This window comes from Ictalurus furcatus, chromosome 13, assembly GCF_023375685.1.
Source record: "Ictalurus furcatus strain D&B chromosome 13, Billie_1.0, whole genome shotgun sequence".
Classification (NCBI taxonomy): Eukaryota; Metazoa; Chordata; class Actinopteri; order Siluriformes; family Ictaluridae; genus Ictalurus; species Ictalurus furcatus.
The window spans coordinates 5,074,234-5,191,188 of NC_071267.1; the positions used below are offsets into that span (position 1 = coordinate 5,074,234).

The 116,955-nt window shown below is 40.7% G+C and overlaps 3 protein-coding genes and 9 non-coding genes across 16 annotated transcripts; 9 read left to right on the forward strand and 3 right to left on the reverse strand.

Annotated features, from left to right (window-relative positions):
- Positions 1 to 5,226: 5,226 nt before the first annotated feature.
- tlcd3bb (TLC domain containing 3Bb) lies at positions 5,227 to 15,493 on the reverse strand. Of its 2 annotated transcripts, XM_053640503.1 has the most exons (7): positions 14,770 to 15,493; positions 11,072 to 11,280; positions 10,871 to 10,954; positions 10,053 to 10,275; positions 9,075 to 9,170; positions 7,050 to 7,159; positions 5,227 to 6,839 (listed from the first exon to the last, which is right to left on the reverse strand). In XM_053640503.1, exons 2-7 carry the CDS (start codon positions 11,194 to 11,196, stop codon positions 6,569 to 6,571), a joined length of 909 nt encoding a protein of 302 aa, XP_053496478.1. In that variant the 5' UTR covers positions 11,197 to 11,280; positions 14,770 to 15,493; the 3' UTR covers positions 5,227 to 6,568. The 2 variants fall into 2 exon arrangements, with proteins under 2 accessions (XP_053496478.1, XP_053496479.1); XM_053640504.1 differs by lacking the exon at positions 10,871 to 10,954.
- Positions 15,494 to 20,822: 5,329 nt separating this feature from the next.
- Positions 20,823 to 33,038, reverse strand: mazb (MYC-associated zinc finger protein b (purine-binding transcription factor)). Of its 2 annotated transcripts, none has more exons than XM_053640501.1 (7): positions 30,689 to 33,038; positions 30,313 to 30,463; positions 28,941 to 29,278; positions 26,707 to 26,963; positions 26,532 to 26,595; positions 25,453 to 25,624; positions 20,823 to 24,385 (listed from the first exon to the last, which is right to left on the reverse strand). In XM_053640501.1, exons 1-7 carry the CDS (start codon positions 30,719 to 30,721, stop codon positions 24,063 to 24,065), a joined length of 1,338 nt encoding a protein of 445 aa, XP_053496476.1. In that variant the 5' UTR covers positions 30,722 to 33,038; the 3' UTR covers positions 20,823 to 24,062. The 2 variants fall into 2 exon arrangements, with proteins under 2 accessions (XP_053496476.1, XP_053496477.1); XM_053640502.1 differs by having other exon boundaries at positions 26,707 to 26,960; positions 30,689 to 33,036.
- A 30-nt stretch (positions 33,039 to 33,068) lies between these two features.
- taok2b (TAO kinase 2b) lies at positions 33,069 to 82,990 on the reverse strand. Of its 3 annotated transcripts, XM_053640500.1 has the most exons (19): positions 81,871 to 82,990; positions 75,909 to 76,049; positions 75,748 to 75,819; positions 75,286 to 75,387; positions 73,029 to 73,074; positions 68,764 to 68,860; positions 65,427 to 65,540; positions 62,010 to 62,101; positions 59,346 to 59,439; positions 59,079 to 59,160; positions 55,874 to 56,041; positions 51,862 to 52,068; positions 49,395 to 49,775; positions 49,158 to 49,286; positions 48,311 to 48,514; positions 47,654 to 47,893; positions 43,292 to 43,513; positions 39,336 to 39,518; positions 33,069 to 34,931 (listed from the first exon to the last, which is right to left on the reverse strand). In XM_053640500.1, exons 2-19 carry the CDS (start codon positions 76,038 to 76,040, stop codon positions 34,143 to 34,145), a joined length of 3,354 nt encoding a protein of 1,117 aa, XP_053496475.1. In that variant the 5' UTR covers positions 76,041 to 76,049; positions 81,871 to 82,990; the 3' UTR covers positions 33,069 to 34,142. The 3 variants fall into 3 exon arrangements, with proteins under 3 accessions (XP_053496475.1, XP_053496473.1, XP_053496474.1); XM_053640498.1 differs by lacking the exons at positions 33,069 to 34,931; positions 39,336 to 39,518; positions 43,292 to 43,513 and having other exon boundaries at positions 44,484 to 47,893; positions 48,269 to 48,514; positions 81,871 to 82,978; XM_053640499.1 differs by lacking the exons at positions 33,069 to 34,931; positions 39,336 to 39,518; positions 43,292 to 43,513 and having other exon boundaries at positions 44,484 to 47,893; positions 81,871 to 82,977.
- Positions 82,991 to 93,777: 10,787 nt separating this feature from the next.
- Positions 93,778 to 93,849, forward strand: trnap-agg (transfer RNA proline (anticodon AGG)). Its single transcript has one exon. It is a non-coding gene; the product is annotated as a tRNA-Pro (tRNA).
- A 1,476-nt stretch (positions 93,850 to 95,325) lies between these two features.
- trnap-ugg (transfer RNA proline (anticodon UGG)) lies at positions 95,326 to 95,397 on the forward strand. The gene has a single exon. It is a non-coding gene; the product is annotated as a tRNA-Pro (tRNA).
- A 1,386-nt stretch (positions 95,398 to 96,783) lies between these two features.
- Positions 96,784 to 96,855, forward strand: trnap-agg (transfer RNA proline (anticodon AGG)). The gene has a single exon. It is a non-coding gene; the product is annotated as a tRNA-Pro (tRNA).
- Positions 96,856 to 98,332: 1,477 nt separating this feature from the next.
- trnap-ugg (transfer RNA proline (anticodon UGG)) lies at positions 98,333 to 98,404 on the forward strand. The gene has a single exon. It is a non-coding gene; the product is annotated as a tRNA-Pro (tRNA).
- A 1,403-nt stretch (positions 98,405 to 99,807) lies between these two features.
- trnap-agg (transfer RNA proline (anticodon AGG)) lies at positions 99,808 to 99,879 on the forward strand. The gene has a single exon. It is a non-coding gene; the product is annotated as a tRNA-Pro (tRNA).
- A 1,477-nt stretch (positions 99,880 to 101,356) lies between these two features.
- trnap-ugg (transfer RNA proline (anticodon UGG)) lies at positions 101,357 to 101,428 on the forward strand. Its single transcript has one exon. It is a non-coding gene; the product is annotated as a tRNA-Pro (tRNA).
- A 1,386-nt stretch (positions 101,429 to 102,814) lies between these two features.
- trnap-agg (transfer RNA proline (anticodon AGG)) lies at positions 102,815 to 102,886 on the forward strand. The gene has a single exon. It is a non-coding gene; the product is annotated as a tRNA-Pro (tRNA).
- Positions 102,887 to 104,362: 1,476 nt separating this feature from the next.
- On the forward strand, positions 104,363 to 104,434 carry trnap-ugg (transfer RNA proline (anticodon UGG)). The gene has a single exon. It is a non-coding gene; the product is annotated as a tRNA-Pro (tRNA).
- Positions 104,435 to 105,820: 1,386 nt separating this feature from the next.
- On the forward strand, positions 105,821 to 105,892 carry trnap-cgg (transfer RNA proline (anticodon CGG)). Its single transcript has one exon. It is a non-coding gene; the product is annotated as a tRNA-Pro (tRNA).
- Positions 105,893 to 116,955: the final 11,063 nt, after the last annotated feature.

Below are 116,955 nucleotides of genomic sequence, written 5' to 3' on the forward strand. Positions count from 1 at the left end.
CAACAGAAATGAGAATAGGGTTTTCTTCTTTTCTCTAAATACTATGGTTTATGCACAATAAACAAACACAGATATCATATGCACATTATAATAAATACAATACAGTTCAGCTCTTCTTCTTGGTGCCTCTTAGCAAGTGGTTTCATATAAGACATCTGAATGAGCAGATCAGAAATGTTGAGCAGGTAATTACTGAACAGCACCAATCATGTACAAAATACCACCAGTATGAAAGAAACGAATCAAGAAAACCCTAAACATCGGGTCTCAACAGTCTGCACGAAGGAGCACACACACACACACACACACACACACAAGCCATGAGCTAGTGACGGCTTCTTTTTGAGTTGTTTTATTTTATTTTATTAAGTTGTGGAAGGTGTGTAGAAAAGCATGGTGCAAAGGAACCCGGAGCTGGGATTAAATTCTGCCTGTATCCATGCCCTTACACACCGGGGTTCTATCTTATACTAGACAACAATCCCTGAACATTTTATGCATCTAACACGAATAGTTCAAGAGTAATGACATATGGAACTTTTTAACTTTTTCTGTAACATGCATTTTTACAGGGCCACACCCTTGTTTCAAAGCCTCTACAGTATATCTCAAAAACGAATTCGGATACGAGATATTTTGCACACTGTTTAATGGGAATAGTGACATTATTTCCAGAAAGTATGAAGCAAATCAGACTGCTGGATTTAGAGAAAACAATCAATCATGTTACAATTGCATATATGTACCTAAGAACTTCTGCTATAAACATCAACTACTCATCCCAGGACAATTATTCACAATCTTTCAACACTCTTAATACTGTTTGAACTTACTGCTACACCTGTATACTGTAATGATTTATAATACATAATACATAATACATAATGATTTATAATAAATAATATATATGATTATATATATATATATATATATATATATATATATATATATATATATATATATATATATATATATATATATATATATATATAATACATAATATGTGGCAATATGTTGGTAACACTAGAATTACCAACACCAAAGTTGTGTGTCAGTGACGGCACACATTTAGCAATAACAAAATTGGACTTATTAGCAAGAAACAAATAATTATGGTATTTCCAATTACAGTTCCTAGGCAAAATGGGAATGGGAAAGAGAGTAAGCATGATTTTTTTTCCGGGCTTCCCACATGGGGTCACGGCTGCTAGTGCCATGAAGTGGCAGCTTTGCTAGTGGTACTTGGTATGGAAACAAGCACACAGGAAGACTCCACCATTTCCAAAGGACATCAAACTGGCAGTTCAGAAACTAGTTCTGGAAGTATGAGGAATAATTGATCTAAAACACTATCTAATGAATGTTATTCTACTATCATTATCATTCACACAAGGATAAGCCTTTTTAACTTAGCTTGTATGTTATATATTAACTCATTTTCAGTGGTGTTTGGAGACTGTGGAATGCATAAGGGAATGTAGTGTGGGGTTATACAGAGAGGGGGAGTCTGAGGAGCGCACACAATGTCTTTGTGTTTCCCTACATGCCTCTCAGTCACGCAACAACACTGATGGGCAATATCTCAAACCCTTTTTGGGGGGAAAAAGTGAGCAGTGAGGTAAGTGTCTGATTATACAGCGTGACTAACGGTGAAGTCGTGACACCGTAACACCCGCATCTATCACCTCTACATGCAGCTATTACGTAAATACTGAGGATGTATGAACCATTACAGGAAGATGACAGTAATTTACAGTTAGCTCGTGTGAATATGTTTTGTACAAAGGACTGTTTAGAGTGAGGATTTTCTGGTTCCTTTTACGAGACATGCAGTTGTGTCTCACTGTCTGTTCATCTCTTTCGACACAGGAAGACGGAGGGATTCATCATTTGAGCCGCTGTTTGCTGCCGATGAGCTCCACTATAACACCGTGGACAGTGACTACGAGGATGACTTCCAAATGTCTGACCAGCATGACCAGCTCCTTCGAGAAGCCCATCCCCTGTACCAGGCCCATCTGCTCTGAGAATCACACCCCCTTTCCTCAGGCAGTCTCCTGTAAGAAGCCCATCCCCTTCACCAGGCCCATCTGCACTGAGAATCTCACCCACTTTTAAAAGACCAGCCCCTGTGAGATTCTCATCCCATTTAAGAACATCATCAACTATAAGAAGACCAATCCCTTTACCAGACCCATCTGCACTGAGAATCTCACCCACTTTTAAAAGACCAGCCCCTGTGAGATTCTCAGCCCATTAATTAAGAACAACATCAACTATAAGAAGACCAACCCCTGTGAGGAGGCTAGCTCCTGAAAGACCAACCCCTGTGAGGAGGCTATTTCCTGTAAGAAGACCATCCACTGTTATGGGCCCACCCCCTTCTGTTACTCCTGCATCCCCTGTTCGTATCAGTGTCAACAGAACGGACTTTTTGGCTGGTCAGCCTTGTGTTGTAGGCCACGTTTTGATTCCCATCCAAAGCTGGAGGAGGAGGAGGGATGAAGAGGACAACGAAGAAGCCAATCCTAGTAGAAGGCAGCGTGTAAATCCTGTTTAGGAGGGGGAGGAATTTATCAGAAGGCCCGTCCGAATCCATTCTAGTTTAATTCCAATATATATGAGAGAGCGATAATCTTCGAAACCTCATATTCACCACCTCATACTCATCACCTCATACTAATCACCTCACACTCACCACCTCGTAGTCATCACCTCGTCATCAAATGTGTAGTAAGTATGAGTGGTAAGTATTTAATATCTACATTCCAGCATTAGTCTTTTATTATTATTATTATTATTATTATTATTATTATTATTATCAACATCATCATAATTATTATTGTTGTTATTTTATTTGTGATTTATATGTAACCCCTAGACTCCAACAGTAGTCTTTTTTTTTTAATAATATATAATTAATAATGTATATTAACTACATTTATATGGATAAAATGTGAAGGTTAATCAAATTAGTATGGTACATTCATGGAAATATGTATATATTTATATGTTTTTAAGATTAAGTAGTTTATTATTAAGCAATAACACACAGCAGACAAAAGTAATACATGCCCCCCCCCCCCCCCCCCCCCATTGGTCTATAGTCTATTAATCCGCCCATAAAACAGCAATTTTCCAACCAGAACAGTGTTTAATTTATCAATGAACAAACCCTCACACAATTTAATAACGGTTTCAATATTGCAAATAAAAATATTTACAGATTTCATACTGTTCATACTGTTGAAAACCTCTGTGAGTTATGAACAATAAAAAATAATTAACAATAATTTATTAAGTACTTAATAAGATCACACAAGGGCTTCAAACAGTATGAAATCTGTAAATATTTTATTTGCAATATTGACCTTAAGTATTGGCCATTTGACTGTAGAAAAAAGAGATTTTGCACAGAAACCAAGAAGAGTCTGGCTGTTCATTTTGTTGAGCACCATCATACCATCAGATTCCAGTGTAGAGACACTTCAATAGCAATGGACGTAACATAAATGACTCTGTTTGCATTGCTAGTTGTTATGGGAGCAAAGAAGAGAGGAAACGTAAGGGGAAAAAGCTCATCTTCACTCTCAGAACTTTGAAACCACATGGATGAAAAAATGCCATATAGTATTGACATCAACACTGACATTCAATATTGCATCGTATTAACAAATATATTCCAAGCTTGTTTAACCATGTAAACAATATAAAATCAGCTAAAACAAACCCAGCAAATATATCTGCTATCTAACATCGTAATATTTGTGTAAATTCAAATAAAGAGTGATTCACTGATACTTGGGGCTGTTATGAAGGTTGGTGCCATCATAAATTCTGGCAAATACCAGGATATTCCAGCCTAAAACCTGGCCACCTCTGAAAAGAGGTTAAGACTTGGTTGTAGATGGCGCTTTCAACAAGACCCCAAACGTACCTGCACAATTGTGCGATGGCCATCTCAGTGTCCAGATTTTACAACCTGTAGTGTGAACTGAAGAGGGCAGCAGACATTTGTAAATCTACGAGGATCTTCCAACCAAATCTAAGATCCAACCTTGTTAGACATTACATGAAGAGATTCAGTGCTGTTATTCTGTCCAGATAAGGCTTCACTAAATATTAACATCAAATGATACAGTGTCTCCCCAGGTTAACAATCATTACATGTGTTGTTTATTTTCTATATGAATATTCGGCCCATTTTCATAAAGTGTAGCAATAATTATAGAACCGAATTCCCCCTAGTGCTGATGGGGGAGGGGGGGGGGTGTTTATTGCATTATATAAACCAATTTGCACATGGAAGTCAATGCTAGTAGCTTTTGTTTTGTCTTTGCCTTCCATAGTGAGCAATGTAGTCACAGTTTTATCTCCAAACCCTGGGATTACTTGAAATATTAGCATTGTGAGTTGATGGTCGTATCAACCCACCCACTAAATTTCATTTGACATGGAAGGACATGGTTTTCTGCACAGACGCCACCAATTTCCTTCCGTCCTGATGAGTTATGTTTTAGTTTCATTAAGGAAGTTACTGGTTACTGTACTGTCACAGTTTTTTTTTTTTTTTTTTTTTTTGTAACCCTCATTGCTAACAGTAAGTTACATGTCATCTCAGTATACAGGTCTGCAGTCTGTAGACATAAACCTCTCATTTATTTACAAAAATTACTCTGTAGGCCAGAACCTATAGATTTTGTGAGGTGAGAGGTAAAACAGCTCCTCAATAATCATACCTGCAATATTTCCTTACAAAATGATTTAGTTTTATTTCCCAAAATATAAATGTACAAATGAAAAATTTAAACTACTGTGGCTCTGATCTGAATAAAGCAGTTGCTGGAGATGAATGGATGAATGAGGCTAATGTGTTACGTAGCACAAGTACCCAATAGGCTCCCATGTTAATGAATGTGGCCGTGCTTTTTTGTTTAGTCCTGTGGGATCCCAGTCTCTATGCACTTCTCTACAAGGTGTCTCATGTAATAGCTTTTTATGGTGCAGCTTTCAGAGGCTTTAAATGCTTATTCCCTTCATTCTACCTCAGCCATTGTGAACAACTGAATGATTTAGTTTGTCAATGAGCACATTACAGACATTTTTTTTTTTTTTTAAATGGTGGAATTCACTAATTAACATCATGAAGCAAGATTACATAAGTAGCCAACGTTCCAGCACAAAGATCATCGTTAAATGAGTAAACACCACACCGAACACTGTCTCTACCGGATGTAGTTTCCCTCCTGTATGTAGTTTATTCCATCGTCATTCCAAAAAGCCGAAAAGCAAGACAGCGGTTGCAAGCATTTCAGGTTTACTGTAGGGTCATATGTCCATAACTTTAATAATTTAGGAATTCAATACAGGCTATCAGTTTCAACATACATTTTCATAACCAGTATGATAACGGACATAAATCTTGGACTGAATGGACAGAACACTAAATAATTAGATTTTTTAAAAATGACATTTTAACGAAAGAATGAATAAATAAATTTGGACTTGTCATCAAAGAATAAGCATAAACAAAAATCTTGAGAAAATTTTCACCTTTGACTTGCCCACACTGTAGTTTTTTTGTTTTGTTTTGTTTTGTTTTGTTTTGTTTGTTTGTTTTTCATTTAACTACTCTCCTATATCCAAAAAAGCAAACAAAAACTAAAATGACACAAAATTCCAAAATGGATAAGGCAGCGATATATTTGATCGTTCGTTTCTCACCTATAAATTCAGGGTTGTCTATTTTATCTTTGTATATACAAGTAGTATATATAGATAGATATATAGATAGATACAGTTGATAGTGCTGGTTAAGATCTACCTGAATGTTCTGCCTTAAAGTCAATCTACAGGTCACCATAAGGCCTTAGGACAGGACTTTTGAGTAGCATCTCACCTTTTCTTTTATGCTTCGGTTATTAAGCGTAGCCAGGCTGTCTAAAAACAAGGAACTAGCATGTACAAAATAATACATTCCAGAAAGGTTTTTCTGTAGAGGTTGAAAAAGCTCATGTCTTTGCAGATCTCTGTTTTACATACGCAAGATTTTGCTTATGTAACCAATTTAGGTTTTATTGCCAGTTAGGTTTATCTAAAACCAAACTCTTATTTGAAAATATTTGCATTTCGATTTGGATTTTTCCATGAAATTTCCGTCACGTTTATTCATCATTAAATGTATGATTTCTTGCACAAAACCAATACATGCCTATCTAATCAGCCATAACCCATTTAGTGTCATATAATGCATAATAATGACACATATTGCCTCAGGTGTTGAAACTATTGTGCAAACACAACTGCAAAGTTCATTCCAGTCTTTTTTTTGTGTGTGTGTGTGTGAGCACAGCTCTTATATGTCTACTAAAGCAGTCCTATATGCAGTACATGGGTCTTGGAGCTAAACAGAATGCTGTAATGTACTGCTATAGTACTGCACATCCAGTGTCACTTCGTTTCCTCTTCTTCACAGTTAATTCATTCAGACTCATTTTGTGACCCATTTAGTCTCAAACTCATACACACACATACACACATACATTTGTTCTTTAGCTGAGTGTCACTCTTAGTGGATCGTGGTGGTGGGCGGGTCGAGAGTGGCCGCCTGACCACAGTAGCCATTGGCTGTCTGAAAAGAAGATGTGTGTCCATCTAGGAGGAGCTTAGAGGGAGAGGTAGGGCAACGGGAACGTGGGGAGCCACCAGTGAACAAGCGCAGAGCCCCGCGGCAAATGAGGCAGAACCAGTACAGCTGCGGTGCCATGAGCAGCGCAGCACCCAAGTTACACTGCCACGGCACAGCAAGAGGGACCTGGTAAAAAGGGATAGATGCGTACCTGAAAAGGGAAAGATGGCAAAAAAGATTTCACGTAAACAGAAGGCATCAGTAAATGCGAAGCAAAGAAAGAGCTTATCTTTCGTGTGTTTTTTGATAGATACCCATTACATGTTATAAATTGGAAAAAGGGAAGTGAGCGAGAGAGAGGGAGAGAGACAGAGAGCAGAAGAGAGAGAAATAGCCAGAAGTTGGGAGATGAGACCCATACCTGCCATAAACATAGTAGAGGTAGGGGAAGAGAAGGACTCGACAGATGAAGAAAGTGACCAGCATGAGAGCCCCATTCACTTTGTGAAGTAGTGTGTGCTGCTGCTTATACTGAGAGAAAGTGCAAGTGAAAGGGTAAAAACACAAATGCGTAATCTGGAAATAAGTTTGAACTAAACAAATGGGGGGAAAATGAGGCAGAGGGTTAGAACAATGAAAGAAAAGAAAAATTGTAAAGTTTAACTATGCCCAAAATGCCTTATTCGCTATATAGTGCCCATATGTATATGTTTTAGGTCTGCCATTTTGAAGTGGTGTCTGAAAGTAGACAAATCCAGTGCACTCTGTCAATCCCACAATGCCCAGCAATGCAAAGAGTATAAACAATATATCCTAACAGCTGCAAAATACTTACAATGCACTGCGTTGTTTGGTGAACAACTTTTACTGAGAAATACAGTGAACAAAGACGTATTTCCTCACATATTGGCATCTCAGAGAGGATTATTTATTTTGTAAAAATAAGGTTTGATACATCTCAAATAGTTGTTTTCAAGAGTTTGCGAATGTTGTGCGTGTTTATCGAGTGTATATAATAGTGTTCTGCTGATTTTCCAATGTGGGAAACAGTGATTAGCACACTGTTTAATATACACAGCATGTGCTGTCTGAAGAAGGCACTGTAATTACAGAATAATCATTTAAAAAAAAGGAATGAAGTAATGAGGCACGGTTAGCAACAAAATACAATCAAAAATGAAGGGAAAGAAACGTGATCACAGTGACTTTGACCATGGTATGGTTATTGCTGTCAGATGTGCTTATGAGGATATACTTAGCTGTGAGAGGCTCTGAGCAGGAAAATAGTAGACTAGACTTAAGAAAAGATAACAATTTTTGCATTCTTCCCCTTAAAAACAAATAGCCATTCCTAGCTCAAACTGCATCACAGTATAGGTACATGTAAATATGTGCTTTTCCATGCACTGTAGCTGAAAGATCTCTTGAGAGTGCACTAGGCCTTTCAAGTCAGGGCTTGCACACTGACACGTGTTCTGTTTTGCTTATGCCCAGGCATACAGAGACCCAGTTGTGGCTGGTGGTTTTTAAAATAAGGGGGAGCACAGGTGTCTGTTATTGAAGTGTATATCTCTGTGTATTATGTCCTATTTGTTTCATCTGTGAAGGTTCATCTGTGATGTTCATCCGTTTTATCTGTTTATTTCTATGCAAAATGAAACCACCCGCCCACACACTCACTGACTCAGAGTGAAGCTGTGTGGGACCCAAAATCATGTATTAAAAGGCGGCTGTCCAATAAACATTCTTATTTGCTCCAATTGAAACACAATGTACTTGAATTTGCCATAGGATGCCATTGAAGGCCTGTCAATGGAGTTCTCTCGGCAGGGTATATACGCGCTTCAAATGAGATTTCCACGCAGGCTGCGCTGTCCACTGAAAACAGTTTGCGTTTAATGAACAAACAGCGTGATATTGCAGTGAGACTTTGTAATATTTTGATTCGCTAAAATATTGAATTTCCAAGACTGATGAATAATGTAGACACAATTCTTAACTGACTGTAGAAATATTTCATTACTGCGCTTTAATAAAATTTTTGGGGAGCTTCGGCTTCTCGTGTAGTCTTAAAGTGATCACCTGTGCGGAGACCTAATGTTTCTAGCATCGGCTAACTGCCTCACATCCCATACGGCCGTGCTATAAATTCATACAAATTTTATTTGGATAGAGCTTTTAACAATAGATGTTATCAAAGACGTTTTACAGGAGATTTAGATGCCTAATCAGTAAGCCAGAGACTACACTTACAAGGAAAAAATCCCAGAGGAAAAAACTCCATAAGGAAAGGCATTAATAAATGTGCATTAATGTACGGTGTGATCACTGCATGCTAAATATTGCATGCATTGTTGTTTAAGACTCGGGGGGAGTGATGAATAAGTATTAGAAAAGGCCAGAGGGATGGACGGGAAAACACTCATCAAATCAATAATGAATGTACCTGAATAAGGATTTTGCCTAAGCAGACGGAGGGAGTGCTGAGCTCAGCTAGGAACATGACGCCCTGGAAGTAATCACCCTTCCCCTGCCTCCAGAACTGAGAAAGGAAAAACAACATCACATTAACACATAGAATGTACAAGCAACAACTCACCAGACCAAGCTTAATTTAGGCATGGGTTCTAGTGTAGAAAACCTTTCAGTGTGACTTCGAGACTCACGTTTCTTCAGAATCATTCGTTTTCTTATTTCTATTTCCTTCCCCTAAGATGTGAAACGAGATACTACGGCACGCTTAGATTCTAGAGTGTTTACATGACACTTATGACTGGATGTCTCACAACCGCAAAACAACTAGACTGGAAATTAAAAAAATTAAACTAAAATAAAGCCATTGCCTAAATGGCTGCCTAGCAGCCAGGGAAACCTTTCTATTTCTAAACTTATAAAACATTTTTTTTTTTTTTTTTTACATTAAAACTGTCATTTGATTCAATGTTGACATTGTTTATGGGCATATCTGATATTGAGTTAATAGTTTAAATTCATCCCATTCATTTCTATTCACCAGGAAAATAGGCTCATAACTATAAGTAAGAACTCAATAAAAAAAATCATAATAACTCTGGTAATGGTGGGTTGTGATTTTCACCACTGCAAGAAAATTAAAAATCCCATATGCTTCACAGACGTCTGGGGCCCCACTCTGAGACCCCGGGGCCTAAATGTACAGCATACTAAAAGGTCAGTAGAATTATATAGAATCACTAGTCTGGATAGAAACCATTTATGTTGTTTTTAAAAACGTGATAAAACGTACAATTGTAATCCTATGTTTACTCAAAAATAACTTCTGATGGGGAGAAAACCCAAGACTACGTTCTGATCTAATGCTGGATTTATCCAGGTAAAAAATGAGGCCCTAGATTTTCTTTTTCCAGAAAACTACACAAACAAAAACATGCATGGCGACAGTTACCACGGAGACGGGGAAGCACACGGTGACCATGACTACATGATGTAAGACCATGAGGAACTCTCTGCGGAGGTAGCTGCTCAGGGCCACAGACTTGGACTTGGGGCCGTTATCCACCTCGTGACCTTTGACCTGAAGCTTGTGCCAGTAGCACAGGAACATGGCGTATATATCGTACACGAAGTAGGGCACGGCGAACAGGATGTAGGATGTGGTCAGCCAGTGCCTGAAAGATCATATTCTTTAAAACACATGGCTCTCACACTTCTAAAGACCCGGTGCTTTAAACAGACGGTTCTTTTCAAAGATAATGAAAAACAAACTGATCTGGATTTTTGACAAAACATATAAAATCCTCTCAACGCCATAGCTGATCAAAAGAGTTGACATTCTTCCTTTTTTGTTATACATGCAACAGTATGAGCAGTTTAACTGGTGCTATTCTTAGTATCTAGTTTCCTCAGGATAAATATGCATGACCTAATATCATACAAGACCCCATAAACATTACTGCACAAAAAAAGATTCCCCAAACTAGCACTAGTTGCATTGGGCCTTAGGGGCATCAAATCACACGGCTTAGCCTCACATTTATCTAATTATATACTTACATAAACCGGTGTGACACAAAAATCTATAAAAATCTAGAAAATATGTTAATCCTGCTAATATGCTGAATTAAATTATCTGTATTAGTAATTACTCTATCTGCTGAAAGGGGATACCAAGTGCTATTAATTTTTTTTGGTTTTTTAACTTTTTTTTTTTTTTTTAAAGATTTGATAAAGATCAGTTTGCAACTCCATTAAATAACAACTTACTGATCCTCGATGATGTCATCACAGGAAGTTGAGATGATGTAACCAGCCGAGGAGGCCATGACGGCTTGAACGGATGACACCAACCTGGTGTGTGTTTTGTATATATTAACAACTAACATGTACAATCCTGCATTACTCTATGAATGAAAACCAAAAGCATTAGGATCATTGCCCTTTCTAAAGCAGCACTGTGTACTTTACCTGGCTGACACCATCACCGCATCCCCCTCGTGCCATCCTAGACCAGGCAGCCGTTTCAGACACTGCTTGGACAAGAGGAAAAGCCCAGGGAAAAACACCGAGCCCGCAGCCAAGATGGATAACATGATCGTTGGTGGGTGAGGTCAACTGACGCAGCGTTCACAAAGCACTCGGACCGTTTTAGAGCGTCTGCTGTCCTTCCCTCCTTTCTGAAAGAAAAGATATTATCAGATTAATAACTGATCCATGTTGTACTTTGATTATACTACTGAAATGAAGTACAATAGGGACCGAACATTTGAGTCCACTACCATGAACCACTTAATTGCACTGTTTGTCCAAAACAAAAAAAACTATGTTCTTATTGACTCGAATAATAATGTGTCAATAAAGCATTGTCAGTACTGCATAAGGCATATGGAACCCTACTAATTGAGTCAATGACACATATTACTCTTTAAAAGGATAAATCACTGTGTTTTAACTTTAGTGTCGATACATAGCGATTTTAATCAAATGAAAATATATGGCGTCACAAAATGTTTTAGAATTAATGCACATAGTGTGTGGACAGAATATCAATGACAAAATAATTTTACAAACTGCTAAATGCGTTGTTGATCAATAAGGATCAACCAAGTACAATTCTCTGTTACATTTCTGTAAATGATGACATTAAAGAGTTCCTGCTAATGAGTTGAAACTTCTGAGATTTCTGCATGTAGAAACCTCACCATATGAATAGCTGAGTAGCTCATATGGTGCCATCTGTGGCACTTTCACACATAAGATAAGACTGCCACATGTTGAATTTTTTGCCAAGCACTGCCTTAGTGTAAAGTATAATTGAAGTGATTAATTGTGAGTCTTATAGCGGTTTATCTGGACTACTATTTTCACATAAACACAAGTCTTTTCATTGCCATAAGAGACTGTTATACAGACGTTTACAATATGAAAGCTTGAATGTGACTGTAGCCTACACAATAAGTGCTATCACACATTTTTACTGTAAATGTAATTGCAGTTTTCCTTTAAAAGTCATTTGCAAAAGACCCAAACACGTCCGTAAAAGTTCCAGTGACCAACGTTGTGAACAGTGAAACATTACTATCCGTATAGGATGATTTGAGGTAAATCATTAAAGATATTGAAATATCGACAAAAATTTTCACAAATTTGACAGACACAACCTCCATGCTTACAAACAACAATAACTACAAATAAGACCTGGTGGCATGAGAGGACAGGAAACTGGTGGGGTCTCGAGAGATCTACTAACACATGGAATGGACTTATTTGATCAAAATCCACCTCAGGGCACAATTACATTCATACACCAATTAGCCTACCATGCATGTCTTTGGACTGGGGGAGGAAACCAGATTAGCTGGAGCAAATCCCACAACACAGGGAGAACATACAAACTCTGCAAGCACAGGGCAGTGGCAGGAAGAAGAAGAAGAAGAAGAAGAAGAAGGTCATCATCATTCCTGGCAGTTTAACTGACCGTTCAAACATTTTAACTTGTCCATAACAAGCTCCAACAATAATATTAACAGCTGAAGCATGCATGGTAATCAGCATAAAACAATTTACTCCCAAATTGTGGCACAGAGATCAACTATTATGATACTAAATTATGGGCGAAAATATCTATAGACCAAGGTCAAACTTGAAGAATGGCCGTGTCAGTGCTATGTATGGCGGTAAAACAGAAAGCAGAAAATTGCTGTTTGTTGAACGAGTGACACAGTGGTGTAGTAGGTTGCTTTGCTGCCTCACGGTCCAAGGTCCCAGGTTCAATCCTGATCACATTTAGTGCCTGTGTGGAGTTTCTGTGCTTGTGGTCCTTGTGTTCTTTGGTTTCCTCCACCTTTACATTTACATTTGCTGCATTTGGCAGACACCCTTATCCAGAACGACTTACATTCATCTCATTTATACAACTGAGCAGTTGAGGTTTAAGGGTCTTGCTCAAGGGCCCAGGAGTGGCAGCTGAGCTATATACACTGAGCTACCACTGCCCATAAAAATATGCCAGTAGGTGGACAGGCTACTTAATTGGCCCCATTAAGTTGGTCCTGGCTACATTATATTGACTCTAGGTGTGTGTGTTTGTGTGTGCATGCGTCCGTGCCCTGTGATGGACTGGCATCACATCCAAAGGTGTACTGCTGCCCTGTGTTCCAGTGCTCACCATGACTCTGACCATCCTGCCTAAAAAATAAACAATAGAAACCCTCATAAAATTTGTAATGGTTTTAATGGTTATAATAGGAACTGTATTGGTTTTATTGGAAACTGTAATGGTCCCTTTGGGTCTCTACTGGTAATTTGTTTCCATGTGAGGCATGTTATGTCTAGTGTGTACCATTAAGGACCAGTAATGGTAATAGTTTTAATGGTTAGCTGATGGTTTGTACTGGTATTTGTAGTGGAAACCATTAGAATTTCTACCGCGATCAACCCCCCCCCCCCCCCACCAGCAGAGCAGAATGAACTGAAGATGATTAGTGAAGATGAATGTTGCTTGTTTAAGCAGAATCTGGTACCTTTACAAGAATAACCGGTCTTATAGAATACACCAGTGGTTTTCAAAGTGGGGGCCGCCAGGGGGCGCCCCGGGGGGCCTCAACAATTTGGTGTGAAAAATAAATAAATACATGATTCTCACTCTCAGACAACCACACACACACACACACACACACAATCAATTCCGAATGTAATATAATGTAAAGATGTAAGATGTAATTATTAATAAAAAGGGGGATATATTCAGAATGTGTTTTAAAGACATCTTGCAAAAGGGGGGCCTCGGTCAAATATTAATGCCATTTGGGGAGCCTCACCCTGGAAAAGTTTGGGAACCCCTGGAATACACAACACACTTTACTGCTAGTGAATCAAACAAATCCAAATTGTGAGCTTAAGTAAATTGACTTTTAGGTTTGTTTCAAAGAGCTGAATCAGCGGATTGAGTCGTGTTTCCCCATCACCAGTAAACAAGGAGAATTGAGTCCAGCAAGTTTGCTGGGACAGTCCTTACCTCTGTACAAAACATACCAAAATAGAACATAAAACCCTGAAACAGCCCACTTAGCACTTCTGACCTCCAACATGCCTGCATGATTACATGCATCACAGTAATTCTATCTATATATCGCCAAATAATGAAATGCATATCACAGAACTGCACCTGCTGTAAAAAATGCGCAGTGCGCTATTACGCAGGTGGATGAGATTAATAATAAACAGAGGAAACACAGCTAGTCTCTGAGCAACACCAGACCTCGCTATATAAATTAAAAAGCAACGTAAAGGATGATGATGATGATGATGATGATGATGATCGTCTCCTCATATGACGTGTTAGTGATGCTCATTTGTTTACACCTCAAAGTAAACGCTTTAGATGTAACCATTACATATCCACAGACAAAGATCCTGAATAATAAGCGCGTTGTGTTGAATGCCTGAGAGGAATGTCACAACAATAACAGCGTCGATTCCTAAACAACGATATCAGCAAACCCCATCATTCAACCTTCAGCACGTTAAAAGTCAAACCCAACATGTTCTGTTGGACTACATCCAACACCGCATGCCGCACAGAACAGCCAGCTGTGGGGTAGCATGCGGGGTTTGGGTGTAGTATTGGATAGAATCATGAGCGGACAGTGAAAAACGCAGCCTACGTTGCGGTGTTTCAGTCAGCGGCCTGTAGAAATCCGCATCCCGGTAAAAGACAGCGGTGATGTCCGGTTAAGACACCCCGTGCTGTTTACCGACATGGTCGTGGTTCCGTCGAGCTGTTGTGTGTACGCTGTCAGTGGTGCGAGGCGCTTCAGGGTGCGAGCAGATGCTGCTCTTGTCTCTCTCTCACTTCCTCTCCGCTTATGTGGTTTGCCCCATCCGCACTTCAACACCGATCTCGCCCTTTAAATCTGCCCCCTTTTTCTTTTCATTTTTTTTTTTTTTTTTCAGACGCTGCTGGCGCTTTAATTTCCTTGGAGTCTGGACCATTTTCGGGTCATGGTTTAAAACAGCGTTTTGCTGACTACACTGGAGCTGGACGTAGATGAATACAGACTAAACCTGCGGTTCTGTCGTGCCAGCTGTTATTATGCTACATTATTGATGAGGATGCACAGTGAGGACAGGATGCACAAGGATGAGCTTAGCAGTCACCTTAGGTGGCGTAGGCCTACTATTGTTCCATACTAAAAACAGCACAATACCACCATTCCAGACTGCATACAACTGTAAATATCCATCCATTTTCGGTACCGTTTATCTTACACAGGGTCACAAGGAGCCTGGGGGATATCCTAGGGCAGGGGTTCCCAAACTTTTCCAGGGCGAGGCCCCTCAAATGGTGTTAAAATTTGACCGAGGCCCCCCTTTTGCAAGATGTCTTTAAAACACATTAAAAATACAGACTTCTGAATATATCCCCCCCCCTTTTTTTTAAAATCAATAAATACATCTTTACATTACATTAGGAATTGATTGTGTGTGTGTATGGTTGTCTGAGAGTGAGAAAGAGAAAACATACATTTATTTATTTTTCACACCAAATTGTTGAGGACTCCCGGGCGCCCCCTGGAGGCCCCGGCTTTGAAAACCACTGTCCTAGGGGACAGCCTGGACAGGGTGCCAACTCATCGCAGGGCACAAGTGCACACTGCAGACAATTTAGAGATGCCAGTCAGCCATACAACACATGCTATTGGACTAAGGGGAAGACACTGGAGTTCCCAGAGGAAAGCCTTGGTGGGAATCGAACCCCCATCCCTGGAGATGCGAGGCAAATGTGTTAAACACTAAGCCACCGTGCACCCCTACTGTAGACATCATTTACATTTATGGTATTTAGGAGACACCCTCATGCAGAGCGACTTACAGAAGTGAACGTTACATTTATCTCATGTCTACAGCAGTTGAGGGTTAAGGGCCTTGCTCAAGAACCCAACAATGAGAGCTTCGCAGTGCTGGGACAACCTTCTGATCAGTACTCCAAAGGCTTAACCACTGAGCTGCCACTGCCACGTTCATTAACCTGATTACTGTTCTTAAAAAAGGTTTCTGAATAATATATCATTCCTTACATTGGGGTGGTACCCCTTAAGTGTACACATTTAGCTTGTATATTTTACCTAGAAAGGTACATGCAGTGTGACTTTAAAGCTTAGTGAACAATAAGTGACAACCTGGTATGTCTCAATCTGCAATGTATTATATAGCCCGTGATCACCTGTACTATAAAGTTTTTGCCGCTCAGTTTTCACGTTACACCTAAATCGCCTTTTCTGTAATTTGTCCCCAGATTTTGGCTTCTCGGGTGCTGTTAAACGTCTAAATAATATCATATTTTTTTTGAGACATGAGACAAAATAACTTCCCCTTCTCCCTCTTAGAAATTCCTTTACTCTTGCTGTCTTGTCCTCATTTAGTAGTTTCAGCTCTCTTTGAGCTGTTCCTCAACATATGCACACGAGTATGAAGAAAACCAGTATCAACTACATTTTTATAAAACTGGTGGGAATTTTTAGTTTGGTGTGATCTACAAAAACATTTACACACAACTTTACTAAAAATGCTTGAGAGATGCAGCCACAGTTTAGCCTAAAACCTGATTGCTTCCACCAGAAGGTTAAGACTTGGACAAGAACAGATCTGTTCACAAGATAATAACCCCAAACATACATCCAAATCGAGAGGGTAAATGGAAATAGGTACATTATTTATGAAAACATAAATGTGTTGTTAATTTTCCCTCATTTTAACAAAGCCAATCATTCTGGTATTTCTGTTCTCATCAATGTTGAGCTGTGGTTGTGTTCTGGCAGCCAGATTTGCTGCTGTATAGGGGCCTGATGAAAGTTTGGGTAGCACTGAGCCATCACTTGTTATGAAAACGTATGTGAGTATAAACTAAACAATTTCAGGACTAGAATTTTAGAATAAATTCTTCAGTCTGCTTTGAGTGGAGGCAGATGACATACCTAAAGGTCAAAGTTGACAGTTAAAATCGGCATCACTGTCGATTTCACTAGGCATAAGTAATTTGGATTTCAATATAGGAAAATTGATGGATGATGTTGCTTAAAATGAAAATAGGAAGAACAAAATACTTAATATTTAGTGTTGCTGTGCAAGCAAAGTGCTTCAGAAGCATCATTAGTGATATAATCATAAACACATAGAACATTACTGACTAAAGCTATAGTAACACAGGCAGTCAAGTCAATATGTTGTGTGGCCACCCTGTGCCTGCATCAATTCTCTGAGATACACTGTCAGGTAGTTGCACAGACAGTACCCTGAACAGACAGTAGCACTACTTCTCCTCTACTGTGATGATTGTAAAAAATTATATATATGTATATGTATAAAATAAACATTACTCCCTCCTCTATCATGCTGGATAGAAAGAAACTTATTCCTAAATGCTTTGTAGGAGCAGTTACAAAGGAATTTGGAATTCATTCAAATGCTATTCATTTGGAAAAACGTGCATATTCTATGATAGCTCTTGAGTTTGTGTAAATTTATGTATAAGGAAGCTTACAAACCACGACATTTCTCTGTCAAGCATCTTGGAGAACTTGCCACAGCTCTTTTAAAGACTACTGCTGTCTCACTTGCTTCTGTTTCACCATTTAATTCGACAGGCTCAGTGATGTTTTTAACTGAAAAGTGGTCTATTTTTTAATATCCTCCTTTTTTAAAATTACATGAATTGTTTGAGATGTAAAATGTGATCTTTTCTACTGACACACTAATGCATGTACAGTGCTGTGAAAAAGTATTTGATTTCTTGGTTTTGTGTATATCTCATACTAAATAGTTTTAGATATTCATACAAAATACAACATAAAACAAGGGCAACCTGAGTAAACACACAATACAGTTTTTATTAATTTCTTTTTTAATTGAAGCAAAAAGTTATCCAACTCCTTTCACCAATGGATAACTGGCGAGGAGTCTTTCAGTTACTTCTAGGACTAGGACTTACTCCTGTGCTTTGGATCATTGTCTTGCTGCATAATTGCGCGAGAGTTTCAACTTACGGACTGAAGACCGGACATTCTCCTTTAGGATTTTCTGGTAGAGAGCAGAATTCATGTTTCCCTCATTTATTGCAAGTTGCCCAGGCCATGAAGCAGCAAAGCATCCCCACACCATCACACTTCCACCACCATGCTTGACCGTAGGTATGATGATCTTTTTGTGTAATTCTGTGTTTGGTTTACGCCAGATGTAACAAGACCCGTCTTCCAAACAGTTCCACTTTCGCCTTATCAGTCCACAAAATTATTCTCCCCAAAGGTTTGAGGATTATCAAGGTGTGTTTTGACAAAATTCAAACAAGGCTTAATCTTCTTCTGGGTTAGCAGTGGCTTTCACCTCGCCACTCTTCCATGGATGCCATTTTTGCCCAGTGTATTTCTGATAGCGGAGTCATAAACCTTTATTGATGCAGGAGAGGCCTGTTGGTCCTTTGATGCTGTCCTTGGCTCTTTTGTGACTTGCTGGATGAGTCGTTGCTGTGCTCTTGGAGGAATTTTGGAAGGTCAGCCACTTCTGGGAAGGTTCATTACTGTGCTGAGTTTTTTCCATCTGGAGATAATGGCTCTCACTGTGGTTCTTTGGAGTAACAGAGCCTTTGAAATAGTTTTGTAACCCTTCCCAGGCTGATGTCTTTCAATCACCTTCTTCCTCATCATTTCTGGAGTTTCTTTCAACTTTGGCATAGTGTGTTACTGGGTAAGACCTTTGATCAACTCCATGCTGTTGAAAAAGTTCTATTTACGTGTTGATTTGATTGAACAGGGTTTACAGTAATCAGGCCTGGTTGCGTCTAGTCCAGAAGAACCCCATTCTGAATGCAGTTTCATAGATTTGGGGAATTAGTAACTATCGGGGCGAATACATTTTCACACAGGCCCAGTTGGTATTGGACAATTTTTTTGCTTCAATAAATAACATTACCATTTAAAAACTGTATTTTGTGTTTACTCATGTTGCCTTTGTTTTTATCTTGGATGCAAATACTTTTTCACAGCACTGTATATACACCAATTAGTATAACAAACCACCTGCCTAATATTGTGTAGGTCCCCCTTGTGCCGCCAAAACAGCTCTGACCCGTCGAGGCATGGACTCCACAAGACCTCTGAAGGTGTGCTGTGGTATCTGGCACCAAGATGTTAGCAGCAGGTCCTTTAAGTCCTGTAAGTTGCGAGGTAGGGCCTCCATGGATCGGACTTGTTTGTCCAGCACATCCCACAGATGCTCAATTGGATTGAGATCTGGGGAATCTGGGGAATCTGGAAGCCAAGTGAACACCTTGAACTCTTTGTCATGTTCCTCAAACCATTCCTGAACAATTTTTGCAGTGTCAGGGAGCATTATCCTGCTGAAAGGGGCCACTGCCATTAGGGAATATGGTTGCCATGAAGGGGTGTACTTGGTCTGCAACAATGTTTAGGTAGGTGGTATGTGTCAAATTAACATTCATATGAATGACAGGACCCAAGGTCTCCCAGCAGAACATTGCCCAGAGCGTCACACTTCCTCCGCTGGCTTGCCTTCTTCCCATAGTGCATCCTAGTGACATCTCTTCCCTAGATAAGCGACGTACACGCACCTGGCCATCCACATGATTCCTTATACCAGGCCACCTTCTTCCATTGCTCCATGATCCAGTTCTGATGCTCACATGCCCATTGAAGGTGCTTTCAGCAGTGGACAGGGGTCAGCATGGGTACTCTGACTGGTCTGCAGCTATGCAGCCCCATACGCATTAAGCTGTGATAAACAGTGTGTTCTGACACCTTTCTATCATAGCCAGCATTAACTTTTTCAGCAATTTGTGCTACAGTAGCTCTTCTGTGGGATCGGACCAGACGGGCTAGCCTTCGCTCGCCATATGCATTAATGAGCCTTGGGTGCCCATCACCCTGTCGCTGGTTCACCGGTTGTCCTTCCTTGGACCACTTTTGGTAGGTACTACCCACTGCATACTGGGAACACCTCACAAGTTGAGATGCTCTGACCCAGTCATCTAGCCATCACAATTTGGCCCTTGTCACTCAGATCCTTACACATTTTCCTGCTTCCAACACATGAACTTCAATAACTGACTGTTCACTTGCCGACTAATATATCCCACCCCTTTACAGGTGCCAATGTAACGAGATAATCAATGTTAATCACTTCACCTTTCAGTGGTTTAAATAATTATTGCTGATGGTGTATATTTGTTGCAGTTAAAATGGTATTTCATGCATAGTACTTTGTCTATTCAAGACAGTTTATGTAAATTTTATTACTTTATTTGTCTAACTAATGCTGTGAGAGGAAGTGCATTCTTTACCTTGTGATCATTTGTGTGCTGTAGTTGTTATGAACACATGAGGGCAGGTTAAAGACAGTAAACAATAAACTGGCCTCTAATCCCTTACATCATATTTCATTACTGCAAGCCTTTGAATATTAACTACTACACACAAAAACAATCTATTAACTGTGGATTGTAATATTGATTAAATTGTGAAATTAACTATGCTCAGATACCACAGCCTCCACCAAAGCCAGAGCTGAAGTAAAGCTGCATCAATTATCATTATCAGTGTAAGATGAATCAAGGTGAATTTAATACATTGCTCATACCCATGTATGTAAAATACCCAATATCTGCCCAATTCAGAGCTAAATAAAAGTGACACGTTTCACCCAAAGCTATCATTACTTGCCTTTCTTTTTAATAGTCAAAATTACAAAATAATAACATGATCTACATAATCTACAAAATAATGACATAATATTCATGATCATGGTAAGCATCAACATAATTCCTTTTTTTTTTTTTGCTCTAACAATTGCTAATAGGCATGCATACTGTTGAGAAATATAAAAATATAAATATAAATACATCCCATTAATATTTCATACTGAATCCAAGCCTACAATTTAAAATACCTTTAGAGTCTTATTAATTAAAACAGGGTAGAGTGGTACAATAAGGCATTGAGATGCAGTGCCGGAACTCTACTGATTCCTATAGGAGAGGTATTCAGCTTAGTGCTAGATGAAGAATAACCTAAACATGATTCAGAGCTTAATAAACAATTACTGATTAAACAAAATATCCAATTACAAAAAAATTTAAGTTAGTGAATGACCACATAATATACAGTACCAACACTAAACTGCTCAAACTAATCACTCCAATACAAAAAAGAATTTTTTTGTTCTTTTTTTTTTTTTTTTTTTTTTTTTTTTTTTTTTTAAATCTCAACAGGTGGCATATATACTCGTTTCTGGCTATTAAATTCAGTTGTTTGATTAAGCCCTTCCTTTAAACACTTGCTTCACACAATGAAAAAACACAGCATGAATAACAATTATGGCCAAAATATAATTTTTCTTAGTCCTCTTAGAAGCAATAAGTTGTATTCATTTTGTATGAGCATTTTTTTTTTTTGCTTGCAGTAAGAAAAAAACAAAAAAACAAACAAACATCAATTAGCTCCTCTTTATGCATTTTATAATTTGCTTGAAGATCGTGAAGCTGTAGTGTCCTATTGAACCGAGTCAACCAAGCGTTCATCTTTTTTCTTTTTATAACGAGGCTCCTTTAGCAAAGACTTCACTTGCTAACCAAATTCAATAAGGAAAACCATCCTGGTTAACTGTTTAAGGTGCACAATGATCCTGAATACAGCTCTTGCTTTTTTTTGTTTGACACATTTTACCAAACCGTTAATGCTCTAGACACAGTTATCAATTTTTACCACACACACCTACACCCACTTACTTTCCCAAAGCATTGCCAATAAAGTTTAGTGTGAGGTGTTCCATCTCTGGAGTTAAGAAGACAAGAAAATTGTCAAACTACTCTACACCTTTGTTTCCCCTACATCTCCTCCTTCTGTTCTCGTTTTATGTGACCTCTTTTTTCCTCAATTCCTTTTCATCTCTTCATGGTTTAGAGTGTGCGAGTAGAAAGGTGTGGCAGAGAAAGCAGAATAAGAAATACAGTAGAAAGTCACAATCACAGTATCGTTGTATCCTGCAGCAATAAGAGTGAAACAGATTTTGAGAACAACAAAAAAAAAAAAAAAAAAGGAGAGAAATCCAGCCAGTGCAATCGTACTTGGTACTGAAATTAAGTGTCAAATTGCCCTCGTGCCATTTTGAAGCCACCATGGACTTCACAGGCACCTCTGATCATGTTGCAATAATACACTGAAGATCTACATCGTGCTGTGGAGACTGGTATACATAGTGTTCATGCGTATTGAGTTTCTTTTCTTATTTGCTACAGTGGCTGTGTAATTGGTGAGTGTGTGTGTGTGCTCAGCTAGCTGTGTAATAGCTCTTTTCACAGTATTTGCTCAACAATGTGGATTGGTATGTTAGAGAGAGAGAGAGAGAGAGAGAGAGAGAGAGAGAGAGAGAGAGTGTTATAGTATATACCAGGGCTATTCATCATGTAGGGAAACACAAGTCAACAGCCTAATGGTTAACAAAAGAGTGCTACAGTATATCTTTTCAATAATAAAACACAATAAAATAACACAGTAGATCTATAATTTGATCAATATACATCAATCAAAGTAATCCTTTTTATTTGTGATGGAAAGCAAATCTGCCTGGGAGCCATGCTTTTATGACACATGGGATAAAATATTTATGAATCCATCAGGATTGTTTTTTATTATTCGTTTTGATTTAAAAAATTACTATTCATTACTGATGATCTTTTTGGCAGTGAGACAGACAATGCTGAACCTTCACATAAACATTTGATCATTCAGTAATCTTATGAGTAAAAGACTAAAAGACACAGTGACAGCCACCACATAGTGATTATAACTGATAAGAAGTGGAAGTCACTGTGTTGTTGCAAATAATAAGGCATAATCCAATCAAAGACAACTCCAAAGCTGGTCTATGAAGGTTTCAGTGCTCCCTAAATCTGTTAATGATTTTAAAGATTTCTTCTCGAACTTTTGCCAGACTTAGCCACCTCACTTGCTCTATCCGAAACACCTACTTCCAAAGACGAGGCAGTGCAAGCAGTTTATGCAAGCAGTTTAACGCAAGCGGTTAAAAAAAAAAAACTTGATATCGGATCAAGAAACCTCACCATGCATACACTTAATCATTTAATTTGCAGAATCAGTGTGCAGTTGTGGGGTTAGATCAGAGGCACCTACATTGGTGCTTTTGTAAGCCACATCCAAGCAAACAACACTCATAACTAAACACTAAGAGACTGGAGGGCTGTTTTCTGTCTAGTTAACCATGTCATGTAAATTTGGCAGAAATGACACTAAGTCTAACAATTCCAAAGGCAGCAAAGTGCTTCAGATCTATCAAGTCTTTCCAGCTCTGGAAGACATAAATGTTTACTCTTCCTCTTGCTCAGTCCCATTTTTTTCCCCCCTGTACACTTTTCATTTCCACACTTCGTTTTCTCAAATCCATCAACAGCCGGAACAGAAATTTTGCTCATCCTTCTTTGCAATCACTTCTGTAAGATATAGATCAACCCATTTAAGATCGAGCTTCCCTTCTTACTTATATACAGTGAATGTTATATGACCTGCCTGTGCATGTGCAGAGAGGACTACCTCTCTGAAAAGAAGTTTCCTGATTGCTTTAATATAAGGAGAACATGCTCATTTTTAGTTGCTGGTTCCAGAGCCCAGAAGTTTTATTGATTGCTATCACAATGTAAAGACTAGAAAATCCATTACAGCAACTTTATTATAGTATCGTTAACAAGCTGGATTGTTTAAAAAAATAAAACCTGCTAACTGAATAGTCCTGGTATATACCATTCTTATAAACATGTCCTATGCATCACAAAGGTATGTACAGAGATCTAGTTTGCTAGCTGGGTACTTGTGTGTGTGTGTGTGTGAGAATGTGAATGTCTGTGGATATAGATGTGTGTTACAGGCATGCAGTACTAGCTCTGTGGCTCCTGTGCGATGCAGGAACAGTCGGTGACCAGCAGGTCCACCATGGTGTTGGTGCTCACGAAGACAGCGGGTGCCGGCGCCATGCTGCTGCTGCTCAGCACCACCGTGCCATCAGGTGCGCCCTCTCCACTGCTGCTGCCCGGGGGATTGTGGGTACCCATGTGGCCCTGCAGCTGTGTGAGGGTTTTGCAGTGCACGCCACACAAATGGCACACTAGAACAGAACCGCTAGAACCAAAGCCACTTTCCTTCCACTCCTGACCGTGGTGCTTCTGAGCATGTATGCGCAGGTACGTGAGCGTTGTGAAACCTAGTAAACAGAGTGTGTTTACGTGTGTGGTAAATACACTCGCAACAAAATGCCCTTAATCCACAGCGTAAAATGTCTATTTAAATCCCCACGATGTATTAAGCACAATGAACATTTACAGCACACAAAACTGAAATGGTAGGTGAAATAGGAAATGGAGCTCTGTATCAGGGATTAAAAATGGTCTTTTTGATTCTTATTAAATCAGTCCATACAGGATTTTGCAGAGATTTATTTTGTGATTGTTACAGCCAAAATTGCTTGATTTTGCTGCGTCTTTTAAAAAAAAAAAAAAAAAAAAAAGTTTGCACGGAATTGTTTTGCACATCGTTTGTTTCGCAGTGATGTTTGTTGGTAAACGAGACCTTTTAGCTGTACTCGTGGTTGACGCACATGAATCGAAGAGGGATTTGGCTGAATGTGCATCATGAGGACGTCACATGGCCCAAATCTGCAGAAAATCTGGGGTACTTTTGAAAGAACTGCAAGCTCCTCCGAATACTGCGGCGTTTGCGTGATTTCGTATTCATTTCTACGATCGAAATCCTGGAGGGACTGATTTATAGAGGCGAGGTATTTCTTTCGCCCTGGGCGCATTTCTACTGAGGTTTCGAAACATTTTAAGCAAAAACTAAAAATGTTGCTAGAACTACAGCCATGGATTCTCTGGCGAAGAAATGCAATCAAAGCTTCCGAGTTCCTGAAAAGTTCGAGACAAAATGCCCTGCACGTGATCTGTATATGATTCGAAAGTATTTTCACATTTTTTGTGGAATTGTGTTGCAAATTCTTTTGTCACACCTCTCGTACTCGCTGGAGGGTGCACATTGTTATCATTTTTTTGTGGTCCACTTTAAAATATTTAAGAATGGGTCAATGTGTGAAATGTTCAAGTCATAAGATGAAATTAACTAACTAAATTAATAAATGAATGAAAAATATATAAAGACTTTGCCTTCTCCTTGAGAGCAAAGTGATTAAAAAAAGAAACACACAGAGAGAGAGAGAGAGAGAGAGAGAGAGAGAGAGAGAGAGAGAGAGAGAGAGAGAGAGAACACAATACTCACTTCTGTTACACAGGTGGCAGGCATGATGTTGTGACTGGTTGTGCACCCTCATGTGATCAGTGATGTAAGCGGCTGAGAGCAGTTTGCCACAGATGTGACATGGAACCTTCTCCTCATGCCGGATCATATGAGCACGCAGTCGATCTTTTGTGGCAAAACTCGATTCACACGTCTGAAAATAACAAAACGAATCCTCACATTAGTGCAGCAAAGGTGAGAATACTCATTCGTTTTGCAAGCCATGCAACACAACACGCCCCAACAATTAGCTTGCAGTTCAAACTACAGAAAGCAAAGAAGAAATTAAAGAAGAAAGAATGAAACTTCAGGATGTGCTGTTATAAGAAAAGAATCATTTTCGGTGTGGTAACGGTAACTGTGCTTTGCGTCAGGCCACAACACACCACCTAGGTGTTAATTATTTTCCTCTGACAGCATGTCCCAATGTGTTTTATTCCTCTTATACTACAACAACATTGTATGCATGAAAGAACAGCACGTTGTTTGTTTTATCTATTTATAGTTATGTTTAATGATGTTGCAATGCCTGTGAGACAAATTACTTCCTGCTAAGTGACTGCCCCCTAATCAGGCGTCCTTTTCTCGCTCTCTTGACGTTAATAAGACAAATCATGCTGCTGAGAAAACGCAAAGCCCTCCATCCTGAAGGCTTTCTTGTGTCAGAGAACTTACAGGAACAGCTTTACCTTTGACAGTTATAAAGCACGAACACTGGAGACTCTTTCCGAAAATGCTGAATAAACGTCTCCTTACAAAAAACTCCACAATTTTAGCACACATTTCATGTGGAGTGTCTTCTATACAAGTCTCTGTAGAAGTTGTTACTATAGAAATGGTAACGTATTAAAACAAGCTCACTATTATAAACCTGTGATTTACCATCCAGCCAGACCTACAGTCAGAGCTGCTGTTAGAGAAAATTAATCAGCACCTTCTGACCAATCAGAACTGAGAATTCAAAAGCACTGTTGTATAAAGTAATGTAAAGCCTGGGGTTATTAGGTAATGATTTAAAATAGATTCTTTAACATCTCTCTATAAACACAAATGCATCATACCGGACATTTGAAAGGTCGTTCTGTAGAATGAACTTGTCTGACATGGCTGTTGAGGTGGTCAGGGCTACAGGGAAAAAAAAGAGAGAGATCAAATTCAGGCTCTAAATTTGACTTAAAGGTATTACAGCTACAAAAAAAACACACACGGAGTATAATGTTTGTTTGAGTTTCAGACCGAGAAAAGGCCTTGGCGCAGTGTGGGCACACGTAGGGCTTCTCGACGCCACCCTGGTGTGAGCGCACGTGGTGGCTCATTCGGTCTTTCCTCTTAAAGCGCTGCTGGCACACAGGACAGGAGAAGGGCTTCTCATCCGAGTGCGAGAGCCGGTGCCGATTCAGGTGGTAGACGTCCCTGAAGGCCTTCCCACAAGTCTCACATGCATGGTTCTTACGCACCACGTTAGCATTTGGGGTTGGGTTCACTGGCCTCTGCTTGACACAAGAGAAAGAAAAGGGCAGACACGTCAAAGACCTTTAAAAGGCGTACATAACGTGCACATAGCACACTGTAAATTCCACACACATTTATGAACACTTATGTCCCACAACCTACCGGTATTATTACAGTGCCTTGTTTATTACATTTTACATCACAGTGCTGTCGAATTCTCGAATCCGATCGGTCACAAGGTGTTGAATATTCTATTACAACAGCTCTGACAATAATGTAAGAGTAAATCATCCACTTACATTGATTCACTTGGTCTAATACGTATCATTTCTACAGTAGCAGCACATTCACATGGATTTGTATGGTGGATGCTCCACATAATCTAGTTATAAATGAATTAAAAAAACATGTTCTTTAATAAATATTTTAGAAAATCTGATATGGTCAAACCTTGTGTAAGCAGATGCTTTATTAAGCATTTTCTGCTGCAGGAGAAAAATCGGAATAGAGGTGTTTCCTCTTTCTGGTTTTTTGTTAAAGTGAAGACAAGCTGAATATTTTGTATCTTATTAAGTTCGAGAGGGAGAAGTAAAAAAAAAAAAACGGACTGTTTAGAGCTGCTATAATGTAAGTGACAACAAGAAATAACAGATGTTCCACAACATTAAACGTAACTATAAACTGATCAGTTTGATCTTTCGGTCTTTCGTTAGTAAAAATTTTAATTGTTGGCAAACTGCGGTGGTATAAGACGAGTAAAACACCGACATTCTGTACAAGAAAATAAATCAACTTTGTGTGGTAACAGTAACTTCGCTTTGTGTCAGACATCACCACACCACCCTGTCATTATTATTTTCCTCTAAAAGCACATTCCCGAAATGTTTTATTCCTCTTAGACCAACGTTTTTTTTTAATCCATGAAAGAACAGCACGTTGTTTGTTTTATCTATTTATAGTTATGTTTAATGATGTGGAATGCCTGCGAGACAAATTACTTCCTGCTATCACTATGACAGCTCCCTTACCAGGCTTCCTTTTAGCTCTCTCTCTCTCTCGAAGTTAAGACAAATCATGCTGCTGAGAAAACGCAAAGACCTCCATTATGAAGACTTTCTTGTGTCAGAGAACTTACAGGAACAGTTTCACCACTGACGGTTATGAAGCGCGAACACGGGAGACTCTTTCCGAAAATGCTGAATAAACGTCTCCTTACAGAAAATCTCACAATTTCAGCACGTTTTAATCTGTTTATGTGGAGCGTCTTCTATACAAGTCTCTGGAGAAGTAGTTACTATAGAAATGGTAACGTATTAAAACAAGCTCACTATTATAAACCTGTGATTTACCTTGCAGCCAGACCTACAGTCAGAGTTGCTGTTACAGAAAATTAATCAGCACCTTCTGACCAATCAGAATTGAGAATTCAGCAAAAAATAACAAAGCCTGGGGTTACTACGTGCATCACTTCTTCTATCCAACTCGTATCCCAATTTCAATGAGACTGCCCCCTAGTCATTATCGCTCGTAAGGAAACTAGCGTACACTCTGAAATATGGCTCTTGCTCAGCATGAGCCATCAGTCTGACGCAGAATATGAACAAGACACTGAGGAGTAAAACATCCAGCTGATGGCAGGACAGTAAGTTTATTCTAGAGTATATTAATTACAGGCTACTTAGTGAAACTGACTTGAGGGCTAATTGACTTGTGGTATACTCAAACATGCTTTTTCACTTGAGGCTTTGCAGTGGAAAATCCCCCAGCATTTATATGTCTGCAGGTCTACACTTATGATGCAACTTCTTAAGTTTAAAGGACAACAGAATAAAGCCTGAAATTTTCTAGATTAAAAATTTCCCACAATTCAGTAGAATTAATAAATCCAGATAATTCAGCCATCAGATAAGTGGCCATTAGACGTGATATTGATTTGCCGTACTACTATTCCTGGTCAAATCTTTGACCTGAATGATGGAAACCCATCAAAAAAACTAACTTGAGCACACGATACTCACCTGGACTGGCTCCCCCGTCGGCATGACGATGGCTGTTGGGGGGGGAAGGGGCGTGACTGTGCTGGTCATGGCTGAATCACTGGTGTCATGAGTTAGCAGCGGCTGCTGTGGAGGTGGAGCGGGAAGCACTGAAGTGGGTGGGACTATACTGAGGTGGAGGAGGGACAAAGGCTCGGTGGCCTCTTTGGAGCCACTTTCCCGATTCTGGGAGGAGCCTCCCTTTAGACGCACACCTGTGTGAACAGACTGGTGCCGCCGCAGGTTGTAGCTATTTTTGAATTGCTTGTTGCAGATGGCACAGATATGAGCAGCACGGCCTGGACGAACTGGTGGCTTTTCTGGAGGAAGTGAAAGAGAGAACATGTTTTAGGGTGCAGTCACATTTGCAGCATTTTGTTCATTTGAAGCTAATCTTGGGTGTATTTTAGCCCTCAGTGTGGTTTATTTGCACAGGCGAGACCACAGCAATCACACTTGAGTGTCAACTAAAGCAACCGGTCTAAAAGCGAGAAGGTCTTGGCCCGCTTACAAGTGAACTCTAGTGTGGTTCAATTGCAGCGAGAAAGCGATTCGACTCTGAATTAATCCGACGACAGGAAGTGCCCAAACATGCAGTGTGTTTCTGGGGTGCAGGCAGCATTTTCTGAGTGGATAAACCGCTAAAGGACAGAGGTGTCGTGCTACAGAAATAAGCGGGGTTCTGGATATTTGGTCCAACGAACAAATAGAGTATATAAACAGTGGATGCATACAGAAAATATATTTGAAACTTGTTAATAATATAAATTATATAATAATTTATTGAGTGCCGGCTCGGTGTTCTCAGGTGATTTTTGTGATTTCTATGAGATCTTGGTAAAGTTTCATTTATATTGTTCCTTCTGCATATTTCTAACCAACAAATGAAAGAGTCTTAGGAGTACATTTTCAGCTCTACATGCCCCTGAGCCATTTTTTTTTCCTTTTGGGGTCGTTAAATTATGTTTATAACGATGCGAAACAAAACCAAACAGCAAACAAACAATTCTAACAATCACTCTGAATCAGACTCGAGAAATAGACTAATAGTCAATGTCTCAACAAAGAGAAGATGATAACAGGTGGGGGGGGACTAAAAAAATTATAATATACTAAAAAAAACAGTACATTTCATGTACTAGCATTCTGTAGATTTGGCTAAAATTTTTTTTTACAGAAATATAACATTTAAAAGTGAGCTCTCTGTTTCCCCAGTGTGAGATCCAAGTAACAGATGTAAAACACCAGCAGAAATTTCACAACAGAAGGACAAAAGTAAGCAGCATGTTCTCTTCCCTTCCACATGAACTGGATGGATGTCTCTCTCCAAAACCCTCCCTTCCCCTCTTCTTACCAGGTACAGGGTCCTCACTGAGGGCGGTGGTGTCCACAGTCGACGGGGGCGTGGCTACGGACTCAGTGGGCGGGCTATGAGGCGAGCTCGCGTGGACCTGCATGAGCTCTGATTGGAGAGAGCCCTCTAGATGGGTTTGGGTGGGCGTGGTCTAAGAAGACAATTCCAAAACACTTAAGGGTTTGCATCCCACACTATTCCCTCTTTTTCAGCATGAAGTTAATTTAGTCGCTGTTAGGGACTGTAAGAAGTGTGTGGTGTAACTTCTATTTAAAAATATATATATTAAAAAATAATAATAAAAGCACTGATGAGTGTAAAAAAATAAAAATAAAATTATAAAGAGTTCCACTAAAACACAAAACAGACAGCTCACCTGGAAGAGAAAACTGCTCCATGCAGCATCCATGTTGTTCCGCAGGTAAGATAAACAACTACAGACTAAAACTTTCGGCCGCTTTTAGCCGGGTATCATTTAACATAAGAAACCTACCAGCTGCATTGCGATAATAATAATAATAATAATAATAATAATAATAATATCACTTATTGTCGGATACACTGAACTATCGCAGTGATGGATTAAAATCAGTGTATCTGGACAAAAGCGTTCGCCAGTTCAAACCGGATAATTATCACCATACATGTATATGGAAACTAACCGCACTGCTCGATCAACCGTCGGAAACTTCAGACGCAATTCAGCAACTCGGAGAACGAAAGCAGTAATTGTTAGTTATACAACCTGACACACAACATGCATCAAAACACATTGATTTGATTCGGTTTTCAGACCTTGTTTTAACCGTCACACATTATAGTATTCACGCGTTTTGGAAAAGAAAAAAAAATAAAAGGTTTAAAAAAACAAAAACAAAACCCGAACCGATTCATAAATCTGTGTTGTTATTTTTGTCCCCCTCCCCTGGCTGTTAACTCCCCCCCCCGCCCGCCCCGAACAGGCCAATCGGGTGTTTTGGTCGAAGCCTCGGTGTTGCGTTCACGCCGTGACCCGGGCAAGTGGTGCCGGAGCCCGGCCGCGGCCTACCGCTCCACCTCGGCGCTTCCCTTCGCACGATGACATCTTTCTTTTTTTTTTTTTTTTCCTTTTCTTTTTTTTTTTATCGCGGTGCTCGCTCTCACTCTCGCTCTCCTCCCCCGCCTCCCCTGTCTCCTTTCTTCCTTTTCTTTTTTAAATTCCTCTTTCTTCTCCCCCTCCTCTCCTTTTCTCTCTCACCGCTATGTCCCCGGTTGCTCTTAAAGGGATGTGGCAGCCGGAGTTGAACCCCCCCACCCCGCCCCCGACTATTTCCGTCCGAGTGAAGAGAGAGGGACAGTGTTACACCCCGAGCCGCACAGTACCGTGCTGAATAGTATCTCAAATACTATAAAGGCATGCTAATTTCACATGCTATTTAGCACGCTAGCGTGCGGTTTCGGACGCAGCCGACTTGCATCGAAAGCGCGCAGGATCAGGATCTCTGCCGACAAAAATAAAACGGCAACGCGTTTAACTGCGCTGACGTCACAGGACCGGATTCACTAGAGAAAGCATAAAGCACATAAATAACGGGCAAGCCATGCGTGTCTTAAAGGGCACGTCCCAATGACGCCGAGGAGCTTTTTCACTCTGGACATCATCAGTATGATTATTGGGGGGGGGGGTGTATAAATATATAACCACATGTCCCACTGCAGTGCTGAAACAGTAGACCAATACCATAACCCTGTTGAAAAAAAAATCCCCACTATATTAACACATTCTAATGGTTTTCACTACAAATATCAGTACAAACCATCAGCTAACCATTACCGGTCCTTAATGGTATCCACTAGACATAACATGCCACTAATAGTTTACCAGTAGGGACCATTACAATCTCCATTAAAACCAATACAATTCCCATTATAACCATTACAAATTCTGAAGGTGGTTCCCCTCAGATTCCACAAATCCCCCCCAAAAAAAATAAATAAAAGATTACAAATTAGCCTATCTTATTGAAAACTCAAAATAATGACAGGGAGACATTCCATGTTTAATATTAATTTATTACCTTTTAAATTACTTTTCATTTTGTTCGACACATTTCCAAATGACCTCCTTCTTTCAAGCCAGAAACAGCTTAATGTAAATATTTAATAAGTTTAAAGTCTTTACTAAAAATGTCCTCTCAGCAAAACCTGCTCTATCCAGTAGTCACTTTTACAATCCGCCTACACATACTTGAGATGAAAACACATATCCTAAACAAACATGAGAGCCTCCTTTACCATCGTATGTGAACTCAGACATGCGCCGGTCCCGTCTGGGGTCAGCTCAGTCGGCATTAGCCCTTACTTATACTATTTTTAGAGCAGATCACAAAAAAAAAACTGCTCTGAAACCAGTCACTTGGGGCATAAAATACATTTCTATGGCACGTCATCGGCCCTCCCATCAACTAGATATTCAACAAACACGAGTTGTTCTGCATGCACTGTTTTAAACCAAGCACAAAGGATGTAGATTATACAGAGTCATCGGAGCTGGTGTTTCTTACTTTTTTGTGATCTCTGAGGAGCAAACACTGTCTTGGTGATTACCCTTTGACTGAGGAATGCACGATTGTTGTGTGTTTGTACACTCCAATCATTTTTATATACATCTGTTGATATTTTTTGGACAAGAATTTCATGCTTTCTGTAAGGGCAGTTGTAATTTTGCCAAAAAGAAAAAAATATATAATATAGCCTCAATATTCCCTCATGAGGCCTCTAGTCCTTTACATTCAAAAACATCCAACATTGAATTAACTATTATTTAATCTCAGAAGAGGTCTCCCTTCATGTGCGATTTCCTTAATATTACTGATTGCAATCCAGTGTAACTAGAGAGTTTGACATTCTTACTATTTTCAGAAAAAGACTCTTACCCAACATGGTGTTCATGATTGGTTAAAAAAAGTGTCAATATTACTGAATTGCGTACAATTCGGCCAACACGCATTCGTACAAATTATTAATAATCAAATGTTTGTAACCATTGATAACTAACACACACCAAATCTGACAAATTTAAGTTAACGCAATTTCTTTTACAAGGTAACTGGTCAAAATGGGCTTTTGTTTTTGAAAACAAAAAACAAAAATGTGCACATGATAAACTCCCCGCTGTAGCTAAATGTTCAGAGTATTCCATTCACATATTATATCAAAGTTATGATGATTATCATTACTATAGAAAACTGTGGACACAATGCTTTAACACTTCAGATATTATATACAATAAAAGATCCACTTGGTGGGAACCTGACTAAATGTCTACGATGGACAAGTACAGTAGCCTTACGTATTCAAATGTAGGTTACAAATACAAATGTAATTTTTTTTTGTACATTAATCTCATGCACTGGAGCAATGCCCACGGACACAAATGTTATTGTAAAGTCTGACTTTTTTTTTTTTTTTTTTAAAAATACACGCGCACACAGTTGTGTAAGCGTGGAAAGACATAATTGTAATCTTAGAAACATTCTGCATTCGTATCTTGAGTACATTCGCAAGTATTCTCCATCACTTAATAGAAATTTATGTACCACTTCATTCCTTTATAGCTTCTTAAAGGCAGTGGTGATGATCCAAGCCAGCCATGTTTAACATTAAAAAAAAAAAAGAAACACCTACGATGACCAACAGCTAAATAAAAACAGCAATAAGGTGTGCTCTTTCTTTTTCTCTCCCTTTTAAAACTCTCCTATTTAAAATGCATCAGATGAAAAGAAAAAGAAAAAAAAAAAAAAAAAAAGCAACAATACCCAAACAAATCTTCTGAGGATTTACATTCTGCTCTAAGAGTAGGAGAGATGTGAGCCATTGGAGATGTGGGAGGTGACAGAGGTGCTGCGGCTCAACACTCCATCGGCATTCGGTCCTCCGCCCCCAGACGCCGTTCTACGTAGTGGCTGAGGGCTGTTCCTCAGAGCCATCAGGCTTGGGCCTCGCACCACTAGCCCCCCTCCACCTCCTCCGTATACCCCCTGAGAAGAGGAGGAGGAAGACGAGGAGGAGGATGAAAGTGAGATGGAGGCTGGTGCTGGAGGAGGAGGAGGAGGGAGAAGAGCCAGTGACTGAGAGGAGGAACGAGAGGGAAGATGATGTGGGAAGGCATGGGGGTGGACGAGCTCAGCTCTCCCACCACCTCCTCCCCATTCCCGCTCTTTTTCCCGATCCCTATCCCTCTCTCGCTCGCGGTACAGCTGCGGTGTACTTTGATGGTGGTAGTGTTGAGCCAGGTGGTGGCGATGATGATGGTGAGAGGAAGAGGAGGATGATGACGAGGAGCGGGAGGAGTGGTGCAGAGGGCCCAGGGCATGGGAGGAGGATGAAGATTCAGAGCGGCTGGGACCTCGGCGTGGGTGAGCGTGCGGGTGGGGTGGTGCACCTCCATGGCTCCAATGCCCAGACTGATAACCCTGCTTTGGATATGCCTCAGAGGGAATGCCCGTCAATGCCAGGCTGCTGAAGCCGAGACGCAGGCTCTCTGAATCGAAGGCCTCGATCTCACCCGCTTGACGCTCTAGCAGTGAACGGATCCTCTCAGAGCGTTCATTCTGCAAGGACAGCATCTCCTCTTCTATCTGCACAGAGGCACAGGGTTTAAGAGCTTAATGCCAAAAATCTCACCCATGCTCTCTTTCAATACAAGGCTCACAGATTATTTAAAAATTTGCATTTTGCTCTAGTCAGCTTAAAGGTCAGGTAATTTTCCTTGCCATCACTCAGTGTCTGTGCAGAGCACACACTCTCTAAGTCTGTAAAAACAAGATCTCAGCAGTCACATATACACTCACTGTGCACTTTATTCGAACACCTGTCCATTCATACAGTTATCTAGTCAGCCAATCATATGGCAGCAGTGCAATTAAACAAAATCATGCAGCTACAGGTCAAGAGCTTCAGTTAATGTTCACATCAAACATCAGAATGAAGAAAAAGTGTGATCTCTGTGTCTTTAATTGTGGCATGGATACTGGTACCAAATGTGCTGGTTTGAGTATTTCAGAAACTGCTCTAGAAACCGTCGTGTGTGAAAATCCCAGGAGATTTGGCCTGTGGTGACTTTTGATTTGGCCCACCATGAGAAGAGGGGAAAAAATGCCATTTTTTCACAGATCTTCATTTCCAATTTAACATAATATTTATTGTTTTATTTTTGAGTGACAGAATTGTAAATTGAAATTAAATGTAGAGAATAAAAGTGAATTTGACTTTTTATTTAATGTGCATGCATACTTCAAGGTCAGCGTGTTTTGCGACTCTCAACGAACAGGTAATAATGCAAAGATCCAGACAGTGGCACACAGACGAGAGGAAATTTAAAAACGTTTGGCAATGTGATTTTTTTTTTGTTTACTGAAGTCAGTTCAAAGGCACGGTGTCTAGTTTGCAAACAGTCAGTTGCTGTTTTGAGAGTACAATATCCGTCGTCATTATAAAACAAAACATTCTTTATGTTTCTCAAAGTACAGCGGCGAGGTGCAAAAAGGGAAAGCTAACGAGCTGCTTGCTAAACTTCGACCTGAGCAGAGCATGCTCCTACGTCCTTCATCGGTTCAAGAAAGTGCCAGACGGGCCAGCTATCACATTTCCACGCTAATTGTTAAAAGTGGAAGAGCCTTCGCTACTGGAGAGTTTGTCAAAGAATGCCTTGCAGTGGCTGCAGAAGCAGTGTGCCCTTCTCAGATACAAATGTTCTCGCAAATCAGCTTCTGAAGGAATACCGTTTTCTGACGCGTAGGAGGACCTAGCACAAGACATCGGTGAGCCAATCGAGGCAAAAGCTGCTGCCTTTTCAATAGCTTGCGACGAGAGCACTGATATATCTGATTCTGCACAGCTGTTGGTATTTCTACATGGAGTAAACGAAAAATTTGAAGGTGACAAGAGCTGCCTAGCATTGAGAGTCTTTCTGGTACTTCTAAAGAAGAGGGGACCTTTTTTTTTTTTTTTTTTTGCTGTTGAGAGAGTGTTAAAAAAGAATGAATTAAAGTGGGTGAATATGGCTGGCATTACAACTGATGGAGCCCCGGCAATGGTAGGGAGGAAATCTGGGCTTGCTACGTTGGTGTCTCAGAAAGTCAGTGAATATGGGGGGGAAGTGGTAAAGTACCACTGTATTTTACATCAAGAACAGCTATGTGCCAAATCCATCGGGCTTGTGGATCTGATGTATTACGTCGTCTAAAAGTGTTAATTATATACGCTCCAAGGCGCTCTCTCACCGGCAGTTTAAGGTACCGTTAGATGAGATGGATGCGCAATATGGTGGTGGTGTACCACCAGGAGGATAGATGGCTGAGCTGAGGAAAAGTTCTCAGGAGATTTTTTGATCTGCGTGATGAGATCAGAGCATTTCAGGACAGCAAGAATGGTAATATTCAAGTGCCCATGGATAAGAAATGGCTTTCTGACCTGGCCTTCCTTGTGGATATCACAGAGCTGCTCAGTGTTTTGAAGGTTCAGCTCCAGGGAAAAGACCAGATTATCACCCAGCTTTTTGATCACGGCAGAGCCTTCAAACAAAAACTACTGCTGCTCAGAAGACATTTCTCAGCAGGTAACATTCACAATTATAATATTCACAATAATTTTATGTGCAGTTATTATTAATAATAATTATATTTAGTTTGCATTTGTATCCAGTGGTGTCAGCTTTGGTATCTTTTGTTAATCAAGCTGATAAAATGTGTTAAAGTTCTCTTAAATGAGTATGGATTAACTCCTTTCTTTTGTCGGTTATTTATTCTCTTTGCCTGTTTTTACATGCCTGCTTTTCTCTTCTTTCACTCCCAGTCTCACACTGCCCCCCCCCCCATCCCCCCATCCCCCCATCCAGGGAATTTAGCCCATTTCCGCTGTCTTAGAGAGGCAGGCATGATGAAAGAGAAGGTACCAGAGTATGATGCTGTTCTCAGCAACCTTATCCAGGAGTTTGACAGTCACTTTGAGGACTTCAGACAGAATGCTACTGATTTTGAGCTGTTTGCTCAACCCTTCACCATCAATGTGGATACAGTCAATAAAGAGGAGAGGGACCGGTTTTTATCAGCGCTCAGTTCAAAAGCCTGCATCTCTGATGGTATGGGGGTGAATTAGTGCCTATGGAATGGGCAGCTTGCACATCTGGAAAGGCACCATCAATGTTGAAAGGTGTATACAGGTTTTAGAGCAACACATGCTTCCATCCAGATTCCATCCCATCTTTACTTCTGAGAGACTCTGCCTCTCTAAGATACTCTTTTTATATCCAATCATGTTACCATGTTGGCAATTAACCTAATTAGTTACAAAATGTTCTCAGCTGTTTCTTTTTAGTAACACTTACTTTTCCAGCCTTTTGGTGCCCCCGTCTCAACTTTTTTGAGACATGTTGCAGCCGCCAAATTAAAATGGTACATTTTCTCAGTTTAAACATTGGCTATGTTTTCTATGTTCTAGTGTGAATAACATGTGGGTTTATGAGATTTGCAAATCATTGCATTCTGTTTCTATTTACATTTATATATATTTTAAAGAGCATCCCAACTTTTTTGGAATTGGGGTTGTACCTCTGTAAGCAGACTTTCAGTCTGATAAATTTGAACAAGTATAAACTGAGAATCAAATTAACTGAATCTCACCTACATAATATCCTGACTTGGTCAGTAAGTCAGCTGCAGCCCAATTTGGTAAAACTTGGAAAAGTAAGGACCAGCGTTATGTGTCTCTCATTAGAGGTCACTGATACTGCAAGCATATGGCTGTATTGGTTTTAGCTTGAATAGCTGTATTCGGCATTGAACTCTATTGTACTATAAACGGGATGTTTATGTACTATAAGTTGAACTACAAAACTTTGAAAATTAAACTGCATTATTTAAGCAGATTACAGAGTAATGTTTAATTTATTTTTTTAAATAATATGAAATAATAAATCATTAAATCATTATGAAATCATAAATGAGGGGAACCATGGCAACCTTAATTTTAATACAATACAGTTTGTTATAATGCAATGTTTACTTTCGGCCCACGGCCCTCAATCAAGTTGGATTTTTGGCCCTTCATAGGAAAAAAGTTTGGCCACCTCTGCTCTAGAGCTTACACAGAATGGTGCACAAAACATCCTGTGTGCGGAGGGTCTGCAGGCTGGAACACCTTGTTGATGAGAATGTGTTCAGAGGAGAATGACAAGATTGGTTTGGGCTGACAGGAAGTCTATAGTAAATCAAATAAGCACTCTTTACAATTGTGATGAGCAGAAAAGCATCTCAGCATGCTATGCTTCAGCCTACAGACCTTCCGCACACAGTATGTTTTTTGTTTTTCACACCATTCTGTGTAAACTCTGGAGACTGTTGTGCGTGTTAAAATCCCAGGAGACCAGCAGTTTATGAAGTACTCAAACCAGCCCATCTGCTACCAATATCCATGCCACGATGAAAGTCACAGAGAAGCTTTTTTTCATTCTGATGTTTGATGTGAACATTACCCAAAGATCTTGACGAGTATCTGCATGATTTTTTGCATTGCTGCCACATGATTTACTGATTAGATAACTGCATGAATGAACAGGTGTTCTAAATAAACTGGACAGTGAGTGTATATGTAAATGGGATGATGTTGGGCTACTGATCGGAAGGTCATGAGTTCAAACCCCAGCACTGCCAAGCCCCCACTGTCGGGCCCTTGAGCAAGGCCCTTAACCCTCAACTGCTCAGATATATAACTGTAAGTCACTCTGTACAAGTGCATCTGCTAAATGGCGCAAATTTAAATGTAAAAGCATTGCCATTACTTTGGTTCACTTTCCCCTATTAGTATATCCACTAAATTAAATAAGACTAAATTAATGCTTAAGATTACTTAATTCAAAAATGTCAACACTGATGAATGAAATTTAACGTGCCTGTAACTGGTCAGCACTGTTAAATGTCACGTTGAAGATTAATGGATAACAGTGCATGTGTTATCCATTAAACTTTATGCTAAGGAACCCTTACCCTTTGCTCAAGCAGAGCTCTACGAATGGACACTCTCTGCTCCAGGTCCTTGACCTCTCGCTCATGCTGCGAATCAGTGTGGATCTTGATCTTACTCTGATATGCATTCAGCAGCTCAAGTTCCTGCTGCAGCTGCATCTTCAGTGCCTGATACTCTGCCTCCTGGGTCTCGTCCAATCTCAACTGAAGAAACAGAATACATAAAGCCAATGAGGCGTGGCCTCAGGGGAAGGGGCAGAACTACTACCCATCCTTAATTTCAGCTGTTGACATGCCATGAATATAGAGAACAGGCACCATATGTAAAGTTAAAACAAATAAAAATAAAAAAAATAATAAAATGCAGCATGTCATGTTGCTGGAAATCAACAAAGCACAAAGTCCTTTATACTCCAGTTGGGGAAAAGTTTGTAAATAATGGTTACAAAAAGTGCTGACACTCAAGACTCTCAATATCAATGATACATTTTTCTTTGCTAAATAACAACACATTTAAACCCGCTACTCATAGGTTATATGGAGCACTATACAAGTCCCTGTGGTTACTATAGAAATCATAACATAGAATGTGCACATTAATATTAGCCTGTGATTTGCCTTGCAGCCTGGTATTACTATCCGAGCTGCCGTTACATGATTTACATGTCACATGATGCTGTTACATGAAATTAATCAACACCTTTTGAGCAATAAGAATCGAGAATTCAACAATGTTGTGGTATAAGTGGCGCTGAATAATGACTACAGGGTAGGTACAGTGATATTAACTGTGACTATGAGGACACAGCCCACACTGTGTAGCAGCCGTCAGCTCAGTTTCATAATTTGCAACTTCAAGTAGTTCTATTTCACCCCTTCTATCCACCAGGGGCAGAACATGACATTGATGCAATATTTGCTATAAAGTCAACACTCCCAGCATCCTTGAGTAGGAGCTGGAATAGAACATAACGGCCCAAGTCACTTTTCTCTACATGCCAAAGCCCACTTGACCACTTGTAGAGCAGCTTTTCTTCTCCTTCAAACCCGAGATGCTTTTTTTTTTCTTTTCAGTTTTCTTCAGTCTTTTCTCCCACCACAGCGAGTGTGGCCAATTTTTTACTAAATGGTAAAAGGCGCACTTATATAGCGCTTTTATCCCAAACGCTTTACACTGTGTCTCATTCACCCATTCACACACACACACTCACACACCAATGGTAGCAGAGCTGCCATGCAAGGCGCTAACTTGCCATCGGGAGCAATTTGGGGTTCAGTGTCTTGCCCAAGGACACTTTGGCATGTGGAGTCATGTGGGCCGGGAATCGAACTGCCAACCCTACGATTAGTGGACAACCCGCTCTACCACCTGAGCCACAGCCGCCATATTGGCTGTGTGCCTGTCCATCCATTGCCTAATGCCACCTGCAATTTGCCAGTGGACTTATGGGAAACAACTGCTGCAAACCATGCGCATTCAGCCCAAGCCACTACCGATCTATGTTTGTGCAACCAGTGCCCTACTGTCTTGATAACAGCCACCAGCAAAACGCAACCTTCTACTCAGAGGCTTCCTACACGGAATGTGAAGGAATGCTACCTCAATGAGTGTGACTAGCAGGTCTAGACCCCAATTCTGAGGCCATCCAGGTATAAACTGGCCAGACAGTGAATCACAAATGCTCAGGTTTGCACTGACCGACACAGTATAAAGGCCAGGAAAAGATGTGAAGACCAGTGTGAAGATGATTACTCCAGACATGGATCAGATAAAATAGCGGATTTTGAAATTAAAGCCACACACAATGGCTTATGCCCTACTGCAAAGCCTGATAGCCAGTGGTCCAAGCCTCCCACATGGTGCTCAACTGAAACACATGATGGACAGTGTATCTGTGGACTTTTTCAGCCAGATAACGAATCAACAACCAACTCGCACTACTTGATTCTAGTTCTGGTAGTGTTCAAAGAGGGCTCAACCTCTGCTAGCCCACAGATGCAGCTGGCAAGTTCCAAACCAGGCCATCCTTACATAGTTTACATGGTTATGTTAAAATATTACACCTGTGTATTGAACTTTAAGCAGCCATCATCCACATGTCGAGGCTCTGGTGAGGGCCTTAACCAGAGTCCCCCTATGGAACCCTGCATCACATTACTGGTAGTGTCACCAGTCAAAGTATTATGCTCTGATCTATACTATCCCAGTCTTGAATGCAGACATATTGACAACTGCCTGACAAGAGCTTATGATACTAGTGCATATCTGCTATGGATGCACAATTTTATGGTGATTTTCCAGTTGGCACTGGAGCAGCTGCTCATCAAAGTCTTATTCTAATAGCAAGGCACATAGCTTAAGAAATGTGGAAAGTCTCTGCCAGGTTGGTCACTGTGTAGCGTCAGGTGTGGTTATCACAGTCCATCATAGGTGTGGTTATCACAGTCCATCATAGGTGTATGGCACAATACCCCAGGGCTCTACTGAAAGCCAGAGTGGCTCCATGGTTCAGAAAGTCAGGTTGAAAAAAAATGCTAGAAGAACGGGTCCTAGCAGCAGGATGCTTCATGACCAAACACTTGCATATTGGACAACGAGTCCTAAACACCTTACAGGGGTACAAACTCCAGTTCGATCATCTGGCCCAACCTACTCAAGGCAAATTTAGCTTGCCCTACATGTGTTGATGGTTGGATGTTTCCACAGTGACCTTGTGGCCGAACCCAGAGTTCCTGCCTAAGGGTATGTCATCCAAGTTTTTGAACCAGGCAATTGACCTTGCAGCATTCTATGAATTTCAATCTGCAGAACATTCCCTTCTGTATCCAGTATGGGGATTACAGTACTATTTGAACTGCATGTCAGCCTTTCATTCATTGGAGCAGTTATTCATCTGTCTCGGTGCAAAGACATGGGGTACTCCCATGTCCAAGCACAGATTGGCCCATTGGGTGACGGAGGTTATCTTCCCCCTACTGTGACATGCCATTCCATGTAGAGTATTTCATCCTCGTGGGCATTACTAAGAGGTGAACCGCTCCAGGACAGGTTCTCTGAACACCTCCTCAGTTACCCACAGGGGAGTCCGTTCTCATGACCTTGTGGCAGGGGTCATCTGGTATCTGGGTGTTAAACACTTCCCCTGGTGGTTCGGAAAGGTGAAACAGAACAGTAGTTATGAATGTAACTGTGGTTTTATGAACACGTGATAACCACCAGTGTTCCTTGTCATGCAAAACTGCCTGCCAGGCGAGTAGGTTACAAGAGAAGAGGTATTTATAGCAAATACTGCATCACGTTCACATTGTGACTTTGCTGAAGGTCTCAGGGTGGTGTACATTTGCAACAGAACATCCAGGTGTTAAATACCTCCTGTGGCAGTTATCCAGTGTTCATAGAGTTCACGGTTACATCCATAACTGCCATTTATTCTGTTTTAGAGAATAACTTTACAGCACGTGTCCCAACTAAACCTTTGACCTCCATTCCAGAATCAGAGCATATTCAAACAAGTATGGTGACTGATGCTCAATATTAACTTCATTTGGAGTAATTAAGGATAAGGTCTAAACCAGAGAAGGAAAAAAAAAAAAACCTGATGTAGGAAATGACCTATTGTTGATCTCCGATCAGGCTTGTGTCTCTTTGCTTGTATTACTGGATCACAGTGTAGTTTTTGATACCATGGGTCAATATATGGTTAAGGTCTTATCCAACTGACCGTTAATGGTTTGTAAATGTTAATGGTGACTTCCTCATGTATACAAAAAATTGCAGTCTGTTTTTCATACATCATATACAAAAGTCACTTCTCATAATTTTGTCCATTGAGTTTGGTTAATATTCCAACCCAGCCCAGATTTTTTTGAAATCACAATTTCTTTCCACCAACAAGGGCATGTCCTTAATAGAGCATTACAAGGGCCATGGATAAGGTAAAGACGGTGGGTGGAAACTGGGATTGCCATTTCCTTGCCTTACTCACAGCCTGTGTGGACAGCATGTCGTTGATGGAGTGGTCATACTGCTCAGCAAGGATGGCTAACTTGCGTGTCTGCTCGTCCTTCAGCCTCTTCAGCATGGCTTTATGATCCGATTTGGGGGTGTTTTCCAGCAGGTGGTTCCTCAGTGCCTTATACTGCCGCGTCTGGATCTTACATGTGTCCTGGAATTGTCGCTTGATCTGCAACTCCTTGGACTATAAGAACAAAGAATATTGAAGAAGGGGGTAATTTGGAATTAAAATGTTTATATCACTCATGTTGAGGAAAATGCAATCTCCATCCAAGATGTGTACAAACCCTAACCTCTTGTTCTTCAAAAATAAATAGAATTTAAATAAATAAATAAATAAATAAATAAAAGCTCAATATCAAAGAATTTGTCAGCAGATCCTGAAATACTCTACTTTTTTAAGGAAAGTGTCAACAGACCCTGAAATATTCCACTTACCTGTTGGCCTAGTAATACAGTCAAAAAATCAAGACTATATAAAAGGTCTTGATGTGCTATAGATAGAAGGAAGACTTGTATATACATTTCCAAGGTCAACAACTTTTCAACAACCTTATTAAGCTACACACTTGTATTAAACCTAATTTTGGACTTTCACTCTAAGCTAGACAATGGTCTATGTTCTAACTGAAAAATAATGCTGGGAGCCATTATCATTCATGTCTCAGCCAAACAGGTAGGGTGGATAGGCAGAAATCATATGATACGTTACCAAAAAAAATCAAAAATGCAAATCAAAACAAACAGAAGATGATTTCAACAGAAATAAATTTATTTGACAAAGAATAAGAAAATGACTGTTTACAGTGAACATCCATTCATTCACACAGTGAGGATGAAATGCACACAAAATGGCCTTGAAACACAAGGTGATTAACTAAAAGTAAAAAAAAAAAATAGGCACAAATATATTAGTTAAATAAGTGCAGATTCAAAGAATAGACGCACAAAACAGAATGTGTAAACAAAGATGAAATGTTCACAAAAAATTACATTCAAAAACAACTGTTATGGCTGAACTGTTACTGGTTTGCAAAAATAACACTTCACATTTGGTCAAATTTGCTTCTACATTGCTCAGATCAGTTCAAATTTGTTGAAATAAAACAAAGACAAACCAACCTTGATTTGCATCTACTCTTGTACTATATGTAGGGTCATTCCTTCTTTTTTTAAATAAATAAAATGCTTTTTTTTTCAAGTTTTAATCAATATTGAGACCATTTAAGATTAGAAGAGTGCAAGATATCTTTATCCAGTAATAAAGCGTCTCGTTCCTTTCATGGATTTTATGGCTTTAGAGATCTTTGGTATGATTCTGCATCATCGGCATATCCCACAGAGCTGCCATAATGGCGTGGCCTTAGTAACGACAAAAACAGCTTAACAAATTACGAAACAATTTGATACATGTAGAATATTTGCTGTTCAACAGGCAATGTTTTGTCTTCATATGAAAGTATATGACTAAACTGTTTACATCGTAAAATCATTCATTCAGTCCTCTTCAGTAACCGTTTATCCTGGTCAGGGTTGCATTGAATCTGGAGGAGGAGACACTGGATTGGACACTAGTCCATCAAACTACATGGTAAATCATTAAACCTATTACCATTAGACACAATAACACTATAATTAAATAATTGCCTTCACTATTTAGTCCAGTACTCAAATCAACCAGAAAGCATTCTCATGCATAGGTATACATGTAAGCTTAGAGAGACAGAACATTTCTCGTTCAGACTTGTGCTGATCAAGCTTTAAAACAGGCTACCGGTTCAGATTTATAACAGCATCAATATGTTCTGAGGCAAATGGTGAACTCCAATTTCCTTATAAGCTGCACTGAAAACTCTCTTGAACCACTTGCTAGTAATTTACATATCTTGAGAAGGGAAGGGCCAAATAACAGAAACAAAACATAGGGATTTGTTTTAGAGTAAGGCTTTAAGCATAGTCACTATAACATTAAGGCAGTTGTCATTATTACCACAGTCCAAATGGGAATATAGTGATCTCTCAGATCCTGCAAGTAATTAACTGTAGCAAAATATATAGTGTCATCCCCCCATCCCCTCCCGAGGTTGGGGTGGTGGTTTGGCCTGTTTGGGTGTGTCTGTGGGGGCGGGCGGGGGGGGGGGGGGGCGGGTGGTTGCTCCATAGTGTAAAATGTTAAATAACAGTACAGTTTTCACAATAATTGTAGCTATGGCTTCAGACTTAGGACTAGAACATCGTTCTCTCACAGCCCTTTTCACAAGCACACCAACACAAACAGGAAGGGTGGAGAAAAAAAATTGCACAAACATGGTCATGAAATAATAACCATAAGACATACTTCTTAGTAATTAAGAACATAAAAATAAATCAAAGATTAAAATTAAGACATGAAAACTTTTACAAAAAGCACAATCTTGATTAATACTTTATATTCACTGATTGATGGATAGTGAATATGGGAGTTGGACAGACAAGATGTAATGGAGTGATTTAAAGCCAGTAAACATATGAGGCTCAACCTGAGCATGCAAAAATGTATAGGGGGAAAAAAAATACATAAGAATGCTCAGCATGAATGATCAATCACTCACACAGACAGCAAACACTTTGGCAATTGTTCTGTTCGCTCCCCTGGTAATGCAACTGCCATCTACCTCCACGGCACAATCTTCCCCCTTGTGCTCCTTCCTGAGGATGTCCTCCTAAGCCCGCTCTCCCACCTCCCATCCTCTCTATGCATCATCTCTTGCGCCCTTCTTCGTCGCTCCCTCTCTCTCCTCTCCCTCATCCTGCGCTTCTGTTCCCTCACTTCACGTGGTAGGAGTCGGGGAAGCCTGCTTGGTTTCTCCTCCCTTAAAAGCCCTAAAGCCCTCAGTCTGCTCAGGTAATGTGGGGGAAGCTCTTTAAGTATTCGGTTTGCTAATCGCAGCACTAGCGAATTAGCCAGATCTGCTAAAACGCCCAAGGGACGCCGAGCAAAGCGCTTGACCCAAATGTATACCAAAGACTCGCGCTTGGCCTGGAGCTCAGTAGGTAGGCTCCGGGTAGGCACAGGTATGCGGGAGTGCCTACCACCACAATTACGTCCTGCTTTGGGGAACATATCAAAGAGGCTGCGCTCAGCCATGCCACCTGCGAGGGACTGACACAGCGTGAACAGTGGCTTTGGCAGACGGAAAAGCAGACGCACCCAGAATCGGGAAAGCTTTCGGGGTGCATTCTGAAAGAAGACGCGCACTGGACGCACCACCAGCACCAGCAATAAGTAGAGAGACAGGAAGAGTGAGGGTGAGCTGAGGAAGAAAGCCGAGATCAGGGCCAAAGGAACATAATAGAGGCCCAGACTCAGTGCCAGGCCCATGCTGAACAGGCCCGATGCCCAGAGCACGAGTGAGAAGAATGCAGAAAGGGAAAGTGACCAGAGTGAGCGAAGGAATAGGTAAGAGAAAAAGAGAGCCAGGAAGGCCAGCTCAGCTGAAAGAACCAGAGATGCAAGGGAGGGAAGAGGAGGAGAGCGGCGAAGGGAGAGAAGGAATATCGAGAGGAAGAGGAGGGTTGGGAAGGATGGTTTGGCTGCTGCAGAGAGGGAGAGGACAAGACATATGGTGTGAGAAAAGAGTGAAGGGATGGATGCTTGAGAACTGGAGGGGCTGGGAGGAGGGTGGATAGGAGGAGGTTCCAGTTCCTCTAGAGTGTCAGGGAAGTAGAATTCAGAGAGCTCATCTCGTTGAGGGATTTCAAGAGAAGAGGAAGGGATAAGCTCTGATGGACAGCCATCAGCCACGCCTCTACCCTCTTCTCCCTCTTCCTCAGTCTCTATCTCTGTCTCACTACTTGCATCATCCTCCTTATCCCACTGCAGCCCTTCAACTAGTCTTTGGTCCCCCAATCCTTTCTCCTCCACTCTCTCTTCCGACTGCCATTCTTTATTTTCTTCCCCCAAATCGTGGCACTGGTCATCTATGCTCTCTCTTTTGGCATGTTCAAAAAACATCATCTCCTCTTCTGTCCCTCCATCAGCCTCTTTCTCTCGGCCATGCTCATCTAAAGGCTGCAAATGGCTTCTTTCATCACCCCTCCCACCACTCAAACCCTCCCTCTCTCTTTTCTCACTTTCATCAACGCTCACACTCTTTGCCTCCTGTGCACTCTCTTCTACAGATGGAGTGTGCTCTCCACAGAACATGCTCCCATCTTCCACCTCAACTCCCTCAAAAACCTCTTCCATACTTTCCTCTACCAGCCCACTGCATGAATTCTCGATCCCCTCCCCATTTCTGTCAGGACCCTCCCCACTGCTCTCCGTGCCGTCACGCTCACTCACTCTGAGGCTCTTTGGCTGCTGGCGGACTTCGACAGCGTGTTTCTGGCGCAACTCCTGTTCACGCCGCTTGTTGTACTCCAGCTGGTTAGTGAGTTCACTCTGGTGCTGCGTGCGAATCAACTCTGCCCGTGTTCTTTGCACCAGACCCAGCTGACGCAACTCTAGTTCCTGTGTGGACTCGTGGTGCCGAAGCAGCATTGCACACTCCAGGTCCTTCAGTGTCTGTTTCTTATTGAGTTCCTAAAGGAATAGACAGAAAATGGTTGACAGAAAAGGAATTGAGAACTTTTTGATACTTCATTAGCTACTGATACTGTTATTACAGTGGGCCATTTTAAGAATATAATCATAAACCTAGTTACGTGTGACTGGCCATGTACAGCCTTTTTTGGTCACTTTTTTTTTTATTTATTTGCTTGTAAAAGTTACACAGATGTGTATTTTGGTCATTTTCACAACTAAAATGATATGGGACCTGATCATGACTTTATGAAGCGTATAAAACATTGTGTTTGCTCCCGCATAAAAGCTCAATACATTTTCAATATAGTCCTTACACAAATCTTGTTTACTGTTTAAAAAAAAAAAAAAAAGGTTCTGGTTGTGTATACTTACCACTTTATTCTGAGGTTCTGTGTGTATGTGTCCACACGTTACCTCTCTGAGCAGATCCTGCTCCAAGTTGTGGCGGGCCAGCAGCATCTTCCTCTTGTACTGGCGGCACTGCAGCTCATAATACTGTCTCTGGCGACGCAGCAAGCCGGCCTCTTCCTCAGCCTGGTGCTGCTGCAGACACTCCTTCTGCTGCACCAGCCACTCCTGCTTCTCCCGCTTTGGTGTGGATTGGTTCTCATTCAGCTCCTGGGCCATTTTCATACGACAATACAGACATTATTGTAGTGCAAACCTGACATTAATGGGGGGGGGGTTAACAACTGGTGCTAGTAACAATATCAGTGCATCTTGCGAACAAGCCAATTTACACACTAAATATCTAAATGCAGCGGCAGCTATTTTACGCATATAATGGTAATGTCGATAATGAGATGACTTCATAAAGTCATTTACCATCTCTAACTGAAGTTGAGTAAAACTACAAAAGCTCTACAATGGTACTAGTGTGATTATAGACAATGATTTAAAGCATTACATCTCTTTTAAACCTAGTTCATACATTTGCCACTGAGTGTGGCACACCATCCCTTTCAAGCAAAATGTTCAATGTGTGCAAAATGGTAATCAACGGTTGAATAAACTATGGGACATTTTATAGTCTATTGAGAACAATAGCTATTTCTTGGAACTGGTTTGTAGCAGAGCACATTTTTAGCACAGATTGTTTAGTAAAGTGGTATACAGCATTTCCATAAAACATGTACGCCATGACATACATGGTTATGGTCCAAAATTCAGAACATTTTGTGCTATTAAATATTATAGCTACTACTGTTCACCCATATATGCACTTTTACCATTTCAACTATTTCCAAAGTCCTGCATTTACCTCCTTGAGCTGCTCTTTGCGTTGTCTATACTGGCGTTTCTGAGACTCAAGAAGAGTAGTAAGCTCTTTCTTCTGCTGAGTCAAGATGTGCTGTTGGAACTTCTTTTCCTCTGCTGAAGCACTCTTACCCTGCAGAGAAAATGATAATGATTGACAAGAAGCCTTGGTTTCATATTCCTGTAAAACAAACTGATACGGACACCCACTGTAATTTGTGTTATGATTGTTCTCTCGCACCTCTTTCTCCAGTATGGCCTGGTGCTTCTTGCTGAACTTGTCACTCTCACTGCTGAAGTTGTTCCTCTGCGTCTCAAGCTCTTTGTCCAGCCGCAGCTGGTGCTCATCCATCTCAGACTTCAGCTTGTTCTCCAGGGCCATCAGCTGCTTCTGGTGCTGGCGGCGCATACGCTTGTAGCCAGTCATTTGCTCTCTAAGTGCTGAACCCTGCTCATGCTCCTGGATCTGACGAGTCACCAGTGAGGCCGTGCGGATGGTGGCAAAGTGATCACGGCCGCGACGACGCCTACCCCCTCCACCGCCCCCTCCTCCTCCGGACGGACCCTGTTGCTGAGAGTCCACCTCGGGCTGATAGGGCTCGTCGTAGATGTTATCATGGCTCTGGGGAACGGAATAAGACAGATGAAAAACCATTCATGTTTACAGCTGCAAAAACGTGTGCCTGTCATTAGTTGTGTGAAATAATGTTCAAAGTATCGTCACAATGTCTTTGTCCCATTCGTGAAACAGGCACCCATGTAGCAGTTTAACAATTCTGGGTGCACAGTGCTGCTATCATGGCTGCTTCACAATCATTAATATCCATGTGCTTTATCAGTCAGTTGGCTAATGTGACAAGCCAATTATACATTAAAAAAAAAAAAATTATATTTGTCTGTAGCCAAGCTAAGAAGACAGAGGTGCTACAGAATATAGCATAAGCATCCCTTTAAACTCTGTCTGCTTAAAGGAATAAATGCCTGGACTGAACCAAATGAAATTCCATTTTCACTTTACATGAGGAGCCTACAGGCTTCACAACAGCACATAGGAGCCCCCTACTGGTGTAGCCTGGTTTAGACGTAGCAAGTTAAAAGAAGAAGGAAAAAAGTAAAATATCAACAGGAATATACTTCAAGTATATTTTTCCCATCATATGAATTCATAAGGGTTGCCAATAATTGTTGCACACCTATATTTATTTTGGATAAACCTGTGTTTTGTTTGAAATTGTTTGATATCCATGAGAGTATTTTTGTGAATTTTTTTAACAAAAGATCTAAAGGTTAAAAAATAAAGACAATTTTTCACAGCTTTCTTTGCTCAGATTTACCAAGGGTGTGAATATTAGTGGAGGGCAACGTATGTAAAAGGACAATAATGCAATACTGAGACATTAACACTATGAAATGACACACATGGAACACACAGTATGAATTATGAATACAGACACACAGACTTTTTAAGTAGAATTAAGTATAGTTGGCCTGTCACATTATGCAGTGGCCAAGAAGAGTGTGGGAAAAATCAAAACTATTTTATATTTAAAATTTTTAACATTATTGCTGATAAAACTATGCGTCTTCTCAACCAGGGAGCTGAATCTATTTTTTTTTCCCTGCTGATTTACATTAATAATTAAACTTACATTAAGATAACACTAAAAGAACGAACAAGTCCACCAACATATCCTTTATTCTTTTGCATGGATAATGATCAGTGGTTTGTGGAGTATGGACGTGTTGCCTGTCGTACGAGCTCCTGACCGCGAAATCGTGTGGAAATTGTTGGTGCTCGCGTGGTTGCGGCTCGCATCATGTGAGAGGTATTAGAGGTATAGTAGAGCCGAGTTGCTCAGTTTAAGACCTTCTGAACATTTGTAAAAATGTCCACAAAAAAATAATAATAATAAAAAAAATCGGTCGTTGTTGGCTTGAATTCGTATGGTGTGTGCGGTTGAATGAGCCGATTTGGTTGTCTACCTGAAGTTGGACGATCAGTAGGCGAGGAAAACCACCAAAAAAGAAAGATGATGGGACATTAAACATCACGCCGAATGGGAAAACTCATCAACTACAGCCTTGTTGTGTTTATACTCTCACTCTTGCAAACTAGTCCAATTCAAACTTTCAAACTTGTAGATTTATCAATTTATAGTATTTTACAATTGTAGTGTTTTATAAATAAAGATTGAAAGAGTTGCCAGAAGCTTAGTGGTGGCGACGCTGACGTCATGCAGCTGTAGTGTAGTTCATTAATAGCTTTTTACTTCTGCTGATAGCATTTAGGCTTCAAAATTCATGAAAAGTTGTGTTCATTTATGAAGCTTATCTTGATGAACAAAATGTGTAATAATCAAACTATTTGTTGGTCATAGAGCTAATTTTCTGTAATAATATAAAAGCCAATGGAGAAATCCTATTGGATTTTTGTTGAGGGAACCAGGGTGACGCTAACTTCCGGGTGTGCCTACAAAAATAAGTCATCCCTGCAGCATGCTATTGATAAACGGTGGTAAAATTCAGGCGACTGAATCAGAATTCACCAGGTCGTAAAATCTTGTGTACCATTGCATCTGTACAATTTTCAAATTAACTGACTCGTAACGTGTGCAGGGGCTCACGACCTCAAGACAGAACACGCACCATGTACGCCCGCCCTTACTGACCGAATCTGGCCTATGCAAATATTCTCAAGAGATACTGACCAGTGGTTTGTGCAATACGGAGCTGTTGGAGGTAACCGTGTGCTCTCCCTCCTGCATCATGGCAATCTCACCGCTGTCATCCGAGCCATCAGCTAGGCTGTTCACCGAAGAACTCTGTGAGCTGGCGCTGATCGACATGGAGGGCAGGGAGTGCGAGCTCTCCATGCTGTTCACCGTGCCTGTGCGCAGCATGTACTGCTCCACATCCTGATGGTCAGGCATCAAACAAAGATGAAACAGAAATCAACCACTAAGACCCAGCATGCCTTATTTTGAAGAATATGCTGTGGCATAGCCAAAATCTCACTCATACTGAGAACATCAAACAAATAATAAGCAATTTACAGTGGGTTTGGAAAGTATTCATAACCATTTTGCTTTCTGCAAACTTTACTGTATCATGGATAACAGTTAAAATGAATTCCAGTTTCTTTTCTCCATTAATCTCCATTAATTAAAGCACTGGAAATGTAATGCAGTAATGCATAGCTTCTCAACCTTTTGTAAGTAAAGCCCCCCCACCAAAGCCTCCCCTATCACCCTAGGAGGAGGAGACCAGGTATAATAATCATCTATATTATATATATATATATATATATATAAAAAATGCCTAATTTATAATCTGTTTTTAATAGATAGATAGCTTTTTAAAATTTTGTGTTTTTGTACTTTTTAAAATTACTTTTCATAACTTATTATTTTTAAAATAACTTTGATGACTTTTATAAAACTATATAACAGAGCGTTATGGAACATGAATGATCAAAAATGTTTCGAACACTAACTACTTTAAGCAAGACAACTAGGTTGTAATAATATGTACTATGTTACATGTAAAACATGTTGCAGTCCATTCATCTTGCATTCTAAAAACATTTGCATACGAATTATGCAAATTGGGATGAAGGGTGCGTCTCGTTAGCCATGACATTGTTAATTCAACCAATGCTTCTTTTTACATTTCACGTCTCTGTCAGCTGCCGTGCGATCAACGGGATGTGCTGCTCCGGCTCTCGGCCACTCACTGAACAGAGCAGACGCAGAGAGAGGTGTGAGTGCAGCGGGAAAGCAAGACCTCGCGCTTACAGGACAGTACTGGCGACATTTGGAAAGTTGCTACGGTTTGTCCGAAAAGTTGCTGGATTTGTCACTAGGTGTTTTTTTTTTGCCAAAAAAAAAACCATGTCACTAAAGGGGTCTGATAAGTCTCCAAGTTGGCGACACTGGTCTGCACTGACAGCTAAATAAAAGGCAGGCTAAACTCCGCCTCTCCCCAGCAAATAGAAAGTACCGAGGGAACGCGGGGTTTTTCTATTCATGCGCATTCTATTTGAAAAGCAATAAAATACACCGAGTACCCAAATGATGCCCGATCTGTGTTTTTTCTTGAACAGACTTTGTGCCCCCCTTCCGATCTATCCGTGCCCCCTGTGTTGAGAACCACTGCAGTAATGTAATGGAAATGTAAAGAATTATCCACACACAGATGCAGTTACTTATATATCCACTAGAGGTCCTCTTGTCTGCGTCCTTAAACCATGGTTACTTGGAATCTTTGGGTATTTCCAACTTAACGTGAAAACGTGTTTGTTTTCACATTAATTTAATATTCGATGGCATTACGATACAAATCATGCTAAGTACAGCCATTATACTGGCCAGGCACATACAGACAAGGTAAATGAGTTGGTTGCAGCACTTATAAAACTACAGTCTGTTAACTTCCTATTTTCCTTGAAATGATAATTTCATTAAAATTGAGGATGAAGTACCTCTGAATTACAATTTCAGTGCGATTACAATTTTCAGTGGTGAAACGATAGGTCTGGTCTTGTATCAGTTTTATCCTTCATGTGTGTTAGCCTAATCCTGCCTATTATGGCTGTTATGTGAAAATTTACCTCAGAATTACATTTTGGGTGTTAAGTGTCAAGTTCAATTTTAACTGTTCTAATTGTTCTCGGCACGCCTAAGGTGATATTTTAGCCAATGTGGCCCCACCCCAAATGAGTTCCCCACCCCTGCTCTAGAATTTCACCGGATTTAGAATGGTCCCACAATTCACAGTGAATGTAAGACTAAAATCTAAGCCATGAAGTCCAAGGAACTCCACATACATCTGTGTAGGGATGCCACGATACAAAAATCTAGTAGTCAGTACCGATACCACCAAAAGTACACGATACCAGAGTCGATACCATGGTGTGGTATAAAAATAAATAAAAAATAAAATAAACTTCTGGAGGACATCCTCCTCTGGCTAATACTCGCAAAAAAGGGGGGGGCGTTATTTAGTTATCAAACACTGTCTCACGATGACTAATAAAACAGTGCTAAGTGCTAATAACAAGTGCTAAGGTGCACTCCTAAACGCGCGCACACACACCCACCCCTTATACTCTGAATGCAAGCATTAGTTTAAATTCACTGATATGGTGGCAGGCCAAAAAGATTTATTAAAACCATGAACATGAGGCTACATTTAGCTGACAGGACACGGGCTGAATGGTGATGCATGGTGACCCATTAGGAAGTAGTTTATAACATAATAATTAGTTAGCGGCCTTAACAAATAACTGGCTATCGCAAACATTACATGGAGCATAAAGTTAGCTGGTTTCACGGCAACAATGCCAGCTGCCTCAAACAAGCATAATATAGGGACCGTCTTTCAGGTGCGTCGCCAAATTCCAGGTGTTTCCTCGCTTTGTTTGAAATAAACGATAGCATCAGTTGCACACCGGCAACCGATGCTACCTTCCCTCTCAACGTGTCAGGGCGGAGCTAAACTTCTGTAGTTTTTCCCGTGTGCTTGTAGGCATTCTTCTTCTTCTTCACCACTTGTGGACCGACTAAAACACTTGCGTGTGTTTGCTGCCCCTTCAGTTCCAGAATAATTGCAACCCCGGTACCTTCATTACCAACGGTACCTACGCTACTGCAGAAAAACAAGTACAGTCACGTTTTAAGAATGTTGGTACCGACTTGGTACCGAAGTATCGGTTCTTGTGACATCCCTACATCTGTGATCAAATTGTGTTGAGACAGTGGTATAATATAAAATGGTATAAACCATTTCTAAAGGTTTGAATTTTAGCAGAAGCACAGTGGGTTCAATCGTTAAGAAAAGCAAGAAGTTTGGAAACACCAGGATGCTCCCTAAAGCTGGCCATCCCGCCAAACTCCGTAACCATGCTAGAAGAGCCTTGGTCAGGGAGATGACCAAGAACCCAATTGGCTAATATAACAGAGCTTCAGATGTCCTCCGCAGAGATGGGAGAACATGTTGGAAGAACAACCAGCTCAGAAATAATCCATCAATCGGGTCTTTATGGAAACCAATGCTTAGTAAAATTCATATGGAAGGCAGTTAAAAGACTTTGAACTTTTGAATGGAACTTTCTGGGCTGAACTCCAAGTGCTACCTCTTACGAACACCAGTTTACAGCTCATCAACTAGTTAATGCCATCCCTGTGGCGAAGCATGTTAGTGGCATTATATTTACATTTACATTATATAAATGGTATTGGGGATTTTTACAAAGTACAGAGAAAAAATTTATACTTTTCTAGTAAGTAATAGATTTCATTCTTTTAATTTTAACTAAATTTGCAGAAATTTCTGAAAACTTGTTTTCGCTTCATCATTATGGATTATTGTGTGATGGCCAAGAAAGTCAATTTAATCTATAAGACAGTAAAATGCGCAAAAACTGAAAGGGTCTGAATACATTCCGAATCCACTGTAAGTAATAAGCTCTGTGCTCATTTGTAAGCCGCATTTTCTTCACATCTACTGCCGTTTGCTGATATTTCTAGATCATCCTTTAAGGGTAGTCAATCTATAACTTTATAATCTATAACCTAGCTGTCAATAACCGTTGATCGATAAGTACAGTATTCACAAATGAATTCAGTGAGCGGCAGTGTGACAGGGTGGAAAATATATTTTTAATTGTTCAATACTGAAATTAAGCCTTCAGTGATTGAAGGGCTAAGTAGCTTCACCTACCTCCTCCTCCTCAGTGCCCTCTGCAGCAGGACCATTGTGCGTTTCCTGGAAGAGTATCTTCTTCATTTTGCGGTACTGTAGGTTGTCCAGCTCTCTCACAGCATCTTTAGTGCGAGCAATCAAATCCATCACCACAGTCAGAGGACGCTCACGACACAGGAAATGATGCTAAGAGGCAAAACAGACAAACAGCAAGCATTCAGGACAGAATAAAACTCCACAACACTTCTTAGGACCTCTACAGGACATTAATTTATTCATTCATCTTTAGTAACTGCGTTATCCAGGTCAGGGTCCTGGTGGATCTCAGGAGCACCGGGTGAGGTGAAAATACACTCTGAATCACAGGACACCATGCACACACATTCACACCTGGGGATATTTAGCATAGTCAATCCAGCATGTTTTTGGGATTTGGGAAATAAGCGGAAAACCCGGAAGAAACCAGCGTAGACCGGGGAGCATGTTCACATAAACTCTTTACAGTAACCTGAGCTCAGGAACATACCAGAGACTCTGGCTGCTGTGAGGTAGCAGTGCTACCCACCATCACCATGCCACCCCTCTAGAAAACATTTTAGGCAAATATGATATGCTGCCTTACGATATCCACTTTTAAGGGTGGATTCTCATATAACCACAAATATGAACTACATTTAAGTATTTTGCAGTACTTGATTGGTCAAGGAAGGCTTAGAAGCTCAATGTTTTGCAACAAATTTCTGTTTGGAGAAAGCTTTGCCTAAAATAAAAGAAAAGGGAATTAGTTAAAATAATACGTGCTGGTGACTCTGGGAAAATTGCCAGTAGCCTCATTTACATTCCTGCTGCATCCTCTGTGCCTTTACACATTCTCCACTGGTATATTTTCAGCACACAGACATGGCATTTTTGAATAGAATGCTGCTGATTACACAACATCTAAACAGGGGATAACCAATACAAAAACGGGAAAACAGTAGAACAATCTAGCTTTAATAAGCTGTAAAATTATGTAATGGTTATGAAGAAAAATAATTATTAACAATTTGGTTTTTTTTTCTATTCACTGAAGATATTGAGGTTTGAGATCAAAGATGAATATGAGACGATAGATCAGAATTTCAGCTTTCATTTCCTGATATTTATATGTTAAACAACTTAGAACATGGCACCTTTTGTTTGACCCCCAGATTGGAATTTACAAAGATATACAGAGACGAGCCACAAAAGTTCTGGAACCAAGATTAAACTCTACCAAAGTGATGGAAAGGCCAAAGTGTGGAGAAAGAAAGGACCTGCTCATGATCCAAAACATACAAGCTCATCAGTCAAGCATGGTGGAGGTAGTGTCATGGCTTGGGCTTGCATGACTGCTTCTGGACCAGGCTCACTAATCTTTGTTGATGACATAACTCATGATGGTAGCAACAGAATGAATTCAGAAGTTTATAGGAACACTGTCTGCCAATTTACAGAGAAATGAATCCAATTTAATTTGGAGGAACTTCATCATGCAACAAGACTGACACACAACACACTGCCAACACAACAAAAGGACTTCATCAGGGGAAAGAAGTGGAAGGTTTTAGACTTGCCAAGTCAATCGCCATACCCAACTGAGCAGCATTTCACCTCCTGATGAGGAGAATGAATGGAGAAACGGCCCAAAACAAACAACAACTGAAAGAAGCTGCAGTATAAGCCTGGAAAAGCATCCCAAAAGTAGATTGCAACAGTTTAGTGATGTCAGTGGGTCGCCAGCTTGATGCAGTTATTGCAAACAAGGCATATGCAAACAAATATTGAGTTATTTATTTTAAGATTATCTGTTCCAACACTTTTGCTTACCTAGAAAATTGGGTGGTCTGCTACCAAAGGTGCTATGTTCTAAGTTATTTAGCACATCTAGATGTAAATATCAGGAAATGAAAGCAGTCCTTTCTTCTTGGAATGGTGTAGACACACCCGAGTGCTCCAGAACACCAAACTGCCAAATGTTCTGCATTGTGGAAGTAGAAAGGGTATACTTATTTTTTCCCCCACCTGGTTTCTGAAAGTTACTTTACTTTTCAGGAAAAAATGCCTACATATTAAAATCTTTTGTGGATTATTTTGCTGTAACCTGTGGTTATTTGTTTGTTTATAGAACTTGGTGAGGACCACACAATTGTTATTTAGGGCCTGATAAATAAAAATACACAACTTGAGGAGGGTGTACTTTCTTTTTCCCCATGACTATTTGTTATATTTTCCAAACACCAAATGATTCATCTTTAAGTTTATTCTTAATCAGTGAAACAAAGTATCAACAATAACAAATAGAGGACTACTACAACCCCTGGCAAAAATTATGGAATCACCTCACTTAGAGGATGTTCACCTGGGTTTTTTACTTCGTAGCAAATAAACAAATAGATAGAAAAGTAGGTTTGGTGATGATCAAGTCATTGTTCAGGATAATAATGCATCTTACCACAGAGCAGAGAGTGTTAAAGCTTTTCTTCAGGAAAGGCAGATCAGCTCGATGACATGGCCAGCAAACAGTCCGGATCTCAATCCCATTAAAATTCATGGTGGAAATTTAAAAATATTGGTCCATGACAAAGATCCATCCCGCAAAGCTGATCTGTTAATCACTATTTGAGAAAGTTGGAACCATCTTGATGGAGAATATTGTTTTTCATTAGTGAAGTCCATGGCTCAAAGAATTCAGGCCGTCATAAAAGCCAGAGGAGGAGCAACAAAGTACTAATTGTGATTTTTTTTGTTGAAGATTCCATCATTTTTTTTCCTCAACATTCGGCAATTCAATATATTTTTCCACTACTTAATTTGGAGAAAAAAAAAATTATACGATTAATTAAAACAATTCATTTTAATTGGTTTGACGTAATTGGTTTCCTGAAGCCAGAAATTTCAGCTATTAAATTAAAATTGCTTTGTCTCATATCTGTGATTTTGTTTATTTGCTCCGAGGTAAAAAAAAAAAAAAGCCAAGTGAACATCCTCCAAGTGTGGCGATGCCATATTTTTTTTCCCCAGGCATTGTACTACTAAGGTGTCAAAAATTTTGTAATGTGTGTCAAACAAGATATTATTCTTTTCACAAAGAACCTGTGCAGATCTCACTGTTGAGACTGACTAAAAAGGTTCTCATAAAGTGGATTGATCATTGTGAATGAATATGATAGAGTAGGAGTTTTGATACTGTAATAATATTCACCTTGAGCAGCACATCAGAGGTAGGTCTGTCCTGGGCAATCTTCTGTAGACAGGAGTCCACAAAATTTCGGAAATAATCCGACCTTAAATTTAACAAAAAGAAAGAAAAAAAAATCAGAGTGTTAGATAAGAAGGAAGGTGTTAAAATGAGAACGTGTAATAAGACATTGTATGGAGTCATTAGAGAATCAGGTGTGAAGGCAGACTCCTGAAAGAGTCAGAAAAAAAGATAATAAATATATGATGTTTATAGGAAATGATTTCTCACCAGTGATTAGACTGCAGGACTGGGCTTTCGTTCTGAGCAATGTGGTATAAGGCACTCATAGCATTCATGTTAAATAAGGGAGGCTTTCTCTCCGCTGCGTGAGAGAGAGAGAGATTAGATTTGTTGAGCAGCACCGAACTTCTTGTTTTTATTATACTAGAAGAGTTCACTTCAGTTCTTTTTTTATGTTATTGTATAAAGTTTTGAACAGTCATTTGCCAGCATGATATTCTCTGATATTTATAGCCAATTTGGCTCTTTTGGGAAGGAACTCTACACCAATATCTTTTTCAACACCTCCTTGTAAAATGTGCATAATACCAGTAATTCCTATAAAGCTATGTAATTCTGCATATAAAAACATTTTAATGTCATTTTATTGGGTTTTAAATGAACAACGCTTTCATATTAACAAGAAATTATCATAGAAGCAGTGGAGATGTTGCAACAAATGTTGCAGCTGTGATCGACAACCAAACTGGCTCGGCTACTTAGCAATCTATGAAATATCAAAGATCGATGCTGATCGAGGACGGCGGTATTAACATGAAAGTTGAAGTTTTGGAATCTGATCTGTTTGAGCAGGGTGTACAGATGAGGAGGAGGGAGAGCTTTACATAAAGGACCAAAGTGCTGCTGCATTGCTCTCTTTAGGTTGAGATGACAAGTGCCCACTTAAACGGCATTGTGGGTAATGTAGGAAACCATTAGCCAAATTGAAAATAAACTAATATACCATCGGTCACCATATACTCCTAAAAGGTCATCAGATCATCCCATGATACAGATATGCGATAGTGAACAAGTCCACTACAAGTGTGACTATACTGATAAGTAAATACTACTACTGATAATAATAATCTAAGAAATTCTGCTCCCCTACAGTGCATCCGGATAGTATTCACAGCGCTTCAGTTTTTCCACATTTTGTTATGTTACAGCCTTATTACAATATGGATTAAATTCAGTATTTTCCTCAAAATTCTACAAACAACACCCCATAATGACAATGTGAAAGAAGTTTGTCTGAAATCTTTGTAAATTTATTAAAAAAAAAAAAAAAAAGCACATGTACATAAGTATTCACAGTCTTTGCTCAATACTTTGTTGAAGCACCTTTGGCACCAATTACAGCCTCAAGTCTTTTTGAGTGTGATGCTACAAGCTTGGCACACCTATTTTTGGGCAGTTTCTCCCATTCTTCTTTGCAGGACCTCTCAAGCTCCATCAGGTTGGATGGGGAGTGTCGGTGCACAGCCATTTTCAGATCTCTCCAGAGATGTTCAATCGGGTTCAAGTCTGGGCTCTGGCTGGGCCACTCAAGGACATTCACAGAGTTGTCCTGTAGCCACTCCTTTGTTATCTTGGCTGTGTGCTTAGGGTCGCTTGTTGAGCTTGTTGTCCTGTTGGAAGATGAACCTTCACCCCGGTCTGAGGTCCAGAGTGCTCTGGAGCAGGTTTTCATCAAGGATGTCTCTGTACATTTCTGCATTCATCTTTCCCTCGATCCTGATTAGTCTCCCAGTTCCTGCTGCTGAAAAACATCCCCACAGCATGATGCTGCCACCACCATGCTTCACTGTAGGGATGGTATTGGCCAGGTGACGACTGGTGCCTGGTTTCCTCCAGACATGAAACTTGCCATTCAAGCCAAAAGGGTTCAATCTTTGTTTCATCAGACCACAGAATTTTGTTTCTCATGGTCTGAGAGTCCTTCAGGTTCCTTTTGGCAAACTCGAGGCAGGCTGTGGCTTCCGTCTGGCCACTCTAACATACAGGCCTGATTGGTGAAGTGCTGCAGAGATGGTTGTTCTTCTGTAAGGTTCTCCTCTCTCCACAGAGACCAGCTGGAGCTCTGTCAGAGTGACCATCGGGTTTTTGGTCACTTCCCTGACTAAGGCCCTTCTCCTGATGGTTCCAAACTTCTCCCATTTACGGATGATGGAGGCCACTGTGCTCATTGGGACCTTCAATGCTGCAGAAACGTTTCTGTACCCTTCCCCAGATCTGTGCCTCGATACAATCCTGTCTCGGAGGTCTCCAGACAATTCCTTGCACTTCATGGCTTGGTTGTGCTCTGACATGCATTGTTAACTGTGAGACCTTACATAGACAGGTGTGTGACTTTCCAAATCATGTCCAATTAACTGAATTTACCACAGGTGGACTCCAATCAAGTTGTAGAAATATCTCAAGGATGATCAGTGGAAACAGGATGCACCTGAGCTCAATTTTGAGTGTCATGGCAAAGGCTGTGAATACTTACATGTGCTTTTTATTTTTAATAAATTTACAAAGATTTCAAACAAACTTCTTTCATGTTGTCATTATTGGGGTATTGTTTGTACAATTTTGAGGAAAATAATGAATTTAATCCATTTTGGAATAAGGCTGTAACATGACAAAATGTGGAAAAAGTGAAGAGCTATGAATACTTTCCGGATGCACTGTATATTCCAATTATCCCGGTTTAGACGAAAAGTCTATTTACAAGCTTTGATACAACACTTTCCTATACTTTCAACTTAAAAACGAATTTATTTTCATTATTATTATTAATTTTTTTATAATACAGAAAGAGGAAATTTAACTGTCAAAGTTTTACATTAACCCACAAAAATAAAACAAGTAAACGTAAAGCTTTACAAATGCTCAATTACTTACCCAGCTCTATACAAGTGATGCCGAGTGACCACACATCCACTTTCCCTTCATACTGGCCCTCATCCATGGCCAGGATCACCTCTGGAGCCATCCTACATCAAACACATTCCCTACTATTAATAGTGCATCTGCCATTAGTTGCCAAAATGACAATTAGATAGATAGATAATTTATTGGTCCTCAAAGAGGAAATTTGTTTCCACCGTGGGTGCGTAGCAAAACAAAAACATACCATCATACATATAAACCATCATAAACAATCACAGGCATAGAGGGGAGAAGGGGACAAAAAGAAAAACATAAGGATCATCATAGAACAAATGCATCTGGCATCACAATGGCTGAGTACCCGTGTGTTTAACGCTCGTATAGCCATAGGAACAAAACTCCTACCATAGCTGGCCTTTCTGCACATGGGTAGACTATACCTGCGGCCAGAAGGAAGGGGGTTGAAATATTGATAAAGTGGGTGGTTTGGGTCATTCAAAATTTTATGTGCCTTCCGGAGCGTATATGAACTGACACAGTCCGATAAATTAGGGGTGGGAATACCAACATTTTTTCTCACTAAATTAATTTTCAAAAGTTTGTTCTTATTGGTTACTGTTAGCATATGGAAAAAACTAATGGCACCATACATAATAACTGGTTCAATAATACTTCAGTACAGAAGAAGCAGGCTAGGCTGAACAGACAGATATTTAAGTTTACGAATAACTGCGAGTCTCTGTTGACCGCACTTGTAAATACCTAGAGTGTGCTGATTGAAGTTGAGAGGTTTATCCAATGTAATGCCCAGATATCTGAAATGCTCCACACTTTCAACCATCTCTCCGTTAATGGCAATACTGGAAGGATGGGTAAGTGTTTTGGAAGAGCTAAGAACCAGTTCCTTAGTCTTTTTGATAGTTATCACACCATGTACTAAAATGTGCTATGGAGCGTTGATAGTCCAAAAAAGAATCATTGTCCTTATTAAGCAATACAACAATGGCAATATCATCTGCATATTTCAAGTAATGAGTGGTCGTGACTGGACTCTGACAGACATTTGTATAGAGAATATAAAGAAGTGGACTAAATACACACCCCTGAGGGGCACCAGTGTTGAGAACAATAATGGGTGATAATGCATTGTTCACCTTTACCACTTGTGGTCTATTAGAAAGGAAATTATAAATCCAGTGTACTAGTGGTGATGGGACTTGCAGACACTGTAGTTTCCTGATTACCTGATGACGCTGAATTGAGTTAAAGGTGGAGCTAAAGTCAATGAAAAGAAGTCTGGCATAGTTTCCAGGAATATCCAGGTGTTGAAGTAGACAGTGCAAGAGACAAGCCACTGCATCCTCTGTACCTCTCTTCTGGTTATATGCAAATTGGAGGCAATCCAAAAAGGGTGAAACATATGGAAGCATAATTTTTTGAACCATTTTCTCAAAGCATTTCATTATGACTGAAGTTAATGATACCGGCCTGTAGTGATTTAACTCTGTTGGATGAGTTTTTTTTGGGAACAGGAATAACAACTGATGTTTTCCATGTGACTGGTATTGCTGAAGTACAAAGTGATCAAAGAAAAAGAGAATGAAGAATGGGGTTAATTCCAGAGCACAGTTTTTCAAGACCTGACCTGGAATTCCATCTGGCCCAGGAGCCTTATTCAGTTTGCACTTAATAGGCTGGAAATAGACATCCTGCTTAGTTAGAAGGGACTCGTAATCCAGCTCTTGAGAAGGCAAAGAATCCAAAAGGCTATCTCACACTGCTGAAAAATTAGAGGTATCAAAACGGGCATAGAAATTATTAAGATTAGCAGCAAAGGTGGTGGGATCTGGTACAGAGACAGTCTAACGGCTTGTCCAGTATGAGACCTGACTCGCTGAAAAGCCTGTTTGGTGTTCATATTTGCAAAGTCCTGCTCCAATTTGTTTTTATACTTCTTTTTAGCCTTGAATATTTCAGTTTCGATGTCCTGGTATATGATTTTGAGACCAGCAAAGTCATTTTGCTTAAAGGCAAGTTTTCTCTTGTGGAAAAGAGATTTTAGAGGAGTTGATCCAAGGTTTTGAACTTGGGTATGTTCTGGTAGTCTTTACCGGTATCAAGGAATCCATACAGAATTTAATGTAATCAGTAATAACCAAAGTCTGCTCATTGAGCTCTCCCTCAAAGACTTCCCAGTCTGTACATGCAAAGCAGCCTTGAAGGCATGCAATAGCATCTTCCGACCATTGAGGGATGCTGTGTATTACTAGCCTGCGTTGTTTCAGCCGTTGTTTGTAAACAGGAAGTAAATGGATAACATTATGATCCGCTAATCCTAGCGGTGGGACAGCTCTAGCTTTATAGGCTTCCGGGATATTACTGTAACATAAATCTATAGTTTTATTAAATCTTGTTGGTACATCTAGATATTGATTGAAGGCTGGCAATGCGTAATCAAGCCGACAGCTGTCGAAGTCTCCAAGTAGTAGTACTGGAACATCCGGGTATTTGCTGAGCATTGTCAGTGTATAACGTGCTATCTGCTCAGCCGCCGCCTTGACATTAGCACTTGGTGGAACATAAACACAGCTAAGCACAACGGTCGAGATCTCTGTGGGGAGGTAAAAGGCACGGGCGGACAGGGTGAGTAGCTCCAGGTCCGGATTACAAGATTTCCCGTGTACTTTGATGTTAGTACACCACTGCGAGTTGATGTACATACACACACCACCTCCGCGCTCTTTCCCCGAATTACTGGTTCTGTCTGCCCGAAAGATCTCAAAACCATCCAGGCTAAGCTCGGTATCCGGGACAGACTTATCCAGCCAGGACTCTGTCAAAGCGAGAACACATGCCTCCATGAACGGTACATCCGTGAGACATTTCGCATGCAATAAGTCCATTTTGTTTTTCAATGAACGAACGTTTGAAAGGACGATTGAGGGTGGTGGAGGTTTAAAAGAACGCCTTCTAAGTCTACAAAGCACCCCTCCTCGCCTTCCTCTTTAAGCCAGTTGTTAGTGTTATATCCAGCGGAATGGCGATAAATGGGTTCAGTTGGCAGTGGATAGAGTTACGAAGGAGTAGAAGTTCCTCCCGTGAATAAGCGAGTCCATTCCCCGCTCTGACATCATTTAACTGAATACTCCAAGCAGCACAGTCACTAACAATCCATGTAGTTATAGAAATAATCCAAATCCAACTTGTCCAATTCCCCATGATGTTTCAGCCGTTGACAAACAGACAAGCAACAACAAACAAACGCACACACGACGCACCGCTCGTGCCATCGCAGCTAACGCATGCGCAGAGTCATATATGCAAAACATATCATTAAAAAAAAATCACAGGCAGAGCATTTCGGCTTTTATCACACATTCGTTTTAAAACTGTTCGTAAAATTTCATTTAAAAAAAGTTCATCTCTCACCAGTAGGGTGTGCCTACAAAGGAATTGGCAGGCGCCACGATGGAAGCAGAGCCAAAATCTCCCAATTTTACTTGCCCTGGCTCAGTCAATAAGATATTTCCAGCCTTCACATCTCTGCGAGGAAACATACACAAAAATTTATCAGTAAAAGACCCAGAATTAAGGTATCATATGCATAGTGAATATCCACCATGCCAAGGGAAAACTTAAGAAATTTACCACCACTTAAATCTCATTCAATTCAGGAGCAATAAATCATGCCAAACGTCAGCATAAAACATGCAGCATTTTACTGAAAATAAAAAAAGAACTATATAAGACTAACAGCACCGCATTCTGTTGCAGTTTGTTCCTCATTTGTTTATTAAAAGCATAGCAGAAGCATATTAAATTTTATTTGTATAGCACTTTTAACAATGGACACTGACACAAAGCAGCTTTACAGAACTATATATATTTTAAATTGATAAATTTAATCCTTAATGAACAATCCAGAGGCAAATGTGGCAATAAAAAAAAAAACTCTGAGACGACATAAGGAAGAAACCTTGAAAAGAACCAGACTCAAACGGGAACTCATCCTCATCTAGGTAACATCTATGGGCATTTTCACACCTAGTTCATTGGAGCACTCAAAGCAGTCTTGGGCCAATGTACGTGAACACTCCAAATGATCTCAGACCCCCTTAAAAGGACCCACAAGCGAACAGTACCGAGACCACCTCAGGAGGTGGTCCGAGTAGGGTTCTTTTGTGGTTTGATTGATTTGTGCATTGTGAAAACAAAGTGGTCTAAGTCTGCTTCACATTTCGCTTTATAGATAAAGAACTTGAGAGTTGCTGTACATATATAGCTCAAGCTCCCCAGAAAAACAACTAAAATTGCTTTCCATGGGGTCATGTGGTCAGACAATAAGGTCAGCATGTTAGGTAGCAACAAGACAAGCTAATAGAGCCACTGTGGTAATAGCAATTATGTTATAGAGCTTAAGTTATTAGGCAGCAATAATAATAATAATAATAATAATAATAATAATAATAATAATAATAATATAGTGTCAGTGATGGGAACAACAGTTACTGTATAATACTATTACTATACATATTTAAATCTCACCCTGTCAAATCACTTCTTTGTGCTTGTGTATATGACACAAACACACAATCGTCAATCAGACACTAGCAAAAGATCTAGAAAACAACAGGCCTTGTAATAGTTCTAGAGAGCAGGTAGTGGTGGCAGGTTTAAAAATAGGCAATAAATGAGAAACTGGAAAGAAAAAAAAACAGTGAGGAAGGGTAAATACCACTTCTACAAAAGTCGTGAAAGACTACAGACGCAACAGATGTAGCTCTAGTTTAAGTGACTCAGCTCAGTGAGTCAATGTCCCCCCCCCCAGCCCAACCGAACATTTGGGAAAAAAACTGCATGGCACAGTGTCATATGCTTTGGTCTGGGAATATATTATATATATATATTCTTTTTTTTTATTTTTATAAAGGTCACTTATATAGCCAAGTCTATTGACAACTACAGTCATGTGAAAAAAGTAAGTACACCCCATGGAAATTGTTGGCTTTTTGGACAAGCAAACATTTGATCATTTTTGAAACAGTGCCTATTAATAAAGTTGATGTACTTGAACAAAATACTTTAGCTTTAAAATAAATTAGCTTTTTCAATCATTTACTCAACTGAAATATCAATAGATGTGATTTTTCTGTGGAAAAAAGTAAGTACACCCTTGGCCTCAGAAGCTAGCATTGTACCCTTTAGCAGAAATAAAGTCTTGTAGGCGTTTTGCATAACTGTCCACCATGCTTGGAATTTTTGACCACTCTTCCATGCAATATTCTTTCAGCAGCAAGATGTTTAAGGGTTTTCTTGCATGTATTGCCCATTTCAAATCCCCCCCCAAACATTTCAATGGGATTCAAATCCGGGCTTTGACTAGGCCATTCCATAATCCTCCATTTCTTCTTTTTGAGCAATTCCTTGGTAGATTTGCTAGTGTGCTTAGGATCAATATCCTGTTGAAAGGTCCACTTTTGGTTCAACTCCAACTTTCGGACAGATTATCTTCAAGCACTCTTTGATATGATACAAAATTCGTAGTTGAATCAATGAATGTCCAGTCCCTGAGGCAGCAAAGCAACCCCAAACCATAACATTTCCACCACTATGCTTCACAGTTGGTATGTGGTGCTTCTCCTGAAAAACTGGCTTTGGTCTGTGCCAAACATGTCTGCAGTTACTGTGGCCAAACAACTCGCTTTGATTTGTCTGTCCAGAGCACATTATTCCAAAAGGCCTGGTCTTTGCCTATATGCTCACTGGCAAACGGTATTCTTGCGTTAACGTTCCTTTTATATAGCAAAGGCTTTTTCCTGGCACACCTCCCATGCAGGTCACCTTTGTGCAATCTCTTTGTGATTGTAGATCCATAGACTTTGACACAAACAGTTGCAAGGCTTACTAGCAGATCCTGTGATGAAATTTTGGTATTCTTGGAGACCTGGACAAATTGGCAGTCATTTGAAATCTGTGCCTTACAGTGGAATGGTGTAGTTCAAATAATTTGAAATAATTTAAATCCCTTGCCAGACTCATAGGCATCCACAAACTTTTTTCTGAAGGCCTTATAGAACTCTTTAATCTTGGCATACACCAACATTTAATCAACACCACCACACACCTCAATACCAAAGGGAACACCAGACACTAGCTATGAGAGGGGTATAAATAAGAGACAGGTTCCAGTTGCACTCCCTAAGCAGGTTCTAATCACTCGAACCCAATCTTGAACACCTCATTCTAGTTTTATGGATGTGAATGTGTGATAAATGTAGGGGTGTACTTACTTTTTCCGTGTGACCTGTTTTTTTTGTTAATTTGTGAAAATTACTACAAAATGTCAATTTTGTGTGCCATTTCATAGAGTGAACCAACTTTATTCACAGCCAGTATTTGAAAGAGGATCAATGTTTGCTTATCCAAATATTAAGAAAAAAGATTTTTAAAAATTCCATTTTTTTTTTCTTCACATGACTATATTGACAAGTATTTGCATGTATACTCCAGGCTAAAACTGTGACGCTCAGATACCTATGGATGAACACATGGTGCGTGACTTTCTAGCAGCTTGTACCTGGCATGGCAATAAACCCACCAGGACCCCCTATTTGAGTGGCATTTATACAAATCCAAAAGATGCATCTCTTTTAACATAATACAACTGTATTCATACTCAATGAACAGGATACACAATGATATCTAAAAAGGGAACCAATAAGTATTAGAACTAGAAAACTGGACCTGGGGGGAACTGACACTCTACCTGTGAATCATGTTGTGGGAGTGGAGGTACACCAGGCCCTGCAGAGCACCATGAATGATCGCTGCAATCTCTACTTCCTGCAATGGCTTCTTGTGCACTGAGAGAAAACAGGAACAAATACAAAACAGCAGTTCCCAGTTTTATCAGAGCATGATCAGGTTATTATAGTCCTAACTTATAACTAATATAATGTCCAACATTGTAAGGTATTGTGCAATGCTGACATTAAAGAAGAAATTAAACATACACAAAATAAAAATAATTTCATAGAAATTAAGGGTCACAACAATGGAGTGTTTTTCCAAGGTCATGGAACAGTAATGCCATAATAAAACTTTCATTTCCACTCTGAAATAGCAACGTCAAAAGGTCAAAGTCTTTTATGTATCATTGCACATACAGTCAAGCTTGTATGTATACTGAAATGCGAGACTCTGGTAAGAGCAAGATATCAACAAATATAATCAATAAATATGAATAAATATAAATTGCTCTATTTAGGTTAATAAGAAGGCAAGATGGGCCATTTGCTTGGTAAAGTTTGACAGCAGTACTTTTTGTTATTTTTTGCAAAATAACAATGCTAAAGTAAAGTACATGAGGTCCCAGCATACAGACACTATCATGGTTTGGTGACAAATCTGTAAAGTGAGAATGGACATGAGGCTATGTGGTAATGTCAAAGCCCCTAAGTAAAAACTGTTCCTGATATCTAAATAGTTCAGTAACAGCTGTTAGATGACAAGCAAAGAGAAGCAAAGTCTATTTTGATTTTGCGAGCATTCCTCAGGCACCGTAACCAGTAGCTTTGTGGCTGTGGGCAGAGCCTGTTCCCTACCACACAGTGATGCAACCAGTCAGGATGCTCTCTATGGTACATAGATGGAAGCTGTTGAGATGTTAGGGGCCAGTTCAAACTTCTTGAGCTTCTATGAACTCTAGAGCCAGACCTAATGATCAGGAAGGACCAGTAAATCTACTACGGCTCTGTTGATGTGTATGGGGGTGTGATCTCCCTCCAGCAAAATCCTGTAGTCCACCGTCATCACCTTCATCTTGCTAATGCTGAGAGAGCGTTATCATTGTAATATTCTGACAAAGATCTCTTCTCTGTGGGGGTCTTTTTCATCTCGTTTGTAAAAAGAGCCAGAATTGTTTTATCGGTGTGCAACCGATGCTATCGTTCATTTCAAACAAAGCGACGAAACACCTGGAATTTGGTGAAGCACCTGAAAGACGGTCCTATATTATGTTTGTTTGAGGCAGCTGCATTGTTGCCGTGAAAATAGCTAACGTTATGTTATGCTCCATGTAATGTTTGTGATAGCCAGTTATTTGTTAATGATGCTAACACATTGCAATGTTATAAACTACCTCCTAATGGGCCAGCATGCATAACCATTCAGCCCGTGTCCTGTCAGCTAAATGTAGCCTAATGTCACTAATCATTATTGAAATGTTCATGGTTTTAATAAATCGTTTTTGGCCTGCCACCATATCAGTGAATTTAAACTAATGTTTGCATTCAGAATATAAGGGGTGTGTGTGTGTGTGCACGTGTGTTTAGGAGTGCACCTTAGCACTTGTTATTAGCACTTAGCACTGTTTTATTAGTCATTGTCAGACAGTGTTTGATAACTAAAATATCCCCCCCTCTCTTTTTGCCAGTATCAGCCAGAGGAGGATGTCCTCCAGGAGTTTGTAATTTTATTTAAAAAAAAAAAAAAAATTATACTACACCATGGTATCGAGTAGCGTGTACTTTTGGTGGTATCGATACAGACTACTAGATTTTAGGTATCGAGACATCCCTAGATGTTACCAATTCATATCACTTACTGTCTCAATCGTGAAGTTTAGCCATAAATATAAGCCTTGTGGTGAGTTTAGCAGGTAGGATGCAGTTAAATGCTGAGCTGTAATCAACAGAAAGCATTCTCTTAAGTGTTTTTCTCGTCAAGTAGTATTGAAGTTTAGAAAAGCCATTCTCTGAATCTGGCATGTCTGAACTGTCCGCCCACCTCCTCAGCGATTGGCCAGTAGCGACGTGTGAATGAATGGGAGGTGAAAACTCCGACACCTTCCTCAAGCTCGTTTATCACAGACAGTGTGGGGTCATAATATATTTATCAGTTTAAACTGGTTTTCACATACAGTTGCAATCAAAATTATTTAACCCCCATTGCAAATCAGGTTTGTCAAAATGTACAGACTTTCAGCTGTTTGAAATGAACAAATCAAACAAAAGCAATTGAAATAGTTCAACACAACGAATGTTTCAAGTGGTTTCCCCAAATTCAAATGAAAGTGCAACTTATGACTTCTCCAGTTTCAAAATTATTCAACCCACTGAACAGAATCCCTCACAACAGCACAAATATGCAAAACAGGTGTTGTCGCAAGCACACCTGATGCAGCTAATCAAGGGCTTCATTAGTTTTACCAGGTGTGCTTGAGCTGGAACACTTGATATACCTGAACTGGCTAGGGGTTGGTTGAGTGTACACTACCTGGACAGGGCAGAAAAAGGAAGCAATCAACGGCTGCAAACAGATTTCTGAGAAGGTAGGTTGTGAAAAACCCTCGAGTGACTGCAAAAGACCTGCAGCAAGACTTGGTGGCAACAGGCACTGAGGTTCAAGTGAGCACAGTAAGGCGCGTACTAAACGCAGAAGGTTTCCATGCCAGAACTCAAAGACGTACACCACTACTGACCCAAAAGCACAAGAAAAGTCGCCTCAAAATCATAAATAAGCCACAGAAGTTTTGGGATTCTGTTCTGTGGAGTGACGAAACAAAACTGGAAATTTTCAACATGACAGTGTTGAAGCAGTATGTCTCGAGGAAGAAGAATGAAGAAAGAACAGTCTGACCACAGTCAAGCATGGTGGTGGATCGGTGATGCTCTGGGGCTGCTTTGCATCCTCTAGCACTGGAAACCTGCAGCGTGTGGAAGGCAAGATGGGGTCACTGGAGTATCAAGAAATCCTAGGAGAAAACATCATGCCGTCTGTGGGGAAGCTGAAGCTTGGGTGTCATTGGACCTTCCAACAGGACAATGATCCAAAGCATACCTCAAATTCCACCAAGGCTTGGTTGCAGAAGAAGTCCTGGGTCATCAAAGTCACCTGACTTGACGAAAATCTCTGGTTGGATTTGAAAGGCAGTTGTTGCACGCAAACCCAAGAATATTACTGAACTGGAGGCCATTGCTCATGAGGAATGGGCTAAGATTCCTCAGGAACGCTGCCAGAAACTCTGCATCTTGTTTGCAGCAGGTCATAACAGCAAAATGATGTTCTACTAAGTACTAAAGATGCTTGCCATGAAGGGGTTGAATAATTTTGAAACTGGAGAAATCATTATAAGTTGCATTTTCAGTTGAATTTGGGGAACCCACTTGAAGCAATCATTTTGCTGAACTTTTTCAATTGCTTTTGTTTGTTCATTGCAAATAGCTGAAAGTCTGTAAATTTTGACAAACAAACCTGATTTGCAATGGGGGTTAAATAATTTTGATTGCAACTGTAGTGTGAGGGAATGATTGGTTCTTTTTAAATAAATTAACTTGTGGACTGTAATATTGTCAAAGGAGTGACGATAAGAAGTAGCGATAAGCAATACATCAAATGTTATTAATGTATTCCACATGTTTTTGAACTGATGGATGGTTATCACTGTTACTTTGTCATTCAAATAGTTAAATCTCATTTGGGTTATTTACTCGCTCAGGCTCTCTCCCCTGTTTGGCTGCCGGCTCTTGTCGGTCATTGTGTAGTTAGACGTCTCTCATGTCTAAAGTTGACGTGTGATGACGTTTCTCAACGGCCGTATGCTGCACGTGTACAAATTTTAAAGAGTCTCCTTCTCATCTCATTTAAAGCACAGCTGTTTTATGTAAACAGACAACACACAAAAAAAAGTGTTTTCACACGTTCCTCCTTGCTATTTAGCAGTCCTCCTTTTATGATTGACAGTTAAGCTCCTCCTACTGTTGTGAAAAATCATATACCAACATATTTGTCATTAACTATTGAATATTTCATGATAATGGAAGTAGTCATCAAAAGCTGAAAAGGTGGCAAAATAAGCTCCATGTACTAATCAGTGGCAAAGGCAAAAGGAAAAGGAAAAAAAAAAAAAAAAGTTTTAATCTAGTTTTAAGCAGGATCAGCAGGCAAAATAAAAAATAAATAAATAGATAAATAAATAACATTCACACAAGGCAGTCAAGCTTGTAATTGCCTGGTTCTTCATTGACTTACCTTCTATCAGATCAGAGGCTGAACCCAAACAATACTCCATCACCAGCTGAAGAAGAGAGAGAAAATGGATGATTAGGGTACATGTCACCGATTTATTTTTTCATTTGGGTTTTTAAAACTATTTTCTGTAGCAAAAATATTTAAACGTGTTTTTAAACACGTTTACATTAATAGTGCGTTTAATACTGTTCCTCTAGTTAATTGTACCTGTTAACTGTTTGCTTTTTAATGGGCAGAGTATGCTACCCTTATTCCTGAGAATGGTGATGCTTTTCATGGTCCTTCAGTGCAAATTTATAAGTTACTACTACTAATGCAACATTGTAGATATGTTTTCAAGAAGAACAGCAAGGAAATTCAAAAATTATTTATTAAACAATTAGATTAAGTAACAGGGAAGCTGGGGCTCCCCTAACAGAAAAGTGCTTGTCCTATCATCCAGAGATCATGAGTTTGAATCCCAATTATGCTGGAAAGCAGCTTCCTCAGATGCAGCATGATGCAGCATGAGCAGCAGTGCGAAAAGATGTGGTTTGATTGTCTAAACGTAAAGCATGTGCTAGCCTTCACCCACACATGTTGGTAGCTGTCGTATTATAGGGGAGTCCTAACTGGTGGGTTGGAACTGGCCAAGACTAAGTCCAGACAAATGTTTAAATAATAATATTAATAATAATAATAATAATAATAATAATAATAACATTAATAGGGAAACTGGAAAATACCAGCTGGCCAAGTCACCCATATGACCAGCTCATCCTGTGTTTTATCATGTGGTCAGATCAAGCTGGATTGAGTATTTTACATCCCCAAATCCAAAAAAAGGTGGGACACTAAAATTTATATAAAAATAGTGTTAAGTAAAAATAAAATGCAATGATTTACAAATCTCATAAACCCATATGTTATTCACAATAGAACATAGAAAACATTTCAAATGTTTAAACTGAGTAAAATGTACCATTTTAAGAAAAAAAAATAAGCTAAGTTTTAATTTGATGGCTGCAAAATGTCTCAAAAAAGTTGGGACGGGGCAAGAAAAGGCTGGAAAAATAAGTGTTTGTTACTAAAAAGAAACAGCTGGAGGAACATTTTGCAACTAATTACGTTCCATCAAATTCAAAATGACCGTTATTTTTTTCCCTTAAAATAGTACATTTACTCAGTTTAAACAATTGATATGTTTTCTATGCTCTAGTGTGAATAACATAGGGGTTTATGAGATTTGCTAATCATTGCATTCTGTTTTTTTTTTTTACATTTTACACAGCATCCCAACTTTTTTGGAATTGGGGTTGTAGAATAGTTAAACGTTTTCCAGTTAAAGAGTCGTAACAACTGCCCAATTAATAATAAGTGTTCATAAAATATGTGCGCATAGATTTTTATATGCTTCTGTTTTTCCTCAAGGTCAGAAGCACCAGTGCACCTTGGCCAAAAAAAAAAAAAAAAAAAAAAAAAAAAAACAATTTCATCACTGACCCATACTCATTGGCAGAGTCTCATTGTGACTCCACTTCGATGCATCCACAGGCATTACACAATAACGGATTAGCAATAGTTATGTGGTTCCTGTTTTGCTGTAAACACTAAGAACTAAAATGGAGTGTGTGTATATGTCCGTGGCAGCTGTCGGTGATTTAGCTTTGGGACGTTCGCTGGTATTGTTTCAGATACTGGATTTGTAAATGGTCTGCACTTATATAGCGCCTTTTAACATTAGCAGTTCTACACTACAAAGTGCCTTACACTGTTTCTCACACACACACGGCACTAGACTGTCATTGGGAGCAACTTGGGTTTCAGCGTCTTGCTCAAGGACACTTCGGCATGTGGAGACATGTGGGCCGGGGATCAAACTGCCAACCCTGCAATTAGTTGACAACCCGCTCTACCACCTGAGCCACAGCCGCCCCTGTATTCTTGTCAATATAATTCTTATGATATTTAAATATGAAAAGTATTTGCAGCAGTTAGCTGCAAACTTTTAACTTTGTGTTCAACCTGTTGTTAAATGTGCAACGATTTGCAGAGGGGACAATTATTTCTGAATCTCTTAAACGTAAGATAAGTGCATAATAAGACTGGTAAAATCAGCAAAACCCTAAGAACAATGGTGGGAAATACTTTGTCAGGCTAAGCAAGCACAGGACAAAGTAGAAAAGCCTCTGCAGTCAAAGGAAATGGCGCTACTGCGTCAGTATCGTCTATACTCAGGAAAGCACAAGCTCCCTCTACCTCCTTCCCACACACTCACCCATGCTGTGTGCTCTCGCAAGTAGCAGCCTTTGTACTCCACCGTGTTGGGGTGCCGCAGCTTCTGAAGGAACTTCACTTCTTTGACGATATCCTGCCACTTCTGGAGCAGGAATGAGAGAACAAAGAATTCATGTCATGTGTCCACTTGCCGTAAAGTTCTCGGCATGCAAGCATGCCTGACCACACTGTTTATATCGCATCTTGTTTGTCCCATTACTACTTCTGCTGTTCTGTATAGTTAGTACATACTGTGAGGTTACCCCTACTGTCACCTGTATTTACTGTGGCACCTCATGCTACTGAATCTCTACGTTCCTCTGTTACTACACTTACGCAGTCCTATGTTCAGAAACCCTATGTTTTATGCTGATATATGGCTCGATATGTCATCCCGCTGAAAACACGTACATGGAGGTGATGGAAATAAAATGTTAAGTTTTAACGGTGTGCAATGTTTCACCTCGTTTGACTGCTTGCCGCTGTACGACATCTTCTTAATGGCCACCACTTCGTTGGTGCGGATGTCATGGGCCTGTGAATGAGCAAGTGAAATGCTTTATTTCTTTTCACTGGTCATGGGCAATCCATTTCCTCACAGAAACCTACATCAAACATACTTACAAAGTACACAGCCCCAAAGCTGCCATGGCCAATCTCGCGGAGGTCTGTGAAGAGTTTCTCTGGATCTTCCCTGAAGAAGAGCTCCGCCACCTCCGGGTCCTTCAGACTCCCGGCCCGCACACTCGAAGGCATGGCCAGCTCCTTCACACACATTCGGTAACATATCAGATAAGTAATTGTGAAATTACTATTGTTACTAATAATCGATGACAACTACGCATAACCATGTGAGTAAAAGAATTTGAAAAACCGACATACAAACACTCTGTCAGTGCAAAATAAGCATTTTAGATTTGCTGTTTGGCTAATAAAAAGTAAAAAGGTTACAAAGTTAAATATTGTTACAACAAATTCCAGTCTTCCACATCAAACAAGAGCCAGTGTCACATTAGAAGAGCTGCAACTGCAAATCAAACATCAGAGATTTCACTGAGAGGTAAACACGTTACACACAGTGCTGTCTGAATAGGATGACATTCAACTTGTTATAACTTGTGGTCGTGTGACGACGTTTTAGAACAGATTAGGTAAAACTATGCGCGTCAAATAAATAAAACTTAAATCAGGAAAAGGCTAAACAAACCTGTCACACCATACTGTGATTATACTGCTACACTATATGACCAAAAGTATGTGGACACCTGGCCATCACACCCATATGAGGGCCTTCTCCAAACTGTTTCCTAAATTCAAAAGCACACAATTGTATAGAATGTCTTTGGCGGCTGTAGCACTACAGTTTCCCTTCACTGGAACCAAGAGGCCCAATCTTGTTCCAGCATGACAATGCCTCTGTGCACAAAGCGAGTCCCAAAAGGACATGGTCTGCCAAGGTTGATGGTGTAGAACTCGAGTGTCCTGTACAGATGGGATGAACTGGAACACTGACTGCACCCCAGTCCTCCTCGCACAACATCAGTCCCTGACATCACTAATGCTCTCGTAACTAGTGGAAAGCCTTCACTGAAGAGTGGAGGTTATCATGATAGCAAACTGGGACTAACTCCATGTTTTTGTAATGGGCACATATTTGTGTGGTGGTCAGGTATCCACATACTTTTGGCCATAGTGTACATATCGCAATTATTGGATTGCATTGTTCAGACCAATGTTTGTTGAATCTTACGAATCATGTAATTCATTAAAACTCACTAAAAAAAACACTTATTTGATGCAGTTTGAGACAAAATTCTAAGCAAATGATAGTCAGCTCAACTCCACTGCGCAACTATTAGATATGTCCATTGTCATCTGTGTTACAGCGTAAAACTATAATTATATTAGCATGGACACTTCATGCCACTACCCATGCACTCTATTGTAAAGGCGCCTGTCAGGATGTAGGTGTAATCTGGATCGATGCATTGATTTAAAAGCCAACAACTGAAATGAATCAAGACAATAATCATGAATTGATCATTGATTAGAAATCAAATACTAGCTATTATAAATCAATTGTTTACAATAATCGTTTATCGTCAAAAAAGACAGGCACCTAGCGTGTAAAAAAAAAAAAAAAAAAACACGAAAGAAAAGTTTTAAATAATGTGTAAACAGCCTTAACCCTATAGCTCATACTTAAAAAAAACAGTCCTTCTCTACGTCATTATAGTTTGTGAATTAACGACAGGCCTACCCCAGACTCGGAATAAAGTTAGTCACATAAGAATCAGGGGCTACTAAATCGAATCAGATCATATCAGTTCCATCGGTATTGCATAATAATGAAGGATTTCCTTATGAATTGAAATCGTATTATATCTAGTGTTAGTCAAAAACCTAAGCATTGCCTTATGCATTGCCTGAATCAATACTGTATCATATCGTACTGTAACGCATCATAGCAGATTTAGTGGTATGACCAAATATGAGATCCTTGCCTTAAGAATCGAAATCATATTGCATTATATTACACCCTTAGTAGACAGTATTTGTGAAATGAACTTCCTTATTTTGGACAAATTTGAAGAATTAATTCATATTTTGTTCTGAAAGAAGGCTGCATTGTTGTTGTCTTGACAGAGTGTGGAGTGGAAAAAAACAACAGCCTAGAACACACTAATAATAAATTTATGCAGTATTGTAATAATTGTTCTTACATACAGCATTGCAATAATATTGTAATCTGTTAAAGCAACACTTAGAGAGGAAAAAATATCCACCCTGGACAACTTGCAAATCAATATTTGTAACCAAGGTGTGATCTTCAATGTTTGAAAATGATTTATTTTGTCATAAAATTCTGAGTTGACATTTGTAAACTTTTCATCGACGTGGTCCAATTTCACTTTGGTTCACAGTTTCCTACATTGCTCACAACAGCATTCAATTGTCTACCGATGAATACTCAGTGGTGGCGGTGAGCAGTTTGTACAGGATATTGCAGTTTTTTTGTTGCGGTCATTTTTTTCTTGCTTTGGTAGCTAACAGTGAAACTTTGTGTGTGTTTATTACCGCAGGAACAATGCCACCAGCCCCGTGAATTTTCCTTTAACTGTTCAAGTTCATGCTGCAGTGGTTTTTGTAGCTACTTCGACACTGAAATTGTGATTTATTCAGGTATATTATATTAGCTAGCACGTTCATGCAAACCCTGTTTATGACATATATATATGAGAACAGCATGCAGAAGTTGACAGAACAACTCTGAACAAACCTCAAGAGTTATAGCAATCTCCTTTATAAACCTTATAAACCACACTAACTACAGTGGAAACATGAAAGTTTTTTCACTTTGTAATTTTAAAACTCCTTTTCCCAAAATCACCTTTTCTATATTGAGAATTTTAAAAAATCTAAATACATTTTTCACCCAAAAAAATCTGTTTCTAAATGGCCTGCATTCAAGTTCATTCCATTCCCTAATTAGAAGGATATTATAGAGGACTTTCCCATGATAACTGCTGGATTTGTGTGAGGTTTTAAAACTGAGGATTTGGTGACGTTATTGTCTCTAGTTTTAGGAGAAATCTCAGCCAGTGGTCACCTTCAAGGCTATCAGTGGTTACATCTGCATGCCATTCACTGAGGGTGTGAAGTTTCACAGCAGACAATGAGAACGATAATCAAAAAAAAGATTGATCCTGAAGGAGTGGAACGCTGGCACACGTGAACTTAAGTATGATATATTTAATCCTTACGGTGAGTCCATATGCCATAACATATCAGGGGCTTGATTGTTGTACTTGGTGCACTACAGTTTCATCTGTAAAGCTGGAGACGTAAACATCAGTAGCCTTGAAGGCGACTGCTATCTGCAATTTCTCCTACAATAAGAGTGTCAGTTTCCTCTGAGTTTGTGTGGTTCTTTCTTCTAATTGAAACACTATTTCTTGCACAGTTGTTTCAAAGAGCTAATACTAATAATAATTTGGTGCACCAGCAGATTAAGTAATTTCTTTATTTGTAAAGTACTTTTTTATTTTCATTGCAGGTCAGCTGCTACGCTAGTCTAATAGCTACTATACCACAGTGCCGGTGAAATCTTGAATCTGGTTGGTCAGAAGGTGTTTATTAATTTTCAGCGGATAACATGAGAAGCTGCGCTTTTTGTCTTATTAACTTGAATATAAAGTGAATATGCAATAATATTAATATTCCATCCATTTATGGAATCGTCAGGGTCGTGGGGAGCCTGGAGCCTATCCCAGGGAACTCAGGGCACAAGGCGTGGGACACCCTGAACAGGGTGCCAACCCATCGTAGCGCACAATCACACACACTATGGACAATTTGGAAACGCCAATCAGTCTACATCGCATGTCTTTGGACTGGGGAGGAAACCGGAGTATCCGGAGGAAACCCCCAAAGCACATGCAAACTCTGCACACACAAACTCTGCACACACAGGATGGAGGCGGGATTCGAGCCCCCAACCTCAGAGGTGCGAGGCAAATATGATAACCACTACGCCACCATTCAAATACTTTAATCCATACACACATCTGCACATGTCAATGTGCACTTTACTGCCACGTGCCTCATTTGCACGTCACACTTAATGCTACTTACTATTTAGCTATTCTGGTCTTGTACTCTGCTCAATAACCAAGTTGAATCTAATCTAACTTGTTTTTCAAAATGTTAAAGGTAACTATAAACGGTTAATGTGCATGATGTGTCGTGCACTAAAAATTGTCATTATCTATATTTCCATACAAGGATTTAGCGCATAAATTCTATGCCGATACTTCAAATGTTGCAAAAAAAAAAATAGTTTGGAAACAGTGTTTTGCCATTTTTCTCAACTACGTGCAAAAAACGTGTCGGATGACAGAATTTATTCATGCGTTGGGGGAAGAATAGGGATGTGCATGCCATCCAGAGCACTGTAAACCTGTGGCACAAGATGCGGCACGGAATGACGGTATGAAATTTCACTGGCCTCCGCTACATTCAGCAGCCTGATATAATGGCGCATAAATTTTTCTTTAATCGCTGTGCACACAGCATATACACATCGATGGACGGTCGTTTTACTAACCCCGAACGTCTCCCCCACTACACTGTACTCTGTGCAGGTCGCCAGCTTGAACAGGGCGATGGCAATCTGCTTTCGGGTCGGAACCGGGGGTCACTGGCAACCTGCGATGGGCGCAACATCAGGACCAATTGATTGGCACAGCATCTCAATCACGGGCCGTGACTTCGTAAAATGTTGCATCCAGAAACTTTCTGTGAAGCATCTCTCCACCACTACCTACCAGAACGCCCTATTGCGTGGTCTCCAACAGACCCCTGGGCTTCGTCACATAACGGCACTTACTCGGAGCTCCATCAGACGGGCAACTGCTCCATTCTGACGTCGTCTCCTGATATTTCGTAAAACTGCAATTATTTGTGAAATTAAAATGCCTAAGCTGGACAATTTCATTTAATTAGCTCAATCAACACTCTCTCCTACAAATCCACATCAGGTGAAGATGTGTAACCAATAGAAGACTGACCTCTTCAGAATGATTATAGCGGTGTCGCACCATCCCATTTTAGGCCTCTTTACACAACTCAGCTTTAAAAGAATATAAAAATCAACACCAAAAAAGACATAACCTGGATTGTGGTGTTGCAGCATACAAGAACAGAGGGTATATTTTAACATTGGCATGTGATGCGATATATATCCGGTTGCCGCACATATCCGTAGCGGTCTCCAAAGAAATTTTGCATGCTGAAAGTCTAGTGAACGCAGCTTTAATGCTTAGTGCCATTTTTTTTTTTTTTTTGTACGTCTGGTGCTGGTCTTGTACTCCGCTCAGTGACAAGAAAGTGGAATCCAATCTAATTGAACTTGTTTTCCAAAATATTGAATGTTAAAAAGCATGACATGTCGTGCACTAAAGACTGTCATTCTTGGAGGAGGTGTAAGAGGAATAAAACACTTGTGGAGGTGCTGTTACAGGGCAGTAATATTATTCTCCTACCCCATGCAGTTTATTCCTTCCTTACCGAAGATCGATCTCAAGCTGAACGACATGACAAGCACACAATTGAATCATCATTTAAGGTAAGGTAAGTTTTTTACCCCCCCCCCTTAATTCACACATGTCCCGCCTCCACGCTTTGACAGGCTGGGGGTGTCCTGCCTCCTGCACTGCTGTTTGCTTGGTTCTCGGTCACATCCACACCCAGCCCTGAGCTGCATGAACTAATAGTCAATCTTACACGACAATCTGCATCAGTCTTATTGCAGGAGGCGGGGTTTATCCCAAAACGAGTGGGGGACAAAATAACAGCCGATTAACCCGCTGTTAGCAGGCTGTTGGATTAAAATGTCAGTTGTTTAGTACACACAATATGTATATATATATATTAAACTACACACTGCACTTCCAGGAGAAAAGGAGACACTGACGTTATTATGTAGTTAACAACAGAAACACTAGATTACTGTGTACTCTGTGCAGGGGGATTACACTGGCGATGTGATGAATGATTATTTTAAGGGGACAAAAAAGGTCCTTACCGTGGTGTCTCCGCTGTAGCTAGCTAAAGCTAAAGCTAAAGCTAGCTCAGTGTCCGGCCTGACGAGGGGGAAAAAATGCTGCTCCTTTCTTCAGTCAACACAAGCAATCTTCATCTGAACATCGAGCCATATTCTTATCGCATACTGTCCAGAGAAAATGGCACGTCGTATTTTTTTTTTAACTAAGACTCACAAGTGCGAGACACGCGAGTCGGCTGGTTTCTCTCTCTCTCTCTCCCTCCCTCCCTCTATCTATCGCGCTCTCTCTCTCTCTCTCTCCCTCCCTCAGCTCCAGATGAACATCAGCTGATTGTCAATGAAAAAACTGCTGAACCGCTTATCAGCAGACCCTGATATTCCGCCGCTCTCGTTTTCCATCATATTTAATCATTATATATGGTGTCACTGGATTAATTTGAAGTTGTTGTCAGACACCAGCGGTCCCATGACTGTTTTCTTGGTTTTATTTTAATCCTCTTTATTGTTCAGGACCGGATGATGGCGGAGCGGGGCGGGAGCCGAGCGGAAAACGGAAGCTCACTATTCTTGGTTTCTTCTACGACCCTTACGGACAAAATCCGTGTACATCACAGCTGTCGCCCCCTACAGGCCTCACGTCCCAAACACCACTCAACCAAAGATTGCCACTAGACCATTACGGAAGCCCTAAGAGGCCACGCGTTATTTTTTCTTTTACCTTCTTGACCACGACTTAATTTTTCTTATGAAAATCAGTTGTTTTCTCCTGATCTCGACTTAATTTTCTCATGATCTCGAATTAATTTTCTCGTGCTCTCGACATAACAAAATAGTTGTTTTCTTGTGACCTCAACTTAATTTTCTCGTGATCTCAACTTAATTTTCTCGTGCTCTCGACATAACAAAATAGTTGTTTTCTTGTGATCACAACTTAATTTTCGTGTGATCGCGACATATGTTGTTTTCTTGTGATCTCGACTTAATTTTCTTGTGATATCGACATAACAAAAGTTGTTTTCTTGTGATCTCTACGTAATTTTCTTGTGATGACGACATAAAAGTTGTTTTCTCATGATCACAACGTAATTTTCTTGTATTCTCAAGTGTTTTCTTGTGATATTGACATAACAAAATAGTTGTTTTCTTGTGATCTCGACATAATTTTCTTGTGATATCGACATAAGTTGTTTTCTGGTGATCACAACTTAATTTTCTCGTGATCTCGACATAACAAAAGTTGTTTACTTGTGATCGTGACGTAATTTTCTCGTGATCTCGACACAAGTTGTTTTCTCATGATCACAACGTAATTTTCTTGTATTCTCAAGTGTTTTCTCATGATATTGACATAGCAAAATAGTTGTTTTCTCATGATCTCGACTTAATTTTCTTGTGATATCGACATAAGTTGTTTTCTCATTATCTCGCTGTAATATTCTTGTGATCACGACACAAGTTGTTTTCTCGTGATCTCAACATAACAAAATAAGTGTTTTCTCATGATATCGACATAACAAAATAGTTGTTTTTCTTGTGATCTCGACATAACAAAAGTTGTTTTCTTGTGATCACGATTTAATTTTTCTGTATACTCGACATAACAAGATGTTGTTTTTATTGTTCTGGAGGCAGCAAAAGCTTAGCTCAATCCTACAGCCTCAGTGATGAACAGATTAATATTTACTTTGATCAGGGACTCACTCAAGCTGAAATAGCTCTATGTCTGTCTGTCTGTCTGTCTCTATGTCTAACTGAAAACGTCCACATTACTGTCTGACACTTAAGAAGGTGGCTGTCAACGTGCACGCCACACCAGTCCCACTCACAAGGAACAAGATTTTCTCACCATAAAAATATGTCATGAGAAAACAAGGTTTTGGTTTTTTTATGCCAATGAGAAAACAATTTTTGTTATGTGGAGATCAGGAGAAAATTAAGTCATGATCATAAGAAATAAAAAAACGATAATGCATGGCCTCTTAGTTCTTCCATGGACCATACACAGTTAGTTACTACAAGGTTTGTATTCTGTTTTCACTGCCATGGTTTAATTAACCAGATACAGGGGTATGTAATATGGCGAGTGCAAGAATGAACACATAGCACTTTGGTGGTCAGTTCAAAAAACAGAAAACAAACTTTGTAGTGGTCGATAATATTTAGTTGTTTAATGGATATTTGATGGAATTAAGATGAACTTGTTAATGTAATAGTTAGTATAGTAGTAAGCAGTCCCTTTGTATAGTAATGTTCTCATTGCATGCATTTGTTTACATAACACTGTATGCAGGTTGAGTAAGGTAAATACTGTAAGGCCTGGTTTATATTCCTGCCTTAAGGCATATTTTCATCGGGATGCAGAGAGGGAGATCATGGGCAAAATTATACCCATGTTGTCTTCAATATATATATATATATATATATATATATATATATATATATATATATATATATATATATATATACATATATATATATATATACAGTTTGTGAACCCTTTAAAAATTTCTATATATGTCCTTAAACATGACCTAATACAGTCATGTAAGATAAGATAAGATAAGTTAAGATAATTCTATACTTTATTAATCCCTAGACGGAGAAATTTGGGTGTCACAGCAGCAGCAAGACAGGTGAAGAAAAATAGAGATAGTAAGGAGAAAAATACAGGGATATTTAAAGAATACAGTGGATGCATATATAAATATGTATAAACATAAGCACAAACTATATTTATAGTATACAGTGGGGGAAATAAGTATTGAACGCATCAACATTTTTTTCAGTAAATATATTTCCAGTGAGGTTATTCACATGAAATATTGCATTCAGCCTTGCATTGCCATCACCCTTGCTTTTTGCTTGTATTTTCTCATTTGTAAGTCGCTTTGGATAAAAGCATCTGCTAAATGAATAAATGTATAAATGTATAAATGTATAAATGTAAATGAAATTTTCACTAGAATTTGGTATTAACTCAAGAAATCCACACATATAAAGAAATCCAAACATTAAAGTCCATAAATGAAGTTATGTGTAATAAAGTGGAAATACTATTATTGACTTATAAAGCACTAAACAGTCTTGCACCACAGTATCTAAATGAACTTTTGGTTTCTATGATCTGTCACACCTACTTAGATCAAAAGGTGCAGGCTATTTGTGAAGATATTTGTATTTGGTAAGAGCTTTCTCTTATAAAGCCCCACAGTTATGGAACAGCCTTCCAATTAGTGTTCGGGACTCAGACACAGTCTCAGTGTTTCAGTCTAGGCTTAAAAATATTTGTTTACTGAAGCCTACCATGAGTAGACTTTCTGTTACGCAAAGCACAGTCTTAACAATCTCTCAATCTCCCACACACAATTTTATGGAGATACTAGAGATCCTGATCCTTTATGCTCTCCGGACCTGCCTGATCCGTTCGGATGCCGTACCTCTGGATGGAGCTCTCATCTACTCCAATTCCAGATGGACACACTCACTGTTGTTGCTGGGACTATGGTTGCTTCTAAGGCCCTGGGACTGCAATTACAACATGGAGTTTTGCACTCGGGTCGCCTTTGAACAGTGGACTAATTCAGCAAACACACCTCATATATGGGGAAGTGGTGGCTTGGTGGTTAAGGCTCTGGATTACTGATTGGAAGGTCGGGGATTCAGGTCCCTGCACTGCCAAACTGCCACTGTTGGGCACTTGAGCAAGGCCCTTAACCCTCTCTGCTCCAGGGGCGCTGTATCATAGCTGACCTTGTGCTCTGACCCCAAATTCCTAACATGCTGGGGTATGCGAAGAAATGAATTTCACTGTGCTGAAATGTATATGTGATCAATGAAGACTCATTATCATATTAAACCATAATGAACTTTCCTTTACTGTTACACTATCCATTGTTACCCAGATGAGGTTGGGTTCCCTTCTGAGTCTGGTTCCTCTCAAGGTTTCTTCCTCTTAACATCTTAGGGAGTTTTTCCTTGCCACCGTCGCCACCGGCTTGCTCAATTGGGATAAATTCACACATTTCAAATCTGTATCCAAATTTATATGTTTTATGTAAAGCTGCTTTGAGACAATGTCCGAAAGTAAAAATGTAAAAAGCCCTATACAAATAAAATTGAATTGTATAAAATTTCATTTGTCTTCCTCCGCCACTGAGGTCTCAGTCTCTTCTAGTTCTTGTAACCTTTGTCTAGTTAGCTCCAATAATTCCTTCTGATCTTCAATGGAGTGGTTTATCTGTTGTTTGATTTCCTCTATAAATTTCATGCTTTGTATTTGTGTGTGACCTGCATTGTGGATTTCCTCAGTGGCCTCACACGCCCTTTTGACTAGCATGGTGGAATTCTTTCCTTCAGTTTTACTTTGTGTTCCTTAACTTCCTTCTCTTTAGCATCCTCATGTTATTTCTTTTCCTGCTGTTTCCTTGCCTGTTCTTTCCTTTTCCTATCCATCTTTCCTTCTAGTTCAAACCACCCCACTATTTCCTCCTTCTTCACTAGCCTGGCCTTGGCTTTCTCTCCTTTTTTCTTCTCATTTCAGCAAGCTAACCTCTGCTTCATCTTTTTGCACATCTGTTCATTAAATGATTCCTCTGTTGGCCACTGAAACTTTCCAGCTGTCCTGTCATGCCATTTTTTGCAACAATGCCTTAAATACGTTTAATCTTTTTTATGTTTCTTTATTATTATCTCAATTGGAGACTCCATACTCTGTGAATCTAGTCTACTTCCGTGGTTACTCCTAGGCTACTTATTATGTGCTTTATCACCAAAATATATAAATTGGGTACTTTTCTGAGGCTGTACCTTGTGACGCACACCCCATTTGCCGATAACCTGATTGCTAGCTGATCAACTCCTGGCAATACCAATAATAATTATGCTATGGAGTTGTCTGTATTGACTACACAGTGAATTTCCACTAAGCCTGCTTCAATGCTCATGGGACTAGATATAAAGGCAAAACATGGTGCTTGTGATTATAAATATTTACACCCCTTACCTTTTTAAATTTTTGTCTGTTTTTTTATGATTCTCGTGCACTTATCTGTTTTTCTTTTTCCGGTGTGTAAAGGTATGGTAGGTCTCTTCTCCCTTCCACCTCTCAGCTCCGCCTCATTTCCTAGGGGCTCAACAATATTCACTAATTATCCAAATAACCTTCCAAAAGAATGACCACACCTTTTTACACATTGTTTTCAAGTTACACCTCATGTTCTTACTACTACCTAATATATTTTCCAATCTTCACCATTTGCCTAACAGCCCAATATTGTATCCACTCTTTTAGGTATTTATTTACTCATGCATTCATCTCCTATACTCACACATCACACTCATACACACAGTGGGTCTGCTTTCACCCAAAGGGTTGGCACTTATTGCTCCTACCCCTTCTTCAGCAGATACCCAGACCAGGGCCAAAAATATCTAAAGTTTACAGCCTGTAGCATACTGTAGGTCGCTAATGTGTCTCTTGATGCCAGAGGAATCATATACCAGCTAGCCTGTTACTGTTCAATGAACTTATGAATTTACTGTCACTATAACATTAACACGATAAAAGCTCTTATGATAAATTGCTTGTGAGGTTCCTCATTTTCATGTCCTTTTTTAAATCACATGCTAGGGGAAAAATGTTACTATATTGTTTGCATTTCATAATGGGTCTCATTGAGCAACTGATCATTTCTTACTGACTTATTTTCACTGATCTGCCAGTTACAATTGTGACCAAAAAAAAAAGTTTTTTGAAAAGTTAGTGAAAGTATCACTATCTTTTTAAAACCTTTTTTTTTTTTTTAGAAAAGAAATGCATTGGGCAATCCAATGAGTAAAATGCATATGCTCACTTACTATAGCTTGAATATCTTATGAGTATCTTTGAATTCACATGCAAATTTAATGGGCAATTAATTCGATCACTTGCCGAAATTTTGTCATTCGACATGTATTGTGAGCCACCAGTTCAAAGATCTATATCAGCAGTTTCTCTTTTGTCCAACACTTCACCCCATTACTCTTCAATAATGTCCCCATTCTGTTTGAGGCTGCCAGAAACCCCAAACACTTCTTCAAATTCACAACATCACATTCGCCGATTTCTCCTCCCCGAGTGATTGTACCCAATGTGTGTTTAAATCTGTCCCTGGAGAAAGAGGAAAAAATCTATACCTAGATTCAGCAGGAATTTCTTTGTCGCTGAACCCAATCCTGAAGTCTGATTTAGTTAACTAAATCTTCGACATCCGTTACTTGCATTGATTAAGCTGGTGGCTCAGCTTTCTATCATTGTGATAATGCCGTTTTTCTACTATTAATATGTTGTTCTCAAAATGATACTTTATTCTCATAATGCTATGACTTTATTCTCAAAATATTATGAATTTATTCTCATAACTCTACGACTGTATTCTCAAAATAGCATGACATTCATCTCAGAATGCTATGACTTTTTTAAACATGGGGGGGGGGGTAAACATTGGGGGATGGGTAAAACACAAGGCTAGCTATACCTACAAGACTGTGTACTTAACGTCCTCAATATGGGAATAAACTACAATCCCATAAACATTACAAATGACATAGTCAAATTAAAAACTATGCAGAAATACAAAACTATGGGATGCTTTTTACTATTCAGTAAAGATCATCAATTTATTTGTTTGTTTTAATTAAAACTTTAGTTTCATAATTAAAGAAATTAATATATTCTACTGACACAATTATAGTTTTGTCTATGAAACAGTGAATTTTTTGTTATTTTGTATTAAGTATAGACAAGAATGCATTGCAATTTAAACATGTAATATAAAATACTACTTCAGTGTACTAATTCTTTTATTCTCTTGCAGAATGAAAGATGCTCTTGTAGCCGGTCATCCTGCTCAGTGTCATGATTCCCCCTTGAAGCAGCGTGCTCTAAGTGCGAATTCGCGAGCACCTGCTTTTCCATTGTTGACAGTAGTGACATCTGGACACGTGTGTTTGGTTTATGTTTCTGTCAGGTCTCCTCCCTGTTCTGTCATTGGCTGGGATTTCACGTATGTCTGTATTGCCCTCAGCTGCTAGCAGTTTAGACGCTGATCATGTCCACATATATACCGCGCGCCTCCCAGCACACAACGCGGAAGATTATCGTAGATTAAGATTAGTTCGTATAGTAGTCATAGTCACGGTCCATGTTTAGAGTTAGTTCACGCTGGGTTATCCGCTCCCAGTTCCTCGTCATAGTTCAAGTTTCTCCTTTTGTTTATCGACCCTGTTTTCCGTGACCACGACCTTGATTCATGTTTAACCCTGTGTATGCCTGTTTGCCGATCGCCTGACCTGTGCCTGTTTTGGATTACGTTTATGGATCACGTTTTGGATTTGTCTACTTGTCTCTCTTTTAAAATAAACACTGTTCATACTGCACTTGCATCCGTCCTATCTCCGCTCCGTCGCGATACGTGACAGAATCTTCCGCCATAACATGGATGCAGTAGGAGGACAGGGGAGACATCACGCTACAATGGGAGTAGCAGGACAATACCTTATCGGGAAACGTTCGGATTACTGGCCGCATTTCTTGTCCGTGCAGTTCCCTCAGCGGTATGCCTTTGAACTGCCGCCAAAAACAGCGGGATTGGTGAGCTACCCGCTGGAGTTCCTCTTCAGCTGCCAGGAATATTTCTGCAGCCTGGTGTATCCTAAGCCTACTAAGAGACAGTGGATTGGGTTCTTGGTGTCCAGGTTTTGCGGTCTGGCCTGTGACTGGGCGGAGCAGCTGGTGAGCACTGGGTCCTCTGCCCTCCAGCATGTCACTCAATTTGCAGAACTTTTTAAGGAGGAGTTCATGTAACCAGGGCAGCTTCATGGTCTGGATTTACTGGGGTGGAGAGTCAGTGGACAGCCCCAGCCTGACCTGCCCTTTAACCTCTATTATGAGGGGATTGACAGGTCAGCCTCCACCGATCCGCTTCAGGTTCCAGCCAGCGTGGAGGAGGTGGCACCGACATGCATGTCTGAGGGCTGCAGGAGGGAGACCAAGCTACAATGCCCTACCTGCAAAAAACTGGGTCTCCAGGAAGCAACCAAGCTCTGCTCACGTCCATGTCTGCTGACACGGACAACCAAGCTCTGCTCACGTCCACGTCTGCTGACATGCACAACCAAGTGTCTGTTGACACGGACAACCAAGCTCTGCTCACATCCCAGTCTGCTGACATGACCAGCCAAGTTCAGCTTGCAGGCTTCGCTGAGTATGTCGCTCTGCCTTCCTGCTCAGCCGAGGACGTCGCTCTGCCTTCCAGTTCAGCCGGGGACCTTGCTCCGCCGTCCTGCTCCGCCGAGGACCTCGCTCCGCCTTCCTGCTCCGCCGAGGACGTCGCTCAGCCTGTCTGCTCGGCTGTGGTCGTCGCTCCACTTTCATGCTCCGCCAAGGACTTCGTTCAGCCTGCCTGCCCTGCTGTGGTCGTCGCTCTGCCTTCATGCTCCGCCGAGGACTTCGCCCAGCCTGTCTGCCCGGCTGAGGTCGTTGCTCAGCCTGCCTGCCCGGCTATGGTCATCGCTCCGCTTTCATGCTCCGCCGAGGACTTCGCTCAGCCTGCCTGCCCGGCTGTGGTCGTCGCTCTGCTGTCATGCTCCGCCGAGGACTTCGCTCAGCCTGCCTGCCCGGCTGTGGTCGTCGCTCTGCCTTCATGCTCCGCCGAGGACTACGCTCAGCCTGCCTGCCCGGCTGTGGACGTTGCTCCGCTTTCTTGCTCCGCCGAGGACTTCGCTCAGCCTGTCTGCCCGGCTGTGGTTGTTACTCTGCCTCCCTGTTCAGCCAGGGACGTCGCTCCGCTTCGCTGCGCCACCAAGAACACTGTGCAGTTTCCTGGCTCTGCTTGGGACATTCAGCCCAGGGGGCCGGGGCCGCTAATGAAATGGGATGACTCATGGCACTCCGGGAGGAGTGCATTTGGTGGGGGGGGGTTCTGTCATGATTTCCCCTTGAAGCAGCGTGCTCTAAGTGCGAAGGCGCGAGCACCTGCTTTTCCATTGTTGACAGTAGTGACATCTGGACACGTGTGGTGTGTTTTTTTTTTTTTTTTTTTTTATAAATGTTTCTGTCACGTCTCCTGCCTGTTCTGTCATTGGCTGGGATTTCACGTATGTCTGTATTGCCCTCAGCTGCTAGCAGTTTAGACTCTGATCATGTCCACATATATACCGCGTGCCTCCCAGCACACAATGTGGAAGATTATCGTAGAATTAGATTAGTTCGTATAGTAGTCATAGTCATGTTCCATGTTTAGAGTTAGTTCACGCTGGGTTATCCGCTCCCAGTTCCTCGTCATAGTTCATGTTCCTCATTTTGTTTATCGACCCTGTTTTCCGTGACCACAACCTTGATTCATGTTTAACCCTGTGTATGCCTGTTTGCCGATCGCCTGACCTTCGCCTGTTCTGGATTACGTTTATGCATCACGTTTTGGATTTGTCTGCCTGTCTCTCTCTTAAAATAAACACTGTTCATACTGCACTTGCATCCATCATATCTCCGCTCCGTCACGATACGTGACACTCAGAGCATGGCTTGAACCAGCGACGACCGGTATGGGAGGTGGACGCGCTAAAGAAAACTGAAGTGTACAGCCAGTAGCATTGTAGATCACTAATGTGTGTCTTGAGGCCACGGGCATGATGTACTAGCTAGCCTCCCTTACTGTTCAATGATATTATTCAATTACTGTCACTATAACATTAACACTATAATAAAACAGTGGTCAAATATCAGAGCCTTAGCTTTGAAATAACATATTGTCAATCAAGATGAGGTCATTTATTTAACTGTTCAATGTAATGTAATGTCATGTTCACTTCACTTTTAGAAATCAGTTTGCTTGCTCAAAGAATGTGACTCGACTGCAACATAACGGGCTTGTCTCATCAGCACTGACTGAGTGACACACAGCAGGGTACTTGTTCTCAGGATAATGTTATCTTTCTCATACGTTTTTAATGGACACATCTGTACCTTCCTTTTAACTTGTCCCTCTGTAATCTAGGGAATATTTGCTCTTCACTTTAACCACTACATTTACTTGAATGGCAAGAGCTGGCTGCTTGGTTCTCGCTTGACTGCTTGGTTCTCAAGAGATATAATAAGGTTCAAAACCTAGGTGAGAGCTTGCTTGTTTCTCAACTTGTCTTTCTGTAACTGAGTGCCGTTTTGCTCAGACACGAGTCACCACGAGCAAGTTTTCCATCACCGTTCACATCTTTCACAATACTATCTAGTGCAACCATCTCAAAAGTTTAAGATTAACCTGCAGAACTGTAAGGACATATGCAGTGTAGAGTGGAACTCCAGTGGTGCATGGAACATAAGCATATGTGGGTTGGCTCTAGGGGTATGAGCCTTGCGTAGGATTTGAGAGGTGAAGGGTTCGAACTAGGGATGAGCCCAGCTATTATGTTGAATAGTCTACCTCTGGGTGGAAAGTACTAACGAAATCCTGGCTGCCTGGTTCTTGCAAGGCTGCTTAGTTCATGAGATGTTCAAACACCAGATGAGCACAATCATTCCTGTACACTTGCCTTCTGTGACCAATTGCCATTTTGCATTTTCAGGAACTCCCCCTGCTTTAGGTTCAGGTTTAGTCTCCCTATTGTTTAGCAGCTTGGGGGGCCAACTTCAGCGATGAGAACTTGTAAACTATCTATGTCACCACAGCTTTGTAATAAAACCAGTGCTCACCCATGCTAGATTGATCTCTGAATACAAAAGCAAAAATAACTGTAGCAGGCATCTATACAACTACATGTCTGTATTATTGTGTTACAATTAATGTGAGAGATGGATTAAGCATGGAACCATATTGGAAAGGAAAGTAGAACTTTCCAGGATGTCTAGTCTTGTCTATGTTATGACGGTTGTGCAAGTGGAAATGAGCAAAAACAAAAGTACCTTGAGGTAAACAAGCCTGATTAGCAATTTGTCTTGATGGTCTAAGAGTATGATTCTAATTTCTAATTTTGGGTCAAAGTGGTCCCGGGTTGAAGTCCCTGATGAGCCCTTTCCTTGCTGTTAACTCATCGTTCTGTAATCATGGAAATTTTTGCTCGTCACCTCAACCGAGCTTCATGACATAGTTAATGTCAAGAGGTTCTCTCCAGCCAGGTTCAAATCCCATATGAGCCCTTGCTTTTGTCTGAACGTGCCCTTCTGAATCTGACGACCGTTTTGCGCAAAACACTATTCTGGGAAGCCCATTTGCAAGGACTCCCCTTTCAGGTTTAGTCTCCCTATTGGTTAGCACCTTGGAGGACCAACTTCGGTGATGAGAACTTGCAAACTCTCTTCGTCATCACAGCTTTGAAATAAAACCAGTGCTCAACGATATCATATTGATCTCTGAAAAAAACAAAAATAATTGTAGCAGGCACCTATACCACTACATTGAAATGGCTTGTGTCATGGACTAAGGTTGAGACAGCCAGATTGGCCGTTTAGCTTGTTGGGCGAGGGATTTGATTCTGACTTTGTGTGTGAGATGTCCCCGGTTGAAATCCTGAATGAGCTCTTACCTTCCTTTTAACTTGTCCCTCTGTAATCGAGGGAACTATTGCCCTTCAATTCAACCGCGATGTAGTTACTCGAACGCCAAGAGCTGTCTGCTTGGTTCTTGCTTGACTGCTTGGTTCTCACGAGTTCTAACAAGGTGCAAAACCAAGATGGGAGCTTGCTTGTTTCTCAACTTGTCCTTCTGTAACAGAGTTTCATTTTGGTCATACTAGTCACCACGAGCAAGCTTTACCGTCATCGTTCACATCTTTCACAGTAATATCTTGTGCAACCATCTCAAACTATTAGCATGAACCTGCAGAACTGTAAGGACATACATTTGCAGGGTACAGTGGAACTCCAGTGGTCCATGGTGCAGTGTCTGGGGGCAGTTTGGCTCGTTGGTCTAGTGGTATGATTCTCGCTTAGGGTGCGAGAGGTCCCGGGTTCAAATCCCGGATGAGCCCGAGTGTTACGTCGAATAGTCTAGCTCTGGGTGGCTTGGCTGCTCAGTTCATGAGAGGTGCAAATCGGTGCTTTTGTTCTTCCATACCCTGCTTCCTTTTTGCTCTGACACCTTTCAGGGAAGTCCAACGTCAGGGACAACCCCTTTCCGCTTTGGTCTCACTATTGGTTAGCATCGTGGAGGGCCAACTTAGGTGACGAGAACTTGCGAACTCTCTACGTCATCACAGCTTTGTAATAAAACCAGTGCTAACCTGTGCATGTTTAAATGAACAAAAATAACAGTGCGTTGAGGTAAAACAACCAGATAGGCTATTTCACTCGTTGGTCTAGGGGTATGATTCTAATGCTGGGTGAGAGATGTCTCGGGTTGAAATCCCTGATGAGCCCTTACCTTGCAGTTGACTCTTCCTTCTGTAATCGAGGAAATTTTTGCTCGTCACCTCAACCGAGCTTCATGATGATCTGGCTGCTTGGCTCTCAAGAGGTTCTCTCCAGAAAGGTTCCAAACCAGGATGAGCCCTTGCTTTATCCTCAACTTGTCCTTCTGTATCTGAGGGCTGTTGCTCTCGGACACCAACACCGCAAGCAAGCTATCCGTCATCGTTAGTCCAATGCCATCTTATGATGTCAACAGTCCAGCTCTGATTAAGGACTGTGTTGATGCTAGTCTGATGATCACAAAAGCCCCTTTTCAGGGTGTCCACGCTTTCTACCTTTGGTTTAGTGTCTTGGCGTACCAACTTCGGCTGTAAGAACCAGCAAGCTCTCCATGTCACAAAACAAGTTTCACAAGACAGTTAGTCGAATGCTGGCCGAGACCATCTTGTGACGTGAAGAATCCAGCTGTGAATAAGGAGCGCATTTATGCTTGACTGCTTATCACAGAGGCCCTTTTCAGGGAATGCAAATTCCAGAAGAAATCATTTTCAGCAATGTTCCAATAGAGGATGAAAGGAGCATCTTGCACACTAACCATGAGGACAACGTAAGTTCCGAGTTCCTACCGCGTAATATTGGCTCCCTTTGTGTTCTTGGGATTGTACCTGGAAGTGTCCATCTCTGAATAACAAAAATAACCTAATTCAGACAAAATCAGTCTAAAGAACACTGGTTGGGGATGTCCCCTATCCAACAGAATGTAGTTGATGGAATTATTGCAGTGGTAATAAATCGTGGCTCAATAAACAAGGTTTTTTTTTTTTTTGCTGGTTATGATAGGGGATAGCTTGTTGCGACTTTCTGGGGAATCAAAAACCCTGCTTCGGGATATCTCCCATCTCCCAAAACAATTAGTTATAGCCCTGTTTGAATAGAGCGAAAGCAGCAAAGCCCTACATATTTCCTGAAAAAAGCATAGGTGACTTGAAAATTCTAAGAGAGTAATATCTTGTGCAACTACCTCAAAAGTTGAGCGTGAACCCGCACAACAATAAGGCCATATATTAGCAAGGTAGAGTGATGCGTGGGCTGTCTGTGGCTCGTTGGTCTAGGGGTATGATTCTCGCTTTGGGTGCGAGAGGTCCCGGGTTCAACTCCCGGACGAGCCCAAGCCCTCCAAGCTGATCAGTCTGTATTTGGTTCTTGCTTTGTTCGTGAGTGATCCAAGAAGGTTGGAATAAGCTTGTCCTTCTGCAGCCCAGCCCAGTTTTGCTCAGTACACCTTTCAGGGAAGCCCGTGTTTAGGGAACGTCCATGTTTAGGGAACGCCCGTTTCACCACGCAACCCTAGCTGTGTAATAAAACCAGTGCTCAGCCATGTTACTTTGATCTCTAAAGACAAAAGCAAAAAATAACTGTAGCGGGCACCGATACCACTAAATTGAAATGGCTAGTGTGATGACCTAAGCTTGGAGCCATATTGGAAAGGAAAGTAGAACTTTCTAGGATGTCTAGTCTTGTCTATGTTATGACGGTTGTGCAAGTGGACATGAGCAAAAACAAAAGTACCTTGAGGTAAACCAGCCTGATAAGGGATTTGGCTTGATGGTCTAGGGGTATAATTCTAATTTTGGGTGAGAGTGGTCCCGGGTTGAAATCCCTAATGAGCCCTTTCCTTGCTGTTAACTCGTCGTTCTGTAATCAAGGAAATTTTTTGCTCGTCACCGCAACCGAGCTTCATGACACAGTGAATGTCAAGAGGTTCTCTCCAGCCAGGTTCAAATCCCATACCAGCCCTTGCTTTTGTCTGAACGTGCCCTTCTGAATCTGACGACCGTTTTGCGCAAAACACTATTCTGGGAAGCCCATTTGCAAGGACTCCCCTTTCAGGTTTAGTCTCCCTATTGGTTAGCACCTTGGAGGACCAACTTCGGTGATGAGAACTTGCAAACTCTCTTCGTCATCACAGCTTTGAAATAAAACCAGTGCTCAACGATATCATATTGATCTCTGAAAAAAACAAAAATAATTGTAGCAGGCACCTATACCACTACATTGAAATGGCTTGTGTCATGGACTAAGGTTGAGACAGCCAGATTGGCCGTTTAGCTTGTTGGGCGAGGGATTTGATTCTGACTTTGTGTGTGAGATGTCCCCGGTTGAAATCCTGAATGAGCTCTTACCTTCCTTTTAACTTGTCCCTCTGTAATCGAGGGAACTATTGCCCTTCAATTCAACCGCGATGTAGTTACTCGAACGCCAAGAGCTGTCTGCTTGGTTCTTGCTTGACTGCTTGGTTCTCACGAGTTCTAACAAGGTGCAAAACCAAGATGGGAGCTTGCTTGTTTCTCAACTTGTCCTTCTGTAACAGAGTTTCATTTTGGTCATACTAGTCACCACGAGCAAGCTTTACCGTCATCGTTCACATCTTTCACAGTAATATCTTGTGCAACCATCTCAAACTATTAGCATGAACCTGCAGAACTGTAAGGACATACATTTGCAGGGTACAGTGGAACTCCAGTGGTCCATGGTGCAGTGTCTGGGGGCAGTTTGGCTCGTTGGTCTAGTGGTATGATTCTCGCTTAGGGTGCGAGAGGTCCCGGGTTCAAATCCCGGATGAGCCCGAGTGTTACGTCGAATAGTCTAGCTCTGGGTGGCTTGGCTGCTCAGTTCATGAGAGGTGCAAATCGGTGCTTTTGTTCTTCCATACCCTGCTTCCTTTTTGCTCTGACACCTTTCAGGGAAGTCCAACGTCAGGGACAACCCCTTTCCGCTTTGGTCTCACTATTGGTTAGCATCGTGGAGGGCCAACTTAGGTGACGAGAACTTGCGAACTCTCTACGTCATCACAGCTTTGTAATAAAACCAGTGCTAACCTGTGCATGTTTAAATGAACAAAAATAACAGTGCGTTGAGGTAAAAACAACCAGATAGGCTATTTCACTCGTTGGTCTAGGGGTATGATTCTAATGCTGGGTGAGAGATGTCTCGGGTTGAAATCCCTGATGAGCCCTTACCTTGCAGTTGACTCTTCCTTCTGTAATCGAGGAAATTTTTGCTCGTCACCTCAACCGAGCTTCATGATGATCTGGCTGCTTGGCTCTCAAGAGGTTCTCTCCAGAAAGGTTCCAAACCAGGATGAGCCCTTGCTTTATCCTCAACTTGTCCTTCTGTATCTGAGGGCTGTTGCTCTCGGACACCAACACCGCAAGCAAGCTATCCGTCATCGTTAGTCCAATGCCATCTTATGATGTCAACAGTCCAGCTCTGATTAAGGACTGTGTTGATGCTAGTCTGATGATCACAAAAGCCCCTTTTCAGGGTGTCCACGCTTTCTACCTTTGGTTTAGTGTCTTGGCGTACCAACTTCGGCTGTAAGAACCAGCAAGCTCTCCATGTCACAAAACAAGTTTCACAAGACAGTTAGTCGAATGCTGGCCGAGACCATCTTGTGACGTGAAGAATCCAGCTGTGAATAAGGAGCGCATTTATGCTTGACTGCTTATCACAGAGGCCCTTTTCAGGGAATGCAAATTCCAGAAGAAATCATTTTCAGCAATGTTCCAATAGAGGATGAAAGGAGCATCTTGCACACTAACCATGAGGACAACGTAAGTTCCGAGTTCCTACCGCGTAATATTGGCTCCCTTTGTGTTCTTGGGATTGTACCTGGAAGTGTCCATCTCTGAATAACAAAAATAACCTAATTCAGACAAAATCAGTCTAAAGAACACTGGTTGGGGATGTCCCCTATCCAACAGAATGTAGTTGATGGAATTATTGCAGTGGTAATAAATCGTGGCTCAATAAACAAGGTTTTTTTTTTTTTTGCTGGTTATGATAGGGGATAGCTTGTTGCGACTTTCTGGGGAATCAAAAACCCTGCTTCGGGATATCTCCCATCTCCCAAAACAATTAGTTATAGCCCTGTTTGAATAGAGCGAAAGCAGCAAAGCCCTACATATTTCCTGAAAAAAGCATAGGTGACTTGAAAATTCTAAGAGAGTAATATCTTGTGCAACTACCTCAAAAGTTGAGCGTGAACCCGCACAACAATAAGGCCATATATTAGCAAGGTAGAGTGATGGGTGGGCTGTCTGTGGCTCGTTGGTCTAGGGGTATGATTCTCGCTTTGGGTGCGAGAGGTCCCGGGTTCAACTCCCGGACGAGCCCAAGCCCTCCAAGCTGATCAGTCTGTATTTGGTTCTTGCTTTGTTCGTGAGTGATCCAAGAAGGTTGGAATAAGCTTGTCCTTCTGCAGCCCAGCCCAGTTTTGCTCAGTACACCTTTCAGGGAAGCCCGTGTTTAGGGAACGTCCGTGTTTAGGGAACGTCCATGTTTAGGGAACGCCCGTTTCACCACGCAACCCTAGCTGTGTAATAAAACCAGTGCTCAGCCATGTTACTTTGATCTCTAAAGACAAAAGCAAAAAATAACTGTAGCGGGCACCGATACCACTAAATTGAAATGGCTAGTGTGATGACCTAAGCTTGGAGCCATATTGGAAAGGAAAGTAGAACTTTCTAGGATGTCTAGTCTTGTCTATGTTATGACGGTTGTGCAAGTGGAAATGAGCAAAAACAAAAGTACCTTGAGGTAAACCAGCCTGATAAGGGATTTGGCTTGATGGTCTAGGGGTATAATTCTAATTTTGGGTGAGAGTGGTCCCGGGTTGAAATCCCTAATGAGCCCTTTCCTTGCTGTTAACTCGTCGTTCTGTAATCAAGGAAATTTTTTGCTCGTCACCGCAACCGAGCTTCATGACACAGTGAATGTCAAGAGGTTCTCTCCAGCCAGGTTCAAATCCCATACCAGCCCTTGCTTTTGTCTGAACGTGCCCTTCTGAATCTGACGACCGTTTTGCGCAAAACACTATTCTGGGAAGCCCATTTGCAAGGACTCCCCTTTCAGGTTTAGTCTCCCTATTGGTTAGCACCTTGGAGGACCAACTTCGGTGATGAGAACTTGCAAACTCTCTTCGTCATCACAGCTTTGAAATAAAACCAGTGCTCAACGATATCATATTGATCTCTGAAAAAAACAAAAATAATTGTAGCAGGCACCTATACCACTACATTGAAATGGCTTGTGTCATGGACTAAGGTTGAGACAGCCAGATTGGCCGTTTAGCTTGTTGGGCGAGGGATTTGATTCTGACTTTGTGTGTGAGATGTCCCCGGTTGAAATCCTGAATGAGCTCTTACCTTCCTTTTAACTTGTCCCTCTGTAATCGAGGGAACTATTGCCCTTCAATTCAACCGCGATGTAGTTACTCGAACGCCAAGAGCTGTCTGCTTGGTTCTTGCTTGACTGCTTGGTTCTCACGAGTTCTAACAAGGTGCAAAACCAAGATGGGAGCTTGCTTGTTTCTCAACTTGTCCTTCTGTAACAGAGTTTCATTTTGGTCATACTAGTCACCACGAGCAAGCTTTACCGTCATCGTTCACATCTTTCACAGTAATATCTTGTGCAACCATCTCAAACTATTAGCATGAACCTGCAGAACTGTAAGGACATACATTTGCAGGGTACAGTGGAACTCCAGTGGTCCATGGTGCAGTGTGTGGGGGCAGTTTGGCTCGTTGGTCTAGTGGTATGATTCTCGCTTAGGGTGCGAGAGGTCCCGGGTTCAAATCCCGGATGAGCCCGAGTGTTACGTCGAATAGTCTAGCTCTGGGTGGCTTGGCTGCTCAGTTCATGAGAGGTGCAAATCGGTGCTTTTGTTCTTCCATACCCTGCTTCCTTTTTGCTCTGACACCTTTCAGGGAAGTCCAACGTCAGGGACAACCCCTTTCCGCTTTGGTCTCACTATTGGTTAGCATCGTGGAGGGCCAACTTAGGTGACGAGAACTTGCGAACTCTCTACGTCATCACAGCTTTGTAATAAAACCAGTGCTAACCTGTGCATGTTTAAATGAACAAAAATAACAGTGCGTTGAGGTAAAAACAACCAGATAGGCTATTTCACTCGTTGGTCTAGGGGTATGATTCTAATGCTGGGTGAGAGATGTCTCGGGTTGAAATCCCTGATGAGCCCTTACCTTGCAGTTGACTCTTCCTTCTGTAATCGAGGAAATTTTTGCTCGTCACCTCAACCGAGCTTCATGATGATCTGGCTGCTTGGCTCTCAAGAGGTTCTCTCCAGAAAGGTTCCAAACCAGGATGAGCCCTTGCTTTATCCTCAACTTGTCCTTCTGTATCTGAGGGCTGTTGCTCTCGGACACCAACACCGCAAGCAAGCTATCCGTCATCGTTAGTCCAATGCCATCTTATGATGTCAACAGTCCAGCTCTGATTAAGGACTGTGTTGATGCTAGTCTGATGATCACAAAAGCCCCTTTTCAGGGTGTCCACGCTTTCTACCTTTGGTTTAGTGTCTTGGCGTACCAACTTCGGCTGTAAGAACCAGCAAGCTCTCCATGTCACAAAACAAGTTTCACAAGACAGTTAGTCGAATGCTGGCCGAGACCATCTTGTGACGTGAAGAATCCAGCTGTGAATAAGGAGCGCATTTATGCTTGACTGCTTATCACAGAGGCCCTTTTCAGGGAATGCAAATTCCAGAAGAAATCATTTTCAGCAATGTTCCAATAGAGGATGAAAGGAGCATCTTGCACACTAACCATGAGGACAACGTAAGTTCCGAGTTCCTACCGCGTAATATTGGCTCCCTTTGTGTTCTTGGGATTGTACCTGGAAGTGTCCATCTCTGAATAACAAAAATAACCTAATTCAGACAAAATCAGTCTAAAGAACACTGGTTGGGGATGTCCCCTATCCAACAGAATGTAGTTGATGGAATTATTGCAGTGGTAATAAATCGTGGCTCAATAAACAAGGTTTTTTTTTTTTTTGCTGGTTATGATAGGGGATAGCTTGTTGCGACTTTCTGGGGAATCAAAAACCCTGCTTCGGGATATCTCCCATCTCCCAAAACAATTAGTTATAGCCCTGTTTGAATAGAGCGAAAGCAGCAAAGCCCTACATATTTCCTGAAAAAAGCATAGGTGACTTGAAAATTCTAAGAGAGTAATATCTTGTGCAACTACCTCAAAAGTTGAGCGTGAACCCGCACAACAATAAGGCCATATATTAGCAAGGTAGAGTGATGCGTGGGCTGTCTGTGGCTCGTTGGTCTAGGGGTATGATTCTCGCTTTGGGTGCGAGAGGTCCCGGGTTCAACTCCCGGACGAGCCCAAGCCCTCCAAGCTGATCAGTCTGTATTTGGTTCTTGCTTTGTTCGTGAGTGATCCAAGAAGGTTGGAATAAGCTTGTCCTTCTGCAGCCCAGCCCAGTTTTGCTCAGTACACCTTTCAGGGAAGCCCGTGTTTAGGGAACGTCCATGTTTAGGGAACGCCCGTTTCACCACGCAACCCTAGCTGTGTAATAAAACCAGTGCTCAGCCATGTTACTTTGATCTCTAAAGACAAAAGCAAAAAATAACTGTAGCGGGCACCGATACCACTAAATTGAAATGGCTAGTGTGATGACCTAAGCTTGGAGCCATATTGGAAAGGAAAGTAGAACTTTCTAGGATGTCTAGTCTTGTCTATGTTATGACGGTTGTGCAAGTGGACATGAGCAAAAACAAAAGTACCTTGAGGTAAACCAGCCTGATAAGGGATTTGGCTTGATGGTCTAGGGGTATAATTCTAATTTTGGGTGAGAGTGGTCCCGGGTTGAAATCCCTAATGAGCCCTTTCCTTGCTGTTAACTCGTCGTTCTGTAATCAAGGAAATTTTTTGCTCGTCACCGCAACCGAGCTTCATGACACAGTGAATGTCAAGAGGTTCTCTCCAGCCAGGTTCAAATCCCATACCAGCCCTTGCTTTTGTCTGAACGTGCCCTTCTGAATCTGACGACCGTTTTGCGCAAAACACTATTCTGGGAAGCCCATTTGCAAGGACTCCCCTTTCAGGTTTAGTCTCCCTATTGGTTAGCACCTTGGAGGACCAACTTCGGTGATGAGAACTTGCAAACTCTCTTCGTCATCACAGCTTTGAAATAAAACCAGTGCTCAACGATATCATATTGATCTCTGAAAAAAACAAAAATAATTGTAGCAGGCACCTATACCACTACATTGAAATGGCTTGTGTCATGGACTAAGGTTGAGACAGCCAGATTGGCCGTTTAGCTTGTTGGGCGAGGGATTTGATTCTGACTTTGTGTGTGAGATGTCCCCGGTTGAAATCCTGAATGAGCTCTTACCTTCCTTTTAACTTGTCCCTCTGTAATCGAGGGAACTATTGCCCTTCAATTCAACCGCGATGTAGTTACTCGAACGCCAAGAGCTGTCTGCTTGGTTCTTGCTTGACTGCTTGGTTCTCACGAGTTCTAACAAGGTGCAAAACCAAGATGGGAGCTTGCTTGTTTCTCAACTTGTCCTTCTGTAACAGAGTTTCATTTTGGTCATACTAGTCACCACGAGCAAGCTTTACCGTCATCGTTCACATCTTTCACAGTAATATCTTGTGCAACCATCTCAAACTATTAGCATGAACCTGCAGAACTGTAAGGACATACATTTGCAGGGTACAGTGGAACTCCAGTGGTCCATGGTGCAGTGTTTGGGGGCAGTTTGGCTCGTTGGTCTAGTGGTATGATTCTCGCTTAGGGTGCGAGAGGTCCCGGGTTCAAATCCCGGATGAGCCCGAGTGTTACGTCGAATAGTCTAGCTCTGGGTGGCTTGGCTGCTCAGTTCATGAGAGGTGCAAATCGGTGCTTTTGTTCTTCCATACCCTGCTTCCTTTTTGCTCTGACACCTTTCAGGGAAGTCCAACGTCAGGGACAACCCCTTTCCGCTTTGGTCTCACTATTGGTTAGCATCGTGGAGGGCCAACTTAGGTGACGAGAACTTGCGAACTCTCTACGTCATCACAGCTTTGTAATAAAACCAGTGCTAACCTGTGCATGTTTAAATGAACAAAAATAACAGTGCGTTGAGGTGAAACAACCAGATAGGCTATTTCACTCGTTGGTCTAGGGGTATGATTCTAATGCTGGGTGAGAGATGTCTCGGGTTGAAATCCCTGATGAGCCCTTACCTTGCAGTTGACTCTTCCTTCTGTAATCGAGGAAATTTTTGCTCGTCACCTCAACCGAGCTTCATGATGATCTGGCTGCTTGGCTGTCAAGAGGTTCTCTCCAGAAAGGTTCCAAACCAGGATGAGCCCTTGCTTTTTCCTCAACTTGTCCGTCTGTATCTGAGGGCTGTTGCGCTCGGACACCAACACCGCAAGCAAGCTATCCGTCATCGTTAGTCCAATGCCATCTTATGATGTCAACAGTCCAGCTCTGATTAAGGACTGTGTTGATGCTAGTCTGATGATCACAAAAGCCCCTTTTCAGGGTGTCCACGCTTTCTACCTTTGGTTTAGTGTCTTGGCGTACCAACTTCGGCTGTAAGAACCAGCAAGCTCTCCATGTCACAAAACAAGTTTCACAAGACAGTTAGTCGAATGCTGGCCGAGACCATCTTGTGACGTGAAGAATCCAGCTGTGAATAAGGAGCGCATTTATGCTTGACTGCTTATCACAGAGGCCCTTTTCAGGGAATGCAAATTCCAGAAGAAATCATTTTCAGCAATGTTCCAATAGAGGATGAAAGGAGCATCTTGCACACTAACCATGAGGACAACGTAAGTTCCGAGTTCCTACCGCGTAATATTGGCTCCCTTTGTGTTCTTGGGATTGTACCTGGAAGTGTCCATCTCTGAATAACAAAAATAACCTAATTCAGACAAAATCAGTCTAAAGAACACTGGTTGGGGATGTCCCCTATCCAACAGAATGTAGTTGATGGAATTATTGCAGTGGTAATAAATCGTGGCTCAATAAACAAGGTTTTTTTTTTTTTTGCTGGTTATGATAGGGGATAGCTTGTTGCGACTTTCTGGGGAATCAAAAACCCTGCTTCGGGATATCTCCCATCTCCCAAAACAATTAGTTATAGCCCTGTTTGAATAGAGCGAAAGCAGCAAAGCCCTACATATTTCCTGAAAAAAGCATAGGTGACTTGAAAATTCTAAGAGAGTAATATCTTGTGCAACTACCTCAAAAGTTGAGCGTGAACCCGCACAACAATAAGGCCATATATTAGCAAGGTAGAGTGATGGGTGGGCTGTCTGTGGCTCGTTGGTCTAGGGGTATGATTCTCGCTTTGGGTGCGAGAGGTCCCGGGTTCAACTCCCGGACGAGCCCAAGCTCTCCAAGCTGATCAGTCTGTATTTGGTTCTTGCTTTGTTCGTGAGTGATCCAAGAAGGTTGGAATGAGCTTGTCCTTCTGCAGCCCAGCCCAGTTTTGCTCAGTACACCTTTCAGGGAAGCCCGTGTTTAGGGAACGTCCATGTTTAGGGAACGCCCGTTTCACCACGCAACCCTAGCTGTGTAATAAAACCAGTGCTCAGCCATGTTACTTTGATCTCTAAAGACAAAAGCAAAAAATAACTGTAGCGGGCACCGATACCACTAAATTGAAATGGCTAGTGTGATGACCTAAGCTTGGAGCCATATTGGAAAGGAAAGTAGAACTTTCTAGGATGTCTAGTCTTGTCTATGTTATGACGGTTGTGCAAGTGGAAATGAGCAAAAACAAAAGTACCTTGAGGTAAACCAGCCTGATAAGGGATTTGGCTTGATGGTCTAGGGGTATAATTCTAATTTTGGGTGAGAGTGGTCCCGGGTTGAAATCCCTAATGAGCCCTTTCCTTGCTGTTAACTCGTCGTTCTGTAATCAAGGAAATTTTTTGCTCGTCACCGCAACCGAGCTTCATGACACAGTGAATGTCAAGAGGTTCTCTCCAGCCAGGTTCAAATCCCATACCAGCCCTGGCTTTTGTCTGAACATGCCCTTCTGAATCTGACGACCGTTTTGCGCAAAACACTATTCTGGGAAGCCCATTTGCAAGGACTCCCCTTTCAGGTTTAGTCTCCCTATTGGTTAGCACCTTGGAGGACCAACTTCGGTGATGAGAACTTGCAAACTCTCTTCGTCATCACAGCTTTGAAATAAAACCAGTGCTCAACGATATCATATTGATCTCTGAAAAAAACAAAAATAATTGTAGCAGGCACCTATACCACTACATTGAAATGGCTTGTGTCATGGACTAAGGTTGAGACAGCCAGATTGGCCGTTTAGCTTGTTGGGCGAGGGATTTGATTCTGACTTTGTGTGTGAGATGTCCCCGGTTGAAATCCTGAATGAGCTCTTACCTTCCTTTTAACTTGTCCCTCTGTAATCGAGGGAACTATTGCCCTTCAATTCAACCGCGATGTAGTTACTCGAACGCCAAGAGCTGTCTGCTTGGTTCTTGCTTGACTGCTTGGTTCTCACGAGTTCTAACAAGGTGCAAAACCAAGATGGGAGCTTGCTTGTTTCTCAACTTGTCCTTCTGTAACAGAGTTTCATTTTGGTCATACTAGTCACCACGAGCAAGCTTTACCGTCATCGTTCACATCTTTCACAGTAATATCTTGTGCAACCATCTCAAACTATTAGCATGAACCTGCAGAACTGTAAGGACATACATTTGCAGGGTACAGTGGAACTCCAGTGGTCCATGGTGCAGTGTCTGGGGGTAGCTTGGCTCGTTGGTCTAGTGGTATGATTCTCGCTTCGGGTGCGAGAGGTCCCGGGTTCAAATCCCGGATGAGCCTGAGTGTTACGTCGAATAGTCTAGCTTTGGGTGGCTTGGCTGCTCAGTTCATGAGAGGTGCAAATCGGTGCTTTTGTTCTTCCATACCCTGCTTCCTTTTTGCTCTGACACCTTTCAGGGAAGTCCAACGTCAGGGACAACCCCTTTCCGCTTTGGTCTCACTATTGGTTAGCATCGTGGAGGGCCAAGTTAGGTGACGAGAACTTGCGAACTCTCTACGTCATCACAGCTTTGTAATAAAACCAGTGCTAACCTGTGCATGTTTAAATGAACAAAAATAACAGTGCCTTGAGGTGAAACAACCAGATAGGCTATTTCACTCGTTGGTCTAGGGGTATGATTCTAATGCTGGGTGAGAGTTGTCTCGGGTTGAAATCCCTGATGAGCCCTTACCTTGCAGTTGACTCTTCCTTCTGTAATCGAGGAAATTTTTGCTCGTCACCTCAACCGAGCTTCATGATGATCTGGCTGCTTGGCTCTCAAGAGGTTCTCTCCAGAAAGGTTCCAAACCAGGATGAGCCCTTGCTTTTTCCTCAACTTGTCCGTCTGTATCTGAGGGCTGTTGCGCTCGGACACCAACACCGCAAGCAAGCTATCCGTCATCGTTAGTCCAATGCCATCTTATGATGTCAACAGTCCAGCTCTGATTAAGGACTGTGTTGATGCTAGTCTGATGATCACAGTATCTCACAAAAGTGAGTACACCCCTCACATTTTTGTAAATATTTGATTATATCTTTTCATGTGACAACACTGAAGAAATGACACTTTGCTACAATGTAAAGAAGTGAGTGTACAGCATGGATATCAGTGTAAATTTGTTGTCCCCTCAAAATAACTCAAGACACAGCCATTAATGTCTAAACCGCTGGCAACAAAAGTGAGTACACCCCTAAGTGAAAATGTCCGAATTGGGCCCAAATTGTCAATATTTTGTGTGGCCACCATTATTTTCCAGCAGTGCCTTAACCCTCTTGGGCATGGAGTTCACCAAAGCTTCACAAGTTGCCACTGGAGTCCTCTTGCAGTCCTCCATGATGACATCACAGAGCGGGTGGATGTTAGAGACCTTCTGCTCCTCCACCTTACGTTTGAGGATGCCCCACAGATGCTCAGTAGGGTTTAGTCCATCACCTTCACCCTCAGCTTCTTTAGCAAGGCAGTGGTCATCTTGGAGGTGTGTTTGGGGTCATTATCATGCTGGAATATTGCCCTGCGGCCCAGTCTTGGAAGGGATGGGATCATGCTCTGCTTCAGTATGTCTCAGTACATGTTGGCATTCATGGTTCCCTCAATGAACTGTAGCTCCCCAGTGCCGGCAGCACTCATGCAGAACCAGACCATGACACTCCCACCACCATGCTTGACTGTAGGCAAGACATACTTGTCTTTGTACTCTTCACCTGGTTGTTGCCAGACAAGCTTGACACCATCTGAACCAAATAAGTTTATCTTGTTTCCAGTAATCCATGTCCTTAGTCTGCTTGTCTTCAGCAAACTGTTTCTGAGCTTTCTTGTGCATCATCTTTAGAGGAGCCTTCCTTCTGGGATGACAGCCATGCAGAGCAATTTGATGCAGTGTGCAGCATATGGTCTGAGCATTGACAGGCTGAACCCACACCCCTTCAACCTCTGCAGCAATGCTGGCAGTACTCATACGTCTATTCATTGAGTGAACCATGAATGCCAACATGTACTGTAACATACTGAAGCAGAGCATGATCAGTATGCAGTATTCCAGCATGATAATGACCCCAAACACACCTCCAAGATGACCACTGCTTTGCTAAAGAAGCTGAGGGTGAAGGTGATGGACTGGCCAAGCATGTCTCCAGACCTAAACCCTATTGAGCATCTGTGGGGCACATGATGATCTGGCTGCTTGGCTCTCAAGAGGTTCTCTCCAGAAAGGTTCAAAACCAATCTGAGCCCTTGCTTTTTTCTCAACTATGGAGGACGAGTACAGAGCCGTAATGGAGAGCTTTGTCAGATGGTCTGAGGATAACCATCTTCAGCTCAATATCGGCAAGATCAAAGAACTGATAGTGGACTACCCGCCGAAACAGAAAGTCCCCAAAACCTATTACAATCCAGGGGGAGAAAATAGGGTGTGGACTCATACAAGTTCCTGGGAGTGCACATCAACAGCAAGCTGGGCTGGTCAGAAAACACTGAAGCTCTCTACCAGAAGGGACAGAGCAGACTGTTCTTTCTAAGGAGGCTCAAGTCGTTTGACGTGAGCAGCAAGCTACTGCAGATGTTCTATCAGTCTGTAGTAGCCAGTGCCCTGTTCTTTGCTGTAACATGCTGGGGAGGAGGAATTAAGGCTGGGGAGGCTGACAATCTCAACAAGTTAGTGAAGAAGTCCAGCTCTGTTGTTGGTCACAAACTGGACAATCTGGAGACAGTGGTGGAGAAGAGAATAAGAATCAAAATCAGGTCCATTTTGGGAAATCCTCTTCATCCACTGTATGATGAGCTACGGCAGATGGAAGGCACCTTCAGCCACAGGCTCTTCCCCCGAGGAGCAAGACGGAACGCTTCAGATGTTCCTTTGTGCCGACAGCCATCAGGCTGTACAACACTTAGCCACCCCCTCCCTTGACCTTACTTTTGACTTTTGACTACACTACAAATACACTGCTACATTGTTTTCATATGTGTACCATACTGTACTTTTTGCACTGCTCACAAATCACATCACTGCTTCAAAGCTTTTCTTATATGTCCACACCATACAGCTGCAATATGTATATAGTATTGTACATATGCAATAAGTACATGGGCTACTTGCATAGTTGGATTGTACATTGTTGCTTGCTGTATATACTGCTCATATGTATGTGTGTGTGTATATATATATATATATATATATATATATAATGTATATAGAATTTGTGCTTATGTCTATACATACAGTGCATCCGGAAAGTATTCAAAGCGCTTCACTTTTTCCACATTTTGTTATGTTACAGCCTTATTCCAAAATGGATTAAATTCATTATTTTCCTCAAAATTCTACAAACAATACCCCATAATGACAACGTGAAAGAAGTTTGTTTGAAATCTGTGCAAATGTATTAAAAATAAAAAACAAAAAAATCACATGTACATAAGCATTCACAGCCTTTGCCATGACACTCAAAATTGAGCTCAGGTGCATCCTGTTTCCACTGATCATCCTTGAGATGTTTCTACAACTTGATTGGAGTCCACCTGTGGTAAATTCAGTTGATTGGACATGATTTGGAAAGGCACACACCTGTCTATATAAGGTCCCACAGTTAACAATGCATGTCAGAGCACAAACCAAGCCATGAAGTCCAAGGAATTGTCTGGAGACCTCCGAGACAGGATTGTATCAAGATACAGATCTGGGGAAGGGTACAGAAACATTTCTGTTCATGCGCTGTGAATACTTTCTGGATGCACTGTATTTATACACCCTGTATATACTTTTTATATATCCCTGTATTGTTCTCCTTACTATCTCTTTTAACTCTTCTTTCTTTTCTTTTTGTCTTTTTTTGGCTACTGCTGTGAGACCCTAATTTCTCCATCTGGGGATTAATAAAGTATTATATTATCTTATTATCTTACTAGCCATTTAAATTTTTCCTTTCAGAGATCAAAGTGACATTGGTGAGCATTGGTTTTATTACAAAGCTGTGATGACGTAGAGAGTTTCCAAGTTTGCACGTTCTCATCAGGTACCCCGTTACCTCTCGCACCCAAAAGCAAGAATCATACCCCATACCAACCAGCCAATCTGCCCATGCACAGCTGGAATTTCACTGTACCTTGCTAACATATGTCCTTATAGCTTGGTTTGTGATGTAGACAGCTTGGTGGTTTTTACAGCCGAAGTTAGTACACCAAGACGCTAAACCAAAGGTCGAAAATGTGGGTGCCCTGAAAAGGAGCTTTTGTGATCAACAGACTAGCATCAACACAGCCCTTAATCAGAGCTGGACTGTTGACATCACAAGATGGCATTCGACTAACGATGACAGAAAGCTTGCTTGTGGTGACTGGTGTCCGAGCAAAATGGCCCTCAAATACAGAAGAACAAGTTGAGAAGAAAGCAAGGGTTCATCTGGGTTTTGATCTTTGCTGGAGAGAACCTCTCGAGAACCCAGCAGCCAAATAATTGCAATCGAGTAACTATGTCATGAATCTCAGTTGAGGTGATGAGAAAAAATTTCCTCGATTACAGAAGGAGAAGTTAACAGCAAGGTAAGGGCTCATCAGGGATTTCAACCAGGGACTGTTCTCACCCAAAAGTAGAAGCATAGTTTCAAGCTTAGTCTATCACACTAGCCATTTCTATGTAGTGATATAATTCATTGCCTTCTTAACTGTATACAAATTCACAATGAACTAAACAAATAATAATAATTTATTATTATAGCCCTATACATACCTCATAATCAGCAAGTGCTATTAGCTCTTTGCATGTGAATTTGAGAAGGTGGATAATTTGTACATAGTGTATCTGTATTTTTGTAATTTGTATCTTGTACAACAAACAAGTTCATCACAAGCTGAAGAATAAATAAATACATCAGGTCAGTTATCTCTCTGCTATCAAAGATTCTCAGCCCAGCTGTCAAATAAAAATCCTTGTTTAATCCTGTTGCATTTTTTTGTCTCTGTATACATTACTTGACTTCTGAATGAAAGTTACCATGTCTTTTTCTTGTGGAAAATCTTTTTGATGCTGTTTTTCAGGATAAACACACACACACACACACACACACACACACACACACACACACACACACACACACACACACACACACACACACACACACACACACACACACGATTCAGAAGGGTGGGAATGTTTTCACTTTGTTGTTGTGGTTTCCCAAAGGGTGTGTTTGGTTTTTAATAAAATTAATCAGTTAAGTTTTAAATGGAAATACTTTGAAATGGAGGACAACATATTCCCTCATGTTGTAATAAAGTAACAACATAAGTTGTTTCCATGGTAGGTGTATTTTAATGTTGTGGCTAGACAGCCTAATTGCATTACTAATATGGAATGGGATGTAATTGCCTTTGTATTTCATAAACATTGACAACATTGGCCTTATGAATTATGCCTAACAAGCCATAGCACTGCACTTGAAGGATTTTAAGAAGTAGCAATACCTAACCAATCCACAACCAGGAGTAAGTTTCCCAAAATCCCATGTTATGATCATTAGATAAAATGTGATATCCCTGCTAACATCATGTAATTATGGCATTGTTATTCTGAAACAGGTTTGGGCCCCTTAGTGCTACAGTTCTAATGCTACAGTCTTAATGCCACAGTATACAAAAACATCCTATACAATTGTGTGTTTCCAACTTTGTGCCAACATTTTAGGGAAATCTACATATATGGTGTAGTGGCCAGGTGTCTGCATACTTTTGGTTATATAGTGTATTTCAGTATATGTTCATACTTCACTGGAGCTAATAAAACAAACAACTAAGTAATCTCATTTCACAAAAAAAAAAAAAAACATCTAGGCCATTGAGGCTGTAGGTAATTTGCTTGCTTCTGTCCATTTTAAACCTGATAAGAATGAACCATTGTGCACATTGCTCATAATGCTGTACTCATTACTATATCAGAAATTAAGTCTTATTCCTGGTTTGCAGGTTTACATTGTGACATTTACAGTTTTTTAATTGGTTTAATGCAATTTTCACAAGCAAGTGTTAAATTTTCAAAACTCTTAATACTAATCTCACAACAGATCATTAAAAATCACTTTTTTTTCAAACATTTCAGCACATTTTCAATTATGTTAGTACACAACACAAAATCACAAAGTATTCCTTTCACTACAAATAGTAAGTGTTTTCTCTATATAAACATTTTATTCACAGTAACTGTCTTTCATAATTCTATTACTATCAAACTGTTCATTTACATCTTTCTCGCTCAGTTTAACACATTTGTCTGTCATTTAATCCAACTGAGCTTAATGGTTCATCAGTTAATCATTCGGTATGTCTATAGATTTTCAAGTGGTTTGTAAGGTATAACTACAAATTGCTGTAAAAGCTTTCAATCAGGATAGACCAATCATAATAAATCCCAATTACAGTTTTTTATTTGCTTTGGTATTATTTTCACAAGTAAGTGGTAATTTAAAAACAAAACAAAACAAAACAAAACGAAAAAACCCTTAGTACAAAATTCCGAATTGATTATACTTGTTACACAGCTAGTCATTCTTTCAAAACCTGCTCTCATGCTTTCATTACAGTTATGCATATTTTCTTTCCACAAAATTGTTTCAAAACACATGTAATGAGAACATTTATTGTAATCACCAAATCACAACAGTATGATCTTCTTTCAATTTAGTACTTTTAACAATCAGTTAATTCAACAGAAAACAATGCAAGATACACATTTCAAATCAACCTTGGCTCTGAATGAAGGTTACTATACTATACAGTGTACACAGGCATCACAATAGATGTTACACTTATAACCAAAACTGACAAAGGCTATAATAAAATTTATATTATTTTATTTATTCAACAAGTAAAATATGATCAAAGAACACATCAAAAGTCACTTATACAGGAAAAAATATTTTATTTTACAGTATCTTTTCAACAATACTTTGGTTGCATTGTGAAACAAAAAAATGTAAACAATTTACTGTAAATGGAGATATTCTCAAATTAATTAAAATCAAGCCTGTCTTCATTTGAACAAAAAAACTGTAAATGTCCTACAACAGTAGATCTGAACACCAGTCATGCAGAGACCCTGCCAAACATGAAGGAATTAATAACCAACTGGCCATTTGAGTCAGTTGCGTTGGGAGTACAGAAATTCATACTGTTTCTGGGAGGGGGTTCCCCAGAACTGGAGTTTAGCACTTCTTTCCTAAAGTCAATGTATGGGTCTAGAATTAGGTTCACTTTGTCCATGACAAAGAAGTATTACAGATTTTTATGGACACGTTAACATCTTAAAGGTTTTGAACTGTCTCTGTAGTACAGAGCAGGTAAATAACCAATTTTTGTGAAATGTCTTCAAGCACAGTCAAGTACAAAATCTTCTGTAGCAGACAGGCACTCAAAGCAGTGTTAGATGTATTACACTTGTTGGTGTGCAGTGTTTTCTGGGGGACTACCTGCACCATGGACTTTTTATGCTTTAGCATTTGTACATTTGCATACAACTGTAATTTAATTATCACTCAGCTACTTACTGTAATTATCCAGATGTGAACACATCAGGTTTGGAATAACATGAAGGTCATCCTTTCCATGAATCCGATGTGTCTTCTGTATCATAATCAGGGTCTGGTCATGGTCAAACAGTTGCTCCTTATGATATTGGTGATTCAAACGTAAGTGTTTTTTCAGATGTGAGTATTGGCACACAATCATACATATTCTCTGTACAGCGGTACCTTAGGAGAGAAATCAGTCTCAGCCAACATGGCAAATATTGGTTCCACATTTTAGGTGAGACCTTTCATAACTCTTCGTATTTGTTTTGGTTTTGTGCTTATGCTATAATGTCCTGCTGCACAGTGATATCCTGGCTGTGGATCACTGTCCTCATCTATAGCTGCTAGCTACAAACTACTATGATGGTCAGAAGGATGCTGGACACACAGGGGCCTGTTATACAAAAGCCAAAGACTGAGGGTTTAGGACTGTTCTGATGCTAACATGTTGTGCATGGAGGCATGGGAAGCAGAAAACCTTGAACTGATACACAGTTTATGGGGCTCCTGAGTGGCGCAAAAGAAAAGCATTTGCCCTATCACCCAGAAGGAGTAGGAGGAGGGCAAGGAGTCCAAGACAGCAAAATAGGCCATGCTCTCTAAGTGGGAGGGGTGGCCTACTCTCTCTCCCCTGTCAGTAGTCCCCTGTCATAGTGACACTGGCCAATCTTGGGCTTCTGTGAGCTTATGCATGGGGAAGAGGGTGAGTAATGCTTTCACCCGCCCTGCTATGTTCGTATGGTAGGGGGCAGCTTGCTGGTGAATGGGAACTGGCCGTTAACAAAATTAGGATGAAAATGGGAAAAAGATACACAATTTACATTGAGTTGGTTGTCTGTAGGTCCAGAAAGTATGATTTCACACTCAAATGTGCTGTGTATCCTCCATTGACAGGTTGTTTTCCCAGAAGAAGTGAACTGAGAATAGACAGTGGAGACAACAGCTCTGCTGCTTAGCTCTCAGGCCAATTATATCGGCTGATAGAATATCAGCCAGCTCACAACCACAGTATACACACAAGCACACAAGACATTGTAATGAGTGAGAGCCAGTGGCATTCAGTCCAACACTATAATTACAAATGAGGAAAAACACCATTTTATGCAGTACCTCCACATCATAGCATTAGATCCCTAATAATATGTGACTCCTTGGTACCACAGGGTAGTTGCGAGATGAACTGCTCTAGTGTTATGTGCTCCAGCACTCACTCCAGGTCCATCGGATCCAGCCGCAGCCATCTTTTGATGGTTAAAAACCAACAAGAAAGCTGGCAGGTGAGCTGCTTATGCACTTGGTCCAGACATGGAAGGGGGAGACTCAGGGTTCAGGAGATGTTGAATGGCGGCTTGATCCACAGCCTGGTTATTCACGACTTGAGGCAGGAGTGCTTGTTGATTTTCCTGTATGCTGAGGAGAGTCTGGTGTTGCTGCTGCTGCAGGGTTGCTGACAACTGTAGGATCTGCACTAGAGGATTTTGATCCATGGCAGACAAACCACAGATGCATTTGGCCATGAAGATGGGTTTCCTTTTGAGTCAAGGTTTCTTCCTCATGTAATTTCTAGGAGTTTTTCCTTGCCACTTCCTTTCCTTGTTTACCACATGCCCTTCCTCTAGCTGGGAAAAAAACTATTTGCTGTATGTTTTACCAGAAAATACACACAATATATATATATATACAAAACTCACTTCAACCAAGACCCCAGGGAAAATTACTCCGGCCTGATGTTGAAACATAGCCCGATGATAAAACTACTTTTGGTCACAATCCTAAATGTCTGTATTGATGCAAACAATATATTGCCTATTCAGAGTATGCAGAACCAGGTGCTTCAAATGGTTAAAACTTTTTCATGGTCTTACAGGAGATCAATGATGATTCTCTGCTTTACATGCTACTAAAGAGTCTCATGTCCTCCTTCTTGGATGTGGATGAGTTGATAGGTTACAAAATTAGGGTTTTCATTTGACTATGAATAAATATTATGTGTTCCCCCCATATATCTATGTAGAGGTTTATAGCCATCACAGGCAGTCCTGTCTACGCCTTGTCCCTTGGCAGACACTGGTTCAGACATTCCAGTGCATTTAATCTGAACATGAGAAATTTGATTCATCAGTTGTTCCACCTGTCTAGTGAAATAGAGCTGGAAGGTCACAAGAGAAATATGTCCAAGAATGTGAAAACCCTCATAGAACAGATTTTATGCAACCTTCATGCAGATGTTTACAAAGCTACACACATGCGTCCTTATTTTCCCCCAAAAATATTCCTGCCTAAGACTTATCTTAATATTTCAGTGGATAACCACACTTAAATGGTATGCACCTGTAGGCTTCCACCAAGATTGTTACACTAATTAGCATGTTTGCAATTGTTAATATGTGTGAATAGTTGGTATATACAGGTGTAGCTCAAAAAATTTGAAAATCGTGGAAAAAATTTTTTTTCTGTAATTTAACTGAAAAAGTGGAACTTTCATATATTCTAGATTTATTACACATAAAGTGAAATATTTCAAGCCTTTTTTTGTTTTAATCTAGATCATTACGGCTTACAGCTCATGGGAATCAAAAACCCAGTACCTCAAAATATTAGACTAAAGAATTTATAATACAGAAATGTTGACCTTCTGAAAAGTATGTTAATTTATGCACTCAATACTTCGGGGCTCCTTTTGCATGAATTACAGCATCAATGCGGCGTGACATGGAGGCAATCAGCCTGTGGCACCGCTGAAGTGTTATGGAAGCCCAGGTTGCCCAGGTTACTCCTGGGCTTCCATAACTGCTCTCTACCTTCAGCTCGTCTGTATTGTTGGGTCTGGTGTCTCTTAAAGATTCTCTATGGGGTTCAGGTCAGGTGAGTTGGCTGGCACAAGCACAGTAATACCATGGTCAGCAAACCAGTTACTAGTAGTTTTGTGGGCAGGTGCAGAGTCCTGCTGGAAAAGGAAATCAGCATCTCCATAAAGCTTGTCAGCAGATGGAAGCATAAAGTGCTCTAAAATCTCCTGGTAGATGCAGCATTGACTCTCAACTTGAGAAAACACAGTTTACCAACACCAGCAGACGACATGGCAACCCAAATCATCACTGACTGTGGAAACTTCAGACAGGACCTCAAGCAACTTGGATTCTGTGCCTCTCCACTCTTCCTCCAGACTCTGGGACCTTGATTTCCTGAAATGCAAAATTTACTTTCATCTGAAAATTGTTTGTGGTTGTGTGTACAGAACCAGACTGAGAGATTAAAGGCTCTTTAAAACTTTGTAGGTGTTTTGAGTTAATTAGCTGGTTAGAACTCTTCTCTGGTCAACATTTCTGTATTATTAATTCTTTATTCTAATATTCTGAGATACTGGATTTTTGATTTCCATGAGCTGTAAGCCGTAATCATCAAGATTAAAACAAAAAAAGGCTTGAAATATTTCACATTATGTGTAATGAATCTACAATATATGGAAGTTCCACTTTTTGAATTAAATCATGGATATTCTCTTTTTTTTTTTTACATGCTCCTGTATACTGTATATTGCCACCATGCCCCCACCTCAAGAACATTCTGTAATTAAATGTATTAATTTAGTCATAGATTAAATAAATATTATTCAATACAGGTATTAGTTAGTACTATACAGTACTATGGGGCCAAAAGTGTGTTTACACCTGACCATCACACCCAAATTTGGGCCTTCCCCAAACTGTTGTCACAAAGTTAGAAGCACACAATTGTGTAGGATGTCTTTGTGTGTTGTAGTATTACAATTTCCCTTCACTGAAAGTCAGAGTCCCAAATATGTTCC

Coding starts and splice junctions, on each gene's coding strand:
- tlcd3bb (XM_053640503.1), bottom strand. CDS start 11,196: ATGTTATCCATCTTGGCTGCGGGCTCGGTGTTTTTCCCTGGGCTTTTC. Junction 10,276..10,870: donor GATGACATCATCGAGGATCA/GTAAGTTGTTAT, acceptor ATGATCTTTCAG/GCACTGGCTGACCACATCCT. Junction 7,160..9,074: donor TAGGCAAAATCCTTATTCAG/GTACATTCATTA, acceptor ACTTTCTCTCAG/TATAAGCAGCAGCACACACT.
- mazb (XM_053640501.1), bottom strand. CDS start 30,721: ATGGATGCTGCATGGAGCAGTTTTCTCTTCCAG. Junction 26,964..28,940: donor CGACGGGGGAGCCAGTCCAG/GTGAGTATCGTG, acceptor TCTTGTGTCAAG/CAGAGGCCAGTGAACCCAAC. Junction 26,596..26,706: donor TGCGCCAAGGCCTTTTCTCG/GTCTGAAACTCA, acceptor TTTTCCCTGTAG/CCCTGACCACCTCAACAGCC.
- taok2b (XM_053640498.1), bottom strand. CDS start 76,040: ATGCCTTCGAGTGTGCGGGCCGGGAGTCTGAAGGACCCGGAGGTGGCG. Junction 59,440..62,009: donor CATCACTTGTATAGAGCTGG/GTAAGTAATTGA, acceptor TCTCTCACGCAG/CGGAGAGAAAGCCTCCCTTA. Junction 49,776..51,861: donor CCGTATTGCACAAACCACTG/GTCAGTATCTCT, acceptor TCCGTTCCCCAG/AGCCATGATAACATCTACGA.